The sequence below is a fragment of the Misgurnus anguillicaudatus genome, chromosome 3 (assembly GCF_027580225.2).
Source record: "Misgurnus anguillicaudatus chromosome 3, ASM2758022v2, whole genome shotgun sequence".
NCBI classification, from domain to species: Eukaryota; Metazoa; Chordata; class Actinopteri; order Cypriniformes; family Cobitidae; genus Misgurnus; species Misgurnus anguillicaudatus.
In genome coordinates, this window is record NC_073339.2 from 42,097,732 (window position 1) to 42,216,294 (window position 118,563).

Genomic DNA, 118,563 nt, shown 5'->3' on the forward strand with positions numbered 1-118,563 from the left:
TGGGCACTAATTGCTGCCAGCTAAAACGCCTGAGGAATTTAAATCCTCCCACATCCACCGGGAGCCGATGCCAAAATGTTCAAAACAAATGTTTAAAAAGACATAATACTTAAGGATTCGGAGCTGCAAGGCAACTATAGAGGTTTCAGTGGGGCTATTAGCGTATCAGCCGGGAATTAATAATATTCAGTAGTTTTTTTCGCAAGTTTGTAATTCACAATACAAGCTACTTATGCTATAATTGAAGGAATGAATCTTTGATCACCTTAGGGTTTTTCGAAATCCACCAGATACCAAATGAACAAAAACAATGCTTGACTGAAAGTTTATATTTCTTTATTGTTTCATTAAAAAGGTTACTAACGTACGATGATTGTTAACCCTCCTTACAAACACCACAGCAAACCAAATAAAGCCAATCCAGGGTTTGGTGATCGAAAATCCCACACACTTAAGATACGAGACGCGCACCTACACTATGTAGTCTATAGGATTGTAGATGAAGTCTACAGGTGACATTTAATCTTTGTTTTTTTAATTCAGTTTTGCTTAGACACATGTATAGGGCCCGTAACAGCTGTACCATTGTCAGCACAACCTTCTATTTTTTTACTTTGTTTAAATGTCCCTGAAACTCTTTTAAAACCTTTTTGTAGCTGTGACTGAATGTCTAACTGATAAACACCGTGTGTGTGTGTGTGTGTGTGTGTGCAAGCTCCCTGAACACTGTGTGGTCTAGGAATGACGGGTAAATCAGCTGACAGTCTGGCGGCTAAACAGCTCGATGGTGACTGCACTGAGAAACACTGGGATGCTCTTCTGATGGAAAAGATGCAGATCCACCAGTCCGGTTAGTGTGCGGGAGAAATCCGTCTCCAACAGCTGCATGCTGCCACTGCCGACTGGACCAGTAGACTGGAGATCGAGAGAGAGAGAGAGAGAGAGAGAGAGAGAGAGAGAGAGAGAGAGACTGTTAAAAGATTTATCATCTGAATGTATATATAAACAAATAAAAGAAATAAACCTATTGAAAAGTTACAAACTTGCTACTTATTGTGTACTTTTTGCATTTCAGATTCAACTGCATTTAGTTTCTTAATCTGATCAGCAAAATCTAAACACAAAATGTTGACATACATAAACCTGGTTTTGTCACATAATGATGCGTTCACACCAAACGCGAATAAATCGTCACATTCGCATCTAGTTGCCGCTTTCGAATGCATTCACACATCTAAAACGAAATCCGCTTCTTGTGGGAGGGGCAAGGAGTGACTCCAGGTACGCTTGCTGCCAGAGCAGCAAGCAGGCTCCTGATTGGTTAACGCGGCATGGATTGACACCAAAGTCGTTTTCAACTCGGGCATCAGACACGAATTCGCATCATTCGTAAATTCATGTGTTCTGCACCAAACACCTCCAGACGCACGTAAACGCGTCTTTACATTGACTTAAAGCAACACTATGTCGTTTTTTTACCTTTAAATAATGTCTCTAAAATTATTTCATTGATAGAACAACTTGGACAAATTGTACTGTTGCTGCAACCTGAGCAGCCTCCTAGCTGCAACAAGCACACTCTAAAAAGTGGCGGTGGAGGGTAAAGCACACAGCCCCGCCCCTCCTCCTGCCTGCAGAAGAGTGTCTGATACCAGGCACTTTTGCGCTGTTCAACCACATGGGGGAGCTGTAAGTCATTTTTACATGGAAACTACACAGTGTTGCTTTAACATTGAAACCATTCGCACCAGATGCTCTATTCGCGTTTGGTGTGAACGCAGCATAACCCTAGAGTCACACTAGCTACAAAAGTGAGCGACATCGAGCGACACGCACTCGCTTGATGGGCGTTCCTGGGCATGCCTACTCCTGGTTGCTTGGCAACAGTAAAGCGGTATCAAAAGTCACATCAGAGAACAAAATATATGAAATAAAATGCCAAACTTATCAGATATATACAAAAATACGCATTTTCCACCATCTTGAATAATTTTCTTCGACTCGAGTCGCTGACCTACGTCACGCTGCCCCTTTACTCCTATTGGCAGTCGCTTTGTCGCATCACTCAGCATTTGCATAAAATAGCCTTCTTGTCTATTTTAGCCCCACCTCGCCTGGCGCAGCGTGAGCTCATCACTTGTCGCTGGCAAATGGCCACTCCCATTGAAAATGAATGGTAGCCTGTCGCTCAGTCTCTGTCTCTTGTAGCTAATGTGACTCTAGGGCAGTGCTTCTCAATTATTTTCTGTCACGCCCCCCCTAGGAAGAGGTAAACATTTCACGCCCCCCCAACTCTCCGCCGCGACTGTAAATAGTATAATTTGTCTATAAAATTACACATCTGCAAAACATTGTATCCTTATTAACATTAAAGAAAACACACAAAAAAAGAAATATCGATCAACTTACAACAAAGAATAACTTTATTAACATTGTTTTTTAGTCTGTAACAGAAAAGACTTAAAATGCATCAATTAAATAAAAAAATCAATCCTTATTTAAAGTATAATATTTTTTGACCATTTGATACTGAAAAATTTAATTAAATATAATCAATAAATAATAATAAAAAACTCAAGCGGCTTATCAGCGTGATTGGGGTGTAATGTCTTTAAGTGACGGAGCAAAAAAAAACACTTTCTGAAAAAGTATTTTCTCCGGGGTCTTGCGGGGTCCCCTGGTGTCGCTTCAAGCCCCCCCCTGGGGGTCCCGCCCCACTATTTGAGAAGCACTGCCCTAGGGTAAGACTGAAGTCCTATCTTCTTGACTGGGGAAAGACAGATAATTCGCAACTCTTTCCCCACCATTGACAAGTTAATTCGTCAATTAAGAGAAAACGCTTCCCTGCCAATGACAAGTTTTTCCGTCAATCTGTATTTCCGCTATTATCCACCAGATGGCGCTCTTACCTAACTTATAAAACCTGGACGCAACACCTTAGGGCAAGCAGTATGAACTCTGTGTATGTTATAATGATCGCTCTGAATCTGAGCACGTTTCGTCCCTACGCTGTCTCAGGCGACAACATGTTTGTTCTGTGGTAGCTACCGTAGCTTCTCTTTGCGTTTCGAAATTGTGGTCGGTTGCAATTCACAATCTTACCACTAAATGCTGCTAAAAACACATTGGTATTTTTGAAATGCCGGAGATATTTTGACATTTTGTCATCAAACAGATTCCAAAAATTTACAACGTAATTATGCACTATTTACATCTCATATCTCTAAAGATCCGAAGTATGCATTTAAAAGTTAAAACAGGACTTTATCTACCAAACATAACTTGCAAATGAGTTTCAGTGTTCAGGTCAGAATATTCAGACTAGATTGGAATTTAAAGCAGTGTAGGTTTATGCACAACTGCATTTGTGTCTGAATTTATTTCATTTTCACTTACTCTCCCTCGGTGTGTAGTGAAAAGTGAGTAGATTTAGACACAGCATATGTACAGTATGAATATTTAAAACATGGTTAAGCCTCTGGCGCATGAGTCATGCCCACCAGCACCACGGTAAAAAGCAATAAAAAACTTGAACAGAATTTAAAAAAATTTCACCCCCTTTATTCACAATTACAGCTACTCAGTTGTGGCAAAACAAAGTTTCTTGGCAAGTCATTACAAAACAACTGCTGCACTGTCTGAGCAAACATAATAGTAAGAATAGTAAATATTAATCTGAATAACAAACCTTGGATTTGTGTGCGGTGTAAACAAGGCCCAACTAATTAAACCAAGTTAAACAAACCATCACAAACAAAATAACATTTACGAACAAACAACTATACAACAGTCACTCTCTAATTAGCAAACTACTAGTTACTTGGCACTTACTTTCCAACAGTTACTTATGGGGTGCATGATATAAAAAAAGTGATATGTGATACGATAATACTTTATAGTTGCAAATTATGTGACAAACACACATTTTACATTTTCATTACTCTGTTGGCCTCGGAAGACTCTCTGGTATCTGCATTAACCTAGAACTTTTTAAAGTACCATCATGTAGTTATTGCAAACCATCATGATATGCATATATGGGTGATTCTCACGAAACCATTGAAACACCACGGCACTAATGATTTTAGCTTTAAAATGTGTAATATAGTAACATTAAAAAGCATCAGAATTAACACAATACTGTACTGTGTTCTACCTTGCACAATGTGTGATTTCAACACAAGAATTTATAATTGTAAATTTTATCTCATTTTCTGCTGAAATTCTCATTACCGCAATGTGTCCGGCTGTGTTTGAACATGCGTTATGTTGTAATTTAATCAAATTAACACAAAAATATTAGGAAAAAAAATAAATAGATGTTTTGCTAGACTACTTTAGATGACAGAAAAAATATTTACTGAATATTCATGTATAATAATAATGAAGAAAAATTAGGAAAATGATGTGTCCATGCCTGATGTTCTCATCCTCCGCAACACTTTTTGAGAACAGTTTAAGCACACATACAGAATTTTAATAAAGTTTGATTTTGAGTGACCAAGCACATGGACCAGTTACTTCAAGATGGCTACCAGGTAAGATCATTTTTTTACAGTTAATTTGAAATATTGTCTTGTCAGAATGCTTACACGACATTTTGATTATCATTACCGCAACAGATGCTTATTAAATGTTAATTTAATTAATAGAAGTATAATACTTTGATTTTAAATGCATGTGCAGAATCTCCAAATTATGTTCTTTCAGGTTTGTCATGTCATTTTGAAAATATGTCAGTGTTGATGTTTTCTGACTGTTGCGGTAATGAGATTAATTTTTTAAATTATGTTACAAAAAGTGTTAAATGATAAGTAAAAGTTTTTAAATTAATGTTCCCATTTACTCCAGACTTTGTTTTTCAATGTCTGGTGGGAAAAAAAGTAAATTTAAGCAATTTTTACATTTTCATGCTTGACATTTTTAAAACCAAGTTTTCGTGAGAATCACCCATATAGGGTATATGTGAGATTTCAATTGGGCTTGCAGCCCAAGTTACTTAGTTTATGTTTGGGTTTATCAGCCAGACATGTCTAGTGTTAGCTTTTATTATAAAACACTGTAAACCAATCTTCTGTTTCTCACTGTATACAAATCTCTCAAAACTTCAGACAGACAGTAAATGAAAAAGCATGAACCATTTGATTAATCACTTGCCTAGAGTCGATCTAACAGAGAGCAAACACAAAATGAGGCAATCAATACACAAAGGCGCTTCTCCTGTCAAACATTTTGCAAAATGCACTTTTTACCGAGCCATTTGTCCCATAGTCACACTTTATAACTCTGACCTCCGTAAAGACAGGTTAGCACCAAATCTATTTTACATTTAGAGGGACTGAGAACAAAGTGCTCGTTTTTGTATTTTTTCAATTGTCCCTGAAAGGCCCTTGACACCAAACCTAACACAGTACCTGTCCCAGCAAACAGTCTGAATGAAAATGCCTTTTCTTTGTCTGCAACTTGGTTTTGTTTCCTATTTTCCCAATTCACATTCTAATGAAAGGTCAGCTTGTATTTTCTCTTTCTTTTTATTCTTTTTAGAAAGGGAGTTATTCAGATAGTGACCTTATCAATGTGTGTTTGTATTGCCACCACCACAAAAGGGTGTTCGGAACAATATTTGACCTTTTGGCTAACAACAAGTTTTTGTTGATGTTAAAACCTCCGTCAAGTCCACACGAAACTGAAAACGACTGCTTTTTGGAAAGACAGAAGTTTAGAATAGTTAAAAGAAAAACTTTCAAGAAAAATATCTGACGGCAGCCGGATCTTGCAGACATGGTGGTCCTAACAGAGCACGACTGCTACAGAAAATCTGGTGGTGCCGTCGTTTCTATTCTGCTCTTCTTTCTTTCATCCTTTCGTTCTCAACGGACCTTCAATTATTTTGCCGCTCCCACACTTGTCGAAGAGACATCAAACCCTACGAGCGAGTAACAGCAGGTCCCGCTGAGCTTTCTTTGGTGAAGATCAACTCCATCCATCTTTTAACTTGCCTCTTTTTAGGACTTATCTATTAATACAGTTCTTTATAAACTTTCAGTTTTTTTGGTGCTCTAGCTCGTTAGCTTTCCCACGTTTAAACGCAAAACTGTATACTTATTTTACCTAAAAAGTGCATACTGGTTCCAAAATGTATTAGGACATTTTAAAAAGGTACCATACCAGTGACAACTTTGTACCTTTTTTCTAAGAGTGAGTATGGTCAAATTAAAGGAAAACACCCCCGTTTCTCAACACTTCACTATTTTCTTACCCCAACTTAGACGAATCAATATATACCTATCTCCTTTCAATGCGTGCAATAAATTTTTGTACAGCGCGTTGTGAATGTGTTAGCATAGTAGCCTAGCCCCATTCATTCCTTAGAATCCAAACAGGGATGAATTTAGAAGGCACCAAACCCTTCCATGTTTTCCCTATTTAAAGACTGTTACATGAGTAGTTACATAAGTAAGTATGGTGGCATAAAATAAAACGTGGCGATTTTTTAAGCAGATAAAAATGAGAACAAAGCACTTAGTTTGCAGCACTCCAACCTCGGTGCAGTAATATCATCGCAGTAATATCATCAACTCCTGACTCCTCCCCCTCTCGCTCAAACTTCCTTCAATATTACTGCGCCTGAGGTCGAGTGCTGCAAACTAAGTGTTCTTTCGCCACAATATAGTTCTCATTTTTATTTTGTGCCACCATACACATGTAACTACTCTTTAAATAGAGAAAAAAAGTGTTTGGTGGCTTCTAAATTAATCCCTGTTTGGATCCTAAGGAATGAATGGTGCTAGGCTAAATGCTAACACATTCACGACGCGCTGTACAAAGATTAGGTGCACACATTAAAAAAAGATAGACAAATTAATACACACCCAAGTTGAGGTAAGAACATAGTAAAATATTGATAAACGGTGGTGTTTTCCTTTAAACACCAAAATTGACTGTTTTTGCTCTGTTTATATAAAGTACAGCCATCAAATTTGCCTTCAGGCTTAAATAAATTACATTTCTGTCCTTGTTTGGTCCAATATATAACAAAAAACAATTAAAATGCACAACTTTAGAACATGCAAGTAAATGAATGACGTGAATTCATGTTAATTTTGTAATATGCATTTAAATATATACTTTTTACAAATTTTTGGCTAATATTTTGCTTTAAGACATTTAACTCCTCTTTTTAGGGTAAAAAACATGCAGAATTAGCTTGGGTTTCCCCATGCTGCCTTGCACGCAAATGTATTCACGCTGCAAGTCTAGCATAAAAACTGAAATAGTGGACCAATCACAGAAAGGGGAGGGGGCAGCAAGATGATGACGACGTCTATTCGACACACCGAAGAAGTTTTGTTTATCCAAGGTGGGAGCAGATGCGAAGTTACTTTTCAATGCAGCACAGTGCCACTAAGTTGTGTTGCTTTTCAATATCAATATACAGCTACCGGTTTAGTTGCATAGCTTTCAGCTGTGTGCACACGTAACCAATAAAAGTTGTTTACGCTTGAATTGATGTCGCTCTACATACGTCATCTCGTACAGTATAATTGATACAATTGGCTATGAGCTACATACAGACGCATTTGATACACATTCGTAGGGCCCAATAAACAGCTCTGGGCATTCGTAAACCACGCCTCAAATACGAGAAAATGAGCATAGGGTTCCCAGACCACGTCGCATTCTCTATGAGACTGGTCTGGTGTTAGCCAGGCTAATGCATAATGTACATATGCAAAAAATGTGTGTTAAATATGATTAATTTGTAGCATTAGCCAAAAATACAATGAATGGCTGAAAATTATCGATTTTTCGTTAATGCAGAAAATTATTAGGATATTAAGTAAAGATCATTTTCAGTGAATTTCCTTATTAAAAAAAAATATTTTTGTGAGTGGATGCAGTTGCTAATGACTTCATTTGAAAGTTTTAAAGGCGTTTTTCTCAATATTTTGATTTTTTTGCACTCTCAGATTGCAGATTTTCAGACAATTGTATTTTGGCCAAATATTGTCGACCAACATAACAATACATCAATCCTATGACTGGTTTTGTGGTTCAGCGTTATTGTGTGTCTGCAAATGTAAATCTCTCTCTCTCTCTCTCTCTCTCTCACACACACACACACACACACACACACACACACACACACACGAAGAAACATGCTGGCCTGGAGTTTGCTCAAGGTGGATATATGGAGTGACATCTGTAATGACTCAGCCTCCAGGGATTTACACTGTTACAGCCTTTATCTCCTGACAAACCCAGAGAGGAGGCAAAAAACAACACCAGACCCTAAAAAACATAGCCAAGAAAACAGAAACTGGTCTCACAAGAATTTACCTAATTTGCATTCCTGCTGAAACAATCAATCAAAAGCAAGGGCTCCATAGGAAGACTGCGTGACAGATTTGGGACTACAGCATCATACAGTACCGCAATATTAATAACAATGACAAAAATCGTGCACACTTCAATTAGCATCATATGCATGTCTATGGATCATCAAAAGGTTGAAGAAGTCTAAACGCAGTCAGAAATTCAAAGTCGAATCTGACATTTCATTGAAAGCTTGCACCTACAGAAGTCCATTTCATTTCAAAAACAATATATATATATATATATATATATATATATATATATATATATATATATATATATATATATATATATATATATATATATATATATATATATATATATATATATATATATATATATATATATATATATATATTATAGTCCTAATTTCGTGTCTTTGTTGCTACAAAACAAAACAAAAACCATTTTAATATAAAGCAACCAGTGTAGTCCACATTTACAAACAAATGACTCGCTTTAGTGAATCAAAACTCACAATATTTACAGCAATGCATAGTTAAAAAGCACAGTATTATTCCTTTATATAAATGCATTGAAGCACTACTTGGTGATGCCAAAAAGAAAATAAACAAACAAAATTTCATTTCCTTGCATCTTTGAGTCGTCTGTTGGCATGAGAGCTCCCTACCGGGCTTAAAGAGAGGAAACGGGAAGCTGTCATTGCATTGAGTGTGAGCCGGAGGTGTGTGAAGAGCTGTAATTGGCTGTTTAATTAGCTTTATCTACTGATTAGGCAGATGTATAATTAGCCAACTGCTCCTTACTAACAGCAAATGGTTTTTTAACATACCCATGACATGATAACGCACACAAACAGAGACTCTTACAACACTGCAGACCAAAGGGTGCATAAGCTAGTAAACAATACACTAAATATTTCTCATTTCTAACAAAATACAACTAAAGTAATTGTTTAGTTTCAACTAAACAACATAACTAAATATTAAACCAAGTTATGTAAATAAAAAAATATTAGAAAAGAATATAAATGATAAAACACTGCTCAGAATAAAGGTAACAATTCAGGGCTGCTCGATCTGAACACGACTTCAGAAAAATAAAGCTAGTTTGCAAATCGTTTGTTTGATATTTTGCTATATAATGTAATGAAATTCAGACAGATTTAAGAGTGGCCTAAATGTCCAAATAATTTTTTAGGGGTCACTGTAAAAACAAGGACTTGTAGATAGATTTTTATGTAATACATGTGACCCGAGGTGAACATCTTGCTGTAAATTAGATTTCAAGAGGAAGTGCTTTAAACAAAACGCTGCTGTTTTGATTTGTGTGCAGCAGCTTGTTAGAAAAACAACAGATGTGTTTAGGGGAAACGATCTATGATGTCATTAAAACAGATGCAAAAGATCTAGAGACCTCGCAGCATGCTAGAGAACGCTATGCCGAAGTTACTAAAAACAAAAGGGGACCTCTTTAAATTAACATATTATTGATGTGCCCCAAACATTATGGTGCCCTGAAATGGGGAAAGACATATATAAAGCATGACATAATTTCGATATTAAGTCGAAATGTAAGAATAACTTTTATCCATGAGCAGTTTGAACAAAATCGTAACATACAGAAAAATCTATAATGGAAAAAATGTCTTATTCTCCCAAACTTTCCAGAGGACATTGCACATGAATAACATTTTAAAACATATTTGTTACAACAAAATACAGCAAAAAAAAAAAAAAAAAAAAAAAAGAGGATGTAATGTACAAATGAGGATGACCTAATGTAATGCAGTTATCTTAATCTAAATGAAAGGAAATATTACAAGTTTAATTACAGAAATATCAAAACAAAAATGTGACCCTGAACCACAAAACTAGTAATAAGGGTCATTTTAAAATTAAGATTATACACCTAAAAGCTTAATGCACTGATGTATGGTTTGTTGGGATAGGACAAATATTGGAAAATCTGGAGTCTGAGGGTGCAAAAAAATCTAAATATTAAGAAAATCGCCTTTAAAAATGTAGCAACACCTATTACTAATGATAATTACATGTTTTATATTTCAGGGCTCCAGACTAACTTTTTTCACTAGGAGCACAGTGGGCCCCAACTGAAAATATTAGGGGTGCAACCAGAAAATTTAGGGGTACACACCAAAAATCAACATACTTACCAAATATTCACATTTCTACTAATTTCCACTGTATTACTAATAAATAATTTAATGACAGATGCAGAAAGTACAATGTGCTGTTTCAAATTCAGTGTCACATCACAAAAAAGGTCAAATTTACTGGTCGCACATGTGCGACGATGTAAAATTCAGTGGCACACTCTCAAATTTTGTTGGCAAAATGCCACCATTTGGTAGCAGTCTGGAGCCCTGTATTTACAGTAGGAAATGTACAAAATATTTTCAAGGAACATGATCTTTACTTAACTCTTTCCCCGCCTTTGACGAGTTAACTCATCAATTAAGAGAAAACGCTTCTCTGCCAATGACAAGTTTTTCACTGCTTTTTTTGTGGTCAGGTCACAAATATCCAATAAGATTTTATGTTCTTCTGAGCATATACATGCATTTTTCTTAAATGAAAGTAGCAATAACAATAGCAAACGGCATTGAACACAAATGTTTTAAAACTAATAAAATAATGCTGCTACAGTGTCAACAGATCCGGTGTGGATTTTTACAAATACTAAACATGACCCGGTTTCCTTTTGAGCTCCGTAACCTGAAGGTTAAAGTCTGTAAGTTTAAGCTCCACACAAAGACCGCCAGCAGAGCCAATGAAACTCTCCAGAGGCAGTTGAATTGATCGGTTAATGATGTCCAGCGTGTGAAGATGCAATGTCTGTGCTTTTCTACTGCTGTGGCTTTAGACAGTTTGCAGATCTGCCCAACACAGTCAGCTGTATTCCCATGTCATGTGTAACCAGACAATATTTTAGAGATGAAACATCCAGGTGTTCATCAAAGAACACGGTTCCATACTTTTGACTGTGATTGTATGTTTGCTGATAAATCTGCATATTAATGCTGTGCTGCCTCCGGTTCTAAAATGACAGATAGGGCTTGATACCGTCAAAGGAACCATCAAACCATTTTTGAGGATATGCAGTCCATTTCTTGATCAGTCATTGGAAGTGCTGATGCATGAGAGCAGATGGCTTTCCAGCGATCTTTACCACTTTGTCCATAACCTCATTAAGATCTGAATTTGACATTTTTGCACAGAGCTTTTCTTGGTGAATTATTCAGCGTAATTTCATGATGGAAAGACCCAGTTTTTCCTCAATTATCTCGATGGCTTCTCATGTGTGCAGATCACGGTCAAAGATTAATCTGCAAAGATCTTTCCGATGCAAATCCTTCACTTCTCAAAATGGTCTGGCTGTCACAGACCTTTTGTTTTGTCAAGCACTGAATGAATGAGTAAACCCTTTATTGTCACCGCATTAAAGGAATATTCCATTTTCTTAAAAGAAAAATCCAGATAATTTACTCACCACCATGTCATCCAAAATGTTGATGTCTTTCTTTGTTCAGTCGAGAAGAAATTATGTTTTTTGAGGAAAACATTGCAGGATTTTTCTCATTTTAATGGACTTTAATAGAGCCCAACATTTAATACTTAACTCAAACTCAAGTTTCAAAGGACTATAAACGATCCCAAACGAGGCATAAGGGTCTTATCTAGCAAAACGATTGTCATTTTTGACAAGAAAAATAAAAAATATGCACTTTTAAACCACAACTTGTCGTCTAGATCCGGTCGTGATGCGGCAGCGTGACCCCACGCAATACGTCATGACGTCAAGAGGTCACAGAGGACGAACGCGAAACTCCGCCCCAGTGTTTACAAGTGTGGAGAAAGAGGACCGTTCCGACGTTGTTGTTTATCAACTGATACTAATTAATGTCTTTGTGTCAGTTTATTGTTTACAATGGTCCGCAAATGTGCGTTTTATATATGTAACACGTGACCTCCCTACGTCACTACACGTTTACGTCAGGTTGCGCTGGACGAAAAGTTGTGGTTTAAAAGAGCATTTTTTTATTTTTCTTGTCAAAAATGACAATCGTTTTGCTAGATAAGACCCTTATGCTTCGTTTGGGATCGTTTATAGTCCTTTGAAACTCCGTTGAAAGAAACTGTTAAGTTTTGAGTTAAGTATTAAATGTTGGGCTCTATTAAAGTCCATCAAAATGAGAAAAATCCTGCAATGTTTTGCTCAAAAAACATAATTTCTTCTCGACTGAACAAAGAAAGACATCAACGTTTTGGATGACATGGTGGTAAATTATCTGAATTTTTCTTTTAAGAAAATGGAATATTCCTTTAAGACACCAAAAAACTAGAAAAGTGCTTTAAAAACATACAATCCACAAATTGTCAAATAGTAAATAGAGTACAATGCAAAAAGCTTTTTTGTAAAAACCGAATGGCTTTGATAAGAAACCAATCAGTAAAGAAAACCGTTCAGAGGTGCTATAATACATCATACACACATGTAAACCAGTCGCATACCATTCATAACTAATATGTTGCATGTAAATAGGATAATATGCACATGTTAAAGTTCCAAACAGTTATTGCACAAACCAAACAAGCTTAAACACCCATTCAGTTTATGTTGTACGGCTAAATAACAGTTTTCTGTTGACTGCCAAGCGCGGTATGTCATTTACGTCCATTTTCACATCAAGCACAACACTAAATACCCCTGCATCCTTCAGCCTAGCTGCCATTCCCTGTTATTTTTTTGTCTGTGTAACTAAACACTTCTGGGTGACATGGGAATATCTCTATTTTTATTTGACGTTCTCTTTGTTTATTAGGAAATGAAAAATACCATCTATGTAAAAGAAGAAGGCACCCTTAAGCGGCCAATCAAACCAAACGCATTTTAATTGCTTAAAAACCAAAGACTGTACAAAAATCTGGACATAGTGTCCATGACGTCACCTATTGGTTTGTGAAGAGCTTTTTGAAGCCAATAGTTGGCGGTGCCTGCCGTCGCCATCTTGGCATCACGTCACAGTGCATCACGGTCGGATGAGTATGGGTAACGAGGCGGGACAAGGGTGAAGCTGAAGTGGCTGGTTGCTGAAACCATGCCCGCCTAGCTCGACGGTAGTGACAGCAATGGCAGTTTCCCCATCACTCAAGTGGCCATGTCCTTAATTATGCAGAACTTTAAGGGTTAATATAATTTATACTATGGGTCCGTTGAATGCTTGAATCTGATTGGCTAATGAACGTTCTGAGGTGTGCAATTATTCTCTGCGAAACGCACAGCGAACGTAGTTCCAGGCAGCTCCATATCAGTTTGCATAGTTAACTGCAATAACGGGCTAACAAAAACAACATGACAGACGATTTTCCGGGCAATAACATCGCTGTTTAGAGATGCACAGAGGTAGCCTCGTTCACGCAATCTCTCGCGCTCTCGTTCGCCCTCTCTCTCTTTCTTTCTTTCTCTCTCTCTGTGTCTCTGTCGCTCTCTTTCTAATAACTTCATTAATCACTGCATTAGAATGCTATCAACGGCTCAAGCCTTCATTGCCAGCTTTAAAATGAAGTTTTATAACCAGCAAAAGAGTCGTTGAATGAGACGCGGAAGAAATAGTCCTACTCATAATTTAAGTATTGATTTAAGTACAAAAACCGGACAAATCCCTTTAAATATATTATGTGATCAATGTCTTGAGGTGTGGTAACCGTAATATAAGCAGAATAATTGACTCTGGGCCGTTAAATTAATAAAAAAATAATGCACACCCGAGGTGGTGATGCGGCCACGACGCAAAGGCGATTTTTTGCACTTAAATCGCTATTTTGAGTAGGACTATTTCTTTCCGGTCTTATTCAATGACCCCCTGTCAATTATTTCCTACTTAAACGGATGAGTAAGAAAAAAATCACACACCTCCCAGTTGTGATGAAGTGCAAAATTTGCTATATAGACCAAAATCACTTTTTGTACCAGGCTGTAAACTTATTTATTTCTGCTTTACAGTTGGGTATTTTAACATTGGGGTCTAAGGGGATTGACTCCCTCTTGGAGCCAGTCTCTAGCAGTCAGTCGATGAATTGCAGTTTATGTCAATTCCGTGTTGGGTTCACGATAGAGGCGGACAGCACTGCCTTTATTTAAGTGACTTCAGAAAAGAGCAGTGCTCTTTTTTATATTGCTAGGCAACCACCGAGGCAGCTCACCTGTCAATCAAATATTGAAGCGTGAGCGCTCTTTTGCTGTAAACTGTCATATAGGAGAAACTTTCAAAGCCAGTGTCCTCTTTTTATCGAGGGTGAGAGGTGCACAAACACGCAGGAGACAGTGAGTCTCTGGCTGATACGAGCTACTGTAACTTCTGTCACCCGCCTCTCCCTTAATTCGATTTCACAATGTAAAAACACTAATGACGTTCGAGCGCTTTTCCGCTCGGAGTGCTCCTGCAAAAACGCGTGGCGTGGGAGATGGCCAAAACGCGAGGCGATTGGTGCAGATAAACAGTGCGCATAATGCTCACTGCACATAGAAAACCATTCAAAAATGTGCCTGCCACTGCCATAAACACGTTCTGTGTGATCCACCCCTAACACATGCGGCCTTGCATGTTTTTCCATGTTTTTTGGTAGCTGTAGTTGCATTAATTTTAGAACTGGCAACGTAATGGAGGGTGCTGGTTCATTTCTTACAATAAAATTGATTGATCTTGGCATTTACAAGTGTACATTTGGCAGAAGCTATAACCCCGAGTGACTTACAGTGCATTCAAGTTATGATCATATTTTTAATGTGTGTGTTACTGGGAATCGAGCCCATGACCTTTGCGCTGCTCAAGGAATGCTGTACCAATTAAGCAATGGGACACATAATGCTTTTAAACTGTAAATGATCACTACATTTAAATATAATGCTGAACAAACAAACAAAACCTGAACGAAATGAGGAAAGCCTACATGACAATGTAAGCAAGAGAATAATAGCAATAGTAGATCGTTCACGCATCTAAAGGACCTTATGTAAACAGTTCTCAAATGATAATCCAAATAACAAATGCAACATTCGTAATATTCATTTAGCATGCCGTGTAAGTGTCCTACTAATTACATGCGTGTCTGAGGTTGCAAACTGCTGATCTAGTGTCAGTGCCCTGTGATCTCCTAAAAGAAAGAGCATGAGCATAGGGACTGTGAGGGGGTAAGAAACTGTGACTGGAGGAGAGGAGATGCAATTGAATAATCAGAAATATGCAAATAAAAACAAAAGACTTCAATTTAAATGCAGATTTTGACATTTTGCCTCAGATGAAAAAGAACAACAGGATGAGAGGCAGAGTAAATATCAAAACAATTATCAAGGGTTTACTTTCACTTATCTCAGTAAACTACACACACGCATAAAGCATAGACATATACACATCAATCCATCAATCAATCTATCTCTATCTACAGTACTGTGCAACAGTCTAAGGCCAACACCACCAGCTTTATTTTTAGCAAAGTTTTAATGTCCAATTATATTTATTTCTCACTCTTTATATTAAGATCTAAACAGAAAATATAGGAAAAATTTAAACAAAAAATGTTTAGAGCTTAATATCTTCTTCAGGCATCAGTCAATATTAAGTGTGACCTCCTTTGGCACTAAATACATCTTGAGCTTTTTTGAGGAGATTTAAGTCCTGAAGTCATTCGATTAGAATCAAAAATTGCATTTCATTTCATTTAGGTTTAAAGCTCACACTGTTTCTGCATTTCTGACGTTAACCTGGAGTACCTATAGAGTAATATTACATCTTTTATATCTCCGAAGAGTCTTTAGTTTAATCAGATTTATAAAAGAAAGATTAGCTTTACCGATTTATTTCGACAACGTACGAAAAATGAAGAAGGAGGAGTTACTACCGCGGGAGGAGCGAGTACGAGTCATGCAACGCTATAGACCAGGGGTCTTCAACGTTTTTTGGGTCGGGGACCCCTTAGATGAGGGAGGCATGGAGCAGGGACCCCCTGATACTAAATGTGTAAAACTGATATTTAAGTAAACAGTAAGGTACGAGAGGCTGCCTTTTCGAATTAGGCGCAACGCAAAGTGTAGTAAAGTACAACTATTGACCAATCAGAATCAAGGACTGGAACTGTTTTATAAATACTGGAACTGTTTTATAAATAGAAACAAACCATATTGTCACACAGCCATACTATATTAAGACAGTACAATTACACTATTATGCTCTTGTTGTACATGCATAATTTTTTGTTAAAGTAGATTTAGTTTTTATATGAATATAATAATAATATAAATATGAATATAATAATAATAATAATATAATATTATTTTAAGGTATTTGCAGTGTAATAGATTTTCATTTTACTGTGAATTTACCTGAACCTGGGCTTTCAGTTTATAAAGATGACTGATCATGGTGAATGGCACAAAGAGACTATTCTGGTGGGGATAGAGGTTGTGCTACTTTATAATTCAGAGGTTTGTTGCCTTTCTCGTGTATCGTCATTGTCACGAGTTTGAGTAACGCAGGTTTATTTTCTGCATAGCTTCATATCAGACTCAGGAGAAATCATGCATTGAGTCCGCGCGCATCTCGAGTCTTTGGGGCAACTTTTTGAGAGGCGGATTTCAACCTGACTATGAATCTTGCACAAAGCACCATCACGGTGCGCGTTTCATACATTTTTAAATGCGAGTGATAGTTTTGTCAAAGTTTATAATGCAGACGCGATGTGGTGTCATTTGCCTGTTGAGTTAGCGCTTTAAATCTGAACCGCGTGAAACAGCCGCCTATTTATCTCAGCAGGGCCTTATTTTAAATAATTTAGTCAAGAGGGCTGACAAAAAGTTTGAAACCCCGAGTTAGACAATAGTGTATCAAACAATAGATTAGTTTCTTAAAGCTTCTTGGAGACAGCACAGTTTTCTAGATTAAGTCTGTTTCAGTTTTTTCTCTATCTTCATACAAAAACAGACTTTATGATGGTTGGACACTCAGAAAAAAATAGTACAAAAGTTGTACAGTCTGGGTGTGCTAGAGTATGCAGAGTATGTGTCTGGATTTTTCAACTCAACTCCTGCATGTCTGTCTACGCACAATAAATGCTTTAGCAAGGATAACTACAAAGGCCTGTGCCGAAGTGTACACGACACAAACTGTGCACCCACCAATACATGTCTCATTGTTATCCTTTGATGTTCAGGAGAAATTTTTAGCCTTTGCATTACTGTCTATTTATGTTTATCCTGCATGCTTAATAGAGCGTCAAAAATGCTTGACTGGATACCAGTCAGATTTACAGCAAAACGCTACATTTCTGCTGCCACCGATGACAAACAGCACAATAACGACAATCTATTAAAAAAAGAACATCTGCGTATTAGACAGTTAAATGGACAGATGAATAAGTGGCAAGGCCATTATCTCTGAGACAAACAACAAAAAATTATACTGCAAAACCTACCCAAGCATTTTTAATGCTGCTTGCTAAAATGATTACTATAGATGGGTTCACAACCTTTATCACTTTTGTCCACAACAATATTTAAAGTCCCCCAACTCACAATTTCTAGCAAATAAAATAAACTAGAGGTTGACTTAACTTGGCAGGTGTGTATTCTTTACAAAACTACTAAAACACTTAAAGTGAAAATCAGACTTTTTTATGTTTAAGTGCTATAATTGGGTCCCCAGTGCTTCTATCAACCTAGAAAATGTAAAAAAAAGATCAACCCAGTAACTTAGTTTTAGTAAACCACTCTGAGTCTGCAAGCATATGAAAAAATATCCCCTTCCGTGATGTCAGAAGGGGATAATACCGCCCCTTAATCTGCACTATCCAACCATGGCACTGCCATTAAGTGCAGAGATAAACTCATTTGCATTTAAAAGGACACACCAAAAACAGTTTTTTTTTTGCTCACACCTAAAGAGCGGCAATTTAACATGCTATAATAAATTATCTATAGGGTATTTTGAGCTAAAACGTTACATACGTACTCTAGAAACACAAAAGATTTAGTGGACATCTTAAAAAAGTGAAATGTTTCCTTTAAAGCCCGGAATACACTGCAGGATTTTTGCACTCCTATAAGATCATTACCTTATCACACGGTGCGCCATGGAACGTTTAAACTCGGTTACGACAGGCACGTAGACTGTACGATGATGACACGGAAGCTACGGGACTGCGTCATACGTTAGCGCAACGTCAACAGCATGCACTCGTGGTAAATAAATACCAGTACGCAGATCGTAGCAGCAAACACACTGTGCGGTGATCGTGCTGAATTTCTGACACTGTCAGAAAACTATCGTAGGCTATCTTTGGACGCAAGACCGGGAAAACGGCCGTCTTTGAACCTCTCTCACTGTACGACATAGGACCACAGACGAAGAGCCAGGAATCACAGAAATCGTGACAATTGTTTCGTGATGGCAATCTTTCGTCTGGGACAGCCAATAATCGTGCAGTGTATCCCGGGCTTAAGAAATATCTAGACTTTTTGTTGTTTCAGATCATTTTAAAGGGACAATAAGTAGGATTTACCCCCATCTAGTGGTGAAATTGTATTTTGCATTCAAACAAACAGTGCTCTCTAGCGCCTCGCCTTTCCAAATGCATGTTGCAACTACGGTAGCCGTTATGTAATCATTGATCTCCTTGTCCGTTTCAGTTAGTTCACGTGTTCTGAATAATAATAGTGTTGTGGAAACGCGTTGGTAGGCTAGTGCTTTTTGTCCCTCTCTGCTATTATAGTTTATCAATACGGCGGAACGACACTGAAGCCTCCTTGGACTTAGCTGTTCAATCTAAGTAAAGAGAAGAAATTCTAAGCTTACAAAGAAAAGTCAGATCACTGGCAGAGGTCATTTGACACCAACGAGGAAATATTTATGAATAAAGACATTGATTTTGATTAATAAAACACTTAAAACCCTACTTACTGTACCTTTAATGCTTCTGTTGTCTAATTTTAAATAATTTCCCCTGGTTGAGAAACACTGCTATAGATTATATTTAGGATTACGAACATAAATAAACCCCCAGGTATAAAACTTAGCATAGTTTTTAACAAGACCTCAAACTGTGTGCCGCTACTTTTTAAAGCAATCAGACCAATCTCATTTCACAAGAATTTGTACATATTTTACGAAGTGGCTAATTCGCATGAATTTGTTAAAGTGAATTGTACAAAAATTTACAATTATTAGAAAAATAAAACATTAAAGGTCCACCGCGTAGATTATTAGTGGCATCTAATGGTATGATTGTGAACCCCTCCCTTTCAAAACGCATAGAGAAGCTACAGTAGCCGCCACAGGACAAACATGTCAATGGGTCTCATTCACTAAGCATGCATACACACAAATTTGTTTGTAAAATGTGCGTACGGACGTTTTAACTTACAAGATTCAACAAAAACTTTCATACTAAAATTTCTTCAAAATGTTATCAAAAACGTAAGAACATCTTCGACCAAACATGCGCAATAATCATAAACAAGGAAAAAGAACCCTTATATGTTTTACATATTATATAGTTTATCCTTGTTCGTGATTATTGCGTATGTGTGGTCTAAGTTGTTCTTACGTTTTTGCAAACATTTAAAATACATTTTAGTACGAAAGTTTTTGTTGAATCATGATTTGTAAGTTCAAAGGTCCGTACACAAAATTTACAAAAAATTTGTGCGTACGCATGCTTAGTAAATGAGACCCATTGTCTGAGACAATGTAGTGCTCTTTAAAACAGTATGTCTGTTTAGGAAACATGGCGGCGCAAAAGTTGTAACCATTGACTTCTATAGTAGGGAAAAATATTACGGAAGTATTGCGATAAATGATGCATGGTAAGCACACAGTTGATGGTACCCATTAAAATCCATCGTATTTGTTTTTCCTACCATTACCATGAAAGTCAATGGTTACATCAACTGTGTGCTTACCATCATTAATCAAAATATCTTATTATTTTGTGTTCATTAAAAAAGGAAATTCATACAGATTTAGAACAACATGAGGATGAGAAAATGATGGCAGAATTTTTATTTTTGGGTGAACTATCCCTTTAACCACTTAAAGAAGTACAAGTTTCTCTTAATTACTAAAGCGTAAAAAACACGAAAAAAAACACTAAAGCATCCGTATAGCAAACCTTTGCAACCACCTGGAACAAATTGAAACAGATTGTGGCTGCAGCATCATTATATGAAACTGATTGTTTTCCCAGTATTCTAATTTCTTACTCATTACATTCATAAAATGCCCTCCTGCCTGTTTCTGTAACCGCAGCACAACCGAATTAAAATTTATCGGTACAAAAAGCTCTGTCCTTACAAAACCTCTTTCCCCATGACAATCATCGTCTGCAGTCATGACAGGCTTACACGATGGCTGACATACGCTTTATGAGCCGTACGGGATCTAGGAGGAATAAAAGCGAGCTGGAAGGTCTGGCATAGGATGTCACTCGCAATAGCACTCAAACCCTACCAGCGAAACAGATGTGATGAACAGAGACGACGTCTTCATGTTTTGGCACTCATTCTCAAGCAGACGATGCAATCTCTGGATCAAATCAAATCAAAGCTCCATCCACTCATTGCATTCATGTTTACTCACAACCACAGGGCGTGAATTGCATTGCATGTGTGCTCTGAATGTTCAGCTGTAATTTATATGCATGGATGAGATTAAAAGAAAAAAGCAACAGGTGGCTTCAGAGCCATACATTGGCAATGCAGATGTGAATTTAATATTTACTCAAACTCAATCTACCCAACAGTCCAGACTCATCCTCATTCATGAATTCAGAAGATCTACTTCAATGCTTAATTAAAAAACTCATAAAAGCTTCACTAATGTGTACGGGGGCTGCGCAGTCATAAAAGCTTGCTGGAAAGTCTCTGTGGTTCTATCGAAAAAGCCTCAATCATCAAGAGATTAAAGTCAAGCAGAGATGTAGGATGAAATGGTTGAGGGTAAATGTCAGACAAAATGTATTCATGGTACAAAACAATATCTTGAAACTGTGTTTGAGCTTTGCAAACAGCATACTTCACGATAGTAAAATTACAAAAGATTGTGTGCTGACATATAAACAATAAAAAACGTCAATAGAATCCTACAAGAGTAAAATTTTGAGAGACCTTCGGCAGAGCCAGTTGAGCAGGCGTAGATTGGTTTTGGGTTGCAAATTTGATTGTTTCAAATGTTTCAGCAAGGGCAAGAATAAGATTAACAAAATCATGTAGTATTTGCAATCAAAGCTGCATAAAATTGTAAAATGATTTCTGGAGCCAAGGCTTCGAAAAAGCAATTTCATCTACCGTGAGCTCTGCAAATTCCAATAAATGGTTTAAGCATGTAGACTTCAAACTTTGAGTTCAGACTCTCATTAGTAAAAGATGCAGAGAGCAGGTTGAAAAATCAATCCCAACATTACAACATTTTATTGCCCGGGCGGTTGCTATGCGGTTGCCAGGTGTTGCTTACATGTCCAAATCACCATTACTCAATAATAGTTGAGGTTAGGCACATCTAGCTCCAACAAAAACAGCTATACTTGCAAAAGCAACACAAGAACAGCTGCCTGTGTCGACTTGACTTCAAGCCCTAGACAAGATTTTCCATTACTACCTATTTTCATAAATTAGAGCATTTAACTTGGTTACTCGCTCCCTAGAGTTTTACCACACACACAAACATATTCTTGATTTCTCTCTTTATTAGCTCATCAGCAAGTTTAATCAGCCAGTCGATCAGAAGGTGTAATCAAGCCCTGATTGGACGAGAGGAAATGCCAGAACGTTGATTAAAACACGCGGAGACACCTGCCGTACCGACGTTGACAATCAAAGCGGTCCTGCTGTTACCATGGAGATTATCAGAGCCGAATCCACGTCATCCTCACCTTTGAGGTTGCGGCAAAGGTTAGAGTAGAGCAAGGTTAAACAGTCAGTAAACACACGTTAACAAAATGTATGGAGCTGATATAAATGCTACATGGATGCTTGAAATTATAAAAACATGTCAGAGCTGTCAACACTGCGAACTGCCGTGTAAAGTTATTTGAGAGAATTGTTTCTTAACACATTATAAATGTTAGAAATGAATAGAAACTGTGAACTATGTAGTACTGAAAAGTCGAGAAACAATTTTCCACATTTCTGTGTTCTGGATTATTTGGGTGGGGCTAAACGGTAGCTCGATGACGCACTGGAGCCACCGAGCATGGCCCCGCCCACAATCTCAAGCATCCATTCAGGTTTAGATTGCAGCTTTCCTGCAAGTGCATGTGGTTTCGGCACTGACAGCGGATACGTTCCCAGCCAGCAGAGTTGTTACGTATTTAATTTGTATTATTCAAATTTGTCTGTGTGGTTAATAAAGCTTCGACAATAACGGCAACATGGAATTTTATGCCTTCAACATTTTCTGAACATTTGTGCATGTATGTATGTGTGTGCACTTTTGAATGACAGAGCCAAAATTTAATTGATTCTATCCTATTAGGGCTGTTGAATATAAACGTTTTTACGAAGCACTGCAATGCTAACGTGAATGATTACGGCATTGATTTAAAAAAGCAATGATCGTGCACAAGAGAGAAGCGCGCGCAAGCATTGCTTTTTTAAATAATCAATTATTTGTTTTTATGCTTTGATGCAGTAATCGTACACGTTAGTATTGCATGGTAAAAATGAGTATATTCTCATTTTACGTGGAGCTTACATGAGCAGAAGAGAAAGAAAAAAGCAAATAAATCTAGCCCCATTAGACTACTTCTAAACTGCTAGATAAATAAAATAAATTTTGAGATGGTATTCCTCTGCCTTTGATCTGTTTAGGGATAGGCATAAGTACTCAAATGTGGCATCGATGATCGATCACGAAAACGATGATCATGTGGGTTTATTTATTTATTGTGGTTATGGCGGCATATGGATGTCTGGTTAGCATTACAAGCACCTGTGGTAAGAAAGACTGGGTCTGGAGATGCGTGTTTGACATCATGTTGAGCTACCGGCGTATGACATAACATTACCATGCATGATTAAAAAACAATAATAATTCCGCACACCGGCCACGCGGCAACCCGCCGATCCGCGCAATGCACGGCAACCCGCCGATCTCGCCGATCCCGTGAAGCCGGCCACACCTCACATCACTGAGGCTCTATGGTTTAAAAAAGGATTCTCGGAAATACAGTCGGTCAGGTGTAAAATGTACAGCGCCTTCAAAAGTTCAATGGGTTATCATCTCATATTTAAACATCAAATGTCAAGAGATACCAGAGAGCCATACGAGCATTAACATTGCATCTTGACTGAGAACAGGTAAGGGGATGACACGACACAGCTAATCGCTAAAATGACAGCAAAAGACTTAAAGCTGGTTAATGTTATGAAGCTTGTGCTTTGACTGGAGGTGTTTAAAGCGCGCTGTTATGGTGCATGTCCACAACGGGAGTTAAACTTTCTGTACATAACTTAGTTGAAGTCTTATATTTTGTGCAGATATATGTTATATAATCCATTTATGTTGTATAAAAGCTTAATATTATGTTGAGTGCGTCATATAGAAAGCGCTTCAGTTTGTGTTTATTAACCCTTTGGTTTCACTTCATCACGCAGCTTTTCCTTTTAGAGGTTTCTGTTAAAAAACATTTAATTAATTAAGAATCTAGTATGTGTTCACTGTTCTATCATAGTTTCTTCAAAATTAAGATTTATTTGAGTGTTTTTAATAAAAATATTTTCATTTTCACCACGACGTAAACGCTCCGCCCCTTTGATTGCCCCGCCCCCAGTTAATTGAGTACTCGTTCTTCAGACCTATGGATTAATCGAAATGAAAAAATGAGATAAATGCCCATCCCTAATTCTGTTCAGTTCCGATCTCTTTGATGAAGCCAATACGGAAGTGACTTAAACTGCAATTCATCAACTGGACGCTACAGGCTGGCTCCAAAAGAGAGTCCATTTTCATAGACGCCCCCCCAACATGTTAAAATGGCCAACTTTATAGCAGAAATAAATGTGTTCATAGCCTGGTACAAAAAAGTGATTTTGGTCTATATAGCTAATTTTGCCCTTCATGACAACTGTGAGGTGGGTGAATTTTTTTCGTACTCATCCGTTTAAATTATATTAACCCGTAAAGTTTTGCATAATTAAGGGTGTGGCCACTTGAATGACGGGTGACTGCCACTGCTGTCACTACCGTCGAGATAGGTGGGCATGGTTTCAGCAACCAGACACCTCAGCTTCACCCACGTCCTGCCTCTTTACAAATTTTTTGGTTATCCAAGAGTGATGAGCGGTGGCGAACGGCCAAGATGACGACGGTAGGCCCCACCAACAAAGCTCTTCACAAACCTATGAGTGATCCATATTTTTTACGGTCTATGCTTTAATTACAATTTTTTCACTTGTTTTAATGTCGGACAACCGAAACAGAATATATATGTAAATGAGAATGACTTTATTGAGCACTTAGCTGCATTAAAATACAGTATATGACAGTTCAGAGACTAGCAGCAAAAGTGCCAACACCAGTCTCACTTTAAGCCAAATGCAATGTAATGACATCACAAAAATGCTTATTAGTACGCTGAGAATCGATTCTGAATCGAATCGCGAATCATGAGGGTCCAAACAATTCACACCTCCATATCCTATCCTATCTATAGGAATAGGTATAAGTGACCCTAAACATCTAAACAGTAGTGTAAACAAAAAAAAACCTTTACAGTAGGCTTTAATTTGTTGGGCCACCAGGCCCTGGCACAGTACCTGCTCTTGCGTGAACTAGACAAGCCAAAATGGCTTTCAGGGGTCTTGCAAAGCGGGCTCACTAAAACCCCATATTTCTGCTATAAATAGGAGAGAGAGCTCTCATGACCGACATGCTCTTATCCTAAACTCTGTAACAAACAAAAAAGGTTTTGTAAAAGCTACACAATGACTCCGATGCTCGCCAGGCCCTGGGAATAGGCTGTCCAGTAAAATTATAAGCATGCTACACAGAATTGAGCTCTTTCAGATCCATTCAGTTCCTGTTGTCAGGAACTGAATAGAGACAGACACTGTGGCTTAAATATTGCAAACGCAGACATGTTTCCTGGACTTTGAAGGTGAATCCTCCTGTAGGACAAAATGGTAGAGGGTGAAATGAATCTAATATAAAAATAGAAAATAGAAGCCAGGTACATTACTAACAAAATTCCCCACCATCAAAGCACAGAGATACTAATTACAGCAGAGATAAGAGGCCACATACATTTCAAAGGCTTCCTTTGATGGATCAGACCATGTTGTTGCTATGTTGTTTGTGACAAATGTAAATGCAATACAGTCCTAGATTTGCAAAGCATGCTGCAATGATGCTAAAGTGTTTTGGGATTATTTAAAAGCATTGCCATATGGTTGCTACAGGTAAACGAATGCAATCTTTGTTATAACCAATCGGATTGGACCTTCTAACTTTACTCAACTCTCTGCGACCAAGCATCAGACAACCCGTGGGTGCGATTTCTCACGAAAAAACTTCAAAATAATAGCAGTGACCTTTCGCCGTGTCTGAAAATACAGACGCAACAAACCGGGCGCTACTTTGCAGAAGTTGCAAAGTGGGAGAGCGAAAACAAGAAAGTATTGCGATGGGAAGTTTCTCCATCGTCTCATGTTTTCCTCCTTTAATTATTTCTCATTTAATTGTGACCATTGATTGAGTATTTTCTCTGCCTGGCTCCCCGTCGAGTCGAGCTCAGCGGGGAAAACGTCTGATTGGTTTCGCGTCTGATTACCCCAGGAGCCGAAGACAGAGCTGAGGGCACCAATCACGGCGACCGGCCTGGTCTGACAATAACCGAAAGTGAGTTAAGAGGCGATAAGAGAGAATGGAAAGAGAACTGGGAAACACTGCTGGGAGATAAAGAGGATGCCTCTATAGGTGGCGGTTGTGTTGGAGATAAACGCCGAACATGGCTAAAATTAAACTGTAAGATGCAAGTAAGCATCAAACGGAAACTTTGCAATTATTTACCCGTCTTGTATTGGATTTATTAGCAGTGGGTTTGTCTGAAGAGTTACTAGCAGGATAAAATTAAGCAGTCAAAATTACAAGTGTGCATTTATTTGATGTGTGTGTCATTTTGTGAATGCAGTTATTGACGAGGTTGACACATAATATTTAGGAGCTGATAACTGCCTATTTGGTAACTAAGCATCATCGCACTTTTGTTTACACTTTATTCGTTCATGTGAAGATCATGATTTAACCTTTGGATACTCTAAAAGTAAACAAAATATGACTTTCATTGTTTCCCACAGGATTTTGAGAGACTGTGGTGGTGATGACGCCACCCGCTAATTAGCATATATATGACGTCATCATGTCGTGTTTGCGTTTGATCTAGTGTTGGCACCTGAAATATGTTTCATTTCTACTCTTTGATCTGTATCTGTATTTGATCTGTAATATATATCAATATATATTTTAAGTCGAATTAAGCTGTTTTAAATAGTGAAATAAAAATGTAAATGGGAATCATGAAAATTCTATTAGTGGGGGCCAGTGTTGATTCTGTGGTGGGCCACCACAAATAAATCAATGTATGGGAAACACTGACTTTGCTATAAACCCTAATCTGGTGTTTTAATCCATTTTGACAGAAAGAATGATCATCGAAAGTTAACTTTAAACACTTTTTTACAACACCTAAAAGGACAATTTAACATTTTAATTATGGCGCCAGACATTATTGGCATATAAATAATGCTTCAGTCAATTTAATAGATTAACAGAAAACATAATTCAAAAGTATTTTTGTTTATTGACAACTACTTCCACATGACCCCCTGGACAAATAAATAATCCCGGACCCAAAAATCATACAGTCACATATGCTTCGGCCTCCCGTTTAAATAAAACACAAATGTGCAGTAAGCAGCTGATTCTGATTGTTCCTGTTTACTACTAAAAACAATCTAATTTTATAAGCAATTTAGATTTGAGTCTACGCAAACATTTAAGAGGATACTCCCTATTTTCTTGATCGATATAAACTGGTTTATCTTTAGGACTCAGGCACGATTAGAATTAACAGCAGGATCAAATTTGGCCTTAGATTGAGTTACTATCTTAAGTCACTGCCAAGGCTACTAAGGCAGAAAAATATTTTGTACAAAAATACGTTTACATTTATACATTTGGCAGACGTTTTTATCCAAAGCGATTTGCAAGTCCAATAAAGTTATACAGTTCCCTGGGAATGGATCTTGTGACCTTTGGACTACTAACGCAATTATCCACCACTTGCGCTACAGGAAATATATACCTATAACATTCAATTGCCTTCCTTACAAACAAGGGTAACAAAGTTTATTAATATTATGCACAGGTAATTCCTTTCAAGTAATACCGTAAATCAGCACTAAGGGTCGTGTACACCAAACCGTTTAAACGTGGCTGAAAAACCCCAAGCCAGACGCCATCTGTGGGCGCTTGCCAGCGTTTTATCAACTAAGCACTTTGTTTGTTATGATACTTTTGCTTTGTTTATCAGTCGATGAACGATGCGCCAGTTGGTTGTTGTGCTATTTGTCCCACCCCTCCTCCACTGTGATTGGTTGGCTGAGTGAGAAGTGACATGGACGAGCTGAGCGTTTCACACAAAGTTGAACATTTTTCAACAAACGCCTTGGTGTTCCCACCCTCTAAAGTCACCCACACAGTTTGTGCTACATACCTAAACGACGGTAACAACGACATCTTGAATTTACGTGCTTTAGAAAAGTAAGTAAAATAAAAGGACATCTAAATCTGATTTAAGTAAAGAAACTTTAGATGCCACAAAAAAAAAACGTTAATCTTTAATAAACAAATGGTAATGTACAACTGATGCAATGACTCATACATCACTTGGCAAAACGTGAACTGATTTGAATAAAAACATTAAGTCGTTTCTTATTTACATCCCCTGAGAATGTTTCCTAACATCACTAAATTACAGTAACTAAATACAAGCACAGCAAAGTATTAACAGCAGGTCTAATTAAAAACTTTACTCACATCTGCTGAAACTATTAACCATGATTAAATATGAAACTCTAATTAACAGAGACAGCAGTTGTCTCCAAAGTTTTAACTTCATGGTTCACTGAACTGAATCCAAGAAACACTTTGAACAGACTTGCGTGTCTGTTCTGGTTTATATACTGTAGGGCTTCGTGTACATCTCCTACTTTGCTCAGACTCGGCACATCACACCAAAATGATTTCACTTAAAAGTCCGATTTTAAATGTGTTCTTAGTTTGAGAGACCACAGTAAAATTGGAAAGATTAAAAACGGCAATTCAATAAAATACGTTATGAAAATCTTGGAAAAACAGGCAGTATATACTGCTCTCAAACGCTGGGGGTGGTCCACTGTCGGTGCTGAAGCCACGCCCCTCATGGGAAAGCTGCTGTTTCTCTCAACATTCAAATACCGCTACAACCTGAACGGATGCTTGTGGTTGTGTTAAGGGGCGGGGCCATCCTCAGTGAATCAATCAGTGGATCACCATTTAGCCCCGCTCAAATAATACTGAACACAGAAATTCAGAAAAACTCTATGTTCACAGTCTTGTTTCAGCAAAACATTTCTAACATTTATAATGTGTTTAGACTAATTCTTTAAAATGACTTAACAGGCTAAATAAAAAATTTAATCGATGCATTATCATTTATTTAGCGAGGACCCTTAAAGGAATATTCAATTTTGTTAAAAGAAAACTCCAGATAATTTACTCACCACCATGTCATCCAAAATGTTGATGTCTTTCTTTGTTCAGTCGAGAAGAAATTATGTTTTTTGAGGAAAACAGTGCAGGATTTTTCTAATTTTAATGGACTTTAATGGACACCAACAATTAACACTTAACTCAACACGTAACAGTTTTTTTCAACTGAGTTTCAAAGGACTCTAAACAATCCCAAACGAGGCATAAGGGTCTTATCTAGCAAAACGATTGTCATTTTTGACAAGACAAATAAAAAATATGCTCTTTAAAACCACAACTTTTCGTCTAGGTCCGGTCCAGCGCGACCTAACGTAAATGCGTAGTGACGTAGGGAGGTCACGTGTTACATATATAAAATGCACATTTGCGGACCATTGTAAACAATAAACTGACACAAAGACATAATTTAGTATCAGTTGACATATAACAACGTAGGAACGGTCCTCTTTCAACACACTTGTAAACACTGGGGCGGAGTTTCGCGTTCGTCTTCTGTGACCGCTTGACATCATGACGTATTGCGTGGGGTCAGCTGGCGCATCACGACCAGATCTAGACGAGAAGTTGTGCTTTAAAAGTGTATATTTGTTATTTTTCTTGTAAAAAATGACAATCGTTTTGCTAGATAAGACACTTATGCCTCGTTTGGGATTGTTTATAGTCCTTTGAAACTCCGTTGAAAAAAACTGTTAAGTGTTAAGTATTAAATATTGGGCTCTATTAAAGTCCAAAATCCTGCAATGTTTTCCTCAAAAAACATAATTTCTTCTCGACTGAACAAAGAAAGACATCAACATTTTGGATGACATGGTGGTGAGTAAATTATCTGGATTTTTCTTTTAACAAAATGGAATATTCCTTTAAGTCTAAGTGGGTGAAGTGTATGGGTGTAAATAGTAAGGTGTATGTTTTTGTCTGCAACTCAAGGTTAACAAATATTGACAGTGAATTATCTTCAGCAGAAGGGTCGCAGATGGCTTCAACAGGCCTAATTTCACAGCAAAGGACAAAACACACACAATGACTGAACTCATTCATGTAATACTAAATTGCTAAATCACAATAGTCTGTTTTATTGACAAAAACTAATTTATTCGAATAAAATATATTCTATCAAATTCAAGAACATCCAACTGAAGTTGATACAAACAGCCTTTAAGAAAATGAAAGCTCGCAAAAAAACAGTTAAATTACGTCCTTATACATTTCTGGTCCTTTTCTGTGTTTACAACCTGGTAAATCAATACTAACATTCATTTATCCGAACAACATTTGATGGCCAATTTGAAGTCTTAAATGTCCTGCATAGTAAGACTATAAAACACATCAGAGATACAAGAGCTGTGATTATTTCTGGGAAGGATGAGGTCTGTTAAACCTTCCAATAAATCATGAGGAAAAACAACAGGGATTTAACAACTCATCTTTTTAATATGCCGGACGGTTTACATGTAATCTGCTTTGTTATTTGTTTTATAACTCGTTGTGTCCATAAAAACTGTGTCATGAGTAACATGCTAGAGCTCTTTACTGGCACTGTTTAGTAATAATTTTCTTAAATGAGCAATACAATTGGTTTCTTTATTGTATTACCCATCACCTAATCCTGCAGTGCAGACAAACCTGACTGCAGGTGAACAGATAATTTAACTGACCTGCTCTCCAACCCATATATTAACCTGAGACTACCACAGAGTCAGGTAAGATTTAATGCAAATTACATCGTAGGGAACTGAAGTAGAGTACATTCAATAGATCGTACTGTACTATTTTGTAGAAAAACATGCTAGTTTGTCAAATTCTGCTCTCTAACTGTGCAAGTGCATTTATTAAATGAATTAAAAGTAAATGTAAATACTTGAACGGGGCTCAACATAAAGGACTGTCCAATGGCCTGTGGGCCAGCGTGAGAAACCCTTAGGCCTATAAACAGACATGTCACTAGCCCTATCGGGCCAGTAAACCAAACTTTGAAGCTCATGAGAAAATCTGACAGCACATAACCTACATGGTGTCTAAAAGGGTTGCCGATAACCCATTATCTGGTCCACTGAACTTAATGGCCAGACGTATGATTGAAGAGAATTTTAAGCGCATCGAGAGACGTATCAACACAGCATATTAAAAACACTGTTTTATTTATATTGATTTGTTATCGTCCTTACAACAAGATTGTTTTGATACATGTTCTCCATTTCTGTGCACAGTTAATCCTGATATAACTATTGACCCTGATGAGAGTTTATATATTTAAAATGGTTAAATGTGTCCAGTCCTGCTTCAGTCAGATCATCCTTTCAAAGATCAGAACTCCTCATGTGTAAACTATAGATAGAGTTGCGCTACTGTGTCTCATACTGTAGTCCATTAACATACAAATGCTGAATAGAGCAATGAAAAACAATGTAACATTTTTATGTGTGTGCTGCATCTTCTTCCAGAAGCGCCATTTGGAATTCGCCTTCCCTTCCACCTGTGTGTGACTGTGTGCACGTGTTTAAGTGCCCTCAGAAGTGCATATACGGAGAGGCGCGTTTTAATAAATGTAAGCTTTCTGTTCTTGACAGGGCACATACACACAAAATGATCTCACAGTATTCTTTTTCTAATAAAAACATTTGTTTATGTCTTAAGTGAATTATAAAGTCAGAAACCAGTCTGTGCTTATTTGTTCTTAAAGAGACAGTAACCTCAATTAACCTTCTTAACTCTTTCACCGCCATTGACGAGATATCTCGTCAATTAAGAGAAAACGCTTCCCCGCCAATGACGAGATTTTCCGTCTTTCTGCGATATCGCTATTATCCACCAGGTGGCGCCCTTCCGCAACTTTTTAAATCCGGAAGTATGGCAAGCGCCTGCATGTCCGTGTCTGTTTTAAAGATCGCTCTGAATGGGATCTCTATGAAAAGTCCGTCACAAAAATGGAATTATCTCTGCTTTTTGCTCAAAATGTGGTGTTTTTGCAGAAACCTACCCATATTCAAAAGCTGATTACAAAAGAACCACTGAAGGTAGGATGAAACTGGTTTTTTTGTTTGAAGGCAGAGGGTCTGTTTATATATTTAAAGAAGAACATTTTCTGGAAGGCATTAAACTTTGGTGAAAATCATGAAAAATGCTGGCGCTGGCTGGCAACTTTTTTAAAAAACACTGGCGGTTAAAGAGTTAAGTCTGTGTCATTAATGTTAATCAAACAACCCAAGACAAAGAGAAAATCACTTCTGTGGCTCTTAAAAATAATAATTTAATTTGTACATGTGTTATTATTCATTTAATTTGATTTCTGTACCTAATGCTAATTTTAGACCTTACTTAATGTGCAACTTTGTTCTTTTTATAAATATTTGTAATTTCTTTATTTGTTATTAGATTTTCCACCCTTTTTTTTGCTGATCCGAAAAATGATCCGATCCGTGCATCAAAAACCGTAATGTGATCTGAACCGTGAGTTTTGTGATCCGTCACAGCCCTAGTTGAGGACTTCTGCTGGTTATAGCCTCTGTAAACGCAACAATAAAAGCATATTTATACATTTAAACATAAAAAACAAACATTTTTATTTAAGAAGATATGCAATATTAGTTAATGCCATTGAATGTAAATGATTTACTTGAGTACTGCGGATTGCGCAAGCATATTAACAAAGTTATCGCTATCGTCTGGTGGTGTAGACGCAAATATAGTCATTGTTATAGTTAACGTTATGGTTATTGTTACAGTTTGAACAGCCCTATAGAATGTGAAAAAAACAAACAGAAAATACTCTTCGGGGCTATTCACATTTTGCGTCTTTTGTCCACTCAAGTTCGTTATTTCAAATGTTGGCGCGCAGTATGCGCACTCATAATGGAAGCAACCCGGTTGTGACGCGCCCTTTTTTCCCCAGGCGCATCTGCACCGCGTTAAAAACCATCTCAACTTTTCAGAATGTTGCAAACGCACACAAAAGGTCATGTGAGAAGAACCAACCGACGGACGTGTTTTCCGCACGGTTTTAGACGCGAAATGTGAACCGCACCTTAATCTGTCACTCAAAGAGGCTGACATTTGCGTCATAACATGTGTTACCCTGTCTGTGAAAAGGAACATTAATGTTTAATTTTTTAATTGATTTCAATCTTTGACAAGACCAGTCAATATAAAATATATCAAGGTTTTATTTTCACAGAAAGTTCTTTCCATTATGTTGGATGTTTTAATGTAGCAAACACTAAATATCTTTACTGATATTTTTATCCAAAGTGAGTTCATTCAAGGTATACATTTTATCCCTGAGAATCTAATCCTTGACTCTGACATTGCTACCGCCGTGCTTGCCAGCTGAGCTACAAGAACACTGCTGAACGGTTTATGAATGCTGATACGATAAACAGAATGTTTACAGAAGGAATGCATTTCAGTGAACATTATCTTTTATCTTATTGTAGATGTTTTGGTTATAGCCGTTTCAACAGGCATTTGATTCTCTCTGAAACTGAAGCTAAAAGACATACTGTAATATCAAATACATAATTACAAACCTCCTCCTGCGATAGTTAATCTCCTGAAGCAGTGATTAGTAATAAGCTTCATTTAGCTGAATGGAAAGTCAGCGTGCTTACTTTATATATGAACTAGGGGTGGGCGATAAACCGGTAGACATAATTAACCGGTAGAAATTTGTCAACCGGTAGAGATTTTGGATTATCGTTTCTATCGAGGTTACGGACCCACGTCAAGCTCCTATGCGCATGGTCGCGAAAACGTAACGTTCGTACACGTATTTAAGCACTGCAGTTTTAAAACAAGTTATTTTAAGCCATTGAAACACAAACAACAGATCTGTATGCGTGCGTTCTTTCAGTGTGTCAGGAGCGGACAAGTCGCGCAACCGCTGCTCTTTCTGTCTGTGAGGAGCGCGCAAGTCGCGCGACCGCTGCTCATTAAGCTCGTGAGCATTTTTCCCGCTTTATCGGCCATAAATACACATACGCGTCAAAATTCCCGTCTTTGCAAGCATCCTCATAAACACAACCAGGTCTTCAGAGAAAGTAAACAGCTATAAGAGAAAGCGCATGTGTAAAAGTGTATTGAATCCGGGCTTTGGTCTTAAAGGGGAAGTTACCTAATTTTGCTCCTGTCTGTCACTCGTGTTAATCAAACAGCATTGAGAGAAAATCTCTCACTGCTCCTGATTAAATCACTTTTCTACCTTAAATAAAACATATAAATACATAATTATTTATTATCACTCTTATATCATTGACTGTTTATCTTCAGAGAGCTTGAGTTTTGTTTGTTTTTATCTTCTTTCTATGCTTATGAACATTTCTATGGTATTAAAGATTTAAACCTTATTAAAACATAAAAAACTCTACCGTGATACATATCGTTATCATGATATAAAATGAATCCTATCGTGATAGAAGATTTTGGTCATATCGCCCACCCCTAATATGAACCCTTCCATAAGCCTTTTCACTTTTATGCAGATGAAAATGCTATGAACACTTTTTTCAATCGCTAATTGTGAAGTCCAAGATAAATGTGTTAACAAACGGGATATGTATAATCGAACAATATTACAGCATCTTATGGGTATTGTTCCAATATGGCGAAGTAAGTGAAGTAGTTAAGTGTGTATATTAATTTCAGTTAGCATGCAATCTCAGCTTATGTATTGCAACATTAAGCTTGCGATCGGCGAGATGCACTAATCACATTTACCAACTTACATATGCAATACAAACATTTCAAATAAAAATTTCTTAGGTTGACAATTAACGATAAAAAACTACTTAATTGGGGAAAAATGCATTGTATCACACAATATCATCTGATTTTGCAAGTAATAACATTTTTAACTACTGCTGTATTGCGTCATCAAGCAAAAATAGATCGCATTTCAGACCTGGTCCTTTTGGTTGTTCTAATAAAAAAGCTGCATAGTGTGGTCTCATTTACATATTCCTAACGTATTAAGATATACCATCAATTTTTCCTTTATGAAATCTTCCCCTGCTCTCCTACCGCTCAACCATACAGACGGTCTGATAGATAGATGCGTTATTGATCTCAAAAGAGTAATTCAGTATACGCAAGCATACTGTTTCAAAGCACAGCGAATACTGGGCCGCAAATTCATTGCCCTCATATGGTATACCGCGAGTGCAAACGCTGATTCAGCAGAGGGTTTGATGAAAAGTGCTAATGCAAATGCCATATCAATTATTGATGTCATGACATAACCTCTCACTTTTAAAAGTACTTTAAAACAAGGAAAAGCTGTGGCTACTGTGGAGCATCGAAATGTTTTTCATACGAGCTGCATTATGCAGATATTAGGGAAGTGGAACATGTTTATTTAAAGTCAGGGAATCTGATTTGATCCAGAAACATCCTGATAGCAACCACTATGTTTAGAGGCGTTTAAAGGATTAGGCCATTTTCTTAAAGCTCCACTGTGTAGGATCTACTCCCATCTAGCGGTGAAATTCTATATGACAACCAACTGAATATTACTTTGACACTACTTTTTCATCGACACGAGTAAAAATATCCCAGGGGCTGTTACACTTGGTATTAAGATGTATTTTCGTCAATCGGATCACAATTGGATGAGAGAGACACATCACGTTTACACTTGGTATTTTAATCCGTCTATTTTTGTCCATTTTCGACCGCTTCTTTTCTTCAGATTACTGAGGGGATGGTCTATGGTCGAGTCGGACCTCTCCTGTCATTTAAACATAAGCCGGAGTAATGATGGGTTTAAATGGACGCGAACTAATATTATGTCAGAGTCCAATGCTTATGTTTTAAGTAAACGTTACATGTCCGTGTATATGTAAGAGCTTTCTCTGATATTGGTGAAATAAGATCGCTCAACTTTCTCACGCTTGTAAAATGAAACGAAAGATGCGCAGATCAGACGCTTTTATCAATGAAAGGCTAAAAATAGCGCTGTACAGCGTGTGTTTGTGCTAGAGGTCAGAAAAGATGAAAAACATTTATATTAGTACCTCAGATTACATAAATGGGCGGAGAGATGGCGTGTGGCTGTTCGAACACATTAAAACACATGCGTGTTAACACTAACAAGAGTTATGCATAACCTTGCTATAGTTACACAAGCAACTATAAAACTTCGAGTTTACACCATAGACTGTATAGATTTAAACAAATATGCTGAATTACCTGTGGAGAAGATAGAAAGTAGGTAACTTCGGTGTCCCGTGAGCCTCATGATCTTGGAAAACTAACAGTACTCCAATATTGACTTTGGTCTTGTTGTTTTTCCTGTCGCGTTGTCGTTTTAAATCCCCTTTTCGCTTCCTTGCCGACTTGTTTTAATGTCCTCGAGAATAGGTCTTCAACAGGCTTTCAAATCTGCCTCAAATCAAAGCATTAGATCGCAGGTTCATCACGGTGTGCGGCTGTTGTAAAATCTGAAGGATTCAGTCTACGCAGGTCGCATATCCGGGCTGCATACGTCATCAAGCCTGGTTTATTTAAATTGAGTATTACATTCGCAAGTCATAAGCATATTACATAAATTTACTATTAACTAAGAATAATTGTCAGCTTTATAATTGTTAATATTCGAAATAAGACTGTCTTGATGACGTAAACCGCCTACACATGCAACCTCCGGAGGCTTCAGCTAGCGGCCAGCGTGAGTGTAGTCTGAAAGCGCGAAAGGCGGAGCTTGAATTTCAGGAATGTCCCTCGTCTGCGAATGTATTTCAAAGATGGAGGCACAACATGGATTCAGCCAGTCGAGCGACTCGCCCGTATGTACTTTAAATAGCAGATTCTACACTTTTGAGAATACTTTGATTAGTGGGTGGAAGTAATTACTAGGGATGCTCCGATCAGGATTTTTGCAGGCCGATACCGATCACCGATTTGTTGTCTTCGTGATCGGCCGATACCAATGCCGATACCGATTTTTCAAGCTGATATGCAAGGTCTTTGATGACTGTAACTTCTAACATTTTTTCTAGATAAAGTAAAACCACAGATGTTGTCTTTGTTATATTACTTGCAGTAATTAGGTATATTATTGTTTTAATAGAGAATCAAATAAATTAGCACAACAATTATTTCTTCTGCAAAGAGAAATTTAATATGCCTTTAAAAAGGCTTATGTCTGTAAAAACTAATGAAAATAAAACAGTTAACAGTCTTTACTGTATGAATTAAATATACACGCATTCGTATGAAGTACAACAGTTCTTTAGTGAAGAGCAGATAGTGATTTTATTGAGAGATGAATTAGGTTACTGTAGCTTTAAGACTTGACAGAGATCGCTCTGTTCACGTGCACTAATGACAGGCTGCTGTGTGTGCGCGCGGCGGGTGTATGCAGACGAGAGCAGCTGTGAGGAAAATTAAAGTTTAAACGCTCAAAACTTTAAAACGCATGCAAATAATAAACTTTTGACACGAGGATGCAATTGTCCGCAATAGATATGTGTTCTATACACTGTAAAATGTAATAAGTTGAGTTTACTTAAAAAAGTGAGGAAACTGATCGCCTCATAATTTTAAGTAAGTTAGTGTATTGCTTTTAAGTTGGCAAAACTTTATATTATTTGTAGCCTGAACTTATTCATCAAGTAAGGTAGAGTATTGATTTTAAGTTGTCAAAACTTAACAGTACAAGTAGACTAAACTTATTAATCAAGTAAAGTTAAGTACTCTTTACTTAAAATCATTAGTTGAGATAACTTCTTTTTATTGTTCACTTTACTTGTAAATATAAAGAAACTGATTGCCTTATATTTGTAAGTAAGCTGAACTAACAAAAATGAGTAAAGCCAAAAAGCAACAAAATGAGGTTAAAACGTTTATTTTAAACATGTTAACAGTGTACAAAGTAAAACATTTTTGTCACACGCACGTGCACACACACACACACACACACACACACACACACACACACACACACACACACACACACACACACACACACACACACACACACACACACACAAGAAAGGGGTTTGTGTTCAGTCACCCATCAATCTGGATACCCAAAATGCAACAATAGACCTAAGACAGTCTTGTTTCTGTTATTACAAACACAATGAACACACCTTGACAAACAAATTCAAAACTATTTTTTTTTAGTGACTGCAGTTTTGGTTTTGTATCCAGGTTGTCATGTGACTGATAAAAAATCACAAATTGCATCAACAGACCTACAGTAACAATCTTGTTTCTGCCATCAGAAACACGCAAAATACAGCTTAACTAAAACATCAAAGTTTTGCAGCAATTAAAGTTGAGTTTTTCTGGAACTTGTATCCAGGTTGACGAAAAATAAAAACCCCAAAATGCAACAGATCTACAGTAACACAGACTTGTTTCACACAAAACACACTACTTCACATTAGTATGTTTTGTAGTGATGGCAGTTTTGACTTTAGTGATTTGTGCCCCAGGGAAAGAAAAACACTGTGTAACAACTCAAAATAAGCTGTGAAGAGGTACTCCATTTTAAAACAACGATCAGTCCAAAAACTAAACACATGGCATGTGATACTTTCTCAAGTCCATCCATGGCTGTGACACCCTACCAAATAATTGCTGTAAACCATGTGGAGAAATGCCTGTCCTCCGGCACCAGACTGAGAATTCCTATTGATAGTTGAGGTGGGTCACCATCACAGTCCTAATCAGATAGAAACGCAATATTAATATACATTCTCATAATACAAATGCAAAGTGGATGTGTCATTTAAAAATGTAAACTGTTCAAGGTGATGTTACTAGTTTTTGAAGTGACACTTAAATTTGTAACAGTGCTTCGGTTGGAATTGCCAATAATAATTTGGACCTTTCAGCAGAAGCTTCTTTCCTGGTGGTGCAAAAACATCCTTGGAACATATTTAATTAATAATATCTTGTTAGAAAACTCTTCTATAAGTAAGGTATATTGTATAGGCAGCAGGTTGTTTTTCCAGAAATAATGCCCAACAGTGTGATCAGGACTCTGTGTCAAGCAGAGGGTCTTGTATTAAACTGAAGGGGCTTATTTCATGATAACAACCTGCTGTCTGTGCATTATCCCACTTATTATGTGGCTATTTTACTCATAAGGTAAGCAACATTAAATATTTATTTGAACTATTTTATTAGCTTATTTTTAACAAATACAGGAAAACCTGTTTATTTTCAGTTTTAAGACAAGACGTTCAAATGTCACAAACACACTATTTGGTTTAATCATTTGTAACTATAACATCATATGTTATTAAAAGACATTTGATTTAATTTTGTGTATTATTAAACTGTACCTGTCAAATTTATTTCCAGCATACGGGTTACAGCGTGTTTAAGCGGTTCTAATCTGTTTTGAATACATCTGAATGTAGTCGAAAGTGGACAGCTCAAAACGGTTTGCACACTGTTAAAGGAATAGTCTACTCATTTTCAATATTAAAATATGTTATTACCTTAACTAAGAATGGTTGATACATCCCTCTATCATCTTTGTGTGTGCACGTAAGCGCTGGAGTGCGCTGCGACGCTTCAATAGCATTTAGCTTAGCCCCATTCATTCAATGGTACCATTTAGAGATAAAGTTAGAAGTGACCAAACACATCAACATTTTTCCTATTTAAGACGAGTGGTTGTGCGAGCAAGTTTGGTGGTACAAAATAAAACGTAGCGCTTTTCTACGCGGATTTAAAAGAGGAACTGTGTTTTGTGGCGTGATGGCACTTTTGGGAGTACTTCGACTCGGCGCAGTAACACCCTCCCTCTCCCATTATGAGAGGGAGAAGGGGAGCAGACTTTTCAGGCGAGTCGAAGTACTCCCAAAAGTGCTATTACGCCATAAAATATAGTTCCTCTTTTAAATCCGCTTAGAAAAGCGCTACGTTTTATTTTGTACCACCAAACTTGCTCGTATAACTACTCGTCTTAAATAGGAAAAACGTTGATGTGTTTGGTCACTTCTAACTTTATCTCTAAATGGTACCATTGAATGAATGGGGCTAAGCTAAATGCTATCGAAGCGTCGCAGCGCGCTCCAGCGCTTACGTGCACGCACACAGATGATAGAGGGATGTATCAACAATTCTTAGTTAAGGTAATAACATATTTTAATATTGAAAATGAGTAGACTATTCCTTTAACACCTGTATTAAGCTTTGTTCACTCATAATGCGATAAACCAAAACCCATAGTGTCATGTTGATGTATTTCGCTACTGTCAGGTATACATCTCAGACTGATCTTTGAATATTTGATGTTTTGATTTCTTTATAATTTTTGAATTGGTTATGTAATTGGCATAAAACCTTTACCTGGCAAATAAATTATGTTTTAATTTATTCACAGCATTTATCAGAAGTTATTGATTCTCTTAATTGACGGTATAACTCAATGGCGGGGAAAGAGTTCAAAACTACAATACAAATTTCTCGCTAGAAATGCAACCAAAAGTGAAAATATTACTTTATTTACACTAAATGTGTGCTCAGTTGCTTTCTTGCCCACCATTTTATTTTATCGAACTCAACCAGGCTCGACCAATCCTGAGCATGCTCACGCATAGAATTGTGGGACAAAAGGATGTGCCTTGGTGCCTTTAATTATCTTCTATTTACACATTATTTCTTTAATAATGCTAATTAAATGCTAACACAAAAATTAGGACATCTCATATTGATTAAACGAGAAGAATACTAACCATGTTTGTTTTCAGGAAGTCTGTAGTGTCTTCTGCAAGAAGGATAGCAAGACCACAGAGAACTACCGTCCACCGAGCACTTGACATCAGTGCTGTTCTGACAAATAATACATAAAACATTGAGATCAACAGTGAGAACAGATTACTTAAAAGTTAGCAAATGGACTTAAACTATTTAAAACAAACAAACAAAAATACTTACTATTAGATACTCAAGAGAGCTTTTAAACTTTTCTTTCATTCAAAATCTTCAAAAACAATGTTTAGCAAGGGATGAGAACAATTCTTGCTTGAGGTTTTTGCTTGCGACTTGGTTGTACTCCACAGTAACGTTACTATATTAAAGAAGGATAACAAAAGAACAACATATCAAGATTTAAAAAGTTTTGACATGCCCTAAATAAAATGTGTGTTAATTACCTGACTTTCCATGAAGGGTATGCGCTCTCTTCAAAGAAACAAGCTCCTGCTAAATAATAATAATATACAATTAACAGTATATTGATTGATAGATACTAAAAAGCAATTGTAAAAACAACATTTTACGCATTCAATCTATAAACTTAAAACTTTTTATACAGCACATCTCTTATTTAACATAACTTGGCATTTTAAGGTATGAAGTTATTAATGTTTTTTCTCCAGAGGTGGGTAGAAACATGCTTACTGCATTACATTGACTTGAGTAACAATTTTGAAAGCACCTACTTTAAAATTGCTATTTTACCTTTTATAAGCAGTTCTAAGCATTTTCATGTAGTTTATTATTATAAACCACACCAACACGAATTATAAACTCACTACTTAAGCAGTTTTTCCATTGCATACTTTTACTTTTACTCAAGCAGTTATTACTATAAGGCTTAACTTTAAACTTTTTATATAATTACATTTTTACTCAATCTACCTCTGCATATTAGTTACTTATATCTGTTGAACGAAAATGTTTATCTTTAAACATACATGATTAGCAGTTGTTGGATTGCTAATTGTGATCAAATAGCATGCATCAGTTTTATTATTACCGACAAAATATTACTGTTTACAAACTGTGATTGTAATATTGCGATAAAAACGTAGCAATTAAAAAATAAAAATGATATATAAGCACAAACTTACTTCCTCATGCTCTCATCCGACCATGTGCTGTTGTCGTCTTCTTCAGTTAACCACTCAGTTAAGCCACCACTTACTCCTTGGGAGCATTACTGCCACCTACTGTGCAGTCATCCTTTTTGAAAATACTTGAAATTTTAAGTTGAGCTAAATTAATCTGTTAAGTTTAATCAAGTTGACTTGAGTTTGCATAGAAAAAAGTTGGGATTACTTAGTTAAACTAAGTAAGGTTAACAAACTTAATTAAATAAGTTAAGTTTACTTAATCTTTTTAGTAAGCTCAGCTATTACATTTTACAGTGTACGCTGTTTGATGGGGATGTGAAGACGGGTCTCGATGTTAGGACCGGACCGCGTCCTCGTAGAAAATACACATATCTCTGTGAAGGCAAAGAGAGAAATGCAAATCTACACGTCGCTCATCAGCCACGGGTCATAAAAATGCTCTCACTGCGTAAAAATGGTCTCTAAGTGCAGCCGCATTGAGGAGCCATATCATGACAGACAAAAGTAAACAGAAAGTTCGGTTCACGAGATCGGCAAATTTAACGAGGACCGATTGAGTCATTTAATGCCGTTATCGGCCGATACCGATCTGCGGCCGATCGATCGGAGCATCCCTAGTAATTACATATGAATGAGCACAAACTTTTGAAAGAACACATGGGTTTTTGCTAAGAATTAACTCAAAAAAGTACACAGTAGAGCTTTTAAAAAAAAAATCGAGATAATTTACTCATCACCATGATATCCAAATTGTTGATGTCTTTCTTTGTTCAGTCGAGAAGAAATTGTTTTTTGTGGAAAAACATTCCAAGATTTTTCGCATTTTAATAAACTTTAATGGACCCCAACACTTTACAGTTTTAATGCAGTTTAAAATTGCAGTTTCAAAGGATTCTAAACGATTCCAAATGAGGCACTTTTAAACCATAACTTCTCGTCTTCCTCCAGTCGCGTGAAGTGCCTCGCGTAATAAAGAGGTAACGGATAACGTATGCAAAACTACACCCCAGTTTTTACAAGTGTGGAGAAAGAGGATCGTTCCGACATTGTTGTATGTGGAACGATACTAATTAATGTCTTTGTGTCAGTTTATTGTTAAAAATGGTCCACAAATGTGCGTTTCATATATATAACGTGACCTTTCGACGTTTTTACGCAATTACGTGAGGTCGCGCTGGCTTGTCACACAGCCGGAGGAAGACGAGAAGTTGTTGTTTAAAAGTGTATATTTTTTATTTTTCTTGGCAAAAATGACAATTGTTTTGCTAGATAAGACCCTTATGCCTCATTTGAGATCGTTTAGAGTCCGTTGAAACTGCAATTTTAAACTGCATTAAAACTGTTAAGTGTTGGGGTCCATTAAAATGAGAAAAATCCTGGAATGTTTCCTCAAAAAACATAATTTCTTCTCGACTGAACAAAGAAAGACATCAACATTTTGGATGAAATGATGGGAAGTAAATTATCTGGATTTTTTTTTAAGAAAATGGACTAGTCCTTTAAGGGGGCCATGGCGTTAAAATGTTAGCATTACCACTTTGTTGGTGTGAGCAAAAATAGGTCATTGAAATTTGGCTTTCCTTATGATGTTATAAGGATATCTTATTAGAATAATACCGCCCCCTTAATCTGCACTATCCAACCACTGCACTGCCGTTTAGTGCAGATAGAAAGAAAGAGAGAAAAAATTATTCACAGCACAATTGAGTTTGAATTGCATCAAACCACCATCATTGTGATCAGTGTTTGCACTTCATCTGCTCATTTGCATTTTAAAAGACACACCCAAAACGACACATTTTTGTTCACACCTACAAAGTGGCAATGCTAACATTTTCATGCTATGACCCCTTTAAATGTGCTTGTATACATTTTCTTTCAACAAATCATTGAACTCGGACCGAATGCAATATTTGGACGCATGTGAACGTGTTTTGCATGCCAATGCACACCCTGTTCACACAGACATCATACATTATCAGCGCATTCACATCCCCCCTGGAAACTGAATTGACAACCTGCACAAGAGCCACAAAACGAAATACTTTTTTAAAACAAGAACGACAAAAAACATCTGGATCAGCAAAGAGCAAATCCTGAATTAACATCGGTAACGTTTAACATCATGTGTTTTGAAGGACGCGTGGCTTTGAATGGCAATTTGAATGGAGGGTGGGATTGTGATTTCAGTGCTAGTACGCTACATTTAAAAAAAAAATCGTATACCCTGCCATTAAACCGCAAATGGCCAATATTATGTCGATTTTTGCAAGATGTAATAAAAGTCATAGGTGTGCTTAAAATGTGTCTGTGAAGTTTCAGCTCAAAATACAGAACATTTATGTATCATAGCTTTATCAAAGTTTTAGATGTTTGTGGTTTTGTTTTTACATACAAACAAGAGAGATATTCAAAGACTTTGCGTTGACAATTCTCAAGGGAACCTGTCAATGGCTCACAGTTTGACAAACAAAAGTGGAAAAACGAAGCAGTTCTCTTATTATTTTCTCCCAGACAGAAATAGAAAAGAATTTCAGATTAGTTCCTTGATTGTTTAGGGATCACAGAATAACCAATACATTCCTCTAGGAGACTTTAGGAGAAAAAAATACAAGGATTGAATTCATTTATCTTAGAGTGCTTGCGCTTTAAAAACAACTCAATGCCAGTTATATGCTGAAAAAGAGAAAATAATTAGCCATCTGTTCTCAACAGAGAGTGCACGTTCATAAAATCATTCATTATGATCAATTTCAGTCAGCTTTGTGAATTTTGCAATTCTTCAAGGCTTTGGGAACTACTAATGCGATTCTAAGTTTGCTGCAATACTGTTAGCGTTTAATTGGCCTTGCTGATTTACCAACAAAGAAGCCACAATGTCAATGAAATAAAAAAATAAATACACTTCCAAGATTAATTGGTTCACACACTTTAACTGGTCACAACTTAAAATGTTATTTATGTTCTCCATTTAGCAAACCAGTTTTTGTACATGGGAATTTTGGTTAAATGTTTATTTTAATGACTAATGTGTTGAAACAACCTGACAACAGTTAATGTTTCTGTATAGTAATAAAACGTTACGTGTTTAATTTGGACCAACACTACCCTTCTAAAACACATGCTTAGTACACATTTGGGGCAAACCCATGGTTATCTATGCAAATCAAACAAGGTAGGAAGTATGTTAACAAAACAAAAAGTGGTAACGCTTTCAGGGTTCTCACACCTTAGATAACTTCAAATTCAAGGACTTTCCAGGTCCAATACCCTCAAATTCAAGAATTAAATGTTACATTGTGCTACCTTTAAAGATACATTGTTACAGTTCCCTTGCGAGGGAACTCGCGCTGCGTCACTGCAGTGACATTTGGGGATGCCTCCAAGGTTAAGTGCATCTGAATGTGTATATCAAATTCAACCAATGGTGAGGCTTAATGACAAAGACAGGGTGACGCGGGATTTGGGAAGTATATCGCTATCTGAAATATTGCCAAAGACGGCATTACAGGGATGCAGGAAGTATGGCAAGGGAGACGCAGCGTCTCGTTCCCTTCTCAGGGAACAACAGTTACATACATAACCCGAGACGTTTTTATTTGTCAAGCACAATTATGCAAAAAAGCATTTTGGTATGAATCAACATTCGCATACAAAAGATATAACCATTTGAAATGAACAGTTTAGCACGTGTGCTTAAAAAGTCTTTATTTTTATGATATTATCCAACACTACACAGGGAATAATATGGATTTTTTCGCAGAAAACTTCTTGCATAAAATATATTCAAGCACTTTCAATGACCTGTATCTATGTATGTATATTTTCAAAAACTTTCCAGGGCCTTGAATTTCCCCCCCAGATTTACAAACTTTCAAGGATTTCAAGGACCCATGGGAACGCTGAATAGCGCATTGCGTTAAGGTTATACATTGGAATCAAAGCAAGATATAAAATTCCCATACCAGCAGCCCACTGCAGACACGATTCCTAGACAACCTTTCTGACTGACATTTAAATCTATTACATTAAACGCTACCCAAGTCCTTTATAAGGTTGAGTGACAAATCAGCCAACGAATAAACTCAAATTAATCAATCACCTAATAAACCTATCAAATTTGATAGGCAGTGATACTCACAGAAAACAGATAATATTTCCCTAGTACATAAATAATCTGTACTAATAAATGAATACAATACACCTAAACGCATAAGTATGCTTGTGTGAGATTGAGTAAACATTCGCTCCCAAACACAGCAATAATACCAGCTCGATGCAGACGCAGCGAAGCTTTTCCGCAACCTTAATTAAACAGCCTGAGGAAAACTGCAGATCAAATAACAAAAACTTAAATCCAATTATTACACTGTGTGTGTATGTGTGTGTCTATAAGGGAATATTATTACAAAACATTATCCCAACTCACAAAGGAAGAGCATTAATTAAAGATAAATTACATCTGCAGGTACACCATGCATGAGCATGCAGTTTTGCATCGCATTAATAGCACTTTTTAATAATATACACTCCTGTCCAAAATTAGAAACAATGTCTTCTCATTTGCATTAAATGACGGATGACTACCATCGTGATGCGCAATGATAAATGTGAATTTTCTAAGATAGCTTGCGAAAATACTGCACAACTCGCACTATTAAAACTTAATGAAGTCTAAAAATAGTTTTTTTACTCGGAAAAGCCAACAGGCATCAGACGGGCATCAAAAATAAAACCAGACACAAATTGGTTTGTAGTGTGAACATTAAATAATAAACCCAATGCAAACCACATTATGTACAGTGTATCAGGGAAACGTTTCAGTCTCTATGACTCTATTTAGTATAGTTAGAAAGAGTAGTGCCTCCAAGAAAGAGTAACACAGCAAAACCTTCCTAAAACCCCGGGATAGGATTAGGAAATCACTGGACTTTATGTAACCCCAGATTGGGAATCATGTATCTACTGCACTATAATTCCAGAAGTATAGTTAAATTTTTACGTATACAGGAGGGTCCGCGTACACTGCTAGTGTCGCAAATTTTGTCATCAGAGTAGTACGCGTGCACTGTTGGCGCACCACCGGATATTTGTAGGCCGCATATGTGCATATGGGAATGTAGTATATAGCTCAGAAGAGGCATTGAATTTTGTCACAATGTGCATGCGTTGAACGTCTGTGTACACGTACGAGTCAAACAAACTATGCTTTGCAAGGCTTTGCGTTCGACTGTGCGTGCATGTTCACGTACACATAGCTATACTCCAGGTTTAACATTGGTGGGGGCCAAGGTTAGGGTTGTGCCGATAGACGATGCTATCATGTGTCGACCATAGTCAGACTTATGGCCGATTGCAGGCTGTCATGAAAATAGTTGGCAATTTTTTTCATCATAGTTACACATTAACATGCGCATTGCGTGCTTTTCCTCACATGATGGGTTTGTGGGCTTCGGTTTGCGCATTCCAGATTTTCATTAATGCTGTGAGTGCTTTATTAACTCTTTCCCCGCCAGCGTTTTTTTTTTTAGTTGCCAGCCAGCATTTTTCATGCTTTCACAAAAGTTTAATGCCTTCCAGAAAATGTTCTTCTTGAAATATATAAACAAACAATATATCAAATGAAAGAACAGACCCTCTGCTTTCAAACAAAAAAAGGTTTCATCCTACCTTCATTGTTTCTCTTTTTATCACCTCTCAGTTATGGGTAGGTTTAGGAGATAATTCCAATTTTGTGAAGGACTTTTGATAGAGATCAGATGCAGAGCAATCTTTAAAATATACACGTAGTTCTTTCTCTTTCATGTGAGGCGCTACTTCCATTTTGTATAAGTTGTGGATGTGATAATAGCGGTATTGCGGAAAGCCGGAAATTCTCATCATTGACAGGGAAGCGTTTTCTCTTAATTGACGAATTATATCATCAATGGCGGGGAAAGAGTTAACTTCAAGTAAATGCACAAATAAATACACTTCCTACATAAATTAGTTTAGCTGTGACTGACAGCAACTGTTGACACTACTACTAAAGCAAAAGATAATAGCTACACTTTCTGATCAGGTCAGGTACACTGAAACCGAAGTATGGTAAAATTGTTTACGTTTACGCGAAGGTTCACATACAGTGCATGTGACATAATTTTCATAATTTTTTAAACCCTGCGTACAATGTACACGTAGACCCTACCGGAGAATGTAGTATGTAGCCCAACGGTGCGTTCACACCAGACATGGAAGAGGCGGCAAGCATGAGTGATTTACATGTTAGGTCAACGCAAAGGTGCAAATAGGCATCCTGCGGGGCGGAACGTGATCTGCGTGAGTTAAAAAATTTCCATGCCGCGTTAACCAATCAGGAGCTTGCTCTAGCAGTGACATGATTACAGGAAGCGAGCAGAGGCAGAAAAACAAAACAACAATGAAGGACAATCATCATCGCTATACAAGACATGTGTGAGGAGGTCAAACAATCTGGTAAATTTGAGCTAAAAAGCCCCTCCCTTGACGCAAATTTACACATGAATGTCTCGAATGACTAGAATATCACGTGGGAATGAAGCAAGAATAAAGCAAGTTAACTCAAAATGTTCAAACGTCCAACTACGCGCAAATAGTGCGTTTTTTGCTGCCTCTTCCGCGTTTGGTGTGAACTCACAGTTAGAGATGCATTGCATTTTTTCACAATGTGCATGCGTCGAACATCTGTGTACATGTACGAGTGAAGTAGTGAAAGTGAAATAAACTACACTTTGCAGGGCTGTGCGTTCGACCGTGCGCGTACACAAAAAAAAACTAACTACTGTATATTCTGGGCTTATACCTGAACAGGGGTGAACTAAAAAGTTCAAAACTCCTTAATAATATTTAAAAACCTCAAGCCGCTTGAAAAAAGAGTTTTCTTTTTTGACAAACTATTAAAGGGAGATTTCAGCCAAAAATGATATTAAACCCATGATTTACTCACCCCCACGCCGTCCGAGATGCATATGTCCATCATTTTTTCAGACAAACAAATTTTCAGTTATTTTAGAAAATGTTTTAGATCTTTCAGTTAATCACATGTAAAGTTACGAGGTCCACTCCTTCAAGTCCAAAAAATGTGCATCCATCCTTCACAAAATAAATCCAAACGCTCCACGATGATAAACAAAAGCCTTATAAGGGGAGAATCCACACCCTTTTGTTGTAGAAATATCCACATTTAAAACTTTATAAACGAAGCGCCCCGCCCTCACTAAGAAAAGTGCGTACACTACGCTAATACTCTCTCCTGAATACAGAGGAGTCTGTGAGTGTGAGGAAGATGGTGGCGTTACCAGAAGCTAGTATTTTCGTTTATAAAGTTGTGGATATTTCTACAACAAAACCATGGGTTAAATATCACTTTTGGTCGAACTATCCCTTTAAATCTTTTTTTAGTTTTAAGTACACTGGAAAGTATTTACCACGCACTATGGCATTATGGTTGTCAGTATGTCACACAAACTGTATGGATTATGTACTTATAAAAGTGTATGGATATGTATAAGTGTACCTTAAAAAGCAGAGAATCTTCCATGTGTTCAGCATACACAGACGTCAACCGATACTGGTTCTCCACAGTGATGTCGATCTGGTATCCGGTCAGAACGTAGCATGCAGTGCGAAACTCCTGGATCTTCTTCTGGAAAACTTCCTTCAAGCGCTGGTTCTTCAGTTCTGCACTTTCCATCTGCTTACGCAGGTCTGAAGACCAAATCATTGATTCAGCAAAACACACTTGAGGGCAGTTCATTATTGTTGGTTGATCGATGTAATTCATTGCTAAACCTCTCCAACTAAGTAATATAATTTTTTTATTTTACCTTTATTTAACCAGGAAAAGACTCATTGAGATTAAAAATCTCTTTTTCAAGAGTGTCCTGGCCAAGGGAGGCAGCAGTACAACCACACATACAGTACACGCAAATACAAAATACACAGAAACACAGAAAACAAAAAATAAAGAAAAAACTAAATCCATCAAAGTCAGCCAGAATCCTTACACATCAATTAAAACATCCACAACCAGATGTGGCTGCCTGTGAGTCAAATAACATCTTTTTAAAAGCGGCCAGTGAAACCAACTTTGTTAGTTTCATAGATTCTTGCAACTTGTTCCATGTTGAAGGAGCAGCAAACTGAAAAGCCTTTTTTCCTAACTCAGTTCTAACCTTTGGGACAGTTAAAAGGAAATGATCCTGGGAACGAAGGTTATAAGACCCAGTACCTTTTTCACTTATATATGTCAGGAGGTAGGATGGAAGGAGACCTAATATTGCCTTGTATATAAAAATATGCCAATGTTGAAGTCTCCGTATTAATAAAGATGACCATCCAACCCGATTATACAGTTCACAATGATGAGTGAGGGCCTTCATACCAGTGATAAACCTCAAAGCTCCATGGTAAACACTGTCCAATGTATGTAAACTAGTAGACGACGCATGCATGTATAAAACATCACCATAGTCAAGTACAGACATAAAAGTGGCATTAACCAGCCTCTTTCTAGATTCAAACGAAAGGCAGGATTTTATTCTAAAATAAAACCCTAATTTGAGTTTTAATCTATTTGCCAGCTGCTGAATGTGAAGGCTAAAAGAAAGAGATTCATCAATTAAAATACCAAGATATCTGTACTTAGAAACAAATTCAATTTTTGTTCCCTGTGTAGTGCGAATTGAAGGCACATTTGATTTAGGTTTTGTATTTGTAAAAAGCATAACTTTAGTTTTATCTGCATTAAGAACAAGTTTTAACTCATAAAGATTCTGTTGAAGCATATTGAAAGCAAGTTGTAACTGGGAGAGGGCCTGGTCTACGGTGGGTTCTGAGCAATACAGTACTGTGTCATCAGCATAAAAATGAAATTTGACATTAGACACATTGTGGTCAATGTTATTAATATAGATGATAAATAACAATGGTCCTAGGATTGATCCCTGAGGCACACCTTTTGATATTTTCAGATAGCGAGAAGTGCTACCCTGCGCCTGCACACACTGACTCCTATCTGTAAGGTAGTTAACAAACCAGCCAATAGTTTCTTCACTGAGCCCAGCCCTATACAGTCTCTGTTTAAGTACTGTATGGTCCACTGTGTCGAACGCCTTTGAAAGGTCAATAAAAAGGGCTGCACAATGCCGCTTGTTATCCATTGATTCAATAAAATCATTTAAAACTTTAAGAGCTGCTGATGTTGTACTATGCCCTTTTCTAAAACCAGATTGGAAATCAGATAAAACATTATAACTGTTAAAATATTTCTTTAACTGATCACTGACAAGGGATTCTAAAATCTTGACCAGCACTGACAGTTTAGAAATTGGTCTGTAGTTATTTAAAATGGAAGGATCACCACCTTTTAGAATGGGAACCACAAAGGCTGATTTCCAGATGGGAGGAATCACATTTGTGTTTAAACACAAATTAAAAATATTAGTCAGGGGTACGGCAATAAAATTTCCTGCAAGCTTTAAAAAATAGGGATCCAATTTATCAGGGCCTGCGGATTTTGTTGTGTCCAAATGCTTAAGGGCTTTATTTACGTCTGAAACTGTGATAGAACTAAAACTAAAAGGGTGGCTAAAAGGATTTAGACCAACAGTCTCGACCGTAGAAGAACAATCATGCCGATAATAACTTTCACTGCTGACCCACTCATTGTGGTCCAGTGAACAAAAGAAAGAAAAGCTTCAAGGTCCAATTGCATCAAGATCATGACACAATATTAATTAGAATATTCAATTATAGATCAATGGAAATTGATTACCTAAATGATCAGTAAGGATGTCTTATAGCTGCAACATAACACTGGCCATGTGCAACAAAGGTCATATCTCAACAGCAAATTGCGGCTTCATGACAATTTCATTATGGAAAATTTTCAGGAAAGAGATAAATGTTTTGCTACCATTTACTGTAATTGCATACCGGGGAAGTTGAACTCCGAATGCTGCACATAACTGAACACGCTCATGCGTTGAATGCGAGACCTTTCTATTGTTCTTTTCTATTGTCTTGTTATCGGTATCACTTTTAATTGCATGCTAAGCTTTCCTTTCCCCTTACGCCCAACAGAAGCTTTTTAAATATAATTGTTATCACTTCATTATTTTTTCATAGCATGAACAGAAATTACACACTGAGCTCTTAGCACAATAAAGCTAGATTCAACAAAGCCATATCTAAACTACACAGTAGTTGTACTTACAGGGTCGTGAACTGTATAATTTAGACTGTGTTAAAGACAGACAGGGAGTATCTGAAAGATGTTGGGAGATTTAGTTTACCTGTGAAGGCGAATTTGCGTTTCACAGATTTTCTTTTGCAATTTCAAAAAGGTTTTAAATGTATTAAATCAGTGTTATTCCTGTCACAACCTCTAAAATGTATGAAGCAAATTACTTACTGTTCCTTGCCAAACTGAAGACACGCAGAGAAATACCTTTCAGACCAAACAATGCAACTAAAGATAAATTTGTCGTAGCACAGCGTTGCACAATTTTAAAACAAAGCAACAAAAAAAAAAAAAACCCATCAGGAAGTGCAATGCATATACGTTTGGTCACCTTATGCCTGGGTAGTCTTTTTTACGCATACACGAATATACTCGCACAGTCAATCTAAGTCTTCCAAAGCATAGTTAATTTGGTTCATACACGTGCCTACATACTACTGTACGGTCTAATGCTATCCATCTATAATGCCTAATGCTATCTATCTGTCTCTCTGTCTATCTATCCGTCTATCAATCTGTCTGTCTGTCTGTCTATGTGTCCACCTATCTGTCCATCCATCCATCATTACCTTATCATTGTTTCTATAATGTTTTGCTTCAAATGTTTAAAAGTAACAGTGTAGATAGATAGATAGACAGTCAGACAAACAGACAGACAGACAGACAGACAGACATAATAGATAGATATAGACATTATAGATAGATAGATAGACAGACAGACAGACAGACAGACAGACAGACAGACAGACAGACAGAATAGATAGATATAGACATTATAGATAGATAGATAGACAGACAGACAGACAGACAGACATAATAGATAGATATAGACATTATAGATAGACAGACAGACAGACAGACAGACAGACAGACAGACAGACAGACAGACAGACAGACAGACAGACAGACAGACATATACACATTATAGATAGATATAGACATTATAGGTAGATGTAGATATATACATTATAGATGGATAGATGGAAAGATAGATAGATAGATAGACAGACATAGACAGACAGACAGACAGACAGACAGACAGACAGAAAGGGAGACAGACAGACAAACAGATAGACAGAAAGGATAGACAAACAGACAGATATAAAAATTATAGAAAGACGAACAGACATTACAGGCAGACAGATATAAACATGACAGACAGACAGACAGACAGAGAGAGAGAGAGAGAGAGAGAGAGAGAGAGAGAAAGAAAGAAAGAGACAAACAAACAGACAGACAGACAGACATAGACATTATAGGTAGATATAGATAAATGGATGGATGGATGGATGGACAAACAGACAGATATAAAAATTATAGAAAGACAAACAGACATTACAGGCAGACCGATATAAACATGACAGACAGACAGACAGACAGACAGACAGAGAGAGAGAGAGAGAGAGAGAGAAAGAAAGAAAGAAAGAAAGAAAGAGACAGACAGACAGACAGCCATAGACATTACAGGTAGATATAGATAAATGGATGGATGGATGGATGGACATAGACATTACAGGCAGACAGACAAACAAACAAACAAACATGATAGACAGACAGACAGGATAGATAGATAGACAGACAGACAGACAGACAGACAGATAGATATAGAAATGATAGAAAGACAGACAGATATAGAAATGATAGAAAGACAGACAGAGAAAGATCAATAGACACACAGACAGACAGACCGATAGAGACAGACAGACAGACAGATAGATAGAAACATTACATGATCTGCTTTTCTGTTCCAGCAGAATACAAGCTTGTGTGAGTATAATACAAAATAAAAATATGTGGTTACGTGGTGTACCTCTGATCGCTAAATATCGTCAACAAAACATCATTGTTGTTACTTTTAGACATTTCAAACTAAACATTGCCGAAACAATGATATTTTGATGGCGATATTTAACGATATTTAGAGTTACACCAAGTAACCACATCTTTTCATTTTGTCTTATACTAACACACGCTTGTACTCAGCTGCTGAAACAGAAAAGCAGGTCACAGAACATAGCAGCAACAGTGAGAAAAAGAAGCTAGAGGTAATTTAAAAGCAACCCTGAGGGCATTTGTTTACTTGTGGGTCTGAGACCAAATTAGACTTTCACCTTTTCCCTAACTCGCACAAACAACAGAGAAAGAAAAAGAGAGCAAGAGAGAGTGAAAAAGAGAGTCTATTGCGAGCACAGGATGTGGGATTAGGAAGTAGACACAAGAATATTCACCCAGTATTTCCTGTGAAGGTGGAATGACTAGTGTGGTATCATCTGTCGGCACGCCCCCGCCCGCCTCGATTTTACGGAGACGCTCCCTCAACCGCTGACATTCGGCCTTCAGCTGCTCCGCCTCTTCAGTGCGCTGCTGCTTGGCGACGCTGGTGGGATTCATCTGCAGGTGGATGACTTTGGTCTTCACTGGATCATAGTCCCCCTGATGCACATAAAGAATGTTAAAATGGTGCACACATCCTCATATCTCAGCTTAATCAACTTATGCACAGTCAATTTGAACAAAGCCATTAATGGGTTGATTTCCAGAAATGTGTAAATACTGTGGGGCTTAAAAACATTGATTTGTTTATCATCCTGGCTAGCCCAACACAGAGTACACTTACTGTTAAAATCTTAAAATCCAGCTACAGTTTATTGGGAAAGACATAAATAGACATGATAAAATAGGGTAATAAAATGTTTACATATTTGTTTGACCAACCACTGCAATACAAGCAGAAATGATTTTAATATCATAATAATTTAGTGATGCAGAATTTCAGCTGTAAGTAACAATTCTTTCTAATCGTTAACCAAACCCATGTTGTTAATTATTACTACTCAGTACTTAAATGTATAATTACACTGTAACAGTGACACCATTAAAATAAAAAGTGTAAGCTAAAAAAGTACTTAATTCAAACCTAATCACGATTCCCTTTAATATTTTAAGGTATTAAATAACTGTAGTCTATTCTCACCGGATCTTACGCGTTGTACACAACGCATACAACACATTGGCCGCTATAGGAAGCTAGTTATCATAGTTTGTTATAATTATTGAAATGTTTCTTACATATTTGTATAGATCACCCTAAGAAGTCCTTTATTAACCCCTTTGAAACTGTGTGGATTACTTTTGTGAAGGATGGATGCACTTCTTTAGGCTTGAAAGTCATGGACCCCGTTTTCTACAGTTATAAGCTGGGAGAGCCAGGACATTTACCAAAATAACTCAAATTGGGTTGTCTTAAGGATGATGAACATATGAAGAGCTCTTTTCCAAAACGCGATAAAAGTCATTAAGAAAAAATGAGTTTGTCATGTCATTTGGCTGTGTACTGAACCTATTCACTGCTCCATGAACGTTTCATGCCAAATCACTACATTTCCTTGTGGAGAGTCCCTGATTATATGTTGCATGTTCTCTTATTTGTGTTTTTTGTTTTTTAAAGACAAACCAATAATGTATGGAAAAAAATTTATGGATTTATAGCGTTTTAATAAAAAATTATATTGAATTTATAATCAACAATATTGTTGTTTGATTTAATAATCATTATTCAACATGTTTAGACTGAGCAAAAAAAAAAAAAATTAACAGAATAAATTGAATATTCACAAAATGTGTGGGTCTAAAAAATTAACTTTTTCTGAAAACTTTTGAAATGGATTGATAGCGTTTTGGAAAAGAGCTCCTCATATGTATCTCGGATGGCTTGAGAGTGTGTAAATCATGGGGTAGTTATTATTTTTTGTTGAACTATCCAGGCCCACAGACTGCAACCAAATGGTCGCATTTTGCCGTGAGGTGCGACTCATTTTTCTAAGCAATCACGCTGGTGCCACTTGCAAAACTAATTAGCAGCAGACATATTTTTTATTTTTAATACCCAGCAATGTTCTATTACGCAAGTGATGACGTCTGTGGCTCATTGGATTCGTTGCGGACACAACGAAAAGCTGATTCAGCCCAATTTATATCCCCTTATATGACCGATTGAGACTCAGATGCGTCTATGAAGGAAATGACACAGTATTTTTGTGCGACTATAATGTGACATACTGAGGTCCAGCAGTGCTCAACGTAAGTGCTCAATGAAACAAATCTAATTAAAAAAAATTAAAACTAGGGCTGTAATGATTAATGGCGTGTCCCATTACAAATGCCTGTCTGAAATCGATTCGGAATCGATTTTAAATCAATTCTGTGTTTCATGCACAGCTTGTGTGTGTACTACAGTGTCTTGGTCAGTACGAAGTCTTTATCAATCTAAAATCATTCATGAGTCCGAGTCGTTTATAACGTGCATTAAAAAAATTTAACAAAAACATTCAAAATATTCTTTATTATCAATTAAAATGGATTGAACCTGAAACAATTTGGATTTCCTGGAATAGCGTTTGTAATGCTACTTCTTCTGTGGCACAAAGGGAGTTGGCTTTGGGATGTGCCAGGATTTCACCGTAATATAGTTAAAATTCATTCATTGAGAAAATGTGCATTTGCACGATTAATCGTTAAAGCCCTATTTAAAACAAATACATTAGTCTTTATCAGTGGTTTCTAACCTTTATGTTTATATATGAAAAGTTAGTTAAAAGATGTAAAAAGAAAAATAGGCACATACATTAAGTTTTCCTGTTTACAAAAGATTGGAGTATGGCTAATAGAAATGTTTACCCACAAACAAGAAATGATCTGTATTATATAATTTATCTATTTATATAATTTATCTGTATTATATCGATAATAAATATATTCATGCATTAAACACATCTGGATGTTGTTTCAGTGTTTCTTATTTTTTTGCCCTTAACTTGCGACTCTGGTGCTACCAAATTAAGTCCCGGGGCCACCATTCTGAGCCCTGCTATCTCCTTAAATCACAACAACTTAAAGATAGTTCACCCAAAAATGAAAATAATGTCATTAATGACTCCCCCCTCATGTCGTTCCAAACTCATAAGACCTCCATTCATCTTCAGAACACAGTTTAAGATGTTTTATATTTAGTCAGAGAGCTTGCCGACCCTTCATTGAAAATCTACATACAGTACATTGTCCATGTCCACAAAGGTAATAAAAACATCATCAAAGTAGTCCATGTGACATCAGTGGGTCAGTTAGAAAGTGTTGAATCATCGAAAATACATTTCGGTCCAAAAATAATGACTTTATTTAGCATTGTCTTCTATTCTGCATCTGTTGTGAAGTCCATACGCGAGACTAAACTCACATGACTGCAGTGACGCAGATGACGTACGACGCAGCTGACGTGTTATCTGGTGTGCCCCCAGCTGTTTTTTTTTTGTGCGCCCGAGCTTCGTTTACAGTCTGAGGGAGACATGCAAACATGTCTGAGGATAACAGGTCATCCACGTCACTGCAGTCAAGTGACTTTAGTTTCGCGCATGCGCTTCACAACAGAAGCGGAAGAGAAGACAATGCTGAATAAAGTCGTAATTTTTGTTATTTTTGGACCAAAATGTATATTTGATGCTTCAACACATTTTAACTGACCCACTGATGCCACATGGACTACTTTAATGATGTTTTTATTACCTTTCTGGACATGGACAGTAAAACGTACATAGATTTTCAATTAAGGGTCTACAAGACCTTGGACTAAATATAAAAAATCTTAAATTGTGATCCGAAGCTGAGCGGAGGTCTTATGAGTTTGGAACAACATAAGGGTGAGTCATTAATGGCATTATTTTCATTTTTGGGTGAACTATCCCTTTAAGCATTGACTTTGAACATGACTGAATGTTGCTTGGTAAACAGATTGTAAGATGTGCATTTTCTTTATTGTTTTTCATGTGATTTGGTAATTTAACAAAGATTAAGCAAACAGGAAACAGAATCTATGCAACAACTTACAGTAAGTATGAGATGACTTTGTTAAGAGATTTAACAGCTCATTCACTGAACCATTATATGCAAATTATATACACTGTTGAACAACCGAGACATATAAAATACAACATGAAAGAAGACTATTTAAGCATGAGAGGTTAAAATCACGATTTCTTCAAAAGGCGCTCAGGCCTTAAAAATACATTTATTCGAATTACTCTCCAAACGAAAGAACCGAGAAGCGATAGTTCATCCCGACCTGAAACGAAAGGCTTTATCTTCTGGAACAATTCTTCATTTGGGTGTAAAACTTCAGGGGTTTAAAAGCCATTACTGAGCCTTCTGGTGAATTAAAGGACCCATCAAAGAATAATGCCTCAATCTGAACATCTCATTACTGAGCAAATTACATCACCCTGAGCTGAACACCCGAGAACGAGAAGAGGGGTGAAGAGACCAAAGGAGGTGACATAGCAGCTTAACGAAAAGAGAAAGAGAATGAACAATCAGAACAAACGACTAGACATAGAAAAAAATAAAAACTTGAGTGTTATTTAATTTCACCTGATGAAAAAGGGGTTATAAATATTTACTGCACAAAATCACACATTTGTAAATGGATTCGGGCACGGAGTCGCCCGCTGTCTGGGGTACGTAGCTTAGCTGACTGCTAAGGTTTACACAATTGACAAATCCATGTATCTCTAACCCTAAAGCTGTGAATGTCATAATACGGACTGAATCATGCTTGAATCTAGTGCGGAGTTCAAAATATTGATATGGCCATACCAAAAATCTACACATCTGATACAGAATTCACACCCTACACAAATACCACAGCTGTGGTATTCACACCCTATACTGAATTTACCCAACAGCCTACGTATCTGGATTGAAGCAGCAAACATTCAAATGTAAGAGTAAACAAATGACATAACATTATTTAACCCGTTAAATGGCGCTGTCCCGTGAGCGGGACACCCAAGTTTACTTCAATATTTTTCACGTAAATGTTAATCTATCACGACAAACTATATATTGTTGGAAAGGTCTAAGGATGTAAATTTCATATTTCAAAACCTTTTAGCAGTAATAATAATGCAGTAACTGTAATGTGTTCATTTGTGACAAGAGTATGCAGCAAACCAACACAAACCTCAGTTTTTTTTTTATTTTATGTATTAAAATAATACTATATTGCATTTTTTTATTACAAATAAACGCAAACTGCTATAGATGGATTTCAGTCATGTGACCTTTTACATCATGCCGCCATCTTGAGGACCTACAGAGTACCAGTAGGCTATTGACAAGCATTGGCTACCTTGCTACGATTTACGGATTTCTTATCTTTTACTGTCTGTGCTTCTTTCGGATACAGTAAATGGCTACGAAAGGCAACATGTCGCACCTCGACTGTCATGAAAAGAAACGCTACTTTAAAAAAAATATATCTTTGTTAGGGTGTGATGCCTACTCGATCCCTGATGCGTTCTTCCAGCCGCTGTTCGCTGCTACCGAACCACCACTATTTTACAACGTAAGGCGGCGCGACACAACATGAAACTTTGCTCGAAGATCTCTACACATGAACGTGAGCATTGAGAAAATTGTTTGTGTACACAGAGTTTACTAAAAAGAAAGGTTTTGTACAACTGACTTTGGCTGTTATGGTGTCCGCTCGTCATCTCGGCCAGACGTAAATAATCGATTTCCGAATGCAAATGAATGAATCTCATACGAGGCTCCTTTTTCAACTAAAAGGTCAATATTGTTTGTCACTTGTGCATTTATATGGAACTATCCTTTAGGAGCTATCCATCTCTACTCTCCTCCCTCCTTATATTGCATTCGGAGAGCGATACATCTTGACTGGGAAGATGGCGGTGAGCAGAAGCCAAATCAATCAAAGTCAGTAGTATAAAACCTTCTTTTTAGTAAACTATGTTCTCAATGCTCGAGTTCACGTGTAGAGACACAGGTGATACTTCGAGCAAAGTATCTTGTTGTGTCGAGCCTTCTTAGTGTTGTAAAAATAGCGATTTTAATGCTCACAACATATTGAAGGCATAGCTTCTGGTTCTTTTGCGACCACTTCAGGTACTCAAAATGGCGGAAGACAAGTGAGTGACGTCAGCTGATATTCATGTATAAAAAAATATTTTCACCTCCAGACACTTCCGTAAAAAACGTTAAAGTGTTTCTTTAATACAAGACCAAAATTAGGCTTCTAGACCAAAAAAAATAATGAATTTGAACGTGTACATCTCCTTATTCACCACTCCCCACTCAAAAAGAGCTGCGGTGGTTAATATTTGCAGTTGCTTCACGGGTCGATCCCACTGACAAAATTATATTCAAAATTAAAAATATTTTTATACCACTTTTTAATGTGTGATTGTGTAAAGGTGTTCACGAGATACCAACCTTTTCGCGAATTTGCTTTTAACATTGAACACTCGTTCTCATGAAGACGCAGTGTGCACGGAGGATAGGGGCTGTGTGTCTGTGCACGTGTATGTAAGAGAGACGCGTGAGAGAGAGATGCAGGTAAAGAAAATGCAGCTGAACGTTTTTTTTTTTTTGCTCTATGAAAGACATTGACAAAGACAAAAACTAAGGACATTTAATCTATAATTTTATTTAGTTTTGCCAAACACAGATTACAGTTATCGTTTTTATTTTTATTTCAATAAACAACAATGTTTGTTTTCATTAACGATTATAACCTTGATCCTGACGCACTTTGGAAAGAACGCATGTGACACACGGAGAACGTTAAGTAAATTTAAGCGGTATACTTTCCCAATTCCGTCTCGCAAGCGTCTGCAAACTTTTCATAAGTGCGTTTTCTCTTTCTCTCTCTCTCTCTAAACGAAAATCTCTTATCTCAGTGGTTCTTAAACTTTTTTCGGCGTGCCCCCCCCCCTCTTGTGTACGATGCATCCCTTCATGGCCTCCAAAAGAACATTTATGACATAAATAATTCCACAATTTTAATTAAACAAAACATATTAAATTATACAATGTGGTGCTTTGTAGTAGCCTTATTTTTCTGACATAAATTACACAGAATTTATGATAAATTAATGTATTTTATAAAATGTCATTTAACTGGGGCCCCCCTGGCCCCATCTTAGGGACCCGAGTTTGAGAACCACTGTCTTATCTCAAACTGTAGCAAAGGGGCGAGTTATGAGGTTAAAGTAGCATTTCACAAAAATTACTGCAAGTCGCGTCTTAAGCAATTCATAATTGGGTGCATTTCAAATCAAAGAAGCGTTTTCTGCTGTTTTTTATGGGAAGAAAGACGACAAAGAGTTGCAGGTGTAAAATGTGTAGCTAGGTGAAGAGAGATAAGCTACTTTAAACTATAGCTGTTACATTAATAATCGGATTTTTATAAAGAAATATTTATGTTTATACAAATATTCATAAATATAGAAGAATTATATGAGAGAAGCCCAGTAAGGCGCTATCTTCGTAAAACATGACATTAGCTAAGTACAGTAGCTCTCACAGAGATGAATTTAATGCCTTTCTACAAGCTAATAAATGAATGGCAAAAACACAAATTTTACACAAGTCAATGTAAAAAAAAAAGATATTGTTACAAAAAAAATCTAAATTGCCCTGTATCGTGATATGTATTGGGATATGTATCGTATACAGAAATTGTTGGCGATACCCAGCCCTACTTGAATCAAGTACAAAAACAACAAGACACTTAAAATGTTAAAGTTAACCAGGCCTTGGCCCAAGAATAAACCCTCTTAAACCTTGACAAGTGCAGAGCAGTGCGTATACATAAACGTCTGCCTGAATCCGCTTAGTTTTACACAGACACGTTCACAGAAAATGGATAGGAGAGGTCTATAAATATTGCAGCCAAAGTCTAAGCGTGTTAAAACGCCCAAGCGTCAGAGGGAGCAAGATGAATGAGTGACGCAGCTTCTGCATTCCAGATTTTTCCGTTTGTTTTTGGGCTGGCAGCAGCGTCGAGGTCTAACAGAGCATGTCTGACTGATTTCAGCTGGCCAGTTGCATCATTTCGCCAGGAAATGAAACAGAAGGACAAATGGATGGGATGCCACCGATAAATGTAACAGCATTACAAAAATGCGCGTGAAACGTCCCTACGGCGCACCTTCACATCACAGTGGAGAGAAATTATGACGCAAAAACAAGCACGCAGACACACACTGCTACACATGCATTGGGCTGAGAGGTAATATATCATAAACAGTTTTGACACTTTTAAGTGGCTTCTAAACAATACAGAATAAGGGTGAGCATTTTGTCTAAATCAACAGAGTAATAGAAGGGAACACATTTGTTATTTAATTAACCAATCACCGTAAGCAATGACTGAATTAAAACCATTTGGCCGTAGAGGTGTGTAGTTATAACTGATTGTTTAAGCCACATAACACCAAAGCAAAAAGTAAACTAAAACATTAGTGACAGCAGTTGGTTGAATTTTATATTGAAGTACGTTGCACTCCAACCAAAATGAAAAAAACTTTACTTAGCGTTTTACCCAGCATCACCCCTTAATACAAAGCTTTATCTCTTCAGGGTCTGCTCTTACCAGGACATCTTACTCTGTATCAAGTATGTTGGCTATATAATAATGAAGTTTTTGTCTAAATAATACACTGTCTGTATTGTTGGTCAAAAATAGTCCCTAGCAGTGATGCGCAGGTCAATGAATAAACAACCCGCACCCGACCAGCGTTTTCAACTAACCCGCCCCCAAATCGGACAATAAATAAAGAAATAAATTAGGGATGCTCCGATCAATGACGATCTCCACTAAAAATACGTGGCCGATCACTATTCTGAATCGGACAGCCGATCTATTCACAGCTATTTCATGTACTACGGCTTTTGATCAGTAAGTCCTTATCGATCTAAAATCACTGTTAGTTTGAGTTGTTTATAACATGCATTTAAAAAAGCAACACTCGTCAAACATAATTATTAAACATATTCTTTATTATCATGAAAATACTTGAAAAGGTTTGAAGAACAGCAATATAAATATATCCTTAAGACATTTCCTGGAGCTGCATGTCATCATAGCTGCGTGTGTGTTGTTCTTCGTCTACAGCGCATTTTGAGTTTCTGCACGAGAGCGCCCCCTGGCTTTTGGAAGTAGCGGCATTTCGCCGTAATTCATTGAGAAGCATAGCAAGCATTATCAGCCGATTGATCGGAGCATCCCTAAAATAAATAAATAAATAAATATAGAGTATCCGACCTGCTTCCTGGCCGGCATTTTTTAAAAGTAGTAATCGTTAAAAATAGTCAATCGGGTCGCGGTCGACCAGGGGTGCGTTTCCCAAAAGCATTGTTGCTTACTAAGTTAGCAACTTTCTTGGTTGCAATGCAATTTCCCATTGCCAACCAACTAAGTTTCTAACAGGTTAGCAACAATGCTTTTGGGAAACGCACCCCTGACCGACCGCGACCCGAATATCATTAAAATATTTTTGGATGACTTGTAACCACGGGTTACCGCAGGCATCCGCTCATTTTGGATAATTGGTCTCTAGCTGTCAAACTATAGTCCGAAGCTGTCACTGGGGCATAAAATCCTAATATGTACCATTTAGGTACAGATATGTATGCATTTGGTACCAGTATGTTACTTTAAGGTACTAATATGCTATTTTAAATATGCTATATTTTAAAGGGCCCATATTATGCAAATCCTTTTTTACAAGGTGTTTGGACATAAATGTGTTGGCAGTGTGAAAACGCAACAACCCTACAATAAAAAAATCAGACAGACTAATTAGACATGCTGTTTTGATTCTCTTGTTAATGTGACATCACAAAAACAAAGCCCCGCTCACGCCCACTGACTGACTGGTCAATGTTACTCAAAAGCTTTTCTAAATGTGTTTGTTAGTACATTGTAGCTAGGGGCATTTATGTCATTTTTTTATTTCGATTAATCCATAGGTCTGAAAAATGAGTACTCGATTAACTGGGGGCGGGGCAATCAAAGGGGCGGGGCCTATATGTCATGGTGAAAATGAAAATATTTTTATTAAAAACACTCAAATAAAACTTCATTTTGAAAAAATACTATATCAGAAAATGAACACATTCTAGATTATTAATGGATTAAATGTTTTTAACAGAAACCTCTAACAGAAAAAGCTGGGTGATGAAGTGAAACTAAAGGGTTAATATACACAAACTGATGCGCTTTCTATATTGCGCACTTTACATAATATTAAGCCTTATATACAACATAAATGTATTATACAACGTGCATGTTTCTGCACAAAATGCAAACTAAGTTAAACTAAGTTATGTACTGAAGAGAAAGTTTAACTCCCGTTGTGAATGTGCACAATACCAGCGCACTTTGAAACACATCCAGCCAAAGCACAAGCTTCATAACATTAAGCAGCTTTTGCTATCATTTTAGCCATTAGCTGTGTTGTGTCATTATCACACCTGTTCTTGGTCAAGATATGCTTGTATTGCTCTCTGGTATCTCTTGATGTTTAAATATGAGATGATATGAGGGAACTTGTGACAGCGCTGTACATTTTGCATCTGACTGACTGTATTTTCGTCCTCCCGAAGTGAATTCCAAAATCACGGCATCCTTTTAAACCAGTGCCTCAGTGATGTAAGGTGTGTTCGGCTTCACAGCATTGCGCGGATCGGCTCCGGGTTGCCGTGGCACGGGTGAGCGGACTTTATCTGTTTGTTTTTGAATCATGCATGGTTACGTTACTGATGTCATATGCCGGTCTGCATGTCAATGTCAAACACGCACCCAGTCTTTACTACCACAGGCGCTTGTAATGCTAACCAGACATCAAAATGAAGCCATAACCACAAATAAAAATAAACCCACATGATCGTTTTTGCGATCGATTATCGACGAGTACTCGTGCCCATCCCTAATTGTAGCACTAATGTGGTTAAAGATACAGTTGTCTCAGACTCACTGTGTAACTTTGAGGTACTCACTGACACATTCTAGGCACACTTGAGACTTCTATTACATCTTGTAAAAATAAGCATAATATGTGCACTTTAATGCAAAGCAACAATAACTATATAATGAAATATAGACCTTTTTCGAGTCGACATCACAGTTACGTCACGCGTGCATGTGGTGGCAGAAAAACAGTGGAAATGAATGAGACACGAGTGAAACGAACAATATAACTCACTAGAAAATGTTTTGTTGTGCTGTTGAGTGTCAGAATAGGAATGCCAAAATAGATGACCTTCATTTTTATAGTATACCGTCGTCGAAGACACCATTTGAAGATAAACGTAGGTGTTTATGGTTGCAATAGCCTCTTTCACACAGTAATTTCTGTAAATTGCCATACAGTTACCAGAATGAATTTACCAGTAAATACAAAAATGTGCTGTTCACACACGCAGTGACGGTCCGTCTTTTTACCAGTAAGACATCATTCACACATCAGTATCAAAATACCGGTAAACTCGGAGAGAAAGCGGAATTTACCTGTGGCGCGCGGCCGCGAGCTCCATGTACTATTTGTAAACAACGGCGGGTTATGACTTAATATCCACGATCCGTATTTTGTTGTTTTCACATCTGTGGCAAACGGTCGCGAAGTTGCTCGTGACCAAACAAATTGCGTGAGGCGGCGTCAACCTGCGTTTGCACATTAGGCTTCACAGATGGTGTGCGGACGTCGGCAATTTAGCAAATAGACGGTAAGCTGTTTTAAACAACTTTGGTCAAGAAATGTGGATGTTAACTTCAGGTGTGCTTGACTTTTAAGCAGCATGTGTGTGGAAACATCCGTAAACAGTTCGGGGATAACACGTCACCTATAAAAAAACTTTCTGATTGGACCGATCTTTCAGCGCGGTCTGACGTCGTCCGTTCTAAATGCTGGTAATCCTAAATTTTTCGTTCACACATAGCGCTTACCGGTAAATTACTGGTAATCTTACAACCTGTCTTACTGGTAAATTGGGAGCACTGATTTACCGGAAAGGTTCTGTTCACACATCACATGTTAACTGCAATTTACCAGTAAATTACCAGTAAAGACTGTATGTGTGAAAGGCACTAATAAAAGCCCTCAACCGGACAGACTGGAGTGATGAAATCATCTGAAAATCTTTTAATAATTTGAATAGAAAATAATCAGAGAAGATATTCGGTGTTCTGTCGAAGTCTGATCCCTCTATGCGCTTATTATAGCGTTTTTATCACGTTATGTTTATAATTTATTTAGAAAGATTAAAGATTTGAATTAGTTCATAATATCAATAATATTACCATTTATTAAAGTTTTCGTATTTTTTTTCGTTTTCTATTACTTCTTTTTACCTTATATCTTAGCCTATATCTTCTTCCTGTTTGTTCTAAATTATGATGTTTACTAATAAATATATAAACATAGCACACACACACACACGATGTGAAGTGTTAATAATATATAAACATGCCTATACAAATTAATTTGTATGTAAACATAATAGTTTTAGATCAAACACGTAGGCTAAAAATATAAGGAAGAAATTGAAAACAGGAAATGATGAAATAATTAATAAATGATATTATACAGAATACATGATAGTATTGCTCTTATAAGTACTTCAGCGATTCATACTGTAAAAATAATTGATTTCCCAATAAAGAACAATACATATACATTACTTACATGCACACAATTAGTAGCCAAGCCATTTAAACTTTTAATTTATTTAAAAAATAAACGTAACTTGGTGAAAACGTTATAAGAAACATTACACTTAAGAGAAATATAGGGGAAACAGACTTCTACAGAACACCGAATCACAGTTTAACGCTAAAACACTTCACACAGCTATTTAGAAGCATTCACTTTCTGCCACCAGTTGGGCTCCGCCCACAAAAAATGTCATCTCTGTTTGCAAACACGCAAAAGGTCTATATGCAATAGTTGCTGTGATATAACTAAATGGTGTAAATATACCAATACACACACACACACACACACACACACACACACACAACATAAATATTTAAACAGTAGGACTTACAGTACAGTCCAACTTCTGTAAGTGCCTTTACCCTAATTTAATTTATTTACTGACCGCCAAAAGTAAAAAAACAACCCTTTGCTATTATTGAAGAAAGATTCTAGCATTTCTCAGCATGCCAAGAGCAATCTGTCAAACAGTATGCGTTTGGGGAAATTATATTATATGAAGAAAAAAAAACTCTTGTGTGAATCATGAGTACAATAATACTCTGCATAGTGGTATTCGTTTTACCCATAACTGTACACACATCAATGGAGGGAAGAAAAAGCAGATCTTAGTGGTAACTGACTAAAGGTATAAAATGGAAACAGGTTGCACGATGATTTGGATAAAAGAGGAGTCGCAGTTATGTGGAGACTTCCGGGCAAACACAATATATATTCTCAAGTGCCTGCTGAGGCCTTGAAGAAGAAACAAAGGTATTCTTGAGTAACTGTGGCAATCGCAGGCAACGCAAGTGCTGCTGTGCACACAAGCACACACACTTCCGTCTAATGCACATCTTAAACAGTGTTTATTTTCAATGTTTTTACAGTGGCATATGTCAGGGACAAATTGCCAATTAACAATTACAGCAGCAATGAAACCATATTAGTTTCTTGGAGGCGAGGGTGTTTTGACTGCACCTGCAAATATGACCTTTCATACCAAACTGCGACAGGGAGAGCAGTATTATGATCAGAATTAAGGCCTAATGGTTAGTGCACGTCATGGTGCATTAAGCTGTGGTGCTCATGCGGAGACGACGAGTTTCAATCTGGCTCGCTTTAATCAGGAAGTGACAATTATGCACTTTTGGGCTCACTGGATGTAAACGGTGCTTTATTTCTAAATGTTTAATGCGCTATTCCAATTATGTGCATAAACTTAAAGGGACACTAAAATATGCAAATTTTCCAGCTCCCCCAGAGTTAAACATTTGATTTTTACCATTTTGGAATCCATTCAGCTGATCTCTGGGTCTGGCGCTACCACTTTTAGCATAGCTTAGCATAATCCATTGATTTAACGCAATGATATTACACAGCACCTGAAAATAGTCCCCTAGGTAACTTTCAATAGCAGGGGACTATTTTCGGGCACTGTGTAATATCATTGCGCCTCCTGCAGCCATGTTACGGCTGCAAAGTCCTTTTAACCCTCAATCAGTCCTTGGGGTATATATGACCCCAAACGACATTTCATTGGTTAACAAAAAAGGTTCCCTTCATCTCAGAGGTGTAAAACTTTGTGACTTTTCCTAAATAATCTATCTTTACATACACAAAAAAACTGGGCTTGATTCGGTTGTTCTAAAGGTATGTAAAAAAACTTTTTTTCAATCTGTCCCTTGGGGTCAATATGACCCCAATTGAAAGTGAATGGGAAATGCAAATTTTTTTTTACTTTTTTCCATTTGTCCAAAAATAAATATCAATAAATCCAGCATAAATCTGAAAATTTTGACACAGAAATGAAGGCCTGGTACTTGTGCACAAATGCAAAGCAAAAAACACATGCTTACACAAACACACACAAATACACACACACACAAACACACACAGGTATGACTGCCACAGAGAGCATTTGTGTGGAATTTGGCAAATAAAATCAGTCACAAATGAAGAAAATAACACATAAAGGGGTGTGACATAATGCACACACATGTACACTCACAAACACGCTCACACACGCACGCACACACACACTCTTTCTAACTCCTTCTCATGCACACTCTTTCACGCACTCTCTCTCTCACGCACGCACGCACACACACACAAACACATAAACCCACACACACACAAACCCACACACGCACACACAAACACATACAAACACACGCACACAAACACACACACGCATGACTACCACAGAGAGCATTTTTATAAAATTTGGCAAATAAAATCAGTCACAAATGTAGAAAAAAGATATAATATAATATAAAAATGATATATTATTTGTATTATTAAAAATGTATATTTTTCTTACAATTATGCTTTCAATTTTGGGGTCATATAGACCCCAAGGGCCAGAAGTGTAAACAGAAAACGAGGAGCGTTTGAGGGTTAATTATTACGCCAGAATGCGAGTATAGGTCCAAGCCATATCTGCCTAGAAAATCGTAACTTTACATTTTCCGACAGTCTTAGTACACAATGTAACTACAGAAGAGTCAAGTTTTAAATAGAAAAAAATATCAAAACTGTTTGATTATTTTCTGGAGCGATGCTAATGGTCTTATCAGATTCAATGGATTGTGCTAAGCTATGCTAAAAGTGCTAGCGCCAGACACGGAGATCAGCTGAATGGATTCCAAAACGGTAAAAATCAAATGTTTAACTTAAAAAAAAGTTGAGTGTCCCTTTAATACGCAACTTTGGATGGAAACAAAGCTAGCGTTGTGCGTGCATTATTTTTTTTGCTTTCAATTAAATAATGTAAACACACACTCGTTCCAGAAGTCAGAGTTAAGAGTTAAAGTATCACCTGCAGGTTGTGCCTCTCCAGTCGCATCTCCAAGATGTTGTTTTGCTCTTCCAGTCGCTGACGTTCTGCTTCTAATTCCTCAATCTTCTGCCTAAAATACACAGACAGACAGATTTTTGGTTAGCTGAGTTAAAAAATCCAGACATTTTTCATCAAGTTAACACCTGATTTTCCAATAAACTGTTACTGTAGATGATTTGACTTATTTCAACTTAGGCATGGAGGAATACAACAACAACAAAAGTGCTTCACACAGCACATACAGTGCCAACACAACCACATCTAAAGGTTGAAAGAAAACTAAATACATTACACAGACCAAACTTCTGAGACCACACTGAAAACCTATGATTTAAAAAGTAATTTAAACCACAAAATAGTTTCATGTTATTGAAAAGAGAAACAAAGGTTATGAGGTAAAATGAAGTCGAAATATTTAAGATTCTGCACTACTTCTAGGTCACCAATCAAAAAGAAAATGTGGCATTGAGCATGTAAGCTCCATTGTGCAAAAGGTCAGATGTCATTGCTTCCATTAAAGCACACAAGATGCTCTTCTCGAATCACGCTGGGATAACATGGATCATCAGGCTTTGCTCAAACTTACAAGTCCATGCCAGCTCAAGGGCATGTTATCATTAAAGTGGAAAAGACATGCCAAATACTAAAACTTCATCTACTAAGTTTTTTGATGTTTTTTTAAGTCCAATAATATGTGACCCTGGAACACCAAAGTAGCACGGATAAATTTGTAGCAATATCCAAAAATACATTTTATGAGTCAAAATTATCGATTTTTCAATTCAAATCAATTAATACTGTAATTATATCAAAACTTATTTTTGTTAGTGAATGCAGTGCTTAGGACTTCATCTTGACAACTTTAAAGGCAAATTTAGATTTTTCGCACCCTCAGATTTTCAAATGGTTGCATCTAGGCCAAATATTGGAAAATGAAAAGCTTATTTATTCAACTTTTTAAAAATTTTGAAAAGTGTCTGTGACATTTCTGTTGCATTGTGTTAAGGTATTTAAAATTATTTGACATAGTATTAACACTTAATGACATTTTAATGACAAGTTAAATTTGTACCACTGTAGTTGAGGTCCAGAAAAATATTCATGATTCTGTTATAAAACAACTTGACAGAGAATTAACACTTAATGATATTTTAACTCTTTCGCCTCCATTGACGAGATATCTCGTCAATCAAGAGAAAACGCTTCCTTGCCAATGGCAAGTATTTCCGGCTTTCCGCAATACTGCTATTATCCACTAGGTGGCGCCCTTCCGCAACTTCTAAAACCCGGAAGTATTGCCCTATGGCAAGCGGCTGCATGTCCATGTCTGTTTTAAAGATCGCTCTCATATTCAAAAGCTGATTACAAAAGAACTACTGAAGGTAGGATGAATTTTTTTTTTTTTTAAAGCAGAGGGTCTGTTCTTTCATTTGGCATATTGTATGTTTATATATTTAAAGAAGAACATTTTCTGGAAGGCATTAAACTTTTGTAAAAATCATGAAAAACGCTGGCGCTAGCTGGCAACTTTTTTAAAAAACGATGGCGGCGAAAAAGTTAATGACAATTAATTAGTATTCGATTAGTATTGTATGGTAAAAACGCATCAGAAAAATATTCATGACACAATTATAATGGCCTCATGACAGTCAATGTCAAAATCAACCACATGACAGTTTTATGTAATGTTAACCCGTAAAGCTAGGTAGTGTCTTAAGTTTGATAATTAATCTGCTATGTCATGTTTATAACAAATTTATGACAAGTTATGTTGACATGGTAATAAGGGTGTCACAATTTTAAATTGAAATCGATCGAAATTAAGTCACAACCTTGAACTTCGAATTAAAAAATGGAATTGTCGATGCTGCCACGCCCCATGTCGTGCTGGTCGGCTTGCCAAGCGGAAAAAAAGGCTGTGAGTCAACCTCCTCTAACTTAGCTAGCCATTACCGGTCATTTCTCTGAACTGAGATCTGTTTAAGTTTCACAACAACTTATTTCAGTTGCTTAAGAGTTATGAAAACAGCATTTAAACATGACTTATTGGGGTATAGTCTCACAATCTCGTCTGATGGTAATAAAAGTGCATTCTTAAGGTGCAAAGTATGTCATAAATGTGCATAAAATCTCCTTTATGTTTATGACCCGTGCCATTTCATGAATATGAAAATGTCATGAAAGTCTCAAGGGGGGTCGCACTCCGGCCGCGCAGCTCAGCGCCGCGCAGTTCTAAAAAAATCAAACACATTGTTTTCTATGAGTTTATGCACACATCTTAACATCATATTTGTCCCAAATCATTAACGATTAACATTGGCTGCTAACGTATATTTTGCACTTTGACGTAGGCGCTATCGGACGATGCTCGCGCTATTTAATGTGCACTTCCGGTTTACGATACCTCCGAGTTGTCCTAGACGCGACGCTGAGCGGCCGGTGTGTGATCCCCTTCACGTAAAGTATTACCAAACCTTTTATATAAAAACATTTCTGTAAAGTTGCGTTGGGTGTTCAAAAGTAATTTGGTCGTTTAAAAACCATTTCAAAATGTCAGCCTGCATTTAGCCTGGATTACTTTTGGTCTTGAAGACGTATGCATGAGTCTGATGCTGTATATACCCCAAACCTGAAACATTCCTCGCTCTACATTACTCGCAAGATTTAACTTTGTGTCATGTGAATTTTTCGCTTGAGTTGAATATTTTCAACTCGCGCGAAGACGCATTTGAGGCGAATAGCACATGTTTCCGCGCCAATCGTGCCACAAAATTTGTGTTATTCGCATCGCTTCTGGTGATTTGGCCTCTTTTCTCATCTTTGCATTGACTTTGTATGTAATCAACTCGTGCAAATCGTTGAATTCGCGTTTGGTGTGTACGCCCCATTACACTTCCATTCAATTCAAAGCACAACAAATATTCAATTACGGTATAAACTACTTAGTGAAATAGTTCCAAGAGCGATTAGACGAAATTTCTTCTAGAGTAATTACAGGATCACAAATAAAAAGAGGAAAGAAAGCTCACTTCTCAAACCAGCAAGCAGGGCCACAAAAGCTAATGTAGAATAATCACATTTCCAAAGCAATTAGGCAAAGCAACAGGCCATGACAAAAACCGCAGACTCAGTCTAATGCTTACCATACTAATATTCTTCAAGGCCACTTTAATATGTTAATAGTGGATGAGAAATCCATTGATTTTAAGTCCCTCTATTTATACGTGCAGCAGAAAGACTCAAAGTGCTAATAGCTCACACTAGAGGTTATTTATTTGCACTGTCTCATTTGTGTCTGTAGGACTTTGTACATGTCGTGCTTTAAATAAACTGCCACCGACCCCCAAGTCCCTCCTTAATTTACTCAGTGGTCAGGATGCATTTATCAATCAATGTTATACACACCCAATGGGAATACATAGCCTTGAAGATATTGACAGGAATGGGCAACATACGTAAACCTGCCAAACACAGTCTGCTTTTCATGCGACGTTAAAGGGGTGGGTGGATATGAAGCAGAAAATACAGTGCGCTCAACGGAATCTCATTTGTACATCCCACTGCAAACACAATTTGAATATCTTTGAAAAATGTGAAACCATTCCTAGGAAGTCCACAAATGCCCCCAGTAATTGCACAGACCCAGCCAATCAAAACAGAGCGTGCATTTTGTGAAAGCTCTCTCTAAAAAAGTGTCACGACTTGGCCACGAGGCAGACCTACATTCCACCGATTTTAATTTATTAAAGGAAAGCAATTATGCCCGTTTTTACAAGATGTAATACAAGTCTTAGGTGTGCCCAGAATGTGTCTGAAGAAAATACCCCACAGATCATTTGTTATAGCATGTCCAAAATGTCCAAAAAAGCGCTATTTTCATGTGTGTACCTTTAAATGCAAATTAGCTAATGCTTTCGGTTAAATAAAACCTGATTCCTATGAATACAGTATGAGACAATAGTATATTTAGCCGCATTAGTGCTACCAATCACATAAAAAAAAAAATTGGAGGGTACAATTTACCAGTCAGTCAGTGGCTGTGGGAGGGGCTTTATCAGTGTGATGTCACATTAACAAAAGAATCAAATCAACATGAACAATAGGGATTCAAAAGTGTGGATTTTTTTCATTGTACGGTTGTTTGTTAACACATATTTTTTTAGCATAATTTGGGCACTTTAAACAGTGTTGAACATCCAAATGCACAGACCACATACATTACACTTCTGTTACCTGAGAGCGGCAGTCTCTTCTTCTGTTGCTAAGGTGCTTTTTTCAGCATTAGACATCTGCTGCTCTTTAAGAGCCTCGAGTTCTGCAGCCACCTGACAGAGCGATCAAAAATGCAATGAAAGACAAAAAGATCTATATGCCAAAACCAGTGACTCAGCAAATGTAACACCTGCATCCTGGCAGCAATGTAACTTTTGTCTGTATGCAGTGTTTTCATTTTATCCATTATAGCAGCAACTTTTATTAATGAAAGAAACAGAATAGAAATGGTAGCTGACAATCATTTTAAATGTCAAATGTAGTTTCCTACTGTGCTAGGTGACACTTACCATCTGAGCTTGTAATTTGAAGGTCCCTACCTCCTCTTGGGCTTTGGACAGTTGAGTCTATCAGAGTAAAACAGATTATTCTCATAAACACAAGATCTATAATGGTTATTTATAAAGTCATGAGGGCAGTCAATATCAAAAAACCTGTTCCAATAATGTCAGTCTACATAAGCTCAGGTCTAGAATTTTAATTCTGAATTTGTTTTTGTATTGATCTTATCCAGTATAAATGTACCTAGAGTAGTAAAAAATAAATAAAATATTTTTTTGTTTGTTTTATAGAACATCATGAAATCTCTCTAATAAATCTTACTGGTCTTAAGGCATGGGCTGGTTAATGGTTTCAAGATATACCGAGATTTTAAAGGGTTAAGGTTTCAAAACCACTAAAGTTTATGTAAAACCGTTTACAAGGTATGAGCTGTGTTTACAAAATGTAATTTAATAATTAACCTCTGGTTTCACAAACAAGACTTGAGGCTAGTCCTGAACTAAAACACATGTTTATGACTTCAAAACTGTTCTTAAAGGGACACTTCACCGATTTGCATTAAAGGGGCCATGGCACAAGACTTTTTTAAAGGAATAGTCTACTCATTTTCAATATTAAAATATGCTATTACCTTAACTAAGAATTGTTGATACATCCCTCTATCATCTGTGTGCGTGCACGCAAGCGCCGGAGCGCGCTGCGACACTTCGATAGCATTTAGCTTAGCCCCATTCATTCAATGGTACCAATCAGAGATAAAGTTAGAAGTGACCAAACACAACGTTTTTCCTATTTAAGATGAGTAGTTATACGAGCAAGTTTGGTGGTACAAAATAAAACGTAGCGCTTTTCTAAGCGGATTTAAAAGAGGAACTATATTTTATGGCGTAATAGCACTTTTGGGAGTACTTCGACTCGGCGCAGTAACACCCTCCCTCTCCCATTATGAGAGTGAGAAGGGGAGCGGACTTTTCAGGCGAGTCGAAGTACTCAACAATTCTTAGTTAAGGTAATAACATATTTTAATATTGAAAATGAGTAGACTATTCCTTTAAGATGTCAAATAAATCTTTGGTGTCTCCAGAGCACAAATGTGAAGTTTTAGCTCAAAATACCATATAAATAATTTATTATAGCATGTTAAAATTTCTACTTTGTAGGTGTGTGCAAAAATGTGCCGTTTGGGTGAGTCCTTTAAAAATGCAAATGAGCTGATGAAATTAAAAAACTGGTCACAATCAAGGTGGTTTGTTGCAATTTAAACTCAATTGTGATTTTCTCTGCACAACTGCTTTGGTTGGATAGTGCAGATTAAGGGGTGGTATTATTATAATAAGAGCTCCTTATGACATCATAAGGAGAGCCAAATTTCAACAACCTATTTTTTCATGTGCTTGTAGAGAGTGGTTTGCCAAGGCTGAGTTACTGGGTTGATCTATTTCACAATTTCTAGGTTGATAGAATCACTGGGGACCCAATTATAGCACTTAAACATGGAAAAAGTCAGATTTTCATGCGATGGCCCCTTTAAGCTTTGTATCGTTTGAACCCCAGTCATGTTTCTGAATGGTCGTGCATCATTCCCTCAGTTTCCCCTGAGATGGGAGAAATACAGATTTCCGTGTTGCATTTCCTTCTTTCAATGATGTAAAAATCATCATTTTGCGTCATTGAAAGAAGGGACTGCTGTATCTTTGTCAAGGGTGAAAGACTACACTCATTCCTAATTTTTCCAAGGTGGGGGCTATGGGTGGGACCCACTCACGCTGGAGACCTATTACAGATCAGTGGGTGGGACTTAGGAAAATACACGAACACAGACGGGAAAAAAAACGATCAGCCGCCATCTTTATGCTAAGCTAAGCTAAACAGACGTTGTGGAGCGAGTCAGACTTCATGTCACAATAATAGCGGAAGGCAATCGATATGATATGAAAGAGGTGATTTCGCAAGCGTGATGCTCTAATCTGCTGTTTATTGCACCTTTATGAGCCACAATACAGCAAAGAGCTGAGGCAGATGGAGGAACAGAAGCCCGAGGAGTAGGCCGGAGCCGGGGCTTCTGCTGCGTAGAGGAGCCCGGGGAAGATGCCGCAACCCTCATCATCTGCTGCATAGAGAAGCGCGGACTGGCTCGAGCTTGGACAGACTAGTAGTGCCTGTACTCTAACTGTGTGCTTTCTGTATAACATTTCCGCATCAGATCAAGATATGGACGTTTGTTTGGTGTATGTTCCCGGGCAAGAAGAGGTACTTTGCGCGTTTGGGCGTGTTTATTTCACAGACGTGTTTTGGCTTACGAGCACAAGCATCTGTGGAGTATACATATTGTGTGTGGATGCGTTTGTGTGCAGGATGCGGCATTTTCTTCTTTGGGAATATACAACCCCAAATCAGAAAAAGTTGGGACACTGTAGAAATTCTGAGTAAAAACGTAATGGAATAATTTACAAATCTCATAAACTTATATTTTATTCACAATAGAATATAGATAACAAATCAAATGTTGAAAGTAATACATTTTGAAATGTCATGCCAAATATTGGCTCATTTTGGATTTCATGAGAGCTACACATTCCAAAAAAAGTTGGGACATGTAGTAATAAGAGGCCTGGAAAAGTTAAATGTATATATAAGGAACAGCTGGAGGATGACCAATGTTTAGGAATAGAAATGTTGTCCTATTCTCGTCTAATATAGACTTCTAGTTGCTCAACTGTCTTAGGTCTTCTTTGTCGCATCTTCCTCTTTATGATGTGGCGAATGTTTTCTATGGGTGAAAGATCTGGACTGCAGGCTGACCATTTCAGTACCCGGATCCTTCTTTTATGCAGCCATGATGTTGTAATGGATGCAGTATGGTGTCTGGCATTGTCATGTTGGAAAATGCAAGGTCCTCCCTAATAGAGACAATGTCTGAATGGGAGCATATGTTGTTCTAGAACTTGGATAAACCTTTCAGCATTGATGGTGCCTTTCCAGATGTGTAAGCTGCCCATGCCACACGCACTTATGCAACCCCATACCATCAGAGATGCAGGCTTCTGAACTTAGTGCTAATAACAAGTTGGTTTGTCATTGTCCTCTTTAGTCCGGATGAAATGGCGTCCCAGTTTTCCAAAAAGAACTTCAAATTTTGATTTGTTGGACCACAGAACAGTTTTCCACTTTGCATCAGTCCATTTTAAATTAGCCTTGCCCAGGGAAAACGCCTGTGCTTCTGGATCATGTTTAGATATGGCTTCTTTTTTGACCTATAGAGTTTTAGTTGGCAACGGCGAATGACAAGGTGGATTGTGTTCACCGACAATGGAAGTATTCCTGAGCCCATGTTGTGATTTCCATTTCAGTAGCATTCCTGTATGAGATGCAGTGCCGTCTAAGAGCCCGAAGATCACGGGCATCCAGTATGGTTTTCCAGCCTTGACCTTTACGCACAGAGATTGTTCCAGATTCTCTAAACCTTTGAATGATATTATGATGATATTATGCACTGTACATGATGATAACTTCAATCTCTTTGCAATTTTTCTCTGAGAAACTCAGAAAACTATTTTTCGCTGCAGCATTGGGGGAATTGGTGATTCTCTGCCCATCCTGACCTCTGAGAGACACTGCCACTCTGTTTATACCCAATCATGTTGCCAATTGACCTAATAAATTGCAAATTGGTCCTTCAACTGTTCCTTATATGTACATTTAAATTTTCTGGCCTCTTATTGCTACCTGTCCCAACTTTTTTTGGAATGTGTAGCTCTCATGAAATCCAAAATGAGCCAATATTTGGCATGACATTTCAAAATATCTTACTTTCAACATTTGATATGTTATCTTTATTCTACTGTGAATAAAATATACGTTTATTAGATTTGAAATTATTCCTTTACTTTTTTACCCACAATTTCTACAGTGTCCCAACTTTTTCTGATTTGGGGTTGTACATGTTGGCCAAGCACTCTCAAAAATAAATCAGAAACTGAATAAAGCTTGCTCCTACCCAAGCTTCGTACCGTATACGCACAGCGGCGTCCTGGATACACATTTTAGAATCCTAAACTAGAAGCAACAGCCAAAGCCTGCAGGGATAAACGGACGTCTGACTATAAAGTGAGTGTTTCTATTTTCTTTGTTTTACTTACATGGCATTTATGTACATAATAGCATATCTGAGCGGTGTTCCGATTAATGGGAGTTAGTTGCAGATTGTGGTGCATTGTGGAAGTTGTAGTTTTCCATACAAATTTGCCCTTAAAGGAATAGTCTACTCATTTTCAATATTAAAATATGTTATTACCTTAACTAAGAATTGTTGATACATCCCTCTATCATCTGTGTGCGTGCACGTAAGCGCTGGAGCGCGCTGCGACGCTTCGATAGCATTTAGCTTAGCCCCATTCATTCAATGGTACCATTTATAGATAGAGTTAGAAGTGACCAAACACATCAACGTTTTTCCTGTTTAAGACGAGTAGTTGTGCGGGCAGGTTTGGTGGTGCAAAGTAGAGCGTAGCGCTTTTATAAGCGGATTTAAAAGAGGAACTATATTTTATGGCGTAATAGCACTTTTGGGAGTACTTCGACTCGCCTGAAAAGTCCGCTCCCCTTCTCACTCTCATAATGGGAGAGGGAGGGTGTTACTGCCCCGAGTCGAAGTACTTCCCAAAAGTGCTTTTACGCCATAAAATATAGTTCCTCTTTTAAATCCGCTTAGAAAAGCGCTATGTTTTATTTTGTACCACAAAACTTGCTCGTGTAACTGCTCGTCTTAAATAGGAAAAACATTGTTTGGTCACTTCTGACTTTATCTCTGATTGGTGCAGTTGAATGAATGGGGCTAAGCTAAATGCTATCGAAGCGTCGCAGCGCGCTCCAGCGCTTACGTGCACGCACACAGATGATCGAGGGATGTAGGGCTGCACGATTAATCGTTTTTAAACCGAAATCGCGATGTGAATGGATGCGATTTTCGAATCGCAAGAAATGCGATTATTTCGATTCAAAACTATTAAATATAACAATCATCTAGTACGCAGTTTTTGACAGTTCGCTTCATGCGCATTTTACGTTTGATGCAGTTTAGACCAATAGAGTGCATGAACACTGAGGTGCTGACTACACGTCATCACACCATTTGGAAAACATGAGCGCGAGCAGCAGTTCAACTCCTCAACAAAGTGTACGGCCATATGATTTCCGCGATGCGGAAAACACGGACAGAATCGCGAAATGCATACAAATGGAATTAACTGCACAACGCGGAATGTCATGAAGTTGGCAGATTTTGGAGTCAGTCATTTTAAAAACGCATTATAACTCATTAACCGGCAAATGAAAGGACAGAAATGCGCGAAAACATTTCCCTTTTGTGTAATGTTGGACTTAAAGAAAGGTGTATATACGTCCGTTTCTCGTCATGCATCGCAAACAATGACAAACGCCTCATCAGACTATAAGCAGGTTTCATTAAAGCCCGGAACACAGCAGACGAAACAGGTACATTATACTTTCTTGCACGCGCACATCTGCACCACTTTGAATATTTACAGGCATGAGGGTTCATGAAGCGCGCACACAGAGAGCAGTCAGCACACGCTTGATCACTAAACTTAAGTTTTCTTTCTTGTCTAAGTGAACATAAACAGCTGGATGTTTATCAGTAGGCTATATTGAAGCAGAGCAGTTTAGCTGTCTTGTGTCTTAAAGTGACAGTAACCTGGTGCCTTCTGTGTCAGAAATGTTTATTACACACCAAAAATTAAAATCACTCCTTACTCTTAACTGAACAAGCTTCTGCAGCTCCACATTTAAAATCCTACAGTGAGGACTGTGCAGTGTTTTATTTGTATTTTTTGCTTATGTTAAATCATAGATTCTAATAACTAATATATTTACATTTATTACAGATGCCTGAAAAGTAAAACAAGATGAGTATAGTCTTATGATTAAAAGAAAAACTTAACATTTGCTTGTCAGATGCATTGTTGTAGTGACAGCCAAAATACATTGGCCTATATGTTATTTTAAATAAAACTTAAAAAAAAAAATTAAATTGTATTTTTTTTAATGTTCTTAGATTAAAAAAAAAGTTTGTCTGCAGAATAGCAAAGTCCTGCAGACAACTTGGTACAATGTTTAAGAGGTTTTAAATAAACAGTAGCACAGCATCTTTCTTTGGTGCTATTAAAACCACCACAGCAAACCTGGATGTACCTCTTTTATTATATACTAATGAATCGCACTTTAAATCGCGAATCGCAATTTTGATCAGAAAAATCGCAATTCGATTTTTTCTCCGAATCGTGCAGCCCTAGAGGGATGTATCAACAATTCTTAGTTAAGGTAATAACATTTTAATATTGAAAATGAGTAGACTATTCCTTTAAGTCACGTTCTGTCTTTTCTCGGTCAAATAGGCACAAAATTTTAAATGTATATTAAATTTCGACTACAAATATGACCTATTTTCAATAAAGATTAATGTTTCTACCAATGAAATGTCCCTTTAAAAATTTGAAAAATAACACATGTTAGTGTTGCAATGGCAAAACCAACAACGTGAAGCTGTGGTATTTTAGTTTAAGGTTATGATAACGCCAAAATCTCATAACGGCCCATGCTTACTGGTCTTATTCTGCACAACTCAACAACGTAACAAAAAAAAGTAAAACCGATCAATCATTACCAGCTTCTCTACAGACTTTAAAAACAAGTAGTTCACAATACCTCCATCTCAGTGTTGTGGGCCTGGACTTTCTGCAGCATTTCCTCCGCCTCCTTGACCCGGAGTGAGAGCTGAGGCGCGTATTCACTAGCGACCAGCTCACTGTCGTACGACTCCAATATGGCCCTCATTCCATCTCGTTCCTGACCCACATATACAGTCGTTAATACAAATTCAATCCAGAGCAAGCTGGGTCAGTACAATACATCAAAGACATTATGCATATAGTTACGAAAAACCACTGGAGATGTTTACACTCATACATACACAAGGTCAGTATAGATCTTTACTATAGGGCGAGCTTGTGGTAAAATCCAATTTCTGAATAAAAGAATCGACTTGCTGTCCTAATGTAAATTTAATTACAACCGCTTGATTGCGATTCACTTATTACTGAACTTATTTCACATGCTTTGCTGCTCGACCTAATCAATGTACGACATTTCAATCAGCAGGCTTCGGTTGTAACGTTGCCGTTTGGTTCTGGATTTACGAAGAGAGCTGAAAGAAATATTAGAGGAGAATTAATGGGGTGGACGAGCTCCCCTCTGTGCCTGAGTCATCTGTGTAAATATCTCATTTTAGAGTCGATTAAACTGAAATTAAATCTAGTCTAGTCTCTAGAGCTGAAACCAGTAGGATCAATAAAACTATGGGATTCATTATCTGGGGTGTGAACTGAAAAAGCCATAGGATTAAAGAGGCAAGCGATTGGAACAGACACATACATGCACAGTATGCACAAATATACGTAATTATGAGATAACATACACAAGCAAATAAAAAACAGTTTTGAAATGTAATGATGCTCAAGTTTATCTGATGAAGCAATCAATACACCTGACGTCAGAGTTCATTGAGCAGTCATGCAGAAAGCAGCTGAATCTTACAAAAAAAGTCAAATGTCCAAGTAAATCATAAGAAATTATAATTTGCATAAGGATTTTATGTATTAGGACATTGTTTGCACAACTATCACGCAAGATCTTGGAGCTAAATGTTTTTTCTATTGTGATATTATACAATAAAAAAAACTATTTTTCTTAAAGGAAAATATGAAGAGTTTAGTTTTAAAACGCAATAAATCCATTTTGACTAATTTGGGTAAAAATGTGTTTTCTATACCAAGAAAGTGACAAGATGAAAACCACTATTTTTTTTTACAAACTTTCACATAGCATATTTAGGTTATAATAACTTAAAAAATTTGAATCCATAATTTGATTTTCAAAAACACATTTTTCCCAGCAAAATGCAAAAATCGCAAAAAAGTTTTTTTCAATATGCTATAAATCTATTGAATCAATATATAAATGTGCATTCATCTTTGCCATGTTATATTTATTTCGTTGACTAGTAGTATACACTGAAAATAAAAAAATAAACATTAATGGCATTCATCAAAACACTTTGTCATATTAAGAACACTGTGATTGCTGCTGTTATACTTGGGATGCCATCGCTGAACTTTTTTGACAGCAATCAGCTGTTAATAGAGCTGTAATCGGGCCTTAAAAGTTAGGCCCGAAATGTCCGGAGCCCGACAGAATGCAGCCCGAACCCGAACGTACATTTAGATTGACAGCTTTTTAAAAGCCCGAACCCGTTTACAGCCCGACATTATTTAAATGTGCGCACACACACAGCTTTTGTCAAGAATGAGAAATTTACACAGGTTTTAACATTATTTATTCATGACTAATAATCTATACGCCTGGAAGTTGAAACAAAAAAATAAAATAAGTCATCTGTAACATTGTAACATCTCATTCTAAATAGGCTTATGCAATACACTATAAATATGCCAATAAAATTATTATTTCTTAACGAATTAAATTAAGATAATACATTCTGAATTAAGATGGGTATTTGGCAATAACGAAATTAAGAGAAAGGCTCCGCGGGATTTGCGTCGGCACTTCTCTCCATTACTGCCAACATTAGTCTATATCCTCTGTCTAAATTATGTATTGAAGACTCGATTCATATTTAGTTATACATTGAAAAACCTACTCACAAAGATTAGGCTACATGTTTTTGATGAGGAAAATCATTAAATCCACTGTAAATGAATTCAGCGCGGTCCTGCGCTACTGATCCAGTAGTGCATCCAGCAGCATTGAACTTGACCGCTCATTTACCTCACAAAGCCGGAGCGCAAGCCCGAGCCCGGCCCGTGTAAAATGTTAGAAATGAAGCCCGAACCCGCCCGAGCCCGTCGGGTCCCGTCGGGTTCGGGCAAAGATCTTCAGCTCTAGCTGTTAAATGTTTTGGTCCTGCTCGATTTTCGTTGACTGCGAGTAAAATAATGGAAGGTTTTTCATAAAATCCCCTGGGGTCAATGTGTTAGCATGACAGAAGCTTGATGCTGTTGCGGGAGAACAAGCAACAGCCGACGTTTTTCCTTCGCCCGATTTCCTCTCCTGTAAATTATTCAATTTTGATGGCTTATGTTACTTCCCCGCCACAGAAAACGACCACAGGTTTATCAATGCCATCAAAATTATTATTCTGTGTGTTTTTTTGTTTGTTGATCACAAAGTACAGACTAGATGAGGAAAACTAGGATTCTGTGTGTATTCAACGCGCCGCCATCGTTGTTTACAATGCGTGGAATGGTGCGCTGTGATTTGTTGAGCGGATTTATTGCATTCTGCAGAGGAGGAGTGGCGTTTATCGTGTTTTGGGAAACAAAGAAGAAAAGAATAACACGGCGGATATTGGATTTTGCGTAAAATTAAGAATTCAATATTAAATACTGACGTGATACAACACTGATTTTGGCGGTAACAGTTTTTTAAAATGGCGTTTATCGCAATTTGGAACCCAACTCTTCATATATTCTCTGTTTTTGTCAGTATTAGTGCAAAGAAAATTAATTGGTCCTATCAACATGCCTTTCGTAAGGGATAATCTATAGTAGGAGTGGGCCGACCCAATACTTGGCATCGGGTATCGGGACAATACGGACCTATTTAGCTGGATCAGGTATCGGACTTACAGGGCCGATCCAAATCCGATACTGTGCGTTACTCGTGGTTGTTACTGTCATGCTATAAAAAAGTCAGACTATTACAATAGCACCATCAACATTTTATACATTATACTCAAAGTCTACATAATACATGCGACAGCTTTACGCAAAAACAAATGCATATATAAAGATACCTAAGGTCACAAAAACTGAATAGTGTGGTGCTTGCGGAGTTAATGCGTTGGAGTAGCGCTGAATTAAATGCGTCACAAGACGCACAGACAATGACTGTTTTTTAAACATTTGATTCAAAAGTCTCAGTTAACCACTGGATGAATGCAAAACACTACGTGCCCACTTATATCCCTCTTATTAGACAGCCATTTACCTCATAGAGACAGAGCGCCGTTATGCAAATTTGAAAACCACGCCCACCGGGGGGGAAATCAATCCAACAGTCTCCATTGACTTTGTATTGCGAGAAGCCGCCTCCTTGTCATTTCTGGCTTATAACAAAAAACTGAATAATGCCTAAAAGCTGCTGTGTGACAATATGTACAGCTAACAAGCCAAAGAACCCAGAAATAAGTTTTTATAAGCTGTCGAGCCGTAAAACCCAGCCTTTAAGGAGAATAAAGTGGATCGCCGACTACGTTTCCCCCTAGTGGACGCAGTTCTACTAATAGAAGTACTATGAAAAGTTGCCTGTATCCATTTTTGTGTCTTTAAACGCTCGTTTTTTGGGGCCGACAGCTTACAAAAACTTATTTACAGATTAAACTTAAAAACAGAATAATACCTAAAAGCTGCTGTGTGACAAGGTGTACATCTAACACGCCAAAAAAATAAATAAATAATTTTTTATAAGCTGTCGACTTCAAAAAACGAGCGTTTAGACACAGAAATGGAAACAGGCAACTTTTCATAGTACTCCTATTAGTAAAACTGCGTCCAATAGGGGGAAACGTAATCGGCGATCCACTTTATTCTCCTTAAAGACTGGGTTTTACGGCTCGACAGCTTATAAAAACTTATTTCTGTGTTCTTTGGCTTGTTAGCTGTACATATTGTCCCAAAGCAGCTTTTAGGCATTATTCAGTTTTTTGTTATAAGCCAGAAATGACAAGGAGGCGGCCTTTTGCAATACAAAGTCAATGGAGACTGTTGGATCGCTTTCCCCCCCGGTGGGCGTGGTTTTCAGGTTGTGACGCGCTGCGCTCTGTCTCTATAAGTAAGGTTTGAAATATTTTGAACTAATTTTTAATGAATTCAGACCTTTAACGAGGAAGACATGTTTACTTCCAGATTTAAGATAAGACAAGCTATTCAATTGTCATGAACATGCCATTTAGTATCATCATTTGTAAATATAATTTCATATATGTTATTAAAAGACATATTTATATTAAATTTTTATAATATTAAAACGTGTAATATTAAACTGTGATTTTTTTAGTTTTAAGCGGTTGTTATCTAGAAATAACAAACCTGCAAATGTCGCGACTGGCCAATCAGAATCAAGCATTCCAATGAGCTGTTTAATAAGGAGCTTTATTCATCTTTAAGCAAAATTTAATAGCGAATTTCCTTGTTTTGAATTTGTGGTAAAATACAACATGTTCTTATCAGAGTTCATAAGATCGACCCACATATTCACTCCCCGTGTCTTTTATAGAAGATAATTCTGGCAATCATAAATCATTATGCACAATTCATGACCCAAATAAGTTTCAATAAGGGAATTGACAACACCACATGGACTGAAGGACAGACAGACGGGAAGCTGAAGGTTATTTCATTTGAAGTTGTGTGCTACTTTTTAAAGGTCAAAGTAGAATTCGCTTTATTTCCTAAAGTCATAGAAACTGTTCACGTCAATCTTTTAATATGAGTTTTTGACCTAAGGGATTCACACACAGACATTTCGCTACACGTGCACATACACACACATATCTTTCAAGGCTATTTGTCATCTAATGATATTTACCAGTGCTTTTATCTTGAATTCACCCCAGAAAGCGAACTCTCTTTCAGGACTCGATTATTTTGGTACTAGTGTTTATGTGCCAGAAAGAATCTTTGCTGGAGAATGAATGAGTACGATGCCATTTTTTACCCTATGGATCTTCATTTAGAAGTGAACATGGGTCAATGCTACAATAAATCCCTTTTATGGTGGCTTTTAATGATGGCAAGTGAACTGTTAATCTATTAAATTTATTAAATTGACTGAAGCATTATCTATATGCCAATAATGTCTGGCGCCACACAAAGCTCAATTTTAGTAAGCTGTAGCTTTCATTGTGTTCATTCTATGAAGCTGTGCAATAGGCTATATATTACATATCTGGTAACTGTGAATCCCTAGAAAAATAATAAAAATGTTTCTATTTGATACTCTTATCCAGTGATTTTAAGGGATAGTTTATTTTTTATCTCTACCGGATACTAGGGCTGCACGATTACAGGAAAAATGATGATCACGATTGTTTTGCTCAAACTTTTGATCACGATTAAAAATACGATCATTCTTTTAGTGAAGAACTTTTATTTACTTTAGTATTTTTATTACACTTTACAGCCATGTATAAAATATTATATACATTTTATAGGCCTATATTATAAAATATTTTATTGTTTTGTAATATCCACAGCTCCAATTCTCTTAGATCTTTTTAAAACATTTAAAATAATTCCGCAAAACTCCGCATAGATTTTGCAAAAGAAATCCGCAGACATAACAAAAATAACTCCTTACACAGATTCCTTACAGCTGTACTACTCTTGCAGCAATTAAGGCAGTTCAGTTTTAACTGTCAAAATTATAAAATCTTATATTATATATTATCTTTTATTTATTTTAGAGCCGTTTTTGTTTGTTAAATTAAGGTTTTTGATAATGACCAAGCGGTGTCCGACAGCTAACGTCATGTTGACGACTTGTTTGATCAAATGAGCCTCTCAAAATCAACACTTCACTTGCCTACAATAACATCTATATAAAATATATATTTTCAGCATATAACAATTTTAGTTTAAATGTTTATTGTCAACAAAAAGCGGAGGGAGGCTGCTCTGTTGCTCGCAGTCGCGACGAGGTGCAGACAAATTATGAAAATGAATTAATCAAAACAAAACGAAATGAACATGAAACGAAATAAACATGCAGGTTGCCTTACCTTACACATTCGCTATGCATCAGTCTTTTATATAGATTATGCGCAGTATTTAAGGTTTTAATTCAGTTCTCCATATTCCCCGATGCGCTGAATGTCCTGCTGCTGGCGGAGACGCTAAACGCAACAGGTGCATTGTGAATGTGCGTAGTGGACTCGTGCGATAGGTTAAATGGTTACTTTCTTTTACAATTTATCAATGTCTCAACGTTTCTTTTAATTAAATTAAAATATAAAAAGGTGAAGAAGCCTTAAAAAATCCAGAGGCCTGTGATGTTAAAATTGGTCCGAAACCCGACCCGAGGAGCGTAAAAAGGCTGAAATGCAGGGCTCTAATATATATTTATATCAAATTAGAATTAAACTGAAATAAAAACAAAATATTTTTGAATAAAAAATGCCTATGATATGACTTGTGGCAATAATTTTTTTTAAACCCCTTGCTGCTCACTGTGCTTATTGGAAACATATGCACAGTGAAAAAACATTTTTTTTATGGTTGCGGCTTGTGTTCAGCTTTTGAAACTCTTGATATTTCACGTTTGGACGGAACAGGAGCACAGTTTGCACAAGACTCGTAACTTACCTGATCAACATCACTTTCCTCAAATCCGAAATATACAAACAATGGAGTAGGCCTATATGACCCTTTTTGGGAATTAAACATACATATTTCTGCACTTTCTTCTTGTTGCTCTGCTTTCAAAAATGACTGTAAATCTTGTGATGCTAACGTATTTCTACCATAACACAGACTGCGCTCGCAAAGAAACACTCCGTTCACTCTGACTCTGCCCATAACAAACACATTGCTTGATTCTAGACTGTCTGCTTTGTGCTTGGTCTTTGCACATTAATCGCGACGATTGTCATTAATTAATCGTGGGGCACGCATATCGTTATCATGATAAAAATACGATTAATCGTGCAGCCCTACCGGATACTAAATGCAATGCACTTCCAGAATCAGGAACAGTTTCTATTCTACCCCAATGCCATATGACTATTCAAAACACATTAATGTGTAATAACAATCATGATACTGGACATTTTAATGCCAACAATGATACTTTTTCAACTGTAAACTTTATTGTAATTCCTGTACATTTTTTTTTATATCTGAACATATGAACATTTTTGTGTACATCAGTGATGTCTATTGTATTTTGTCTACAGTCTATGGAGAAGCAGTCAACAATATTTTCACTGTACTTGATTTATGACAATAAATGACTACCAGCTGAGCTACAGAAACAACAATAGTTTGCCTCTTTCTAACAAGGCACAAGATATGAGGTATTATGTCAGCAGCACATATAGTACAGAATGATGGCCTAAGTATGGTCTATAAGTAGGGTCCGCGTACAGTGTGCGTGAAGCACCCATACTGTATGTGCACCGCCAAATTTGTTGTAATGCACATGCGTCAAACATCTGTGTCCCTTTGAACAGGAAGTGAACAGAATATCAGAAAATAGTGGGCGTGGCTTGTGCTTTCTACTGTGGATTGATTAGGTCTATAAAAGTAGGCGTGTCATTCATCAATGGAACTCAGAGCAGACTGAGATTTGGGGGGCGGGGTTAACGAATGCTCTGCCCACGGTGTCAAACTGATATCATCAGAGTCCAGGGTTTCCCGCAGCACTTTGCAGTTCCAGCGGCCCGCCTAAGCTGGGAAACCCTACCGCCACTTAACTAGGTCGTCCAAAAAAATTATAATTAGTTGCATGCGGACGCACTTCACAATGCGCACCACACAGCCGAAATGAGAAAGACGTGGTCCGGACCGTCACTGTCTGGAGGATAACTAGCCAGTTAATGCTGCGGTCGGCAACTTATTTTATCATATTTTTTGATCATATTCACTGAAACCAACACTATGCTCCGATAGAACAACATCAATTAGACTGTTAAAGAACAAAACCCGCGCTTCTAGCTCCACCTGGAGCCTGTTATTTGTTTTGCAAAAATCCACCGCTCCCGGTTTATTTGGTCCAATCAGCGCAGGCTGGTTCATTTGGTCCAATCAGCGCAGGGCTGTGTAAAATCTGCCTGTCAATCAGTACCTGCACGCGTCACAGATCCCCATCCCCATCCCCCTCGCGCGCGTTACAATATCACGTGCATCCGCCTGAATTCATAGTTGTTTTGGTTTGAACAGCGTGATGGCAGAGAGAACTTTCAGTAACAAACTTCCGATTTCTCGGTTAACAACTAGAGCTAGGAAAACAACAAATGAAAAGAAGGAAACAAAGATAGAAAGCGACTGTGACCCTATTAAAACTAGGATCAATATCGGACCGGCATTTGAAAGGAATCTACGAGATTTCAAGCTGGATGCAGAGCTTACCACATTTCTTCTCAACAGGTAATTGTGCTTTATCAACCATTGATTGTATTTCGGAGTGTTATGTAAGTAATCTAAGTATTCTTGCTAATTATGCGTTCACAATAATACTTTTGCACACGCGCTGACGAGAACAAGCTCTGAGGGACGTTGCTCGGAGGTAGTGGGGGAGGGACATGAAATTGTAAACATTTGGAAACTGCTCAATCCTCCAGAGTTGCCGACGGCAGCTTTAATAAAACATCTAGGAGAATAGCGCAAACACGCTTCAAACCGTGAGCGTGCACGCGCGCCACACGGTCAAATGAGATAAAGACGTGGTCCGTCATGTCTGGAGGATAGCCAGTTGATAAAATACGTGTCTGTGAGAACTGTAAGTGGACTTATCTTTTGGGTTTATTTAAGCCTCTTATTGTATTAGTCTATAGTTCTTGCAAATTTAAAGCAAGTTAGCTGGTGATTTTGTTGTTTGCGCAACCTGCTAGCTAGGTTGCACGTGCATGTTGATTAGATATAAATGTTAAGCGCTCTTGCTCCTGCCCACGGTGTCAAACTGATGTCATCAGAGTCCAGGATTTCCCGCAGCACTTTGCAGCAAGCTGGGAAACGCTACCGTCCTTTACTAGGTTGTCCAAATAAAAAAAATTGCTGCACGCGGACCACTTCACACTGCGAGCGGGCACGCGAGCCACTCGCCCGAAATAAGAAAGACGTGGTCCGGACCGTCACTGTCTGGAAGATAACTAGCCAGTTAATAAAACATCTCGGAGAATAGCGCGGACGCGCTTCACACCGCGATCATGCACGCGCGCCACACGGCCAAATGAGATAAGGACGTGGTCCGTCATGTTTGGAGGATAGCCAGTTGATAAAACACGTGTCCGTGAAAACTGTAAGTGGACTTATGTTTTGGGTTTATATAAGCCTGTTATTGTATTAGTCTATAGTTCTTGCTAATTTAAAGCAAGTTAGCTGGTGATTTTGTTGTTTGCGCAACCTGCTAGCTAGGTCTAACGTGCCTGTTGATTAGATATAATTGTTGAGTGTTATTATGTGCACTATTTACATGCTACAGTAGTTACACTCCTTTAAGATAATGTAATTAATAGTGGGAAATAATCAGTTTTTAAAATTTTCTATCTATCATCGTTCGCCTGACGTTCTACAACATCTGCTTTAGTTTGTGTTTATTAACCCTTTAGTTTCACTTTATCACGCAGCTATTCCCATTAGAGGTATCTGTTAAAAACATTTAATTCATTAATAACCCAGTATGTGTTCCTTTTCTGTCATAGTTTCTTAAAAATTAAGTTTTATTTGAGTGTTTTAAATAAAAATATTTTAATTTTCATCATGACGCGTACGCCCCGCCCCTTTGATTGCCCCCCCTGCACTTCACCCGCCTAACCCTACCACCTCAACAAACACATTTTCTGCTGGAAACCCTGGAGTCATTCAGATTTTGTTAAAAGTTTATAAGGGGGAACATGGATTTTTTTTAAAATAATGACCCACATATATAAACTGTTTATACTGCAATATTTCATAAAAAAATAAGAATAGTGAGTTTTGATTTTAATGGAGGCTTTACCCATGAGCAACAATAATAGGAATGGTTGCCTAAGCACAACAAACTATCAAGTAGCTGAGAAAAACAAACAATTGCTTATAGAAGCATACCGTATAGTATCTCATTGATTAAAACTCTGATGTATTTCAATGTTAATTTATGCATTAACCTTTAACTGAGTGTGTTCTAGCACTAATGCAATAGCGGAGCAATATATGAGCTTACTTGCTTGCTTATCTTTACTCTTAATTAGTTGCTCTGACAGCTTTAATCTTCCATGTGTGTTTGTGTTTTGAGAGCGGGTACCAGCGTGGGAGGCTGGAGGTGAGGATGCTGCGAATGTCTCCAGTGTAGACATCATTACAAACCAGCCACTGACCTCATTAAAACAAATACCATCTATTTAAGAAATATGACTGGAGTTTATTGAAGTCTTTGTTAATTACCAATTTGTTGACAAACAAAGAACAAGTCAGATTATTATTTGCATACATGCTAAATTGCTGCTCAAGTCATTTATTTAAATCTCATGCCGGCCTATGGCGAAAATCTTGGGTCGGGTGGGTGGATGTGTTCTAGATTTCCACAGGAGCTGCTGGCCACTACTGTATGGGACTGATGGTTGAGACAAAGATAATTAAATGGGTCATATCAGACAGGTTTGGTCATTTTGTTTTATTTCTTACCCCTGCCGTCCATTTACGAAAGCTTCATGCTCCAAAAACAAAAGTAATTTGATTTTCATGACCATTTTCCACCCTCTGTCAGAATTAAATAGGACATTTCTACCTTAAGGTCCTCTATGGATGTTAGCAAAGTTTTCTTGAGCCTAAACTTGTGTAATAATTTCATATTCGATGACCAACTCTCTATCTGATCCCTGGACGGTTTGTTGTTTTGCTGCTGTGCCGTTAATTAAAATGAGAAACACTTCGTTTCACTCACACATGTCCAGCAGAGTTTTCATAGTTTTATTTTATCGTTCTTTCAAAGCCAGCTGGTTATTAAAACAATACAGGCCACACAAACCGTCAAGATCAATGATCATTTTATCTTTTTTAATAAATATCAGTCATTATTTCTGACACTGGGGTTCCTCAGAGGATACACAGTGCAACAGGCGTGACACACAGCCAGCATAAGACTTTAAAAAACTTAATCTTAATTTAATTTGTTTTACTTCAAGTGAAAATTTTAAGTTGAAATGTTTAAATATTTTAGATTTTGCCAATTAAAGTATTTTTTTAGGTTGATCCAAATTTTTCTTTTACAGTGTAAGAGCCCAAAACGTGTTTAGCTGTAGGGGTGAGCTGGGCACAAACTAACGCAGGGTTAACTGTAACACAGCTACTTCACATATTTATACAAGGTCGAGCAATCTGTGCTTTTGGTCTTTTTCTCTTACTGTCAGAAGATGATCTCCTGTGAATTTGTGAAAAGTTTTGATGTGTTACAATTAAGCCTCAGGTATACAATGATAATGAAAAATAATGCTAATACTATTAATCAAAATAATAACTGTTATCGGCGTGCTTACGCAATACGTAAGGTTGCCTGGTCCGTCACACGCTAGTGCAAGACGAGAAGTTGTGATTTAAAAGTGCATATTTTTATTTTATTGTCGAAAATGACAATCATTTCGCTAGATAAGACCTTTATGCCTTGTTTGAGATTGTATAGAGCCATTTAAAGTTGCGTTGAAACTGCAATTTTAAATCGGCGTGCTTACGCAATACGTAAGGTTGCGCTAGTGCGGCACACGACTATTTTAAACTGTCGACTTCCAAAAAAGTCTATTAAATTGAGATAAATCCAGGAATGTTTTCCTCAAAAAACTTAATTTCTTTAAGTTTTAAAGAATTTCTTTAAAGAAGTTGTTCTTTAATTTCCATCTTAATTTTGGATGACACAGGGGTGAGTAAATTATCAGAATTTCTTTTTTATGAAAGTGGAGTAATCCTTTAACCCCACCCATGGGGTAAGCTGTAACGTTTGCACTCCTATAATTTTCAGTGTGATTGAACGTGAAAGCCGAATAATGTTACTTTGTGCCCCGCTCTCCCCTATACATACAAATTTTGTACCGTTTCGTCTAGAAGGATATCGTTCACAGTTATATTATGTTTGCAAATGATCTCAGTTTAATCATGGATAGTGAGGAGCTACCCAACCTCTGCCTTATTCCAGTTTGCACACATTTCTTGTCGTGAATGTTGACAATTTTTATAATTTATAAATCATGTCCACTTTCTTAGTTCTTAGTTAAGTCATGGTTTCATGCATCACAAATGTTTTTTCCAGTATTTAGTTTAGTATAAAACATTTTCAGTGCATGTGAAATGGGTTATAATGCTCAAGAGATGCTGTTAACATGTAAATGTGGACCAAGCGTGCCGCACAAGCCCTGAATAGTGAAGCCCAAACGTCTCGATCACCCCCCAGTGACTAATTGGTCCTATTATAGGTCATAAACCCCGCCTCCCCCATGTTATTCAATGAAACTTGAGACCAACTAAATTTAATTACACTTCACATATCTTTTTTCCGAAGCTTCCTGTAGTTTTATCACGCTGATGTAAATTCAAGTGTTCGTTTTAGAAATAAATTAGTTTTTAGTTATTTAATGCTATAAGAAATGGTGGTGTGACGTCATGATTGACAGCTGTGATATGCACATTCTGGGAGGGCGGGGCCTTGATTTTGCAGCTTTACTCTGTACTCACTACTGCACAGGACTGGTCCCGAAATGGCTACTGCGCAGACTCAAGACCCAAGATGTCAGCGCCGTATCGGGACACTGGCGGCTTCACTTTTCACCAATGGCATCATCCATCTTTTTTTACAGTCTACGATGTGGGCAGTCAAAGATCTGATGTCTAAATATGCAGGCATGTACACATCTGTGCATGTCACCTGTGAATGCGCCTGTAACTGACTAACACAAAGCAGTCATAGTGCGGATATGTCCATATGGCACCACTATCAATGGAGCATAACATGAAAGGCTAGGGAACGCAACTGTGCCACATGTTCTAGCACTTTTCAAATAAAAGTTCATACCATGTAACCATACTTTAAGGGACACTTCAACCATTTGCATTAAGCTTTGTATAGTTAGAACCTCAGTCATGTTTTTGAATGGTCGTGCATCATTTCCTCAGTTGCCGCTGAGACAGGAAAAAATACAGATTTACAGTGTTGCACGTCCTTCTTTCAATGATGTAAAAATCATCATTTTGCATCATTGAAAGCAGGAAGTCCAATATCTTTGTTTAGGGGGTGAGACTACAAACACCCCTTTTCTCGGTCAAATAGGCACCAAATTTATATATACAAATAGGCACTACAAATGTGATGCACTTTCAATGAAGAATAATGTTTCTACGGGTGAAATGCTCCTTTTAAGAACTTAACTAAACTCTCCATGGCAGTGGTCCTCCAAACTTAAATTTTGAAAGATTGAGAACATCTTTAAAGACTTTATAGTTGGATGGGTTTCTGCATGACAACACACCTTGGTGAGCAGCAAGACTCTTTTCTGCAGACGACGGACCAGGGCATCCTGATTCTCTCGTTTCTTCTGTTCCTCTTGAGCTTTGGCACGCAGTTGAGACACCTCGGGGAGCAGCTCGGCACGGGCCTTCTCGACTGAGCGAAAACTGAGAGAAACATATGGATAAACAACATTATGATGGAGCACCTCTAACTGCATCTCCTTTATCCTGGAAGGTCATTTCTATGCAACATGAAAGCAGCCGTCAGTTTCTTAGCATCAAAAACCTTCTTTGTAGTTTGTAGTGCCATTCTGGGACATGTATGAAAGACACTGAGCCATAAACAACTCTGTGAAACTGCCCTGAAAATACTACTTGTAGAATATTAACCATTAGGGTTAAGGTTAGGGTAGTAACACCATAATTTAAGTATCCCCTTAATGTAAGTATGTGACCAGAATAAGATGCAAAATGGACCTGACTTTATCTGAGACTAGAAATCTCTACAAGCAATCCCAGAATGCACTGCAAAAAGCTTAGTGGTAGGAAAACAAATCCAAGATGGAGGAAGAAACACGTTTATGATGTTTAATAATGGGTGCTTCGTAGCTCCTGAGGATGTGAATCAGTATATTATGTACAAGGGTTCAGGCACTGGTAAGGACCCTAGCTCATTTCACATTTGGACAATGTTCACTTATTTTTCTCTGACGTGACTGCTTAAATGCGTTGTGATCATTCACAGCTGTTATTCATTCAACAAAATCTCTCTGACTTAATTTTGAAACACTTGTTAAAGTATATGAAAAACACTTTCATTATTCTCTTATATATTCGTGCATAAATATGGAGATTATTACATTTAAATATGAACTAAATTGTGGTCCCTCTTCCTGTTTAGCAATGTGTGTTTATATTAAAGAGCACTTATTTCATTGCTAAAAATAAGATTATTTTGTGTATTTGGTATAAAACAATGTGCTTGCATGGTTTATGGTTAAAAACACATTATTTTCCACATATCGTATATTTTTGTAGCTCCAGATTTCACTCGCTTCCTGAAACTCACGGATTTGAAAAGCTCTGTGTCCCTGATTGGCCAGCTAATCTGTACATTGTGATTGGCCTGAATACCTCTGGAATGTGCCGGAATGTGACGCTCCTTACCGTGTTTGAAAGATTCGCTCACAATGCAATGCTAACAGGAGTTAACTTACAGGCTGTGAGTCTGAAGTGGGAGGAATTATGATAATGTCGGTCTTTACTACATAACCAATCCCAGGAAGTAAACTGTGGCCTAAAATCTGTGTGTTTGTTGTAGTCCAAAAAAAAAGAGATTTACGTTGGAGACGATAACTCGCATCATTATTTACTTTGAGGTTTGTACCTTTTTCATATCATTAACATGTACTAATACACACTTACACACCAAAGGAAATGTAAAATCGTGAATTTGGACCATTGGTGCTCTTTAAAGCTAAAACAAAAGTTTGTCTTTTCAAAAGTTCTGCTGCATTTCATGAAGTTTATGGAGTTGGCTCGCGTGATTTCCAGAAAGGGAACATAAAGACCATCAATGCTCATGGTTTTTTGGATTGCATTGTGAGAATTTTAAGGGAATGTACGTTCCAGTACACTGGAAGGATTTAGCAAAATTAAAATGACTGACTCCCTGATCAGTACCCTGACTACTGAGGGAGCTGATTGGGACGCAGACAATTACATTTTTTGAGTGTAAGGGATGTAATTTTATACATATGGAAATGTACTTACATCACACTTTTTAAACACAACAAATTACTATTAAAATCGCACAACCCCATTTGTGTTATGTTCTTCAAATCAGTCATTATTTTGAGGTAGGCAGCAAACTATTTTATGAAACAAACTACTTTTTATATGTCAGGACATTAAACCATTAAACCAAGACTGTATCCCAGCTAAAGTCATTTTTTGTCTACATAATGTAAATAACATGTGAAAACATAACATTCATATTTAAAACTAAATGAGTACGATCATATCAAAGATTGAAATCAAACTTTGATGCTCATAATCCCATAAACAGATTATGAGACTTTATCATTAATTTCACAGACAAGGTCAAGAAAAAAAACTGTGATTTTAAAACCTCAAATGATATAGTCACGTATTTTCATAATGAAGCGTGCACAGGCCACGGTTTCTGTGTCTGTTGGAGATATAGGATGAGAAATGTTTGATACAGATCATCTCTGACTGTGAAAGCACTTTTCCACTTGACCTTACAGAGAGAGAGAAATTACCCACAGCAAGACTTCAATTCCATCAAATGTGCTGGAAAACGATGTGTGTGTCTTGTATCTGACAGATTAAAGGGAGAACGAGCATTAAGTCGGTGTATGTGTGGAAGTAATTGTGCTTTCTGGAGGTAGTTGACAAGGGAAATTTGTTTTCGGGTGGGGGTGGTCGGGCGAACGTGTGTGTGTCCTCGTAGCTAAATTGATTAACTTCTCTCATCTCCTCCAGATGCTAACTATCCAGCCCAATTTAAGCTTTAATGAAAATAATCATAGCCTGCTGTGGAGGGTCAATAAGACAATAATGCAAAATCTAATCACAAAACCATAGTCTCCTATCAGTCTGACCCCAGCACATACCAAGAGTTATTATGTAAATTGCCTCTATTCGTTAGTGAACAAGGTAATTGATTTAGTTGCCCCAAAAGGAAGATGTAGCTTAGAGTAGTGATTTAAAAAAAGCGGACAATATAAACACACATAAACATACATGTGTAACAAAATCATTTTAAGAGAGGATGGGTGTACTGTCCATTAGCAATTTAAAAATTCAATACAAAAGCAATTTTGAAAATTGACCTAAACAGGCATGCAACACATAAAGCAATAAACACCATCTATTTGATGCACATTTAATTTTTTTCACGATAGTAACATGATACGTTGTCAGTGGTGTCTGATTTCTGTGTCGCATGTGTCCTTGTCCAAAGTGAAATCTCATTTCTCCGAAATCCCTAACTTAAAACGCTCTTGCCAGAAGACACTAAGAAGACCAAATGAATAAATCAACTGGTAGGGCTTGGCACTAAGAAAAAAAAACAAGGCCACTGGTCCAATTCCCAAGACATACAAACATATTTGGACAAGACAGAAGCCAGATACAAATGTAAAAGACCCACACAAAAATCACAAAAATAATTGAGAACCGGTTCACACCTGTACTGAAGGGGGTGTGTACATCAAGGCATTTATGCTTGCTGCTGGCATATGTTTTTACCTTATTTTCCAGACTATAAGTCGCTCCGGAGTATAAGTCGCATCAGTCAAAAAATGCGCAATGAAGAGGAAAAAACATACATAAGTCGCACTGGACTATAAGTCGCATTTATTTAGAAAATTATTATTCTTTTTGGGGGCATTTTGTTTGTTAAGTATTTCTCCGTTGTCTTTTAACTCTTTCACCACCAGCATTTTTCATGATTTTCACAAAAGTTTAATGCCTTCCAGAAAATGCTCCTTTTTAAATATATAGACATACAATATAGGAAATAAAAGAACAGACCCTCTGCTTTCAAACAAAAAATCTGTTTCATCCTACCTTCATGTGTTCTGTTTTTATCACCTCTCAAATATGTGTAGGTTTCATCAAAAACACCAAATTTTGAGCAAAAAGCTGAGATAATTCCATTTTTGTGAAGGACTTTTGATAGAGATCAGATGCAGAGCGATCTTTAAAACATACACGGACATACAGCTGTTTGCCCTAGGGCAATACTTCAGTTTTTTATAAGTTGCGGAAGAGCGCCACCTGGTGGATAATAGCGGTATTGCAGATTGACGAGATAACTCGCCAATGGCGGGGAAAGAGTTAAGTTAATGTTTCAGTTAAGAGATTTTTTCAGGGGTAGGCTACAGGAGCAACATATAGTGCCCTCTCATGGCTGTAGACGGTAATGTTTTTTTTTTGGTTAATGTTAGTCAGTATGAATTAATTTTGACATATAAGTCGCACCTGACTATAAGTCGCAGGACCAGCCAAACTATGAAAAAAGTGTGACTTATAGTCCGGAAAATACGGAATTGCTTTCAATAAAAGCACCGCCTTTGTCAAAAACAGCAGAAGCTGGCGGGTTTTGTCCGCACTCAGTGCCGAGCGGCCGGAGTAAAAAAAAACTTTCGACTTTCTGTGGAACGCTCATCAGTCTGTCAATGTCAATTTTCACTCGGCCGTCCAATAACAGTGGGAGAAGGGCGAGACAAATATCACACCAACCAACCGCCACATCGTACAACGACTGATAAATATAACAGAAGTATCTTAGCAACCAAAAATGCTGGCAAGCGCCTACAGATGGTATACGCCTGACATTTTAAGACTTTTTTTAAATGCTTAATCTTAAGGTGGAGCCTGTGATTTAGCCTTTAGCCTGATAGCATTGGTGGCATATGATCCCATCCCCCCAGCAAATCGCCATCCAAAGCCACGCCTCCTCCTCTGTGTAATTAGGCAGACCATATAAACACAAATAAACATATATGTGCAGGTCCTACACCTACCATGGGTGATATGTATATTTATAAAATACTTTAAAAGGGCAGTGAATCAAAAAATCTATTTTAACTTAATATTTTGTTATATAAGTCGTCATCACACTTAAATGAACATCCTGCAAGCTTCAGAAGTAAAAACGTCCTTGTTAAAAAGGGGGAGCTCCATATTAAACGGCTGTAATTCCTAAATCCTTCAGCCAATTTGGATGCGAATACCTTCAAAATAAAGCCGAGAGTGTGCACTATAAGCCAATATTCATAATATGACTGTAACTGGAATACATTTTGGTAAACAGCTAAAATAACACAAAATGTGTCTCTGTTCCAATATTTATGGACCTGACTGTATATGGTTTGGCTGCTATTTTTTACACATTAAGGTTTTCAAAACAATTCCCCACATGTAATGACCGGGATTGATGCTATCCAATCATAGCAGTGGCCATTTACGTCTAGGTCTTCAATGCGGCCCGCCCCTTCAAACAAAGATTTTCTCCAGACAGCATTAGAACCATGTTACAAAATAGCCTATTACTTATTGCTTTAGATGTTATTGAATGTAAAAACCATGCAAACATCATAAATAGACCTTAGACAACAGTATAAAACAATAAAAACAACCGATTCATTGCCCCTTTAAGATCACATAACTTAGTGTTTGCTATTTACTTTTAATTAGCATAACAATCTTATAGAGATTCACCTATTGCATCTAAAACCTAAGAAAGCAAGGCTTCACTAAAACCACTGTTTGGCATATCTCAGACCTACGATATCTGCCACATAACCTCCCTTTTCAAGTAATCTGCCTCAGATCGACATGCAAAAAGATGTTCCAGTAAAAAGCTGGACAGCCCAAACTTCATCCAGAAAGAACTGGAGCAGATTTATTTGCAAAGATCTTTAAGACGACATCGCAGTTCATAATTAGCCCGATTTCAATACTTGGCTCATTAGCGAGATTTGATATTGTCAGTGTTTCGTTTGACTCGACTGCTCAAGTGACGAGTGGTACAGCGCCGTCACACACCAGCTCCCGTCGACCAATTACCATCTGACAATTAGAGCGGAGACCGAAGAAAGACAGAAAGAGCATCAAAGAGAGATGGGCTAATATTGGCCAGAGAAATTCAAGAAAAGAGCCCATTTGAAAGAACAATACAGGATGAAAAGAGACCCACATTAGAGGGCTTGTCAAATAATGACATTTTTAAGAACAAAAACAGACATGGACTCAGAGACTGACGGGTGAGAGAGAGTACCAATACGTCAGATGAGGGACAGATCAGACGCTTTGGAGCAGAGCCGTCGCTCGTAAGAGAAGGTTCAATCGAGACTGTCTGACTCAATTTTTACAGGGGTTGTCAAATCGTACAAACCGTGCAATGACAGTGCGACTCGACGACATCAAATATTTCATCTGGAATCGATTCAGCTCATACCTTCAATCTACTCGGTTATTTAAAAGTAATAACTTTGGAACTGCAACCTTAAAGTTTTAGGCTTAGCTACCGACAACTTTCCGAAATCAAATGAGTCGTGTTAAGCGACCCAGGATTTATGATGGAAGTCAGTGGTCCATGTCTTTAGGTGTGTGTGTGTTACCTGCTATTGAGTGTGTAGTTTTGCTGTTTCAGGTTGAGTTCTCGCTGTTGAATCTGTATCACCTCCCTGGATAAATCCTCGGGTTTCCTACAACAAAAAACAAAAAACATTATGCTATGACATCCCTATGAAAGACAAATAAGGTACAAAGAAAGACTAACCTTCAAGTTATCCTTAACTTTAAAGGGCCCCTTTTACGATGCTAAAAAAAACTTTTGTGTGTACTTTGTGAAATACAATGTGTTCGTGTGGTTTAAAAAACACATTATTATTTGTATTTTTACCATTTTGGAATCCATTCAGCCAATCTCCGGGTCTGGCCACACCATTTTTAGCATAGCTTAGCATAATCCATTGAATCTGAATAGGTAGACCATTTAGCATTGTGCTAAAAATAATCAAGGGTTTCGATATTTCAATATCTCATTCTGGCATAATAATCAAGGACTTGAAATGTTATTATGCAGCGCCTGAAAATAGTCCCCTTGGTAGCTTTCAATTGCAAAGGACTATTCGGACACTGTTTAATATCATTGCGCATCCTGCAGCCAATGCTAAATGGTCTAATCAGATAACATGGAGTATGCTAAGCTATGCTGAAAGTCGTACCGCCAGACCCGGAGATCGGCTGAACGGATTCCAAAACAGTAAAAACCAAATGTTTAACTCCAGGGGAGCTGGAAAATGAGCATATTTAAAAAAAAAAATGGAGTGTCCCTTTAAATAGTTATATAAAAATATTAATTAGTAAATATTTAAATAATGTGCATCAAGTCCACGTCAACTGACGGCAAAAGTAAACTGTTGCCTACAATCCTAGCATTAATTGTAGTCCAAGAAAGGATTTCAATTGGAGACGATAACTGGAGTCATCGTAGACTTTGGGATTTGTAACTTTGAATATCATTAACATGTACTAACAAACACTTTCACACCAAAAGCAAAAAAATGTAATAGAAAATAAAGACGCTTTAAGAAAATGTTCATCCACATCAATACAGCAAACTTAATATTTTATAGAGCAGGGCGATATTGACAAAAAAAAATCATATCTTGGTAATTGGGGGGTAATAGGTGATAAATATATTTTTTAAAACCCATTTTATTGTGTTTACTTTATGAGGCTTGCAATTTGTGCACCCCTGTTACAAAATGTTGTGCCAATATAATTTGAATCTTTGATGTCACACATCTGGCTAATTTATTTCTATGACTTGAACTGTATAGACAAAATACATAAAATAAAATAAACAGTCCAACCTTGGCACAACTACCCCAGAAAAAGTAACATATGGTTGCAAATTTAACCCTAAAAAAGCTATTACTCAATGATGCAAACAAAGGCATTGTATAAGACCAAAAACTTTAAACAGCATTCTCTGAAGAAGCCATTAGCACCTGCTAATGAAACCTGAATTCATGATGTACTTAAACCTAGAGGCTGCTCGCTAATAGAGACAGACAATTTCTCAAGTCCAAAGCTTTAAAACACCTCTTTTTTTAATTGGAAGCAAAATGGTTTCTTCGAAAAGTGCATTCACTTTCCTTTACTGCTTTTAAAAAAAGTGTTTCTGTCTTGAAACAACGTTAAGCTAAAGTACACCAATTGAGGTGACCCATAATGAGTCGTATTGTTCTGTAGTTTTTCTTTTTATAAATTAGTTTAGTTAATGGAAAAGATAAATATGACTTGTTTGCAAAATGTACATTCAGGGTATTCTTAATGCAACTACATACTATATGTAACTTTAAAAACAATAAATAAACTAAAAACATGCACTCAGCGTTTGGTCAAGAAAGAATAAAACCAGCCTTTTTGGGTTGTAATTTAACCTATACTGTATTGTTTTAACCCAACAATTATAGGTTGTTTTAACACACTGTTGGGTCAAATATAAAAATTTTCTGGGTAAATTTGACCAAGGGCAGTAAGCATAATAATTAATAATAATAATAATAATTCCTTACATTTATATAGTGCTTTCTCAGTACTCAAAGCGCTTTACATATGAACAAGGGAATCTCCTCAACCACCACCAATGTGCAGCATCCACCTGGATGATGCGACGGCAGCCATATTGCGCCAGAACGCCCACCACACACCAGCTTATTAGTGGAGAGGAGACAGAGTGATATAGCCAATTAGTATGAGGGATGATTAGTAGGCCAATGGGCAAGTTTGGCCAGGATGTCGGGGCACACCCCTACTCTTTTTCGAAGAACATCCTGGGATTTTTAATGACCACAGAGAGTCAGGACCTCGGTTTTACATCTCATCCGAAGGACGGTGATTTTTTTGACAGTATAGTGTCCCCATCACTATACTGGGGTGTTAGGACCCACACAGACCACAGGGTGAGCCCCCCCTTGCTGGTCTCACTAACACCACTACCAGCAGCAACCTGGTTTTCCCAGGTGGTCTCCCATCCAAGTACTGACCAGGCTCAGCCCTGCTTAGCTTCAGTGGGCAAGCTGTCTTGGGCTACAGGGTGATATGGCTGCTGGCAATAATAGACATTGAGGGGACATGCCCCCCCCAAAAAAAATCAGAAAATGCCCAATTGTCCAATTGATTTTTACCGTTTTGGAATCCATTCAGCTGATCTCCAGGTCTGGCGGCGCCACTTTTAGCATAGCTTAGCATAATCCATTGAATCTGATTAGACCGTTAGCATCGTGCTCAAAAATAACCAAAGAGTTTTGATATTTTTTCTATTTAAAACTTGATTCTTATGTAGTTACATTGTGTACTATGACCGACAGAAAATTAAAGGTTGTGATTTTCTAGGCAGATATGTCTAGGAACTATACTCTCATTCTGGTGTAATAATCAAGGACTTTGTTGCTATAACATGGCTGCAGGAGACGCAATGATATTACGCAGCGCCTGAAAATAGTCCCCTGCTATTGAAAGTAACCAAGGGGACTATTTTTGGGCAGTGTGTATCACTACGCCTGCTGCAGCCATGTTACAGCAGCAAAGTCCTTGATTATTACGCCAGAATGAGAGTATAGTTCCTAGCCATATTAGCCTAGAAAATCACAACTTTTAATTTTTCATCGATCTTAGTACACGATGTAACTACAGAAGAGTCAAGTTTTAAATCGGAAAAATATCAGAACTCTTTGGGGTTTTTTAGGCGCGATGCTAATGGTCTAATCAGATTCAATGGATTATGCTAAGCCATACTAAAAGTGGTAACGCCAGACCCCGGAGATCAGCTAAATGGATTCCAAAATGGTAAGAATAAAATGTTTAACTCTAAAGGAGATGAAAAATGAGCATATTTCTAAAAAAAAGTGTGTAATTGTACAAAACATGATAAGAACAATATACATCATAGGAAATAAACCTAATGTAAGTCAAATACATAAAGCACAATGAGTCCAAATAAGACACTATGTTAACCTGATCCATGTATCCGACTATCATCATGTTATATATCTGAATACTATATCTACCCCATTAAATAGTATTTGCCCAGCAGCAAATACACAAGCATCCCAAGCCATATAAAATAATAATGGATAAAAACTTGCATAAGCACTTGACAAAAAACTTTTCTACTCCCATAGGTAACAAAATCTGTAAAATTTGGTACACAGGGCTCTATTGTATTAATGTTGCTATTCTCTTGAAGCGTTCCCATAAAAGCAGATTTTAAAACAATTATGCAAATTTAGTTTACAAAATGTTATGTTGTGCTTGCTGGAAGTACTTGGAGAAGTGGCAATATATATTCAAAATGAATAATTTACATTTATAACGTAAGCAGCTAAATGCCTGGGTCATGCTTTAAATGATCATAGTGCATGTTAAATTACATTTGCAGTCATTGATTTGCATAATTAACGGAGCTGTCAGGATCAAACAAAAGGCTTGTGAACTTTATCACGCCTACAGACAGAAAGCCTCTGAATGCGTTTGCTCATGTTAGGCGATTTTTTTATATTTCCAGTGATGAAAGTGCTATATCTTACAACTGACACCTTTGTTCTGTATTCAAGATTAAACCTAATTCTGAAGATGACTGGTTCGGCGTTCAAACAAAGGCGAAATGGCTGCCAAGGGAAACATAAAGAAATGGAATCATGAGACAAATTTTCCTCTTTCCCTCTTCATTTTTTAGGAAGTTATCTCTCGTTTCCTTCGCAGCGTGACAAAATGAGCCTACGACACAAAAAGCAAAGTTCACTTTGCTTTTCTTTGCTGACACAAAACATTGAGAAGTTATGACGCTGTCTGAATCCCCATGAGCTTTTTGCTCACCCAAGTAAAGCATGAAAGAGCAGACTGAAACTATTACTTGTCATATTTATACTAATGGTGAATGTTGTGGTTTGTAGGCCTCAATGATCAATCAGAATCCAGAGTCGCTCCAGTAAAGCAAGACGGGTGTCGCTCCAGTTAAGCACGCTTTTTTTGTCAAAGCTCAAAGTGATAGATTTTGAGAGGGTCTGATTTTTTATGCTGCATTTATATGCATCCCTGGGCTTCAATGGGGAATCATGCATTCAAATGTCTTGCTCAAGGCCATATCACAACTTTAAATATGGTAAATACCTTCAGGAATGGTAAAAATTATCCGAGCTTAAACGACGTAACCTATACGAGAATTAAGATTCTGATACGTCGATGCCGCAAGCAATTGTGTGGGGTTTAAAATTAACAATGAGTACTGGATTATTACAGCAAACTTGCACAGAAATGCAAAAGGTACTTTTCTACTTTGCTCAAACACATACAGACATGGAAAATAATCATTACGGGATAATTGGATACATCTCAAGAGACAGAGTCTGTAAGCTACATCCTTAAAAAAATCATTGCAGTTTCTATTGATTGTGAAAGAAATTGCAGGTTGAAATGAACTCTTCAGCTCTTTCAGTTCTCACCATACGATATAACCAAGATCACAGGCATGCTATTTAAAATTACTGCACTTACAAGCCACGTTACAAGCATCTGTTTCCACACTTTGCATGTGACAGTGCGTCGTGACTTTGTATTGAAAGGGATCGTTCCTGTAAAAATTATCACATTTATCTCAGGAATAACTAATTGTTGTTCCAAACCCTATGACTTTCCACGGTACATGCACAAATTAGATTTAAATACGACGTTGAAGAGGAAATATTACAAGTTACAGACGTTAAACGGACACTTAATACAATACAATGAATTAAACGGCACGATTTCTGACCTGATCTGCATTCAGAGCAAGTCTTGGCAGATTTCAGGCAGTCGCAGTATATTGAATAACTGAGAGTGAATGTGTCCCACATCCCAAAAGCCATTTAAAGTAATTGTTTATATCTTTTCACATGGTCGATAAAGCGCATCAATGCCTCATATGCTCAACAGAATGTGTGCATATGCAAAAACAATGTAGACGTGTGTCGACGATTTTAGCATTTATAGCAAGCTGACCTTAAAACACTGCAAAACCAGAAAGACCATAAACAATTTTTAGCCATAACATTTTTGAATGACCACATTCATATCAGTTCATAGTTACACAGGGATGAACAGAAACAAGTTTTTCTTTAGATCAGAACACCCTCTTGTGGCTGAGCAATTTATTACACCATCCAAAACATTCCTTATTTAGGTTCATACATTTTTAAGTGTACTTAATACTATCCAACCCTGTTCCTGGAGGGCACCTGTCCTGCATATTTTTTGTTTCAACCCTACTCCAACACACCTGCAATTTTAGGAAGTCCTGAACAACTGGATTGGCAGGTGCAGGTGGGTTTGATTAGGGTTGGAAGGGCTGAAAGGGCTGAAATCTGCAGGACAGGTGCCCTCCTCCAGGGGGTCAGAGTTGTGGCTAGAAGGAATAAATTAGCTATAGCCAAAATCTTGTGAAAACTTTCCAGAAGATGGCCATTTTAATCCTAATCACCCCCAAACCTAACCCTAAACTCAACATTTCACGAGATTTAGGCCGTTCCTGTGTCCTATATAGCCAGAACCTCTGTTTTTCAGGCCAATCCTACCCCTATACCCAAAATCTCATGAGATTTGACCATAGCTGTATTCTCTCTAGCCAGAACCCAGGAACAGGGTTGGAGACTGAGCTACATCAAAATTTGATCTGTTACAAAAGTTATCCAAAAACAACATGCATCTACTTGTGGACGTATGCGGGTCTACATTTTAGTTTTTCAACGTTTTTTGGGCAAGGACCCCTAGATGAGAGAGGCATGGAGCAGGGACCCCCTGAAATTAAATGTGTAAAAGAGATATTTAAGTAAAGCCCGATTTATAGTCATGCGTAAAACTCTACGGCGTAGGTTATCCGTAGCCTGGCATGCACCTCGCAAAATTTTTAACAGCGCGTCAGTTCTGCATGGATCGCAAGTGCTGTGATTGGTCCATCAGAACCCCGACTGTCAGATAAAAACAAACTGCATCATAGGTATTTCCGTTTGCGATGGTGAAAACAAAGATGAGCCAAGTAAAGGAGTGATTTAACTCAAATTCGAACAAAAGTCGCTTTATTTACTTCCATCATTGCTGGTCTTCTCAAATCATACACAAAAAGTTGCTGTTTCTTCTTCGTTTGTGGATTAAAGGATAATTCCGGTATTTAACACTTTGAGTCTCATTTCTGGTTTGTTTTGGATGAACCACAGCGATGGACACAGAAATCCCGACAATGGGTCGTGTCCCGACCCCTCGACCCATCCAGAAGCGTCTCTTGACTGCCCCAGAACGGAAGTCAATGGCCATGCACAAACACGTCATCAAAACAACACTTAAAGTTCGTTTTCAAAACTGTGCTACTCACCGAGTGGTTCGTGGTGTTCGTTGATGATTAAAACAAGTTGTGTAGCGAAATACAGTTTCTGTCGCGTTTTATTTGGCATTTTGTAAAATTCCATTGACATCTCTTGGAAGACTGTTTGCTCGCTGATATATCACTCCGCCGCCGGGAAACAGAAAAGGGGCTGTTTACATGTGGTTGTAGTTTTTTCGCTCGGTTTTACTCAGAAGAAATTTTTCCCATAATTGTAGGGCTGGACCAGAATATTTGAATATTCGTTCCGTGGGTAGACATTCGATTTTCAGTTTTGAGATTCGAATATATATATGAATATTTTACAGTGTTAATACAGAGCTTTTGCCAAGCAGGAAGTGCCCTTCACGCTCCCACTCTATAGGTGGCGCAGAGAGACCAACATCCATAGCCAACAGCCACCAAACGCACACCAGTGGAAGAGATCTCCTCGAACAGAAAGCGCGCTTCCTGCTTTGGCATTCACGCTATTAGTGTTGTAAATAACGTTCAGTTTCTTGCAAAAACTGATTGATTTGCTTCACAAGAAGTCAATATGTCACACGGAGTTATGGGGGATTACTGTTGTATTGGATATATATGCTTTAGCTCTTAAAGTGTGGATCTGTTGACTTGCATGACGGAGCACTGGGGTTTCTGCAAAATATCTTCTGTATTGTTCTGCTGATGAAAAAAACATATTGGATGGTGTAAGTGTTATAAATAAACTTGATTTTGAAAGTATGCTACCGTTTTATTACAGTTTGTTGGACTACGTTACGTTCATTCATGCTTCAGACTCAAATATAGAGCGGAAGTATATACGCGGTTGTGAGGTATCTGAAAAAATAGTTCCACTATAGCAAATAACACGGATTGAAATCATACATTGCGCCAATATATTTGTTTTTAATCATCAACGAATACCACAAACCACTCGGTGAGTAGTACAGTTTTGAAAATGAACGTTAAGTGTTGTTTTAATGACATTTTGTGCATGGCCATTGACTTCCATTCTGAAGCAGTCAAGAGACGCTTCTGAATGAGTCGAAAAGTCAAGACACGACCCATTGTCGGGGTTTCTGTGTCCATCACTGTAGTTCATCCAAAACAAACTAGAAATGAGACTCAAAGTGTTAAATACCGGAATTATCCTTTAACATGCCAAGCTTCTTCTTCATTGACGGTCTCGCTGCTACTGTGGTTACATACGTGTGTATACTGTCTACCAGCGGTCTGCACGTGTGTTTGCACGTCAAAGCGGACGACGACGCACAACTATAACGAGACCTTAAGCAGTAAGGTATGAGGGGCTGCTTTTCGTATTAGGCACAACTATTGACCAATCAGAATCATAACTGTTTTATAAACACAAACACACAGCAATATTATTTTAAGATAGTACATTAGCACTCTAACGCATCCTGTTTCTGTACATGCATAATTTTCTCTGTATTATTTTTATTGATAAAGTAGATTTAGTTTAATTATTATTTTAAAGTATTTGCAGTGTATTACATTTTGATTTTACTGTGAGATGGATAATTACACATTTATCTGAACCTAAACATTCAGTTTATGAAGATGACTAATCATGTTGAATGGCACAAAGACTGTCTATTCTGGTGGATAGAGGCTGAGCAGAAGACGTCAGTGTAAAATGACCTTCAGTAACCATATGCATTCAAGCACATGCGCAACTTGAAGGGAACATTGGTTGATATGTTTTGTATATGTTTTACATTTTTAACACAAAAAGCTTGATTAAACATTATTTGGCAGTGTCCCCCTGTTGTTGCGCAGCGGACCCCCAGTTAAAGACCCATGGTATATAAAAACTGACAGGTATCAATCAGTCCATTTCAGACGATATGTGATGTTTGCCATCATGTGAACCCACAAGAACTTTCATTTCAAACTACCATTTTATCGTAGCAGTCCATCTGCTTTTTAAAAACAAGACGACAACACCTACCTAATATTAAGTCCGGTGATCTGGCCGATGTTTTCCCATGCCTTCAGTTCATGTTCCAATTTCTAAAAGATAGCAAAACACATTTACAAACAGTGAGTAAACCGTACACAACATCTGCAGTCCTAAACACTTTATGCAGAATGCACCTGCTACCAAAAAACATAAAAAATTCAAAACATAACCCATAACAATTTCTTTTAAAAAGAGTCTAATATAAGACCATCACGTCTTGGCGAGCACTCTGTACATAGGCTGTTGTTGCTACAGACATACTAAATCATTGTAAACCAGCTTGATTAGATAGATGAATAGATGGGATAGATGGACAGATAGATGGATAACCTCTTTCTCTAACTCCAGTTTAAGTTTCTCTTCCATCACTCTTTCCATTCTCTCCAATTTCCTCCTCAGGCCCTCCGTCTCCTCTTTCAGCAGGCTGCTGTTCTCTTTCGTCTCTCTGAATGGTGAGATAAAAAAGAAATGAAGAAATAAATGATCTTGACACTATTATTATCACCAATATCATCTAGATGTGCATCTACCAGACTGGTTGATTTATCTGTACCGTAAGAAAGAGTTCTCCTCCCGCAGGCGTTTAATCTCTCGCTCCAGCTCAGGAAATCGGGCCACTTCAGACTTCATGTTCTTCACGATCACAGAGTCTTGCTCCTGCAGAGCCAAACGCCTCTCCAGCTCCTGTGGACGGACAACATTGATTAAACTCTCACAGATAAAGGCCAAAGTATGGTTAATTTTTTACGAGTACACAAGTTTTCGTCATCAGATTTTGCACACTGCCAGATTTTAGAAACCCTGGGAACATTGTACGCGTAGCTTACGCATGCACATACAGGAGAATGTAGTATGTAACCCAGAAAATGTGTTGCATTTTGTCGCAATGCGTATGCGTCGAACATCTGTGTACAGGTACAAGTCAAATAAAATATGCATTGAAGGCTGTGCATTCGACCATGCACGTACGTTCGCGTACACGTAAAAAACAGACTATACTCCAGGCGTTAAGTTGTTTTAATATAACTGTCAGTGATCTGTCAGCAAAACCGTAGATATTTATACAACAATACAATAGCTGCAATAGCTGTACCTTAATCTTAAGTTCACTATCTGTGCTGGTGGACTGAGATGACTGCATGTTCTGGTACTTCTGACTCAGGTCCTGGAATTTCCTATAGGCATGAGATGTGAAAATAAAGTACATTCTGATAGATCCTATGTGTTTAATAAAATCATTAAATAAATGTGTTTTTGCATCAAACAGAGATTATGATAAAATGAGTGCACGTCTGCTCATACTTGCGCTGCACATCCAGTTGTTCCTGCAGGGCCTGGATCTCCAGGTTCTGAGTGGAGAATTTGGACTCCTGAATCTGGATCTGTTGATTGAGCCTCCGTGTCTCGTCTTTCAACTCACTGATCGTCTACAAAACAGAGAGTGTAGTGGCAAAAAGCCTTAGCTTGAATCTTCAGAGGCAAAGGTTCCAGGTGCCAAACAAAAATTACTTTATTCGCTCGAGCCAACAAAGTAAGACGATCAAAAAATCCCTCAAAGAGGTGCTAAAAGATCATCTGCCCTACCAACATCTGACTCCATTTTTATGCAGTAAGATTAAACACTTCTTTATTGACTTAATTGACCACAATTTACTTATATACAGTTTTATTAATTTATTACAGTTTATTAATTGACTTATTTACAATGTTCCACTTATATACAGTATACAAGTGGAAAATTGAGCATGTGCATATCGCAATACACACATTGCAATCATTTGCAATAACTGAGTGATTTTAATATTTCAAAAAGTTATGTTTAGTCAAAATTTTAAGTCAAAAGATTTAGAAGACAGACTGTTGAAACCGAGAGAATGAGTTTGCTTTATTTAAATATACTTTATTGTTATTATTCAAATTGATTTTAAACTCAAAGCATTACTTTATTATTGCATATCGTGTATGTTTGCTTTGAAGTTATACTGTGCACTTAAAGTTGACAAAATTACATATTATAAAACAGCTCGTTCTGGTTCTTTATTCTCATTGGTTGAAACGCGTTCTAAGCCGTGATAAAATACCCCGGTAAACCCACGGTTCAGACCGCATCACAAGTATCACTGTGCCACTGTTGCTGCGTACTGATTTATGAAAATAAACACCAGTCTTTAATCATTTTTTAATTATTCTACCTTTGCACAATTATGGCGATATCCAGATAAATGTCAATAAATATTGTTGAGTAATTTCGTCAATAAAGAGAAAACGTTCTCCGAGTTGTTTTTGTCTTATTGATATTTCCGCTATTATCCACTAGATGGCAATCTTACCCAACTTAAACACTAACGCATTCACTCGACACAACAGCGTTGTGGTGGATTTAGCGTGACGTGTAAGTTTTGATCAGGATCTGAATCTGATCTTACAAAGTTCTTCACAAAAATTGAATTATCTCTTTTAGCTGAAAATTTGAGAGGTATTATAAGAGAACAAATGAAGGTAGGATGAAACGTTTTTTGATGTTGTTGGAAAGCGGATGGACTGTTCTTTCATTTGATATTTTATGTTTATTTAAAGAAGATAATTTTTCTGTAAGGCATTCAACTAAAACTGGGTGGCAACTAGTGATGCACCGATGTATCGGCCGCCGATATTTATCGGCCGTTTTTTGATTAATTTGAAACCATCGGCATATCGGCTATAGCATGAGAAAGGCCGATACCTATTGTTTATTAATTAACTGCATAAAGAAATCCATTATATGTAAAAAAAATTGTTGTTAATTAAATAAATGCTGAATAGCAAAACCACCTTTGAAGGTTGTCATGCTGTCTTATTATATTTGTTTTAGCTTAATTTGTGCCTCTCTTATTATGTTGGTCAGTTGAATGTTAATTAGATCCAATCCATGTTCAGTAAAAATTATTTAATGCAGAAATAAACTAGCAAAAAGACCAACTATATAGTATTGTATACAAGTGTTTAATATCGGTATCGGCCAGAAGTTGTCTGTTTATATCGGTATCGGACAAAAAAAATCCTATCGGTGCATCCCTAGTGGCAACTTAAAAAAAAAACGCTGACAGGAAAGAGTTAAGCATGCTTCCAAGCATATTTGATCATCACTTCAACAGTTGCACGATATAAATGTTAATGTATATTTTAGATGAATGTTGATATATATAAATAAACACCACAGTCTTTAATCATATTTTCATTGCACCTTTGCTGCGTCTGTGTTGCTTGAGAATTGCGCTCTGTTGCAGCCACACTTGATTCTGAGGAACTACTTTGTTTGGCGGAAGAGTAATATTTGTACTAATATAATTACAACTTATTTGTGTTTTATTTTGTGAAACCCTGCTAAGCATATGATGTAACCGTTTTTATAAATGCCATAAACCCTGCAAAACAGTGGGTTACCAGTGCATTTTATAACAGCTAAGGGGGTTTAGGCAACAACGCCCCTTAGCTGTTATAAAATGCACTGGTAACCCACTGCTTTGCGGGTTTATTGCTTTATTTTCCCCTCCAGGTTATTGGACCAAAGGCACATATGACTTATTCCACTGGACCCTCAGTTGCCTTTTGCTTTTCTCCATTTAAATACATGAACACAGACACACAATCATACCTGGTCTGCCTCTGTAAGTTTGACGTCTTTTTCACTAGCTCTCTTCTGTAGATCCTCAAGGTTACGCTTCAGAGTCTTGTTGTTGTCCACTTGTTCATTAAGAGTTTGCTTTGCTTTCTCTTCTCTTTCTTCCAGACGTTTGATCTTCATCAGCAACTCCCGGTTACGGTCAACTTCCCTCTGTAAATGTAGGGCACACACAGCGGATTTGTTTTTTCACAGTAGAGATTGAACTGTGTAGTTTTAAACACTTCAAAAACACCCTAAAGGGTTTTGTTTAGGGTTCCTGTAGACCACAAATGTACATATCTACATAGCTATTTAAGTGCTTTCTTATGTGAAACTTTACGCCACAATGTGAAGACTTAAATGTCAATTACAAGTTTAATACGTAAGGCTATGGGTTTGTTCAAATTCCTAGCTATATGTTTGAATGGGACTAACCAACATACTTGTCTTACTTTGCAGGCACCACTAATAATAGAAAACAAAAAAGGTCAATATTACCAGCTTATCATTAGTCCACCTATCAAAGGGATGGTCTGACACACAGGAATACATAGGAGAACAACAAAATCCATCAATTACCTGTAAGTCTCTGGAGCTGCTGTTTGCCTCTTTCTCCAGCTCGATACGGGCCCGTTTATGACTGAGCTCCATCTGCTGTTTCTCTTGAGTGAGCTGCAGCAGGCTGGTGTGAGAACGGATGCGCTCGGCTGCCTCCTCCATCTACCAGCATTACAACATATTCAATAATCTGCTTTATGTTTAATTGTATAGTTCACATTAGGGCTGCAGCTATCGATTCTTTTTGTAATCGATTAATCTAGCACTGAATCGATCGATTAATCGAGTAATCGGATAAAATTTTTGTGTGTGTTTTTAAACAACCAAAACAAATAATGCATAACGAAAATGACATGGCTGTAAAATGTTAAAGCATTTGGCTTTTATTTCTAAAACAAAACAGAGGTATTGGCATTTGGCTGCAAAAAATAGTCTATTTATTTCCATTTTTACCCATTTAGTGTTTATAAGTGCCAGTGCCAACAATTAAGCACTTTAATTTATTAATATGCACAACAGGTTTCATGCTGTATTCTAGCCCTTACATCAAAGTAAATATCTGGTTAATGTACATGTCTACACCTGCAGCATTTACCATTACTAACAAATAATATATCATTTCTGGGTTGAGCCTATTTGCTATAGTATCAACCTGTGTGTGTGCGCGCACGTGCACACACACACACACATGCACGCGTGCTGCGCATGAGGAAGAGTGACACCCCAGTCAGACGTTTAGTTGCTTCATTGCATTTTGGTACTGCAGAAATACATACATTCATTTTCAATAGAACGCTGCATTGGGTTTGCATCACTTGCATTGCGGTGCATTTTAGGTTAAGAATCCGTTCGAAAAATCATAACATCACGTCCCGCTCTATACAGTGAATGCATGCAGCTGAAATTATTGTTGCGTGGCTACATAAAAGTTTAAGCATATGTGATGCATTACGCGATCGGTCTGACTCGCGTGAGAGAGAGACAAGGGTGCATGCATGTGTGTGAAGGGGTTCTTTTTTAAGCTTCTCTCTTGCAATTGACCGTGAATACGTTTAGTAATTAAAAACATCAAAGCTAAACATCATATCTAGTCAAACCGCATAACGACATCGCTACAAATACATTATGGGATTAAAATCAGCGGAAGCTACGTTACCTTGTTTCAGAGACGCTTGGTGACACACCAGTGGATGTGTTTCATTCCTGCAAGCCATCCGTTTTCATTTCAGATGCTGAATGTAATGTAATGATAAGAATAATGATCCCAAACTTTAGACTTTCTCTCTCTCTGCCGTTTATGGACATATTTACTCTCCGCCATCGCGCCAACTAAATTCAAAATGTATCACGCGCTATGATGTGCTTCCTGAACATTGAACAACGGTCCGTGTGAATCAGATCTCGGCGCGTGTAGGAATTTAACGAGGCTTCGAGGCAGAATTTTTGCCTCGAGGAATTTTTTGAATCGAGTTAATCGAGTAACTCGATGAATCGTTGCAGCCCTAGTTCACATATTGATTTAAATCACATTTACACTAAAAAGGATTATTTATAACATAAAATAAAATCTTACAATCTCTATACAAATGTAAAAATATCATCCAGTGAATAAATTACTTACAAGTATGTCAATAGGTTTTCCTGTAGCTGGTAGTGAATGGCACTAATAAAGCATAGGTTTGATTCCCAGGTAATGCATGTACTGATACAATATAAAGTCTGTGCATTGTGAAACACATCGGATGAAAGTGTTTCACAAATACATAAAAATTCTTCTATTACACACTGATGTATTTATTGACATTTCAGGGTTTATATGCATATAAATTGGTGCATTCAATGTTACTTTCATTTATTATTGTTGCATACTTAATCCTCTAAACCAGTGGTTTTCAAACTGGGGGCCGGGGCCCCCAGGGGGGCCGCGAGATGGTGCCAGGGGGGCCCCAGTTTTATGACATTTTATGAAATACATTAAAGGAATAGTCTACTCATTTTCAATATTAAAATATGTTATTACCTTAACTAAGAATTGTTGATACATCCCTCTATCATCTGTGTGCGTGCACGTAAGCGCTGGAGCGCGCTGCGACGCTTCGATAGCATTTAGCTTAGCCCCATTCATTCAATGGTACCATTTAGAGATAAAGTTAGAAGTGACCAAACACATCAACGTTAGTTCTACGAGCAAGTTTGGTGGTACAAAATAAAATGTAGTGCTTTTCTAAGTGGATTTAAAAGAGGAACTATATTTTATGGCGTAATAGCACTTTTGGGAGTACTTCGACTCTGCGCAGTAACACCCTCCCTCTCCCATTATGAGCAGTAACACCCTCCCTCTCCCATTATGAGAGTGAGAAGGGGAGCGGACTTTTCAGGCGAGTCGAAGTACTCCCAAAAGTGCTAATTACGCCATAAAATATAGTTCCTCTTTTAAATCCGCTTAGAAAAGCGCTACGTTTTATTTTGTACCACCAAACTTGCTCGTAGAACTACTCGTCTTAAATAGGAAAAACGTTGATGTGTTTGGTCACTTCTACCTTTATCTCTAAATGGTACCATTGAATGAATGGGGCTAAGCTAAATGCTATTGAAGCGTCGCAGCGCGCTCCAGCGCTTACGTGCACACACACAGATGATAGAGGGATGTATCAACAATTCTTAGTTAAAATAATAACATATTTTAATATTGTAAAGGAGTAGACTGTTCCTTTAATTTATCATGAATTCTTTGTAATTAAACCTAAAAAAATAAGGCTACTAACCAAAAGCACTACTTTTTTGTATAATTTAATGTTTTTTTTATTAAAATGTTGAGTTTTAGAAAAAATTTTGTCACAAATTTTCTTTGAGGGGCCGCAAAGGAATGCACCGTAGACAAGGGGGGCCGCACGCTGAAAAGGTTTGGGAACCACTGCTCTAAACTACACACCAATATTATTTAAGGATTTAAAATAGACTCTATTTTATAAAGTCACTGAGGAAGTTGAAAACTCAGATTTTATCAAGAAAAAGGAGATGAATGAAGAAAGGACTTGCCTCTACTCTTTTAGTATAAAGTTTCTGAAGGTCACTTCTGCCATAGGCTGGCTCGGCCTCCAGTACGGAGCGCTCTGATATCAAACTTTTAAAAGATTTAAGCGTGGAGATGATCGTGGTGTCATCTTCCATATCATCCATAATGACAAGATCTCTTGAAGGCCTGCCATAAAATAAATTGCATGTAAATAAATCCTCAGAGTTACAATTGATGTGCTGTGCTATTTACTAGAAAACTTTCTTCTCAAAAAATAACTTTTTAAACTGAAAGTTAAAGTCACTACCCCAAACAAAAAGTCAAAAACAATAATAAATCCAACACTAGCTCAGCCATTTTCTCATGTCAACAGTAACTCATGTCAACTTTTTGGGTACCTTTCTTATTGAGATAATTTATTAGGCATATCAATTAATCCCCTATAATCTGTTTAAAATATATGCATGCAAAAACTACTTAAAAACTGACAACACCAAGTCATATGAATAAACAGTATTTGTTTTATGGCCAACTGAGCAACTTCAACATGAATGTTGACTCTGAGTTGCCTTTTAGTCTGCAACAAATGCACAGAATATTTTGCTTACATCATCTGTCATTTTAAGATTAGAAAACTGTAAAGGTTTCTAAAAAAATGAAAGCCCCCCGCCCCCAAATGCTGTTGCTGTACACACAGATGTGCGATAACATCAGATTGTATTTATAAGCATGGCACTGAATGTTCATTATATTTATTTATCATGATTATTATGTGGTACAAAAAGGCTTTTAAACTAATTTATTATTATGTCCACGTGGTAGTACCGTTACCAGTCAAATAAAAAAAAACATTAAACTCTCCCAGTAGTTTTTATTGTCAATCTTAACACTGCCTTGTAAGATAAATTAATTCACATTGACAGTGCACACACATTTACATTTAAACCGTTTGCCTGAGGTAAAAATAAATGTTGACGCATTAATAAACGTTTTATAATGAATGCTAGCAGCTCAGTATGGTTTAGCTAGCCGTTCAGCTAACTTATCGCACTTGGAAAAAAACGTCTTAAACCGCAGAGAACTAACGTTCATAGACACAATTATTTTTTGTCAAAATTATTTTCTTTTAAAATAACAATAATGTGACAAAAGCACATACCTAACTTCTTACAGTTGTATGTCTGTCTCCCTCTCTCGTGTCTCTGGTTTGAATTTGCTGCAGTTTTGTTTTCGTTGGTTGAAAATATCAGAGCCACTGCTTCATATGTCTGAGGAAATCATAGCGCCATCTGCACAGATGGAGGTAAAACGGCCTGAAACTAATCGAAATCAAAATCAGTGTGCAGTTATTAGGTGTGTTCAGCTTTGTGTTATGATATTTTAACATTCACCTGTTATCATATTTAACTGCATATGTTCACCTGTTATATTAAGTGTTCGACTTCAAGTGTAGCTGCGCAAACATGACATCAACGTACCGCGAGAGGGAAACAAAAGCAGTGTTCTCAAATGGCTGTCTCGCGGTACTTTGATGTCAGTCTGATCAATCTGCGCAGCTCTGCATGAAGTCGATCACCTAATATTATAATAAATATATTATAATAAAGTCGTGTGCTATTTCTCTTACGCTAATTTGAGAAAATCGGGGAAAATGTGTTTTTCAGTGCGTTTTATAATGAGTATCCATGTGAGTTTTGATATAATATAATAAAATGTTTAATGTTTACATTTCTCTAAAATCAACATTCTCTATGCACCAGCACCTCCTGTTGGCTAAATTGTTACAATAATGGGCATGTGTTTTCCTTTTTTTTTTATGTACACTTTACCCAAATTATATTGTCTGCATTTCTAGTCGTAAGTCATTACTGGTCGTATAAACACCAATGCATACATCATCATACTTCAAAAACATTTGGACAGTGTGTAAATATAGTTCCAGAATAGCATAAGTATTAAGAAAA

General features: G+C 37.4%; 1 protein-coding gene, 1 long non-coding RNA gene and 1 pseudogene across 4 annotated transcripts; all 3 read right to left on the minus strand.

Moving 5' to 3' along the window:
- Positions 1 to 319: 319 nt before the first annotated feature.
- mad1l1 (mitotic arrest deficient 1 like 1) lies at positions 320 to 117,933 on the minus strand. Of its 3 annotated transcripts, none has more exons than XM_055206075.2 (18): positions 117,764 to 117,933; positions 116,623 to 116,785; positions 113,605 to 113,745; positions 113,017 to 113,196; positions 110,685 to 110,809; positions 110,476 to 110,557; positions 109,936 to 110,066; positions 109,713 to 109,827; positions 109,371 to 109,432; positions 100,611 to 100,697; positions 94,476 to 94,620; positions 80,897 to 81,037; positions 74,182 to 74,238; positions 73,853 to 73,944; positions 69,599 to 69,689; positions 54,457 to 54,661; positions 49,502 to 49,692; positions 320 to 915 (listed from the first exon to the last, which is right to left on the minus strand). In XM_055206075.2, the coding sequence occupies exons 2-18, from the start codon at positions 116,761 to 116,763 to the stop codon at positions 754 to 756; spliced, it is 2,148 nt and encodes a 715-aa protein (XP_055062050.2). In that variant the 5' UTR covers positions 116,764 to 116,785; positions 117,764 to 117,933; the 3' UTR covers positions 320 to 753. The 3 variants fall into 3 exon arrangements, with proteins under 3 accessions (XP_055062050.2, XP_055062049.2, XP_055062048.2); XM_055206074.2 differs by having other exon boundaries at positions 117,771 to 117,932; XM_055206073.2 differs by having other exon boundaries at positions 117,759 to 117,932.
- Positions 37,695 to 42,270, minus strand: LOC129451919 (uncharacterized). The gene is made up of 5 exons (XR_012369029.1): positions 41,965 to 42,270; positions 41,266 to 41,314; positions 41,048 to 41,180; positions 40,846 to 40,942; positions 37,695 to 38,819 (listed from the first exon to the last, which is right to left on the minus strand). It is a non-coding gene; the product is annotated as an uncharacterized lncRNA (long non-coding RNA).
- Positions 103,000 to 103,116, minus strand: LOC141363580 (5S ribosomal RNA; annotated as a pseudogene).
- Positions 117,934 to 118,563: the final 630 nt, after the last annotated feature.

Bases quoted from the DNA above. Each gene is read 5' to 3' on its own strand.
- mad1l1 (XM_055206075.2), bottom strand. From the start codon at position 116,763: ATGGATGATATGGAAGATGACACCACGATCATCTCCACGCTTAAATCT. The intron at 110,067-110,475 runs GTACAGCTATTG...GTCCGTCCACAG, and splicing joins ATAGTGAACTTAAGATTAAG to GAGCTGGAGAGGCGTTTGGC. The intron at 109,433-109,712 runs GTTATCCATCTA...GCTATCTTTTAG, and splicing joins AACTGGAGTTAGAGAAAGAG to AAATTGGAACATGAACTGAA.